The following is a 144,179-nucleotide window of genomic DNA, read 5'->3' as shown; positions in this document are numbered from 1 at the left end:
CGCTGCATATTATCCAAAATATAACCTTCATAAACATGTTTGGCAGGTGGTTCAAGAGGTGTCAAAGAAGCAACCATACCAAATTTTTGCAAACGTAGCAAATTGACAAAATTCAAATGTCCACAACATGCATGCCAAAGTTTTGCATATGAAATAGCCTTAGAATCCACAACTGCATTTGCAAAACTCTCCCGGCACTTGTCATACAAAGTGAGCTTATAAAGCCCACGACATAAAATGCCAGATACAACACTTTCATCACTGAAACTCGTGTACTCTACATCTATCATCCACAAATTTGACTAAAAGTCCAAGTCTCGCAAGTACAGATACATACAAAAGATTCTTCTTGATCCCAGGTACATACAATGCATCAACAAGTATGAAAGAACTGCCATTCCCAGCAGTCAGCACAATCTTTTGAACTCCCTTAACAACATAAGAGGCATTGTTGGCACAAGTGATAGAATTCCCATGAGGGACATCCTCGAGAGAGGTAAACAAGTCACCATGAGAGGTAATGTTCTTTGTAGCACCACTATCAAAGTACCACACATGATCATCTGCAGCAATTGACAAACATGCATCATGGACAAAAGGATCATAAGTGCACTCTGCACTAAAAGCCCATTCTACAACAACATCAGCATCACAATCTTCTTTCACAGAAGACTCAACAATAGCTGTATTTGTGGTAAAACTGGCATTTACAGTGGAATCAACCTCTTTCTTCTTAGCCTCTTTTGCCTTCAACTTAGGACACTGCTTGCTCAAGTGATCGTTAGCTTTACAATAATGACAACGCATCTTCTTTTATTCCTTTTAATCAAAATTTGTAGAAGAATTGATGCCAGCAGAAGCATTAGGAACATGTGATTTTTCACTCGTAGAAGAACCATGAGAAGTGGCTATATTGCTGTTACCACCTATTCTTTGAGCAACAATAAAGACCTGCTCAACTGCACGCTGTCTATTCCTAATTTTTTGTGAAAAGTGACTCTTGCAATAGCAATGTGCATAATGCATCAAACTTGACAACTTCTGGATTTCCTTGAGTCATGAGTCTCCAAGTACTAGCAAAAGTCTAGTAAGAATTTGGCAAAGCATCAAGAACAGTCTGCACAAGGGAACTTCCAGAAATGACTTCACTTGCTCATTGATATCCTTGACACTAGCAAGGAAAGTGTCCATGTCATCTTCCTCATGCATAATCTTTGACTCTAGTAGCTCTTTATGCAGCAATGCAATTTTAGCATAATTGCGACTTGCATAAAGAGCAGCCAGATTATCCCAAGCATGTTTTGCAAATTTCACTGAACGAATGTGAGGAGTCATAGTGCGCTTCATAGACAACGCAATCAATGCATGAGCCTGCGTATCTTTTACAACCCAACGAGCTTGCTCAACTTTAGGCAAAACAGCTCTGGCAACAACAATTCTGCCACCAAACCTGCAACATTCTCAACATCGCCTACATCCTCAGAACCAAGATGTACATCAATGCCCTATACAATGTTCCAAATGCCCTTTGACACAAGGACATGTTGCATCATGTAAGGCCACATAGGGTCCCAACGGTCCTAAGTGTATTCACACGCATCACTACCACATGTATATGGTAACATTTTTTTGATAGAGAACTACATACAAGTGTCATTTGAAAACAATTATTTGAGATATCTCTCATAAGATTTAATTACTCCTTTGCCTACCACCATGAAATGTATGGTCAAAGTGAATTGTCAACTCCACTATTTTAAATCTCTTAAGAACCATGTCACCAAAGAAAATCAACAAATGAGTGGGGAAGCTACCTACCATTAGTAGAGTGCATGCAGTAATATAACATGTAATTTTATTGACATGTCTCCATTTTAGATTGTTAAAGGAAGATCTGATGAGCAAGATAGTTGGAGAGAGAGAGAGAGAGAGAGAGAGAGAGAGAGAGAAGAGGTGGAGCATATAACATCCAATACGGGATCCAAGTATTAGTATGCTAAGATGAATACTGAATAGATGGGTTAGTATGATTAGTGTGGGCAATTGTATGCGCTGACAGACTCCAGGTTTTTTGTCCATTGTAGTTGATGAGTTTCCAATGCATGTTTTTTTGTCCATGGTAGCTGATGATTTTCCAATGCATGATCATTCTTTTAGCCTCGACATACAACATATGGTATTTCTCCAGGTCGGAACAAGGCTAATTTTTGAAGGCTTCGACGCCCTTTGGAGACACTTTTACATTTCAGTGAAGGGCAAAAATATTTTTACCCTTCAAAAAAAGGATAGAATATTGAAATATTTTTTACTAGCCCTTCTAATTTTTGCATAAATATAGCTTAATAAAGGATAGCTAAAAATTTACCCTTCAAATGAATGATAAGGGTCACCCTTCAAAAATGAGCCTTGGGTCGGAATATACAACATCATCATGTAGAAAGGCTCGGATTTGAAGTGCTTTTTGTCGGCAAAGACTCTTGTTGGAGAACTCAAAGTTGCGCTTGAAGTCTGACTCTATTAGAACACCGTTTCCTTTATCTTCGCTTGTAAACATCTTTTGCTACTATGTTTCAAATTATTGATATGGAGGCGCATGCTCGTGCCTCCTTTGGTCGTGTTTGGTCCAATGGACCTTGAGAATTGCCACGGTTCTGACCAATTTGAGTAGCTCCTTGAGTTGATCAAGGATCATCATTTTCGTTCTTATTTGATGGTCCTGTTAGAGTTTTGACATCTCCAGTGAATTGCTGAATGTGATCCCATTATTTAGTTTGGATTTTAAGTATTTATTTTACTTATTTGTCAAAGTCTTGGGTAGGGCAATTTACTGAGGTTTCTATATAAGCAACCCCTTGCTTCCATTGTATACACATTCAGCTATTCATTGCCAAAGTTGATTGGTTTAAGAGACTCTCTCTCTCTCTCTCTCTCTCTCTCTCTCTCTCTCTCTCTCTCTCGTTCTCTCTTGTGCTCACTCCCCTTGGTCTCTACGCTTGTACATTGTCGACTTTGACATGGTATCAGAGCGCCTGGTGTAGCTCCGTGTGTGAAGAGCCTTGGAGGAGGAGCAAAGTAAGAAGAAAAGGAGTGGCGGTAGCACTTGGAGCTTTCGGCAAGAAGCATTGCAAAAATGTTGGCGTTTTCCTGGCGGACCTTCCCCATCGGTAGCGTTTTGAGAGGCTCCCTTGGCGGCTCCACATCGTTGAAGTCCCCCCCCTACTCCTGCAGCATTGTTTTAAAACGCTACTCCCAGCATCCCCTATCGGAAGCAGACTCGCCCCCTTGAGTTTGCGTTTTGAGATGCCCCCCAGGTGACGATACCCAACCATGCTACAACACCGATGAACCTCCTGTAGACAGCGTCTTGAAACGTTGCAGCCTTGGAGCAGCTTGGCATCGACGCCCTCCCCTCTTGTCAACGAGCATTGTGAAATGCTGCCTTTTTCCCTGGTGACAACAACCACACCCCTTGCCCCTTGACGCCCCGCAAACCCTTGGACAACCATGTGTTTTGCGCTGTGAGCACCTAGGGGTGGGCAATATATGGCCAAAGAGAGGGACTAGAGGTGGTAGTTTGGAAGGAGGTACAAGAGCAGCTTTGGCGATTTGCAAAGGCAACAGAAACTTTGTTTTTGACATGGCTTGAGGGCAAGTTTGTGGAGTGACTTGGGAGTCGAAGAGTTGTGGAGCCGCTCAGAAAGGGATGAGGAGAGTGGAGCTTAAGAGAGGGTTTTGTACCCAATTTTTGGAGCGTTTTGGGAATGTCAGTAGAGCGGAATCGCTTGGGATTAGTATGACGGCCCTTGGAGTGCAAGGAGTACAACTTTCTAGTTCTTGCAACTTCAAAATGTCCTCCCCTTGCTTGAGCACCCGCGGGACGACAACCACCAAAACTAACAAGTGGCTATGGATAGCGGATTCACCATCCAGTTAGCGGTCTATGCATCGGCACATTTCTCAAGGAACCCGGCAAATTATTTGGCTTGAGATTGTGAACTCAAAAACAAATGGACGAGTTTGCTAGAGGACAGTGGTGAAGGCAAGCTGGACAAGGATGGTAGTATCGGTACTCAGTTAGCTGCCTTCGTATCCACGAGGTATGACCGCAATTGTTATGAATGTGACTCGACGCTTTGTTTGGCTCGAGAGTTTGAAGCCAAAGGCAAAAGCAAGGACTCATAGATAGACAAGGATAAAGGCAAGCTGGATAGAGATTACGGTTATAAATATTTGACAGAGGAGATTGGCATGGCACACGTGGTGGCGGCCACAGTGGCCTCAACGTCAGATTTCTAGTCAAATGATAGGTGTCACCACTAGCTTTAACTAGCGAGAGGCTTGTGAGTGGTGGAGAGGGGCAATGAATGCTCCCTATAATTAATTTGGACCCTTGTGTTGGAGTTTAAGTTATCGGTGTTTGGACCCCTAGGTCGGAGTTCAATGCACAAGCATCTGACATGGAACCAATAAGACATCTGAAACACTATGGATGAGTGCACCAATCCATTGTTTTTGGTCAGATTATGGACAGGATGTGTTCCAACAATTCATTATCTTGGAGTTTTATAATTTGGACGTGATGTGTTCACAGTTCACGAATGGGGATTATTGGACGTAGTGTGGTCTACAACTCAAAGTTTCTACAAAGACAACCAATCCTCAAGATGGCATTACTTTCACCAAAGTTGAGGAGAGAAACACTGAGGTGTATCCACTTGATGGGCACTTCTGGGGTGTCCATGGTAGCTTCTTCATCGACTTGGTCTCACTATTGATGTCCACTATGAGCTGCAGAGAGGGTATTAGAGTTTTGGCATCTCAAGTGAATTGCCCAATGTGATCCCATTATTTAGTTTGGCTTTTAGGTATTTATTTTATTTATTTGTCAAAGTCTTGGGTAGGGAAATTTACCAAGGTTTCTATATAAGCAACCCCTTGCCTCCATTGTATACACATCAGCTATTCATTGCCAAAGTTGATTGGTTCAAGAGACTCTCTCTCTCTCTCTCTCTCTCTCTCTCTCTCTCTCTCTCTCTCTCTCTCTCTCTCCTTGGTCTTTACGCTTCCGCACCGTCGACTTTGACAGGTCCCCTATCCTCTGTATCCCGTTCTTTATCTTTATCTTTCTCATCATCTTCATCCTTATCATCTTCTATATTTGTGGTCAAGTTCTCCATGAGTGCTTGATTTGGCCAAGGTACTTGTGTATGTAGAGCTTTTAGCCTCCATATCATCTGCCTGCTTAAGGTCTGCTATAGCTTGGTTTTGCTCATTAAGAACCACCTACATGAAATGTGTAGTTATGGTATCACACTTCCCAATCTCTGAGATTTGTGAAAGTGTTTGGGTGGAGAACTCACTTGCCGAAGTGGGTGAAGGGAACCAAGAATGCACAAGTGTCTCGACACGAGTAGCAAATGGAAGCAAAGATATTGAAACAGGAGGCTCTGTAGTAGAGGGGTCTATGGGAGCAGGAGGTGAAGGAATGGTTGCAGGGTTGTGCATCCTCCTCGTAGTTATTCTAACTCAATCCATGAATGCTCCACTCTTTGTGCACCTTGAGATGATAGTAGCCATTACTGACATGACATTCATGCATTGGCCTTGCCTCATAATCATTATTGATAGGATATCTAAAAAGATAAGCATTTAAATGTAGTGCCAGTGACCGTTGTGGACTTCAGATCTCTTTTGATACCTAACAAGCAAGACTAGAGTCTAGAAACCCTCATATCATTCTTTGGATGAATGTCATCAGATACTATAACCCTTCTAATCTGATAAAAAATAGATCTAGTGGAGGGCTTTCAAAATCAGATGTGTCAGTGCCTTGAGGATCTGGTGCTAGAGATTCTTCTGGTTTGGAATAGAACAACTTAATCTTGACTCCATTATAGACCCCAAGAAGCATCAATCCAAATAAGTCCTTGAGTCTGACTGTGCCATTAGAGAAAACCTAGTCTACTTCATATGGTCATGACCATGCTACCTTATGATTGGGCTTCTTTTGGCCTAACTTTGACTGATATGACAAAGCCAGGTTTTTTTTCTAAACTCCCTTACTTTGAGCTTACTACCATGCCAGTGTTTCCATGCCATCTTTGCTTGGTTTTTTCTAGCTTGAGTAGCTCATCCAATATCTTATTAAGTTGTAATCCATATCATGCTCTATAGGCAATGTGAGACTGGTAACAACAAATTCCACGGTGTTTTATACACCATTTTGAATGGTGTCATCTCGGTTGTAATCTTATACAATGTTCTAGTATGCCCAAAGTGCCATCTGAACCTTGTTATTCCAGGTGTGAGGTTCCTTTCGAACTATCTCAGTCAGAATGATCTTAATAGTCTTGTTGCTATCTTTAGCTTGTCCATTGCATCTAGAATAGTACAATGTATACTTTTGATGCTTGATTGAGAATAGTGCCATTAGAAGTTGAATAGTTTTATTTATCAAATGGGTTCCTTGATGTGAAACTATCTCAATTGGATAGCCATATCGACATACAATGTGTTCATATAAAAACCATGCTATGTTGTTAGGAAATGAAATAGCATCTGCCCATTTCCTTACATAACATGTAGCCATGACTATATACTTAATTCTATCTGGGAATGCCCTTCTTAAACAGTCCCGTGAAATCTAGACGCCATTTCATGAATATTCCAAATGGTTGTATTGTGGTCAAAGGTGTCATGTCTTCTATAGTGGGGATTTACCCATTCTCTAGCAAATATCACGTATGTTGTAGTGGATCTACCCCATTCTCTGGAAAATATCACATGTTTTGCAAAAGTTTTTGACATGTGACATCATGCTCTGCCGCCATAAACCTGCTCGTGCATTATCTTCTTATAAGTAATTTCAGTAGAAAGTGTTCCCATGAACGCCCACTGTGGGCTTCAGTGATCACTTGCATCCTTCCTTGCATTTGTACACATATTCTCAAGACCCCATCAATACCCAATCTATACAAGGATCCACTTATAATAGTGAATTCTGATTATAAGGGCCTTTTTACTAGACTAAAATCAATATTCTAGAAAACCTCCATATTGCAAAAAGTCAAATGTTAGAGTAAAGGTAGCATGCACCTTGTCTCGAGGCCGGATGTCCAATGTCCGACCATCCACTAAATTCATTGAGCACTGAACTTATTGTTCTACATAAAAAGGGTCTCATTCACTTAGTAGTGAGAACTCCACCCACAAGCAGTCTATCACTCTACACACACCCACACCACACAACTTCTACATTGGCATGATGTTCAACAGGTATCAGAGCATAGGGAGAGTGGCAAGGGAACCTTGAAATTGCGTCAAAGAGAGTAGAGCAAAAGAAGGAACAAGATTTTTTATAGCTTTTTTGCCAAATTTGGGCTGCTTTGGAGCACTATTTTTTGCATATCTTCGTCACACAGAGTTAGATGGATATGATCTAGGAGTCTAGGTTGAGAATTTATCACGTTCCAGATATGATGACAATATTTGTTTTGTGAAATTCCATTCAAGATTTTAGTAGATACAACAACAATAGGTTTCTTCTCTATTTTGAGACCAAAAAACAATGGTTTTGGTGTATCTCTCACACTTGAACTCGGATCTATATGATCTAAGTATTAAATATGGAGCCTAATCTACCCTTGTAATTTTTATTCCAAAAAACTCACACTTGTAAGGCCCCCATTATGAGAAGAAGCCATCGTGTGTGAGAAAAATCACTTGGCAAAAAACCAAAAATTCAATTCCTTTTTGCCATAATATCATGGCTAGATGGCGGTCAAAAGTGACTGGAAAATGGCTTGTTGGTGGTCGGTAGTCAATGGCCAGTTGGTTGATGACTGGTAGTCAATGGCCAATGGCCAAAAATATGAGAAAAGCCATCGTGCGTGAGAAAAATCACTCGACGTAAAACCAAAAATTTATATTCCTTATTCCAAAATGTCATGGCTAGATGGCGGTCACGTTTCGTAAAACCAAAAATTTATATTCCTTTTTGCCAGAATATCATGGCTAGATGGCGGTCAAAAAGTGACTGGAAAATGGCTTGTTGGTGGCCGGTAGTCAATGGCCAGTTGGTTGATGGCCGATGGCCAAAAGTATATGGCTAGTGGCTGAAATTCAATGGCCGGTGGCCGAGTTCTACTTGTACTTGTCTATACAAGGGTGGCTACACATGGGTGCATGGATGATTGTCTTTGATGAGAGAGGGCAGCTCATAGAGGCTTCTTTTGGCCTATAAAAGGAGGACTCTTCTACACAAAACAGTGGTAGAGGGTGTGAAGTGGTGGTGAAAGAGAGTGAAGCGGGCGGGAGGTCTATTAAGGGTTGCTAATCCCTTTGTAACTACTTCTAGTTTGAAGTACAAAGCCATTGAGTGGCTACTTTTATATAAACGTAGCCCACACTTGGGTGAACCATGTACATTGTGTGTGCTCTCTCTCACTCACTCTTCTCTAATATCTCTCTTGTGTGTGAAAGTTCAATATACCACTCTAATCTCTATTGGCTACTTATTTATTCCTAATATTGTTTTTGGTATCAGAGCGAGGTTTACTAGTAGCTAAAATATCTAAAGGAAAGGATTCCTTGAATTGAGTGAAAGTGATGGTAGGGGAAGGCAAGTTCAAAATTGAGAAGTTCAATGGTAATAACTACCAACACTGGAAGATGCAGATCAAAGACTATCTCTACCAAAAGGATATCTATTTGTCACTAGGCGGTCTTGCAAAGAAGCCTGCAACAATTGAAGATGAAGCTTGGAACGTCCTTGATTGAAAGACATGGGAATAATATGGCTATGCTTGGTGTCAATGGTGGCATTCATGAAGACCACGGAGAACTTGTTGAAGTCTCTTGGTGGCCTCTATGATTAACCATCCGCCTCAAATAAGGTATTTCTCATGAAGTGATTGTTCAACATCCATGGAAGTTGACGATGCGGTGTGGCACTTTTGTCTTGGACATATAAGTGCCAAAGGAACACAAATCCTTCAATCAAAAAAGATTCTACTATGTTTGAAGAAAATAGACTTGGCATTTTGTGAGGAATGTGTTTATGGTAAAGAAAAGCGGGTTAAATTCCTTAAAGTAGGAAATGAAAGAAAAAAAAAGGCTTGCATTGGTTCATTTTGATGTATGTGGTCCTACTAGTACACCATCTTTTGGTGGCTCATTGTATTATGTAACAATCATAGATGATGCAACAAGGAAGACATGGGATTATCCAATGAAAAATAAATTCAATGTATTTTCTGTATTTCAAGGTGAAAAATCTTTGTGGAAAATAAAGTAGGTACTAAATTGAAATTCCTTAGATCCAACAATGGAGGTGAGTATTACAGTAAAGCTTTTGTAAGGAGTCTTGGAAAGGATGAACATGGCAATCAAGGATTGAGCAAGAAGCACGAGGCTGCATGCAAGTTTGCCGCTTGAGCTTTGGGTAGAAGTAGTAAGTACATACGTGTACTTGATAAACCGATCACCCTCAACGACACTACATGGAGGAACTCCAAGAGAGGCGTGGATATGTAAAGTAATGAATTATGCATTTCAAAAAGTGTTGGATGTGAGGCCTTTATGCACATAGAGTGAAGCCTAAGGTCTAAGCTAAATGCAAAGTCCAAGGAATGTTTTTTCATTGGCTACGGAGGAATGGACTTTGGGTATGGCCTATGGGATTCTGAAGATGATAAAATATTTAGGAGTAGGGATGCTATTTTTAATGAACAAAATATGTACAAAGATTACTTGGAAAGAAAACAAACAAAGAATTCAGGTGATCAGTACATGGATCTCGAGGACACAAGGAGTGTAAGTGGTGACAACTTGCAAGAACATCAACAAGATGAGGAACCTCAACCTATACCCCAAAGATCTACAAGAGTAAGTAGTCCCAAAGAGGTTCATTCCTTCCTTCAGCCATCTCTTAGTCTCAAATTTTGGAGAGCCAGAGTCATACAAAGAAGCCATGCAACACGAATCCAAAGAAGAGTGGTTGAAGAGCCTACAAGCAAAGATAGACTAGTTGCATCGTAATCAAACATGGAAATTTATTGATTTTTCTAAAGGTAAAGGGGCTCTACAAAACAAATGGGTGTACAAGTTGAAGGAGGAAGAAGGCGGAAAGAAGAGATACAAGTCTAAGCTTGTGATAAAGGGGTTTTCTCAAAAGAAAGGTATTGATTTCAATGAAATATGCTCTCTTGTTGTAAAAATTAAATCCATTAAACTTGTTTTAAGTCTTGTGGCTACTCAAGGCTTGAATCTTATTCCTCATGGAGGAGGAGATTAACATGCTTCAACCAAAAAGGAGTATGAAGAAAAGGGCAATGAGAAAATGGTTTGCACGTTAGAGAAGAGCTTGTATGGTCTACAATAAGCATTGAGATAGGGAAACTTCATCAATGGATTTTGGATATGGATTCAAAAGATGCATCTCAGATCACTGTTTGTACACAAAGAATTTGGGAGATGGAAATTTTATCATCCTAATGTTGTATGTTGATGACATGCTAATTGCAAGTGCTAACATGCAAGATGATATAAGAGACCTAAAATAAGACTTCTTTAATAAAATTTCAAGATTTAGGTGTTGCAAAATGGATACTTGGTATGAAAATATCAAGGGACAGGATAAAGAAGACACTAACACTATTTCAAGAAGAGGATTACATCAAGAAGGTAGTAAAAGGTTGCAAAATGAAAATTGGATAATTGGTATGAAAATATCAAGAGATAGGATGAGAAAGACACTAGCACTATCTCAAGAAGAGGATTACATCAAGAAGGTACTAAAAGGTTTGCAATGCAAAATGCAAAATCGGTTTCTACACCTTTGGCTAGTCACGTTAAACTAACCAAGGATATGTGTCCAAAGACACAAGAGGAGATAGTCTATATATCTAAAGTTCCACATGCTACAATGCTAGGTTCTCTAATGTAATCTATGGTTTGTACAAGGCCAAATATTTTGGAGTTGTAAGTAACTCCATAGATTATCTAGGTAAAGAACATTGGCAAGTTGTGAAATGGATACTTAGGTACCTAAAAGGGAAATCCATGGATGCTTTATTTTTGGGAGGTACTTACATTTTCTTGCAAGGGTATGCTGATGTAGATATGGTAGATGACAAAGTACTCAAAGAAGCACTAATGGCTATGTCTTCACTATTGGAGGCACAACAATATAAGTTGGCCTTCAAAGTTGCAGAAAGTGGTCTCATTTTCTACCACAAAAGCATAATATGTAGCTTTTTATGGAGGCTAGCAAAGAGATTTTGTGGCTTCAAAAATTCTTGGAGGAGCTTGGATACAAGCAAAATAATTATGTCTTGTACAACGATAATCAAAGTGCCATTCATCTTGCAAACAATTCAAGCTTTCATGCAAGGACGAAGCATATAGAAGTGAGATAGCACTTCATACGTACTCTTTTGGAAGAGAGACATCTAAAGCTTGAAAAGTTGTACACACATGAGAATCTTTAAGCCATGTTAACAAAAGTGGTTAACAAGGAGAAGTTGAACTTTGGCTCATCTTCAATTGGCATTCAAGAATAAGAAGCCAAAACAGAAAGCACTCAAAGGTTTGGTAGAGATCAATCTCCAAGTGGGAGATTAATAAGTATGGAGCCCGATTTGCCCCTCAGTAATTCTTATTCTTGAAAACACATATTTACAAGGTCTCCGTTATGAGGAGAAGCCATTATGCGTGAGAAAAATCACTCACCAAAAAACAAAAAATACATATTTCTTTTCATTGAAATATCATGATCAGATGACGGCCAAAAAGTGATCAGAAAACGGTCGGGTGGTCAGTGGCCGGTAGTCACACTGATTGACTGGCCAATGACCGATGGTCCATGGCTGGAAGGCTATGGACGGTGGCTGAAATTCGATGGCCGATGGCCGGCGTTCAACGACGGTGGCGAGTTATACTTGGACATGTCTACATAAGGGCGGCTACACATGGGCACATGGATGGTTCCCTCTCATGAGAGAGGGAGATCCATAGAGGCTCCTTTTGGCCTATAAAAGGAGGCCTCTTCTACACAAAAAACTATGGTAGAGGCTGTGAAGTTATGGTGAAAGAGAGTGAAGCAAGGCGGGAGGTCTATTAATGGTTGCTAATCCCTTTGTAACTTACTTCTAGTTTGAAGTGCAAAGTCATTGAGTGGCTACTTTTCCATGGACGTAGCCCACACTTGGGTGAACCACATACATCATGTGTGCTCTCTCTTCTCTATAATCTCTCTTGTGTGTGAACATTCCCTCTCCATGAAGTATGTTGCTCTAATCTCTATTTAGCTACTCATTTATTCCTAACACTAAGAGTCTAGCCCAAGGTTTCTCAACGTTTTAGATGCATTGAAAATATCAAAATTTTGAACGTTTGAAATTTTGAATGTTGAATTATTTGCAAAAACCTGCAATAAACTATGCATAGATGATTTGACAGCTGAACTCCTACAATGCTGAGCGTTATGTAGTTTGCGTATCCAGATACGTATGTGTCACTATAGTGCTATTAAAAAATTATCCTTCAAACAAAGAAGCTTCTACCAGGTTTGAAAGAAGTGGACTTAGAGTTCTGTGAAGATTGTGTTAAAAGAAAAAATAAAAGACTTGAGTTGGTTCATTGTGACGTTTGGGTCCTGCAAGTACACCATCACTTGGTGGCTCATTGTACTATGTAACATTCATAGACGTTGCAATAAGGAAAACATGGATTTATGTAATGAAGAATAAATCCGATGTGTTTTTCATATTTCAAAGGTGAAAAGGCTTTGTGGAGAATGAAACAGGTACTAAGGTTAAATGCCTCAGATCCGACAATGGAGGAGAATATTGCAGCCAAGCTTTTGAAAGATTTTGTGCTACCAATGGCATTTGGAGGCAAAGAACAACCCCAAGGACACCTCAACAAAATGGCATTTCTAAAAGGATGAACAGAACAATCATGGAGCGAGCACGAAGCATGCGACTACATGCAGGCCTGCCGCTTGAGCTTTGGACAGAAGCTGTAGTACATCTGTGTACTTAATCAATCGGTCACCCTCAACGTCATTGGATGGGGGAGTTCCAGAAGAGGCATGGATAGGTAAATCGGTGAATTATGCATTTCTCAAAGTGTTTGGGTGTGAGGCTTTCATGCACATAGATAGAAGCCTAAGATCAACACTAAATGCAAAGTCCAAAAAGTGTTTCTTCATTGGCTATGGAGAAGGTGACTTTGGGTATCGCCTATGGAATCCTGAAGATGGTAAAATCTTTAGGAGTAGGAATGTAATTTTTAACGAATAAAATATGTACAAAGATTACTTGGAAGAAAAAAAACAAAAGAAACAAGTGATAAGTACATGGAGCTTGAGGACGGTGAAGACTCAAGGACAACAAATGGTGACAATGTGCAACAATGTCAACCAAATGAGGAGCTTCAACCTATTTTCCAAAGATCTACAAGAGCAAGTAGACCTCTAGAAAGGTTCGTTCTATCCTTCAACCATCTCTTGATCTCAAATTCTGGAGAGCCAGAATCATACGAAGAAGCTATGCATCATGAATCTAATGAAGAATGGATGAAGAGTATGCAAGTGGAGATGGACTCACTATATTGCAACCAAACATGGGAGTTGGTTGAGTTGCCTAAAGGTAAGCGGGCACTTCAAAACAAATGGGTGTACAAGCTGAAGGAAGAAGAAGGTGGGAAGAAAAGGTACAAGTCTAGGCTTGTGGGGTAAAAGGGTTTTCTCAAAAGAAAGGTATTGACTTCAATGAAAGATTTTCTCCTGTTGTAAAAATGAACTCAATTAGGCTTGTTTTAAGCCTTGTGGCTGCTCATAATCTAAATCTTGAGAAAATGGATGTAAATACGGCATTCCCTCACGTTGACTTAGAGGAGGAAATTTACATGCTTCAACCAAAGGGGTATGAAGTAAAAGGTAAGGAGAAAATGGTTTGCAAATTAAAGAAGAGCTTGTATGGTTTAAAGCAAGCATCAAGACAATGGTACTTGAAGTTTGATCGATGGATGTTGATCATGGATTCACAGATGCAAGTCGGATCACTGCGTCTACACAAAGAATTTGGGAGATGGGAGGTTCATCATCCTAATGTTGTATGTTGACATGTTGATTGCAAGTGCTAACATGCAGGACATCAAAGACCTAAAAGAGGAGATGTCTAAATCTTATTCAATGAAAGATTTAGGTGCTGCAAAGAGGATACTTGGTATGAAGATATCAAGGGACAGGGCGAAGAAGACAATAAAGCTATCTCAAAAGGATTACATCAAGAAGGTACTAGAAAGGTTTGCAATGCAAGATGCAAAAACGGTTTCTACACCTTTGGCTGGTCACTTTAAACTAACCAAGGATATGTGTCCAAAGAGACAAGAGGAGATAGCCTATATGTCTACAGTTCCATATGCTGCAGCAGTAGGTTCTCTTATGTCTGCTATGGTCTAGACAAGGCCAGACATTGCACATGCAGTGGGAGTTGTAAGTAGGTTCATGGACAACCCAGGTAAAGAGCATTGGCAAGCTGTGAAGTGGATACTTAGGTATCTAAAAAGGACAACAATAAATGCTTTGTATTTTGGAGGAACTGATATTTTTCTAGAAGGGTATGGTGATGCAGATATGGCAGGTGACAAAGATACTCGAAGGAGCACTACTGGCTATGTCTTCACGGTTGGAGGCACAACAGTAAGATGGGCTTCAAAGCTGCAGAAAGTGGTCTCACTTTCTATCACGGAAGCAAAGTCTGTAGCAATGACGGAGGCAAGCAAAGAAATTATGTGGCTTCATAGATTCTTAGAAAAGCTTGGATTCAAACAAGACAATTGTGTCTTGTACAGTGATAGCCAAAGCACTATCCATCTTGTGAAGAACTCAGCCTTTCATTCAAGGACAAAGCACATTGAGGTGAGATATCACTTCATACGCACTCTTTTGGAAGAGGGACAATTAAAGCTAGGAAAGATGCATACAAGTGAAAATCCTGCAGACATGTTTACAAAGGTGGTCAACAAGGAGAAGTTGAGCTTTTGCTCATCTTCAATCGATATTCAAGGATAAGAAGCTAGGATGGAAAGTAGTCACAGGTTTGGTTTGATGATCAGTCTCCAAGTGGGAGATTGTTGAATATGGAGCCTGATTTACCCCTTGTAAATTTTTGTGTTAAAAACGCACATTTGTAAGGCCCCCATTATGAGGAGAAGCCATCGTGCGTGAAGAAAAATAACTCACCGAAATAGAAATCACTCGCCGAAAACCAAAATTTTCACGCCCACTCTCAAGCGGAATATTATGGCCGGACGGCGCCGAAAAGTGGTCGGAAAACGACCGGTTAGGTTGGCCGGTGGGCCAGTGGCTAAATTCAAAAGCAGACTTGTCTTCTCAAGGGCGGCCACATGTGGGCGGATTGGAGGGTCCGATTTGGACTTATCTACACAAGGGCAGCTACATATGGCTACCTCTCATAATCGAGGACAGCCCTTTTGGCCTATAAAAGGAGGCCATTTCTACACACATTTCACAGTGTGAAGTTGATGCAACAAGGTGGGTGTGAGATGGTGAGAGTGAAGCAAGGAGGGAGCTCCAAAAGGGTATAATCCCTTTGTAACCTACTTCTTGTTTTGAAGTACTAAAGCCATTGAGTGGCTTCTTTCCCGTGGACGTAGCATTGGGTGAACCACGTATATTGTGTGTACTCTCTCTCTCTCTCTCTCTCTCTCTCTCTCTCTCTCTCTACTCTATAATCTCTTGTCTGTGAAAATTTTCTCTCTCCATTAAGTAATCTACTCAATTATCTACTTAGCTACGTCATATTTCCTAACACTCCATCCATTGAAGATTCCTTCAGGGAAATGGGAGAGTATCTCTATGGATTATAAAGTACGATTACCTAGAACATAGAGGGAGCACAACTTTGTTTGGTAATAGTGGATACTAGATTAAGAAAAATGGCTAGGTTTATTCCAACCAAATATGATGTTAAAAATCCTGAATTGGCTGGATTATTTGTAGAAAATCTTTATCAATTATATGGATTACAAGAAGATATTGTGTCTGGTAGAGACAGAAAGTTTAATAGCCATTTTTGAAGAGTTGTTTTTAGGAGGTTGGATACTAAACTAAGCATGAGCATAGCTAAGAATCCTCAAATACACTTAAAGGGTTAATCAAATCCTAGAAGATATGCTACGGCAAACTAATTGGGAAGAATACTTACCTATAATAGAGTTTGCATATAATAGTTCCAGGCACTCTTCTAATGGATAAGTCCATTCATGTTAATGTATGTGTTTTAGCCTAGCGGCTCCTCATGCAGTGGGATTGCAAAACAAAAAAGTTCAGGTAGCTAAAGACTTTTTAGAAGATATGAATGAAATGCTTAAACTTGCTAAAGACAGTATTGAAAGGGCACAAGATAGAGCAAAGACATATACTAATTTGGATAGAAGGCCTCTTACTTTTGAGGAAGGGGAGCAAGTTTATTTGAAAGTGCATGAAGAGTTTGAAACCATGAAGACGAGACCATGCCCAAAATTATCACCAAGGTATTGTGGATCATTCACAATACTGAAGAGAGTTGGAGATATGGCTTACAAACTCCAATTACCAGAGACAAGTGGCATACATCCAATATTCCACGTTAGCACACTCAAAAAGAAATTGGGTCAATCTGATAATCTTATTCAAGATGACTAGATAGCGGAACTCATAAATACTCAATCTTTTCCAGATGAACCAGAGAAAATAACAAACACTAGAGAAAAAAGAACTAGAAATACAATTTATAAAGAGTGTTTATGTAAGTGGAAAGATTGTTCTGAAGAGAGTTCAACATGGGACTGTTATCCAGAAAAGGTTTCCTAACTTTAGGATTGTTCTTTCAATGAAATTTTCGAGGACAAATTTTTTCTTGAAGGGGGAAGTAATGTGAAGTATCATATAGTTAGGGCATGCACACACTATGGCTAGGGGTTGTGTACCGTGAGAACTGCTTCTAAGAGCATGGATAAGGGCCAAGAAGGCCAAGTGTCAAACTAATAGGAAGTTTACCCATGCAGGCGGGTGATGTCCCTCACAATCATGAGAAGGGACAGGTGGAGCCATGTGTGTGTGTGTGTGTGTGTGTGTGTGAGTTGTTGGCGCACCTATGAGCTAAACGTACTATATTCTGAATGACCACAAAGCTGAACCGACTTTGTATCCCAACCAGTCCTATTTTTTGACACTATCTTCTCTAGAATCTTGATCAACACTTTAATTGAACTCTCGCTTCTCCAGCTTCTTGAGGATGATAAGTTGTTGATTTCTTGTGCAAATTCATATGTGTTTCACTCAACTCTTTAAAGACACGATTCAGAAAATGGCCTCCCTATTCACTGACTAACTCAATGGGGCATCCAAATCTAGTCATAATATTCTTATACAAGAATTTAGCCACTAAATTTTGTCGAATTGTCCTTCAATGCTACAACTTCTACCCACTTAGTACAATAATCAGTAGCTACCAAGACATACATGTTTCTTGTATTCTTTGCCTTTAGTTTGATTGGTTCCAACAAGTCCTAACCCAATTTCTAAAATGATTCTAAAGGTAATACAAGATTCAAAGGCATCCTCCTGTTTTAATTAGAAGGCTTCTCTTCTCTCTGACACAATATACACTCTTTAGCATCGGTGTGAGCATCTTCAGAAAAATAGGCCACCAAGCTCTGCTTGCAAAATTTTCCTTCCTGTAATTTCACTTGAGAAATGACCACCTGCATTCCCAAAATGTGCTTCCTGCAATACAACTATTTATTCCTCATCAAGAACGCATCTCTTGATAATATAATCTATTCTCTTTCATGTACAATGCTCTTGCTATCACCAGAATTGGCTTGCTCCTCAAAGAAAATGTCAGCACTGGTCTAATGTAAATGACTAAGGCGTCAAGACATCAGCTAAGAAAATCAATATTTGATCATACCAAGAATCTAAAATAAAACCTTTTACTAAAAACAAATTAGCATTGGGTAATTGATCCTGAATCCCTATTGAAAGTTTACCTGGCTCTAATCTATTCACAAAATTAGCCACTACATTTTTCTTCCCAGGTGTATGAGCAATCACAAAGTCAAATTCCTATAGCAACAACATCCACCTTGCTAATCTACCATGTAGTTGGGGTTTCTAAATCAGGTACAACAATGCCTAATGATCAACATAAAGATAATTCTATTACCCAATAGGTAATGTCTGAATTTATTCAGGGAATTTCTCATTACTAAAGGTTCCCTTTCAATCACACTATAATTTCTTTCTACTGATGTCATCGATCTACTGGCACAGTAGATTGGTCTATTTCACCCTTTAACTAACTGTTGCATTAGCACTGTTCCTATGAAAATATCAAATGCATCCACAAACAAGTGAGATGGTAAACTCCACCTAGGAGTTTGAAGAATAGGTGCAACCACCAACATCTTCTTCCTAATTTGAAATGCCCTCTCTTGAGATAGACCCCAAACATACGGAATATCCTTTTTTGTTAAATGACTCACTATTGTACTAACATTTGAAATACATCTTAAATGTCTACCATGAAACTTTACCTTTCCCATGAACTAGCTCAACCGCTTCATATTTTCAAGAACTAGAACTTTATGAATTGCGTCAACCTTTTTTGAATCAATGGCTACTCCATCTTTTGAAATAATGAAGCCCAATAATGTACCCTTTGTTATTGCAATAACTGACTTCTAAGGATTTGGGGACAATCTGAATTTTCTGCACCTTTCCAAACAATTTCTCAGATAATCTAGATGTTCTGACTTCTTTCCAAACGCACTAAAATCATCCAAAAACACCATGACAATGGAAATTAGAAATGGTTCGAACATTGTTGCTACAATTTTCGAGAAAGATGAAGGTCCATTCTTCAAACCAAAGCTCATTACAGTGTACAAAAATGCTCCTTATCTGTATTAAAGGTAGTCTTGTACACATCTTCAAGTGCCATTCTGATCTAATTATGTCATGAGAATCCATCCAAGAAGCTATACATTTCATCACGAGCTACTAAATCCGAGAATGTACCAGTAAATGGTAATGGAGAAGGATATGATATAGTAGCTGCATTCAAATTCCTATAATCTACATAGACTCTCAATTTACAATTCTTCTCAGGAAATATGACAATGGGTGATAACCATGTTGCTTCATGAATAGGTTTTATGAACCCCACCAGCAACAATTTGTCAAGTTCCTCCTTCACCTACTTTGCATAGTTTGGATTTATCTTATATCTCCGTTGTATAACAGGAACTCCATCCTTTTTTAGATTAATCTTATGCTGAGATCTATAACTTTCATGTATGAAGAATTGCAAGAAAAAACATCCTTAAACTATATCAGTAACTACTTCAGAGCATTCAATAAGTCTGTATCCACACTCTTATCTATTCAAACCAGTTCAAACCGGTTTAGGTTCATCTTTAGTGCAAAGGTTGAGTTCCCAAAATTCTTCTTATTTTTGCTCCTTAATTCTATGCTTTACTGCTATGATAACTTCAACTCCTTCCATTTCCTTCTGTAATCCCAACAGTTTCTTTTCCATCGTTGAAAATTTAGATTTAGTCATTACTACTCATGGTAACACCTGTTTTGATGATAGCTCTGAGTTTCCTAACTGCAATCCCAACATTGTCATCACATCTATATGAACAAACAAAGGTTCTATTGTTGGATTAGCCAACAAAAACTCCTCCTCTTCCAAATCTTCAACTTCAGCTACCAAGTTAATAGCTTGTGGCCATAAATTTCTATGTGGCTACACTTCACTTCTCTTTTCGTTGATAATTTAATTTTCTTTTTCCCTTGCTAAATTTTGACCTCATTGGATCCCCAATTTTGCTTCAATTTAGCTGTTCAGGAACAAGGGTCTTCCCAACATCATATTTTACAAGTTATTTTTAAAATCATTTTCAACACCACCAAATTAACTCTGAAAGTTAAACCTGATACTACAATCTTTTGATCCTTCAAAATGCCCATAGGTTGAAGCCTCCTTTGATCAGTCAACTTCACCTGAAATGGGGTAGGTGTCAACTTAGGAGCTCCCAGCTTGTACTATACAGATGCTGGTATAATATTAACTCCTAATCCCCCATCAAGAAGTACTTCCTCAAATATTGTTTTGAAAATTTTACCCTAATGGTTGGTACCTTAAAATCCACTTCATTTGGTGAAATCTCCTTAGCTGCAATAGATGTTATATCTAATTTATTATTGCCTTTTGTCTTGGTCTCCTTGAACTTCTTAGAAATATGTTCTTTGAAATTGGGCACCACCTGTAATAGCTTATTTAGTGGAATCTGCACATAAATCTACATCAAATCTTCAAAAGAACATATTTTTGGAATTGCCCTCTGATATTGGTTTTGTTGATTCTAAATGCCAGCCTTCTTTTTCCACATGCTCTGATTCTTCCAAAAATGGACATAACTCTTGCAGTTTGTTAGTCACTTTGTTCTTGAACTCCTCTTGATCTTTCTATTGGGTAAGACCTTTCTTCTTAGCCCTTCCCACATCCATGACAAGAATTGTATTATGTTGATCTGCAATTAGAACACTCACATTCCACACCTGTAACTATTTCTCATTGTAAGGATTTTCCTTCTTTTGACATCTTTGTAATTCCTATCCTGTATTTCTCTCACGTAAGTGATCCATATCTATTAACACTACATTATTTTGAATGAATTCTTGAGAAGAAGATTCAGGATTCCCTTTTGGATTCTTGACTGGCCCACCCCCACCATGTCTGGTCACACACATTCCTCTTTCTTCCCTGTGTTTACATCACGGCTCACAATCAAGGCCCCACCTTCGTTGATGGAACTATTGTACTATCATCTTCTTCTTCTTCAAAGTCTCTTCATAGTCTGAATCTGATGAAATTCCTTTAGCCTCTTTACTCCACTAGCACTTGATTCCCTTCGGTTCATCCTTGTGAGACATGCATACACCAATTTATCACACACATCACAAAATAACTATCCAACTTTAAGATTTGAACATGTAGGATCGTCATGTGTATCTTAGCACAAACGCCACACATATACCACTGCAATTACCCTTCATGCAATCAAATACACAAATTGAATAGTGAATTATTCACTTCACACATTGCAATACACAACACCTCTCTCTCATTTTGAATAGCGAACACACTCACGTACTCTCAAAACACAGAGAAACACATTGCAAAGGTGGCACAAGACATTTGCGTTACATTCAAGGATTCATCTACATCTATTATATCCGCAATTCAAGAGAGCACCTCCTTTTATAGAATCTAAAAATTGAGTGGCCTTTTCACATCTCCCAAGGCCTATTAAGGTCTACATTAACTATGTAGCTGCTTAAGGTCTACAATATCTATACCTTAGACATTAACTGCTTGTTGATAAGAATGATAGAATGGGTTAGTATATGTTAAAAGGGCGGCCAGGCATGCCCGGCCCCGGCACATTGGCCCCCAACACACATGGCAATTGCTATGAAAATTGTAAGGACTTCGAGTTCTTTGAAATGTCTATTTACAAAAACTTAGATGAATAAAGGGACGACATATCTTGGAAGAAAAAGCCAATAGAAGTGTCAAGTGAGTAACTGAACCATGGCATTAATAAGTATTGAATGGCATAGTTGCAAACAAAGGCTGGATTCTCGACTTCAACTTCCTACACAGCTTTATACCAGCTTTTTTATCAATTCAATGTGAGGATGTGTTGTTGCATTTATGATTACAGCAAAATGCATACATGAATTACATTGTGACAATGGTGGAGGTCATCTAGTGTACCAATAGACCTTTGTAGAGCCTTGCACAAACACCACAGCAAGATGAAGTCACAAAATAGCAGGATGAAGTAACACATTTTTTGATTGATGGTTTATGCCACATGCATAACACTTCTTAAGTGTGCAAAAGTGACTGAATTTTATAAATATCGGGAAAAGCCTCTCGAAAAAATTGTTGGGGTTTAACTTGAACTTCAGTCATGCATGTAAAACCTCTTTCTTGGTTGATAGGATCATCACAAATAATGTCATTTAAAAAATATATCTAGCTCTTAAGGTCCACGATTGCTTCACCAAAAGACTTAGCACATAGACGAAAAAGGATATTTCAGCCCTTAGGAAACCTTGTGATGGGCAACAAGCTACAACTATGCTTGTTAGGAAGTATTTTCAGAAATAAGATACAACAAAACAAAATTCTCCCATGATTGATGACCTACACTAGCTTCTATCCATTTAGGCGATTCTCACACTTGGAGGGTCTTTAAATGTCATCACAAGACCATTACCCATACGGATGTGTTGTCCATATATGGATCGCTTCTTGTAAGGCGACTTCAATGCAAATGGCAAGATCTGTTTAGGGAAGTTCTTTGGTGGAAGCATGTCCTAATTCATTCACTAAGTAAGATTGATGACATATTATCGAGATTGGGAATCATACGACAAATAACATCTAATTGGCTTAATATCACTTGACTAGTTACATAACGTCCACTCCAAAAAGCCATAAAGCTTTGCCCTGCTATGGGTAAACAAGTTGCCATCTTATACACTGCTTATGAGAAGTTCTTCAATCTCTCTCATGCAACTTCCCAGGAAGTTCTTCATTCTCATTCTCATGTAGCTTCCCACTAAGAAAGAATTTGAGATAAGGCATAGGAAGCTGGCATAGAGATGACTAATAAATACATCATTTATTGTCAATCCTACACATATTGATACTGAGCCGTAAAGCCGCAAGGATGTTCAAGACCAATTGTTACTTGTAGTGCGTTGTAAGTACCAAAAGATCATGTTTTACTTCACTTTTGGCAAGCTCATGTACCTCATGCTCATCAGAATAACTACCAAGCCACATCTTGAAGCATCTTCTGTGCATTCACTGTTTCTTAATGCTTGACTCATAATTTTCGCTAATGATGACAAATGACCTTTCAGTCACAAACTTTCTCAACTTGGCAACCTTCTCTCTTACTCTCAATACTAACTTACTTTTCCTTGCTGCCTTCGTATTTTGAGCTGTATAGTTGTAGTTACCTCTGTAATGTTCGCTTTCAGTTAAATGCCTGCACCAATGTTGGCAGAAAATCCATCTCATGGTATTCCAAGCATCTGCTGACACGTTTTCAAGAACCACATGTTCATAAAACAGTTTAACAAGATGCTGATCAGCCTGTCACACTTTGCCACCTACTTTTCCCTTTTTTAGGAACGTAAGGTGTACTTTACGGCACTGACTCACAGTCAAGGATTGTATATAGTTGACACGGATTTTGTTAACCTCAAGGGTCATTGAATAAGATATGGCTTAGAGAGCATGTGTCAGGCTTCATATAAATTTGCAATTGATAGTAACATTGAGTAAAAAGTGATGGCCATACCATAAATATATGAAGTGTTGCAGGTTGCCCTTGAAAAAACTCAGGCGCCTCTTGTCAATTTCAAGCAAGGCCACCCAGAAAAGAGAGAAAGGTGAGGGGGGGATGATGATGATCATCAAACAGCAAGTTCAGGACAACATCATGATCTGAATAAGAAGCTTTATACAATCTAGTGATAATCGAAGTATTGACATGCACAAAACTTGATAATGATGGGGTCTTTGACTTCTGACAGAACCATAAGATGATATTGGAATGAGCCTCTGGCATTCACATGACTTGGAAGCCAGGGCTCTATCTTTTACAGAAAAACTACAACAAGCAGGCTATATGAACACGTCGGAAAATTCACAGAATTGGAAAGCCCAACACGCACCAACTGTTGCACCTGGTCATGAGAATGAACATCTCTATGCATACTCACAGAACAGCACTCTGAGCACCTTCCAACAGTTCATTGGTGTACCCGTTGAGATGTGCGGTTTTAAATCTTCTTTTTGTCTTCCTCCACTTTAAGCAAGCGAACCGGAACAACTGGAACGCTATACCACCACTCTCGGACCCTTCTGAAAATACGTTCAGTACTCTCCTGGCGAAACCGTGTCTGTCGTGTGAAAGCCTCCCAAAAAAGTAATATCACCATCAATTTCCAGGGAAGGATGGCAAGACAGAAGGCAAAAATGACCAGTACAACGACCACTCGATCCGTCGCCTGCAATGTTCAAATATAAAAAGCTTAACAAGACGAGGTTTTGAAGTGCAAATCAACCTCTAACCTAAGAGCAGAGAAACCCTCTTTAAATTCTAATTCAGTAGAGCTGGTAAACGATTTTAACACCGAGATTCAATTACCTTCCTTCCGACAAGCGACTCTATATGAACATTGCCTGCTGGCTTCAAAGAAAAAAACAGTCCCATCTTATTCAAAGCCAAAAGTGCAGCTATGATTCATTAATGTTCAAGCCTTTTTGTGTGTCTGTGTGCATGTTTTTTGCTCTCTTTTTTTTTGGCACGCGGGCGGGGGGGGGGGGGGGGGGGGGGGGGGGGGGGGGGGGGGGGGGGGGGGGGGGGGGGGGACCACACGTTGGTGATGGTGTTTTCTTTTTCGATTATTTTCTGTGTCCGGGTTTGAGAAGTTCGACCAAACGACCTTCACTTCTTGTTTGAACACCTCTTGCCAGGGCAAAAGCTCCTTTTCCACCTCTAGGTAAATCTTTGAGGTAAAACACAATCATCTTTGCTACACCCCCTTAATGAAGAGAAGCCATGTTGAGAAACTGTGCTTAAAATCCAGAAATACACGCTAGAGGTTGGCCTGCATCAGAGTCACAGGGGGATGTGGCCTAGGTACAAGGGGATGCCGTACCAACGGTCGAGGATGGACAGAACATCCTTGCAGTTTGATGGACACAAGGGGCCGTCCCGGGGCCTGTGAGTGCACGTGAGTGTGGATGCATGAGAAAGCGTGAGAGTCTGAGAGAGAAAACGCTGGGGAGAGAGAGAGAGAGAGAGAGAGAGAGAGAGAGAGAGAGAGAGAGAGAGCTTTGCAATACTCAAAACCACACTAATGACCCCGCACACAAACACGCCCCCAACCCCCCCCCCCCCCCCCCCCCCCCCCCCGGGTCAAGTGCAACGGAATTGAAATGGTGAAGATCTAGGTTTTACGCTTCCACAAATCCTTTTCTTTCTTTCCTTGCATTAGTGATTCCTTTTAGCTTCAATGATGGTTCCTTCTACTTTCCCTTGAAGAGAGGGAATGCGAGAGTGCGGTAGAGATGTGTAGAGGGAGAGAGAGAAAGAGAGAGAGGAGGAGAATGACACCCAATGGGGTCCCAACTAACCCTCTCAAGATGTTAGTCTTCTCTCTCCCTCTCTATCACCTACAATATCATTCTCTTCTCTCTCTAGTCTTTGCACATCTCTCATTAAATAAAAGAAACCTTGAGTACGCATTGGGCACTCATCCTAAGTATTCACCATCAATCACTTCCACTACATTCTACACATCACACCCAAACTTTGACAAGGAGGTCAAAAACTCCACCAAAGAATCTCCAATATCAAACTCTAGATCTCCAAAGCCGCACGGCGCATCCAAGTAGAATAATAATCAGATTCATCACCACCATATATTTACTCTACATCAAACTCCGGGAGAGAGAGAGGGCCTCAAGCCATCCCTCGCATTGATCGACAGGGCTACGTCATTCTTCAACCAAGTCGAAGAGAAGGCTCAACCCTGCGCACAAAGGCGAACCCATAGCGCAATCGCTATGTTTTTGCAATCATGATGTGGAGTACACAAAGGCAGTAAACAAGGTGTAGGAGAGCAGGCATGCCATTCTTGAATTCAGGAATAAGGAAGTTTGGCTTCAGCTACTCCAACAATCACGTCTTTCAAAGACACCAAGTTTTGAATCGCACAACTTTTCAAAGACACCAAGATTCCAACCGATAAACGCCAACAAATGGGTCCAAATCATGTATAGGGAGCTTCTTTTGCCCCTCTCTGCCGCTCAAAAGCCTCTCTCAGGCTGAAGCAAGCTGCAGCAACCTTCCACAGGACTAGAGACCTAGGCCCAAGGCCATCGTAGCTGCTGTCACGTAAGCCTTGCCCATCTTCTTGGTGGAAAAACTGCATCTACCGTCCTCCTCAGGCTTGCCTTTGCCTCTGTCCTTTACTGTGTTCTTGGATTTGCCTTTCGCTTCACAATCCATAGACATACGGAGCCACTTCTCCCTTGAGGACTTCAAGAGTGCCAAGGCCGCTAACTGAGAACTGGTCAATGTCCTATCCATAGCCAATAGTTGGTGTCAGATCACCTTTGCTTCGTGAGACCGACTCGGGAACACCTTTTGCCACTGCCCTTTGGGCCTCTCATGCCATGCATTATTGCATACCAAGGTGCAGCAAATGGAGAACGCCCCGCTGCCTCCAACGTTTCAAAATGCTCTCAAAATAGTTCCCCAAGAGCATTCCTTCGCATGGCGTTTCAAACCGCAAATGGAAACTGCAGCCTTAAGGTCTCCTTTGCCTTTGTTTGCATCCCCCGCTGGTGTCACCTTTGCAGCGTTTCAAAACGCTAGGAAAAACTACCTCAACATGCTATCCAACTTGGCCTTGCAGGTCGCGTCTTAAAATGTTGTCAAGGCATCTCTTGTGTAGGCGTCAAAAAAACGCAGCCGGAAAGTGCCCATTGGCCGCCGTCAACAGTTGGTCGCTACACTACCACGCCGATAGCATTTCGAAATGCTTGGCTAGAAGGCTTTTCCCTTGCTTGCGTTTCACAACACCCAACCGGCAAGGAACTTGTAAAGGCATTTCAAAACGCATTTGAAGGCTCACCTTCCCTCGTCGGATAGCACCACTGTCATGCTGCGTTTCACAATGCAAGCAGAAGCGCTCTCGAGCCTTAGGTGCCTTGGCGTTTTAAAATGCTGCAACAGATCCCACACCACCAAAAATGTCTAGAGGCCAAAAATGCCGGTTGTCTTTTCCTCCTCAATGCGTGCTCTTCTCCCACAAGGCTTTGATACCATGTCAAAGTCGACGATGAGGAAGCGTAGAGCAATGGGGCGAATACATGAGACAAATGAAATGAAATGTTATATTAGCGCTTCGAAAGGCCAAAATGACCTATGAGACCAAAAAGTTACAATTGGTGGAGAGAGAGAGAGAGAGAGAGAGAGAGAGAGAGAGAGAGAGAGAGAGAGAGAGAGAGAGAGAGAGAGAGAGAGAGAGAGAGAGAGAGTGTTGAACCAACCAACTAAGGCAGTAAATTAGTGATTAAATTGGGGCTAGGTGTGCTTATATACTCCCCTCAACAAATTGCCCTACCCAAGACTTTGACAAATAAGTAAAGTAAATAGCTAATGCCAAAATAAATATTGGGATCACATTGTGTAAGGTGCAGCGGAAGTGAATGTTGAACTTTGCTCAAGATGAGTGCTCTGAACTATGCTCAAGGGTTCCTTTTACTTACGGAAGGGAGAGCCTTCTGTTCCTTTAGTGAGAGAGAGCAATGATCACAAACAAAGTGAATGACACTGTGAATGAAGGTGCTGAGAGAGAGAGAGAGAGAGAGGAATACGAAACTAGATGGTTCTTAAACCCTCCTCCAAGGGCCCCCCTCTCTATGGCGAGAGAGGTCTATGCTATTGATTGCACAAATCTGGTACAATGGTCTAGATGCAATGGACTTGCCAGCGATGTCGACGACAATGATGACGACGAGGACGGGCTGAAATCTGCAAAACACTAGGGTTGAAATCTACAAATCTGCTAATTGCTGAATTCTGACACTGTGTCGGCGAGGACGGCGATGGCGACGACGATGCGCTGAAAACGCAGATACTGAAATCTGCGGACAGTGGGCTGAATCTGAAAACGCTGGTTGATCCGACGGTGAGGCGAGGATCTGTTGCGGGTAGGTGAGATCTGTGAGGCTAGGGGCTGATCTTGCGGTGCTGAAAACTGAAAACGCTGATGCCAGGGGCTGATCTAACGCCGGAAATCTGCAAAACGCTAATGCAATCTGCAATTTGCCAAAACGCAAGGCTGAATCTGCAATCTGCTGAGGCTAATTTGGAAAACGCTGGCTATCTAGGAAGTCCAAAACGCCAGGCTGTCTTATGGCTGAAATTGTTGAGTCTCCTCCCGGCCTTGCTGAGAAGGTGCACTGTAAGTTGTGGTAACTTGTGGACTTATGTTGCCTCTTCTGCCAGAGTGTGCTAGCGCTAGGTTTCTTTTACAGATACTTAGCAAAATTGCCCTACCCAGTTTCCCAACAAAATCACTTATTAAATAAGTGAAAAATTGATAAAATAGAAAAAATGGATTCTGTGCACTGTAAAATGCTCATGATGGGTACTGACTGTCAGGCTGATGATCATGCTGTGTGCAACCAAAGGATATGCAACTACTGTAAGTGCCTGGACATGCACGGCCTGCGCACAGGCTCACAAAGGTGCCAGAACACTTCCTAGGCTGACCTGAACCCTACACCTAAAGTAGCTTGTACACATGCACATAGGGTTAGATGTGCACGTGGCACATTGGGCTATTCACTTGAGATGCTATCACTTTAACAGATAGTACATGTGGCGCGAGCCAAAGGCAACTGGGCGGTATATCGCGGAGGGAAGGCATTCATACAAGAGTTTTGCTCACCAAGCTTTTTACAACACCGTCGGACACCACCCCTTAGCTTCTTTTTTCTTTCCCCCCCTTTTTTTCCTTGTCTTATTTTGTAATCCTAAGGTTGTCCCCAACAATCACTAGGTATCGCCCAATCATGCCAACCTTCGGGTCGTTGCCTCAATGTAGCAACCAATTCTCTCCCATGGTGAGAGAAGCAACTCTTTTGTATGCATGTTTTTGGTCCCATGGGTCATATGTGACCTCCCGTCAACGATAAATTCATCCATCCACCCATCTCTCTCTCTCTCTCTCTCTCTCTCTCTCTCTCTCTCTCTCTCTCTCTCTCTCTCACATCAACTATGCACAATATGTTGTAAGGTGCATGCCGAAGTGAATGTTGAACTTTGCTCAAGATGAGTGCTCCAAACTGTGCTCAAGGGTTCCTTTTACTTACGGAAGGGAGAGCCTTCCGTTCCTTTAGTGAGAGAGTGCAATAGACACAAACAAAGTGATGAACACTGTGAATGAAGGTGCTGAGACTGAGAGATAGAGAGAAGAATACGACACCAGAATGTTGTCAAACCCTCCTCCGAAGGCCCCACTCTCTATGGCAAGAGCGGTCTACTATTGATTGCACAAATCTCTACAATGCTTGGACTTGCCGACGATGTTGACGACGACGAGACGAGCTGAAAACTGAAATGCTAATGGCTAAAATCTGCAAGTCTTTATCTGCTGAATTCTGACTCTATGTTGGTGATGACGACGATGGCGACGATGCGACGACGGCGCGCTGAAAACGCAGATGCTAAAATTTGCTTTTTCCGGGCTGAAACTGTAAACTTCGCGGGATCTGATCGTGCGGTGAGGATCTGCTGCGGAAAGGTGAGATCTGCGAGGTTTGGGACTTCTTCTGCAGGTTCTAACTGCTGAAAACTGAAAACGCTGAGTCTAGGGCTGATTCCGTCGCGAAGATCTGCAAAAACGCTGAGGTTGATCTGCAAACCAAAAACGCTAGAGGCTGAAATCTGTCTTGTGGAGGAAACTGCTAACGCTAGGGCTGATCTGCTGTCGCTGGGGGATCTGCTATCGCTAGGGCTGATCTGCTGTGTCTTGTGGTCGCCGAGGCTGCTCTGCAATGCAAAAACGCCAAGGCTAATTTGGAAATGAAAACGCCAGGCTCTGCTGTTGGGCAAAAACGCTAGGTTGGTCTTGGGGGGTCCTGCTGAGAAGGTGCCTGTTGAACCGGAGCTCCTGCTGCCTCTTCTGCTAGAAAGTGCTAGCGCTAGGTTTCTATATATACAAACTTAGCAAAGTCACTTATAAATAATAAGTGAAAAATGTCAAAAATAGGGAAAATAGATCTATGCATTGTAAAAATGCTACAGATGGGTTCTGACTGTCATCTGATGATCATGCTGTGTGCGACCAGAGGATATGCAGCTAATCTAAGTGTCTGGACCTGCACGGTCTGCGAACAGACTCACAAAAGTGCCAGATCACTTCCTATTCTAGACTGACTTGACTGAACTGAACCCTGGTTATGTTGTAGCTTGTCTACGGACACATAGGCTTAAATGTGTCACGTGACATCGCCACCTTTTCAAAGTGAGGTACTGGTACCGAACTATATGGCGTCGAGGGAGATCGCCAAGAACATCCGGAATCCTCGAAAGGACTCTTCGTCGGCCCACTCTGATGTGTGGGTCGTGCGATACTTGAACTTCATAAAGGTCTGCAATGCTTGCTTCTTTGGGCCGCGTAGAAAGCGACACAAAGTCTTTTGAGTCTCCTTCAATGCTTCAGCTTTGTCTATGGACGTAGGTCCGTCTTCTTCAAGAATTTCCGAGGCTAAAAATTCCTGAAACCACTTACAACACAAAAACATGAACATACCCATTCCATGTAAAGTGACTGGAAAAATACTATTCCTTGGAAAAAATTGTGTATGCAATGCAGATCAACAAAGTGACGGAGTGTCAAACCGTTCATGAAACACACACAAACAATGGGGTCGAATCGTGACTTTATGATCTAAATCAATCTACTGTGACAAAACACAATGGAAATGCCGATGCTTGATGCTCAATCCTTCTTGTGCTCTTTCGGATACTGTGTCGTGCCAAGGAAGAGACATGGAATGTGACTTCCTTGAATGCATACTTTTCAGCTTTTCATGAGAAATCCGCATACATCCGTGCTCAATCATGAGTGAATCATGCTCAACGAACAATATGTCATGCCTATGAACAAGGATCACATAAAGCCACTGACTAAAATACAGGAAACGATCACGAATGAAACACTCGAACAAGGCGTGCTAACTAATCCCTCGAACACATAATACTTCTTGCGAGGGTTCTTTGGACCTAGGCTCGAGAGCCAAGATCGGTTCTTCCTCAGGGGGTTCTTTGGACCTAGGCTCGAGAGCCAAGATCGGTTCTTCGTGATTGATCGAATCTGCAATGAGGTTAGCTTCACTAGACAAAGTAGCAACTAAACCATCATCTTTGTGACCAATCACATCTTTTTCCTGTAAATCATCATGCTTATGAGTAATCACATCTTGATCATGCAATTCATCATGCTTGTCATTATCAACCAAATCATGTGTCATTGCTTTAAAGAAGACGAGACTGAGAGAATCTCCTTTTCCTGATCCTTTTCAAACTGCGCCTGCACTTGAGAAAAGAGTCACAACATCTCTTTCACGTGTCAGTTGTTCATTGCTTGTCTTTCTTTGTTCTCGCAATCAAATTTTGTTCTCTTGCTTTGGCTTCCAAGCGTGCTTGCTCGTACTCACACTCTATGGCTGCCATTCCTTCTTCGTATTCACGATCTATGGCTGCCCTTTTTTCTGCGCATTCACGATCTATGGCTGCCATTCTTTCTGTTTTTCTTACTTTGCGTTCTAACTCCCTGTCCATCATCATCTTGTCGAAAGCCTCCATAGGAGTTAGTGCAATTCTTGGCGTAGATGGAAATGGGGAGGGTCGGAAAAACCTCCTGGTGGGGAAAACTCTTCTTCGCCACTCCCATGCTCACCACCTCCATGAGAAGTATCCATTCCGCTTCGGGAATGACCATCAACTGAAGTCTTGGGTTCTTAAGTTCACAAGGAACTTGGGTTCTTGTGGGTCTTGGTTCTTGGGTTCTTGAGGTTCTTGAGGGTCTTGAGGTTCTTTAGCTTGCAATCTGTGTTAGAGAAGGATCTTCTCTTCACCCGAGTTCTCCTCCTTTCCGCGGGTGCACCCCTTGGCGGCCTTGCGCTCACACCAAGGTTGCTTTTTCCCACCTCACGTCGATTGGCCGGCCGTTAAGTGCACGGTCCACTCTCAACGAGTGAAAAGAGAAACAAGGGGAGGCTGGACAAGCCCTTCTTTCTTGGGTTTCCTGTCACTCTTCAAAAATGCGATTAGGAATCGACACGCCCAAGAGGACTTGAGTTATGTGCGACCTCAACTAGCAAAAAAAAATGTGCTTCTTTCCTTGAGTGATACAGAACACTGTCAAAGCTCTGATACCAATGTAAGGTGCAGTGGAAGTGAATGTTGAACTTTGCTCAAGATGAGTGCTCCGAATTGTGCTCAAGGGTTCCTTTTACTTACGGAAGGGAGAGCCTTCCGTTCCTTTAGTGAGAGAGTGCAATGGACACAAACAAAGTGATGAACACTGTGAATGAAGGTGCTGAGACCGAGAGATAGAGAGAGAAGAATACGACACCAGAATGTTGTCAGACCCTCCTCCGAAGGCCCCACTCTCTATGGCGAGAGCGGTCTACTATTGATTGCACAAATCTCTACAATGCTTGGACTTGCCGATGATGTCAACGACGATGAGGACGATGACGACGAGACGAGCTGAAAACTGAAAATGCTAATGGTTGAAATCTGCAAGTCTTTATCTGCTGAATTCTGACTCTATGTTGGTGACGATGTCGATGGCGACAATGCGACGACGACGCGCTGAAAACGCAGATGCTGAAATCTGCGTATTCCGGGCTGAAACTGTAAACTTCGCGGGATCTGACCGTGCAACGAGGATCTGCTGCGGGAAGGTGAGATCTACGAGGTTTGGGACTTCTTCTTCGGGTTCTAACTGCTGAAAACTGAAATTAAAACGCTGAGGTTGATCTGTAAACCAAAAACGCTAGGGGCTGAAATCTGTCTTGTGGAGGAAACTACTAACGCTAGGGCTGATCTGATGTCGCTAGGGGATCTGCTATCGCTAGGGCTGATCTGATGTCGCTAGGGGATCTGCTATCGCTAGGGCTGATCTACTGTGTCTTGTGGTCGCCGAGGCTGCTCTGCAATGCAAAAACGCCAAGGCTGATCTGGAAATGAAAACGCTAGGCTCTGCTGTTGGGCAAAAACGCTAGGTTGGTCTTGGGGGGTCCTGCTGAGAAGGTGCCTGTTGAACTGGAGCTCCTGCTGCCTCTTCTGCCAGAAAGTGCTAGCGCTAGGTTTCTATATATACAAACTTAGCAAAATTGCCCTACCTAGTTTCCAACAAAAGTCACTTAAAAATAATAAGTGAAAAATGTGAAAATTAGGGAAAATAGGTCTATGCACTGTAAAAATGCTACTGATGGGTTCTGATTGTAATCTGATGATCATGTTGTGTGCAACCAAAGGATATGCATCTAATCTAAGTGTCTGGACATGCACGGTCTGCGAATCACAAAAGTGCCAGATCACTTCCTATTCTAGACTGACTTGATTGAATTGAACCCTGGTCATGCTGTAGCTTGTCCACGGACACATAGGGTTGGATGTGTCACGTGACATGCTCACTGCAAGTTCGAGAATCCAAGTATCACACACTACTAGAGCGCCAGCTTTTGCTCACATCTCAACTTGCTTCCCTCACATTTCTCCATTGCGATTCTCATCACGACAATTCTGGAACATCAAGAATCACTTGTCAACCCCATACCTCCGAGGATGATCAGAAATCTCTCTCTCTCTCTCTCTCTCTCTCTCTCTCTCTCTCTCTCTCTCTCTCTCTCTCAAGGTTGTATTCTGTGTACATAAGAGACCTCGGAAGATGCTCAATTGCCTATCAACCAGAGGAAGTACAAAAAAGGAGTGACAATGTGTAGGCTATGTAAACATCAAGGTGGTTTGTACGATGAACTACTGGAGGGGTGCATAATGCCATGTAATGTGACCCTCATCTCGATGGAAAAGAACTAACGACCGTGCCCGAGTGTGAAGAAAGACGCATCAACACTGCTCTGTTGCCTTGGAGTAGCGGGCAAAAGAATCCTACTGACTGCGAAGAGTATGCAGTAGCTCTGTCTAGATGGTTGTCAAAATGGTGGACGTAGGGGAGGACTAGGAGTCCAGATGTGGGCACATCGAGCATTTCACATGATCCAAAGCGTGATGTACATATCGTGGTGAAAACTATGTCTCGGTGGCATAAATCCAACTGGTGGATGCATCTGGGATCATCTGTAGAGTGCCCGGTGTCACGTAGCTTGTAACGGCTGCGTCTAGGTTGACCGCCTTCCGGCCGTAGAGCAAGGAAAGAGTCCGAGAATGAGGGGCAAGCCTCATTCTTCTCATGGTTGGGTGGTGAACATTGAGACCAGACCCTGTCAAGCCCGTAGCGGCATTATGGTGGTGAACATTGAGACCAGACCCTGTCAGGCCCGTAGCGGCATTATGCTAGCATAATATTGGTATCAGAGCTCTTCTCGATTTTGGGAGTGGCCGAACGCGTGAAGCAAGCCCGGTAGGGCTTAGTCCATTTTATTATTTTGAAGGGTGTGGATAAATGTGGTCGAAGGTACAGAAAGAAGATCAAGCGAATCTTTGGTTCAATGAGGAAGACAAAGGAGAGCTACATAGAGGGGCGCGATAGCTACAGGCGCAGATTGCTCTCTTTTTCATACCCACCCTCTTCCTCCCACGCCAAGTTCTCACTCTCGCTATCTTTCTCTCACTTCTCTCTCACTTGCTCTGCCATTAAGTACCCCATCAACACCTTCAGACTCGTAAATCTCTAATCGCTCCAACTGTATTTATTGACAGTACATTAGATTTGATGCTCCTCAGTACCACATAGGCCTGCAACATGCTGCAGCAATGAGACACCACGAACACCTTATCGACCTGCGCGTGGTCCCTTCCACTTTAAGGACGACAGACCACAGGTCCTCATTGGCACTACTCGCCCATCAACCGCCTTGTGGGTGCTGCTCGTCACTCCCAGCTAGGGCCGCAATCGCCGCCTGTTGCAGCGCCGTTGATCCTACAAGCCTTCTCCATTGGTGCTGCCCCACCACAGGCTCACGTTGTCACGTGACACATCCAACCCTATGTCTCTGTGGACAAAGCTATAGCACAACAAGGGTTCACTCAGTCCAGTCAGTCTAGATTAGCAAGTGTTCTGGCACTTTTGTGAGTCTGTTCGCAGACCGTGCATGTCCAGACACTTAGTGTAGATGCATATCCTCTGGTTGCACACAACATGATCATAAGCATTCCCATCAGAATCCATCAAAATCCTTCAGGGGATTTTTTCAGTGCATTAAACCTATTTTCCCTATTTTTGACATTTTTCACTTATTTATTAAGTGACTTTTGTTGGGAACTAGGTAGGGCAATTTTGCTAAGATAATATATAAGCAAACCAGAGTTAGCACTTTCTGGCAAAAGAGGCAGCAGGAGCACCTTGCTCAACAGGCAACTTCTCAGCAAGACCAACCCCGCGACGACTCTGGCGTTTTCAGCATTGCACAAGGCCTAACGTTTTTGCACCAAGATCAGCCAGCGTTTTCTGCACTTACAGATTCCCGGCAACAGTAGAACAACAGATCAGCCTAGCGTTTTGCATTTGCAGGACAATCGGTGTCAACAGACTCCAATTCAGCCCTAGCGTTTTTGGTTTGCAGAACAACCTCAACGTTTTTGCAGATCTTCGCAACAGAATCAGCCCTAGGACCAGCGTTTTCAGTTTTCAGCCCTTAGACATCGCAGATCTCACCTTCCCGCAACAGTTCCTCGCCGCATGGTCAGTTTCCGGAAGGTTTACAATTTCAGCCCGGAAAACACAGATTTCAACATCTGCGTTTTCAGCGCGTCGTCGTTGCATCGTCCTCATCGACGTAGAGTCAGAATTCAGCAGATAAAGATTTGCAGATTTCAGCCCTTAGCGATTTCACTTTTCAGCTCGTCTCGTCGTTGTCCTCATCGTCATCGACATCGTCGGCAAGTCCAAGCATTGTAGAGATTTGTGCAATCATAAGTAGACCGCTCTCGCCATAGAGAGTGGGACCTTAGGAGAAGGGTTTTACAACGTCTCTGATGTCGTATTCTCTTCTCTCTCTATCTCTCAGTCTCATACACTTTCATTCACAGTGTCCATTCACTTTGTTTGTGATCATTGCACTCTCTCATTAAGAACGGAAGGCTCTACCTTCCATAAGAACGAAAAAGAACCTTGAGCACGGTTCGGAGCACTCATCTTGAGCAAAGTTCAAACAATCATTCCGCTGCACCTTACATTGGTATCAGAGCTTTGGCAGTGTTCTCTATCACTCAAGGAAAGAACCACAAGAACCACATGATTTTTTTTTGCTTGTTGAGGTCGCACGAACCCAAGTTCGCTTGGGCATGTCGATTCCTAATCGTGTTTTTGAAGAGTGACAAGACTCCCAGGAAAGAAGGGCTTGTCCAGCCTCCCCTTGTGCCTCTTTTCACTCATTGAGAGCGGACCGTGCACTTAGCGGCCGGCCAATCGACGTGAGGTGGGAAAAAGCAACCTTGGTGTGAGCGCAAGGCCGCCAAGGGGTGCGCCCACGGAAAAGAGCAGAACTCGGATGAAGAGAAGATCCTTCTCGAACACAGATTGCAAGCTAAACAAGAACCTCAAGACCCTCAAAAATCTCAAGAACCCAAGAACCCAAGACCCCTAAGAACGCAAATTCCTTGTGAACTTAAGAACCCAAGACCACAAGAACCCACAAGAACCCACGACTTTAGTGGATGGTCATCACTCGAAGCGGAATGGATACTTCCCTTGGAGGTGATCAGCATGAGAGAGGCGACGAAGAATTTTCCCCATCTACGCCACGGATTGCACCAACTCCTATGAAAGCTTTGGTCAAGTCGATGATGGACATGATGGTACGACAAGGTAGACAACGAGAAGTGTGGCACGAAGAAAGAATGGCAGCCATAGAGAGTGAGTGCGAGCAAGCACGATTGGCGGCCACACAAAGAAACATAGCATTGGATCATGAGTCCACAGAATGACTAGCCGAATTGGCTCGCGAGCGCAAAAAAAGACGGTTAGAGCGTGAAGCGTTGATAGATCAAGGCATGCAAGAGTTTGTCCTACTATTCTCTAATGTGCAAGTGCCGATTGAAGAGAATTAGGAGAAGGAGACTCTCTCAGTCTTTTCTTCTCCCAAGCATGACACATGATTTGCATGATCAAGATGTGATTTCTCACGAGCATGATGATTTGTATGACCACGATGTGATTGTTCACAAGAATGATGTGTTAGTTGATACTTTCTCCAGTGAAGCTAACCTCATTGCATATTCGATCAATCAGGAAGAATCGATCTTGGCTCTCGAGCCTAGGTCCAAAGAACCCCCTCAGGAAGAACCGATCTTGGCTCTAGAGCCTAGGTCCAAAGAACCCTCAAGGGAAGTACTATGTGTTCGCATGATTAGTCAGCACGCATTGTTCGAGTGTTTCATTCATGATTGTTTCTTGTATTTTAGTCAACGTCTTTATGTGATCCCTTTTCCTAGGCATGGCATATTGTACGTTGAGCACGTTTCGCTCATGAATGAGCACGGATGTATGCGGATTGTTCATGAAAAGCTGAAAAGTATGCATTCAAGGAAGTCACATTCCATGTCTCTTCCTTGGCATGACACATTCGTAGAAAGAGCACAAGAAAGTATGAGCACCAAGCATGGGCATTTCCGTTGTGAATTGCCACAGTTGATTGATTTAGATCAGAAGAGAAAGATTCGATCTCATTGTTTGTGTGTGCGTGGTGAACGGTTTGGCACTCCGTCTATTTATTCATCTACATTGCATGCACAATCTTTTAGGAGGCCGAGATTTTTTCCAATCACTTACATGGAATGGGTATGTTAATGTTTTTGTGTTGGAAGTGGTTTTAGGAATTTTCAGCCATGGAGATTCTTGAAGAAGGAAGAAGCATGACTCTAGACGAAGTTGAAGCATGGAAGGAGCCGCAGAAGACTTTGTGTCGCTTTCGGCGCAACCCAAAGAAGCACGCGTTGTAGACCTTTATGAAATTGAACTACCGCACGACCCACACATCAGAGTCGACCGGCGAGGAGTCCCTTCCATGATTCCGGATGCTATTGGCGATCTCCCTCGACGCCATACAGTTCGGTACCAATACCTCACTTTGAAAAAGAGGGGATGTCACGTGACACATCCAACTCTGAGTCCGTGGACAAGCTACAGCACAACAACGGTTCAGTCAGTCCAGTCAGTCCAGATTAGCAAGTGTTATGGCACTTTTGTGAGTCTGTTCGTAGACCGTGCATGTCCAGACACTAAGTGTAGATGCATATCCTCTGGTTGCACACAACATGATCATAAGCATTCCCATCAGAATCCTTCAGGGGATTTTTCCAGTGCATTAAACCTATTTTCCCTATTTTTGACATTTTTCACTTATTTATTAAGTGACTTTTGTTGGGAACTAGGTAGGGCAATTTTGCTAAGGTAATATATAAGCAAACCAGAGTTAACACTTTCTGGCAGAAGAGGCAGCAGGAGCACCTTGCTCAACAGGCAACTTCTCAGTAAGACCAACCCCCGCGATGACTCTAGCGTTTTCAGCATTGCAGAAGGCCTAACGTTTTTGCACCAAGATCAGCCAGCATTTTTGCACTTGCAGATTCCCGGGGACAGAAGAACAGCAGATCAGCCTAGCGTTTTGCATTTGCAGGACAACCGGCGACAACAGACTCCAATTCAGCCCTAGCGTTTTGCAGATCTTCGCAACAAAATCAGCCCTAGGACCAGAGTTTTCAGTTTTCAGCCCTTAGACATCGCACATCCAAGTCCCGAACCTTGCAGATCTCACCTTCCCGTAGCAGTTCCTCGCTGCACGGTCAGTTTCCACAAGATTTACAATTTCAGCCCGGATAACGCAGATTTCAGCATCTGCGTTTTCAGTGCGTCGTCGTTGCATCGCCGTCATCGACATAGAGTCAGAATTCAGCAGATAAAGATTTGCAGATTTCAGCCCTTAGCGATTTCAGTTTTCAGCCCGTCTCGTCGTCGTCGTCGACGTCGTCGGCAAGTCCAAGCATTGTAGAGATTTGTGCAATCATAAGTAGACCGCTCTCGCCATAGAAAGTGGGGCCTTCGGAGGAGGGTTTTACGTCTCTGATGTCGTATTCTCTTCTCTCTCTATCTCTCAGTCTCATACAATTTCATTCACAGTGTCCATTCACTTTGTCTGTGTTCATTGCGCTCTCTCATTAAGAACGGAAGGCTCTACCTTCCAAAAGAACCTTGAGCACAGTTCGGAGCACTCATCTTAAGCAAAGTTCAAACAATCATTCCGCTGCACCTTACACACGTCGTCTACAACTGCACGAGCACCACCTACTACGCCCCCTGCAGAGGCTATCCCAAGTTCGCGTCGCCAACCTGTCCACCTACTACGCCGCCTGCAGCTTCACCCCCGTAGGAACCTGTCGCCACCCCTGCAACGCCAACGACGCCGACGACTCCGCCTGTGTTGCCGGCAGCTCTGCCTGTATCCGTCACCGCCCTGCCATCCCCCAACACTGCTTAGGCAGCGCCGTTATGGCTTTGCAGCGTCGCCTCTTTGACTCTCAACCGCTCGGTGACGCTGTCACTGCTCCTCAAGCTGTTGATGGAACGCTCACAAATGTCACGTGACACATCCCAACCCTATGTGTCCGTGGACAAGCTACACCACAGCAGGGTTCAGTCAGTCAAGTCAAGTCTAGATTAGCAGTGATCTGGCACTTTTGTGAGTCTATTCGTAGACCGTGCATACCCATTCACGTAGCATAGATGTATATCCTCCGGTTGCACACAGCATGATCATCGGAATTCCCATCAGAATCCATTAGCATCAATTAGGGGAGTTTTCCAATGCATTTAGCCTATTTTCCTATTTATTGGTATTTTCACTTATTATTTTTAAGTGACTTTCCAACAAATGTAGGTAGGGCAATTTTGCTAAGTTAATATATAAGTAAACCCAAGTTAGCACTTTTTGGCAGAAGAGGCAGCAGGAGCTTCCCGCTCAACAGGCAACTTCTCAGCAGTACCCCCCACCACCCGCGGCGTTTTTGGATCCCCATCCTCGCCGGGCAAGTTCCCATCCTCGGCATTTTCTCAGCATCAGCCATCGCCATCAAGACCAACCCTTTCTAGCGTTTGTTCCCCCTTCAGGCAGCCCCCAAAGCCCAACGTTTTTGGGATTGCAAAGCATCAGCAGAATCAACGTTTGACATCAGCAATTTCAGCCAAGCTAGCGTTTTTGCTGGCGTTTTTGCATTGCTGCAGCGTTTTGACCTTCAGCCCCAACCTGCCGCAGATACACAGCATTTTCAGCCTTTAGCAAGGTAGCAGATACATCCCAGATTGGTTGCAGAAGTTCCCCCATCTTTAGCCGAAGAAAACGCAGTCAAAACAGTCATTTCAGCCACCGAAACAGTCACGAATTTCAGCGATTAGAAGATCCCAGATTTCAGCCATCAAGTCGTCGTCGTCTTCATCGGCATAGTCCCATTGCATCAGTCCATTGCATTCGCATTGTACACCTTTGTGCAATCAAAGTAGACCACTCTCGCCGACGAGAGTGGGGCCTTCGGAGGAGGGTTTTACAACCTCTCGGTGTCATATCTCTTCTCTCTCCTCTCAGTCTCATTCACTTGCACGCACAATATCCACTCACTTTGTTCGTGATCATAGCACTCTCCATAAGACGGAAGGCTCTCTCCTTTCCTAAGAACTAAAAGGAACCTTGAGCAATAAAGATCACTAATCTTGAGAAAATACAACATCCATTCCGCTGCACCTTACAACAAAATTTTAAAAAAGAGAAGTGGGGTGGAGGTTCACACCTCTCGGCTCTCCCCGCATTAAAACCAGGGCAGGTTAAGCATACATCCCTCTTCCTCTATTCAACTATAACAGATAGCAAAAGAGCTTACAAAGGATTGCATAGAGTACAGAGCTTTAACTTTCAAATTCAAGGCTTGAGAAGTAAGCATGCACGGCTAGAGGGTCACGCACGTGGAGAGATAAAGGTTCAACACATCAGATTCGACTATGGCGATTCGACTACGAGCCACCCGGAGTGGTTGGATACATCAAGCTTCAACAGATTCCACCGTTTTCGAGCTTCATCAGCTGGTGCACGACCGACTCTCGCACAGGATATAGTCACCGCGGGCGGTGACTATTCCACCATTATTGCTCATTTCTTTTAGTGTTTGTGTGCAAGTCCTCGATTGTTTTTGAATTTGATGCATTTAATTGCTAAACCATTAAAAACAAATGTATGCACACCGTAGTGTGTTGCCATCACCTTCTAGCTCTCTAGGGTTTTCGGGCTTGTTGTCGATAGTTACGGGCTTAACCCCAACTGAACTATTTGGCCGTAGACACCAGGTACTCTTCCGCTTTGGAGCACGCTCGCCGGTCACTTGGCCGTAGACCGTGCCTTCGGACCTGGTGTATCCGTAGAGGCCATTGACTCTGTTCACCCACTTTTGGACAATGAGCCAGAATTTACAGAGAATGACATCGCCGAGGGAGACGACGAGAAACCCTTTGAGGATGATGATGAGGACTATGACCTGGCCGATCTTGCCGATATCCTTACGGAGATGGAGCTGTTTAGCGGAATACCCAAATATTTTCATGTCAAGTTCACCACCTTAGAAAAAGTACAGACTGATGTAGTCACGATGTTGCAAGGCATCTCCAAACGTCTAGACGCACTGACCGCCACTTCTGTGGCATCTCCTCTTCCTCGGAGTAGCAGGGCATCCGCAACACGAGTGAGCATAGCCTCACCAATGATTACGGGGGTCCACGGTGATGCACCTACAAGGTCATCCGTAGAGTAGCCTCGGCTCTACTCAAGGATTTCAAACTGCCCAGTTTTGGGTGCGAGGAAAGGGAGAGAAACAAAGATTCTGTGAGCATGTTCCTAGCCAAGAGGTTGGATATACATGCGTTGCAAAAGCAGCCTAGCCGTGTGCAACCCGTAGAGGCTAGTTTCCTATTGACTAGTAAGGTGTACAAGTGGTGGATGAGTTTGATCACTCGTCTTGCCACTCGGGCAGAGTTCGAAACGATGTTTCAAAAAGAGTTCTTGCCACGCAATGAGGAAGAGCGAAACTGGGAGTTATGGCACAAGAGCTCGATGTAGAGCAAGTCCCTAACTCGGTACATTTCAGACTGCAGAGAGATAGTGCTCAAGCTAAAGGAATCGATGCATTCCAAACTCTGCGGGGCTTCAAGACGGGCCTCACAAATGATTACCTTGAGTATGTTGAGCCTCTTCAACCAAAGGACTTATCTGAGGGGATCAAGTACGCACAAATATACGATGACATCAAGCGTTGTGGTGCGCAAGATGGGACAGGTAGGACTGGGGACAAAGAGAAAAAGGGATTAGGGATTAAAAGAAAGGGGTTTCATAGTGAAAGATAGGGGGAGAGGACTAACCAATGCAGTCAGAGTGGTCGTTGGACTAAAAAAACCCGGCCATTTAAAATGAAACAAGAGTCTAAATTGTAGAAAAAAAGAGGGCTATGTTAAAGCACGAAAGGAAAATCGTTGCTTTAGCTGCAATGAAGTAGAGCACACTAAAGCAGAATGCCCAAAGCTCAAAGCTAGCACGAGAGTGGCAATGAGCCTAACAGAGATGGCAATCCTCTACGCATTTGCAGACAATGCAGATGCTTCCTCTGAGTTCCACAGAGTTCAAGGAGGTGACAGTGTGCCACTGTGATGAGCGCCATGTTTGTTCGGTGACATCAGCTATGTGGCAGCCTAGCATAGATCCGCATGACATGGTGCGCTGTATGGCAACATAGGTGGCCGTAGAGTCACTGTTTTCATAAATGATGAAGCTAGCCATAACTTCTTAAACTACTTGTTGGTTAAGAAGATAAGGTTGTCCGAGACAGCGAGCGATCATAAGTACACTATTGGCTTTGCCAATGATTATAATAAGACGGTAAAGAATATCGTAGTCTTGGGGGTTCCATTAGCCATGCAGGACTACAAGGCTACGCCTGACTTTCAAGTCATGCATTTGGCTACGGCAGACTGTTACCATATACATGTGGTAGTGATGTGTGTGAACACACTAGGACTGCCGGGGCATTTTTTCCCTCTTTAGGAGGGTTTTTCCCCCGTGCATTGTATATACGCCCATCACTCTAGGGCTATCTACCTTTCCATTGCACACTAAGTAATACACTCTCTATTGTGTGCCTTGAGCTTCCTTCGTCTTCTCCAAGTTGTGTGTGTTTCTCTGCCACCCTAATTCCAACAATTGGTATCAGAGCAGGTCACGTCCTCCCGGGCTTAGTCGCCAGCTGGTCCAGCACACGCCTGCTCACTTTCTCCGATTTCAGTGAGCTTTGGCGAGCGTTCGCAGGTCGACAAATATTTTGGGTAAGCTCGAATAGCTCGGTCTGCTCAGAATTTTGATTTGGGCTCATTTCGGCCTCCGTTTCCACTACAGGCAGTACTGCACAGGCTATTTCGTCATTTTGTGCAGAATTTCTGTAACAAACTGCTGACGTGTCGACCTACTGAAGAACGGAGCTACCGGCCGAGGGGCCTAAACCCTAAGAAGAACAAGCAACAGAAGAAGTGTCACAGAGTGATGACGTGGTTGCCCGAGTGCAGAAAACCCTAACCCTAATTACTGCCAGAAACCCTAATTCTGGAAACCCTAATTGCTGAAACCCTAATTCTGGAAACCCTAACCCTAAAACCTGCAAACCCTAATTTCTGCCAGAAACCCTAATTGCTGCAAACCCTAATTCTGAAAACCCTAACCCTAAAACCTGCAAACCCTAATTTCTGCCAAAAACCCTAACCCTAAGGCAACAGACAAATTCTGCGTTTTTGCGCTGGCTGATGACGTGGCAGGCTGTACGGATTTCCGTAAATTGCGATGGGAGCTTTTGGCATTGCTTTTTGGACCAGAAGCTTTTGAAAACTTTTTATGTAAACTGCTTTTTGGCCCAGAAGCTTTTGAGTTTGAAAGCTTTTCATGTAAACTGCTTTTTAGGCCAAGGGCCTTTAAATATGAGGCTAGGACTCATTCTCTGGCATGCTTCAGTACGAAGGTGCAGAGTCTGGAGTACCGGCTTGTACTTTGATGATGCAATATAAACAAATACCGAAAGGGGCACCAAGGTTTGGGGCCAATACTCTCTAGGGTGGAATTCCGCCACTCTCTCTCTCTCTCTCTCTCTCTCTCTCTCTCTCTCTCACAGAGTTCTGTTGTTATTGAAGTGCTAAAAGTCTGCTCAGTCTGTTCTTTTCTATTGGCACGTGGTGCCCGCCTTGTGACAATTTCTGTTAGTGCCGTTTTCTGCATAACAGGTGCCTTATAGTCTTCTACGGTTTGTGCTATATAGCACAGGTTGTTCCCGCTCCATTTCTCCTATTTTCGGGCAGTTTTCACATCAGGTGCAGCATTTACCATGGCTGACAACAACAACACAGATATGTTCAAGATGTTTGCTGCTGAGGTCAGGTTGGATGGGGACAACTACCCTATGTGGGCTTATATGATGCAACATGTTCTTGTGTCAAAGGGTGTCTGGAACATTGTGCAGGGCATTGATGTACATCCTGGTTCTGAGGATGTAGGCGATGTTGAGGATGTTGCAGGTCTTGCTGCAAGGATTGCAGTTGTTAGAGTTGTTTTGCCTACGGCAGAACAAGCTCGTTGGGATGTTAAGGATGCACAGGCTCATGCATTGATTGCGTTGTCTGTGAAGCGCACCATTGTTCCTCACATCCGTTTAGCAAAATCTGCAAAACAAGCTTGGGATATTCTAGCAGGTCTTTATGCAAGCCGCAATGAGGCTAAAATTGCTTTGCTACGTAAAGAGCTGGAGTCGAAGATTATGCATGAGGAAGATGATATGGACACTTTCCTTGCTAGTGTCAAGGATATCAATGAGCAGCTTATTTCTGCAGGTGAAGTCATTTCAGACAGTTCCCTTGTGCAGACTGTTCTTGATGCCTTACCAGATTCCTACCAGACTTTTGCTAGTACTTGGAGACTGATGACCCAAGGAAATCCAGAAGTTGTCAAGTTTGATGCATTATGCACATTGTTGTTGCAAGAGTCACTTTCCAAAAAAAACAGGACTAGACAGCGTGCAGTTGAACAGGCTTTTATTGTTTCTCAAAGAAAGGGTGGTAACACTAATGCAGCCACTTCTTATGGTTTTGCTGCGAGTGGCGAAAATTCTGTTCCTAATGCTTCTGCTGGCAACACTTCATCTGGCAATTCTGGTGATAAGGGCAAAAAGAAGATGCGTTGCCATTATTGTAAAGCCAATGATCACTTGATCAAGTCGTGTCCTAAGTTGAAGGCCAAAGAGGCTAAGAAGAAAGAGGGTGGTTCCACTGCAAATGCTAGTTCCACTACAAATGCAGCCATTGTTGAGTCTTCTGTGAAAGGAGACTGTAATGCTGATGTTGATGAAGAATGGGCTATTAGCGCAGAGTGCACTTACAATCCTGCTGTCCATGATGCATGCTTGTCAGTTGCTGCAGATTCACATGTGTGGTATTTCGACAGTGGTGCTACAAAGCACATTACCTCACATCGTGAATTGTTTACCTCTCTCGAGTCTGTCCCTCATGGGAATTCAGTCACTTGTGCCAACAACGCCTCTTATCCAGTTCAAGGAGTTGGAAAGATTGTGCTCACTCCTGCTAATGACAGTTCCTTCACACTTGTTGATGCACTTTATGTACCTGGGATCGAGAAGAATCTCTTGTCTGTATCCGCACTTGCTAGACTTGCACTTGTAGTCAAATTTGTGGATGAGAGATGTACAGTTCATGATCTCAGTTTTGGTGATGAAATTGTTGCATCTGGGCTTCTGTGCCGTGGGCTGTATAAGCTCACTTTGTATGACAAGTGTGGACAAAATTGTTGTTGCAGATTCAAGGGCTATTTCAGATGCAAAACTTTGGCATGCACGTTTTGGTCATCTGAATTTTGCCAGTTTGCTGCGTTTGCAGAAATCTGATATGGTTGCTTCCTTGCCGCCTCTTGAAGCACCTGTCAAACATGTTTATGAAGGCTGTATTTTGGGTAAGATGCAGCGTTCTAAATTTCCAAAGGATGGTTCAGTTCGGGCCACATGCAGGTTGCAGCTTGTGCATAGTGATGTTTGTGGGCCTATGCAAACTCCATCCTTGGGCAATTACCTGTACTTCGTGACTTTCATTGATGATTACTCTAGGCATGCATGGGTATTTCCGCTTAAAGCGAAGTCCGAAGTTTTTGTGTGCTTCAAACAATTTCTGGCTATGGCTGAAAATGTCTCGAAATGTACTATGGGCACCCTCCGTTCCGATCGAGGGGGGGAGTATATGTCTCATGAATTTAATGCATTTCTGGCTAGTCATGGGATAAAACACCAATGTACAGTGCCTTATACGCCTCAGCAAAATGGTGTTGCTGAGAGGAAAAACAGGTCACTGACGGAAATGACACGATGTATGGTCAAAAGTCAAGCTTTACCGCATTCTTTTTGGCTTGAGGCCATCATGTGTGCCACTTATGTACTTAACAGGTGTCCTACGAAAGCTTTGCAGTCTATTACTCCATATGAAGCATGGCATGATAGAAAGCCTTCTATTGAGCACATGCGTGTTTTTGGTTGTTTGGCATATGCTTTGGTGCCACAAGTGCAGCGCAGAAAATTGGATGATAAGGCTATCAAATGTATTTTTGTTGGTTATAGTGCTGAAAGCAAAGGTTACGGGTTGTTTCATCCGCAAACAAAACGTATTCTGGTTTCTTGGGATGTAGTGTTTGTGGAAGATTCTGTTCAGCCCTTGCTGTCATGTACTAGAGACAGTAATGTAAGCTCACAGGACATTTATGACACTTTGTTGCCTCTTTTCAGTGGTGGAAATACGAATGTAAGTTCCAATGAGGCAAATGTACAGCCTATGGGGGTTTCTGAAAATATTTTAGATCAGCCTATTACTGATGCAGATGTACATGATGTACTTGATGAGGAAAGGGCTGAAAATGAGCAGGCTAGAGGTATGCCAAAATGGCTGGTGCACACTTTGCGTGACAGTAAATTGGATGCACCTTTGTCTAGTCGTACTCGTTCAGGCTCTCGCCATGCATCTTATGCATCAGATTGTTATGCTTTGGCTGTGTCTAGTTTACATGATGTTGAGGAGCCTCTGTCTTTTGATGAAGCACAGAATTCAGAAAATTGGATGGCTGCCATGCAATCAGAATATGATGCACTTGTAGAAAATGACACATGGACTTTATGTGATTTGCCTCCTAGAAAAAAGGCCATTGGTACGAAGTGGATTTACAAGTTGAAACGCAAACCGGATGGTGAGATCGATCGCCATAAGGATCGACTTGTTGCAAAGGGTTATGCACAGCAAAAAGGCATAGATTATAAAGAGACTTTTGCTCCCACTTGTCGCATGACTACTGTGCGTTTTCTATGTGCATTGGCAGCTCATTTTGGTTGGGATGTACATCAATCAGACATTGTTACTGCTTTCTTGAATGGTGACATATTTGAGGAAGTTTATGTAACGCAGCCTCGCGGTTTTGTCATAAAAGGACAAGAGGACAAAGTGTGCAAATGTAACAAAGCTTTGTATGGGTTGAAGCAATCTCCTCGTGCTTGGTATGAGAAAGCTGACACTCATTTGGTCAAACAAGGCTTTCGTAACAGTCCAACAGAAAGCACATTGTATGTAAAGCGTGAGGGTGATGTATTTCTCATCGTGGTTCTTTATGTTGATGATTTGCTGATCACTGGACCAAATGAGAGACATATTGCTGAATTTAAGACTGATTTGAATGCTACTTTCAAGATGAAAGATTTGGGGCTGTTGCATCATTATTTGGGTATACAGTTTAAGCAGTGTGATGGTGGTATTGCCTTGTGTCAGAAAAGTTATATAGAGACATTGCTATGTAAGTTTGGACTTGAGGATTGCAAACCTATTGCCACTCCCATGGAAACAAGTTTGAAGTTGAGTCTACATGATGCTGGCAATCCTGCTGATGTCACTCCTTACCAAACTGTTGTTGGCTGCCTCATTTAGGTATGCAACACGAGGCCACATATTCAGTTTGCAGTCTCACAGGTCAACAGATTTATGCATAGCCCAGGGTCTAAGCATTGGCAGGCTGTCAAGAGGATTTTCCGCTACCTTAGTGGCACTTTACATCTTGGCTTGTTTTATCCCAAGGAGGGATCATTGCCGCCAGACTTACATGCTTTTTCGGACTCAGATTGGGCTGGTTGTTTTGACACGCGAGTGTCCACAAGAGGTTTTTGTTTCATGCTTGACAGTTCATGTATATCATGGTTGAGCAAGAAGCAACCTATTGTGGCCACTTCGAGTTGTGAGGCTGAGTACAGGGTAGTCTTCACAGCTACGGTTGAGTGTGTATGGCTCAAGACGCCTTATGGCTGATTTGGGTGTTGGACAGGACACTGCAAACACTATCTACACTGACAGTCAGAGCGCATTGGCAGTTGCGAGGAACCCAGTTTTTCATGCTCGCACAAAGCACATTGAGGTGCATTACCACTATGTCAGGGAGAGGCTCTCAGCAAGAGAGATCAGCTTGGCTTATGTGCCAACACAGGACAACCTTGCAGATCTTTTCACAAAGGCATTGTCTCGTGAGAAGCTTGAAGCTTTCCGCAAAGCTTTGGGCTTACTTCCCTTTGTGGACTGATCCTGTCCTCCTCAGGGCATGGCACTTCCCTTTACTCATGTGCCAGCTCTCGTTCAAGGCATCACTCTAGGGGGATTTGTTACCATATACTTGTGGTAGTGATGTGTGTGAACACACTAGGACCGTCGGGGCATTTTTTCCCTCTTTAGGAGGTTTTTTCCCCCGTGCATTGTATATACGCCCATCACTCTAGGGCTATCTATCTTTCCATTGCACACTCAGTTATACACTCTCTATTGTGTGCCTTGAGCTTCCTTCGTCTTCTCCAAGCTGTGTGTGTTTCTCTGCAACCCTAATTCCAACAATCATGTTGTGTGCAACCAGAGGATATGCATCTAATCTAAGTGTCTGGACATGCACGGTCTGCGAACAGACTCACAAAAGTGCCAGATCACTTCCTATTCTAGACTGACTTGACTGAACTGAACCCTGGTCATGTTGTAGCTGGTCATGTTGTAGCTTCGGTACGAAGGTGCAGAGTCTGGAGTACCGGCTTGTACTTTGATGATGCAATATAAACAAATACCGAAAGGGGCGCCAAGGTTTGGGGCCAATACTCTCTAGGGTGGAATTCCGCCACTCCGTGTCGCGTGTCGTCTCTCTCTCTCTCTCTCTCTCTCTCTCTCTCTCTCTCTCTCTCTCTCTCTCTCTCTCTCTCTCTCTCTCTCTCTCTCTCTCTCTCTCTCTCTCTCTCTCTCAGAGTTCTGTTGTTATTGAAGTGCTAAAAGTCTGCTCAGTCTGTTCTTTTCTATTGGCACGTGGTGCCCGCCTTGTGACAATTTCTGTCAGTGCCGTTTTCTGCATAACAGGTGCCTTATAGTCTTCTACGGTTTGTGCTATATAGCACAGGTTGTTCCCGCTCCATTTCTCCTATTTTCGGGCAGTTTTCACATCAGGTGCAGCATTTACCATGGCTGACAACAACAACACTGATGTGTTCAAGATGTTTGCTGCTGAGGACAGGTTGGATGGGGACAACTACCCTATGTGGGCTTATATGATGCAACATGTTCTTGTGTCAAAAGGTGTCTGGAACATTGTGCAGGGCATTGATGTACGTCCTGGTTCTGAGGATGTAGGCGATGTTGAGGATGTTGCAGGTCTTGCTGCAAGGATTGCAGCTGTTAGAGTTGTTTTGCCTACGGCAGAACAAGCTCGTTGGGATGTTAAGGATGCACAGGCTCATGCATTGATTGCGTTGTCTGTGAAACGCACCATTGTTCCTCACATCAGTTCAGCAAAATCTGCATAACAGGCTTGGGATATTCTAGCAGGTCTTTATGCAAGCCGTAATGAGGCTAAAATTGCTTTGCTGCGTAAAGAGCTGGAGTCGAAGATTATGCATGAGGAAGATGATATGGACACTTTCCTTGCTAGTGTCAAGGATATCAATGAGCAGCTTATTTCTGCAGGTGAAGTCATTTCAGACAGTTCCCTCGTGCAGACGGTTCTTGATGCCTTACCAGATTCCTACCAGACATTTGCTAGTACTTGGAGACTGATGACCCAAGGAAATCCTGAAGTTGTCAAGTTTGATGCATTATGCACATTGCTGTTGCAAGAGTCACTTTCCAAAAAAAACAGGACTAGACAGCGTGCAGTTGAACAGGCTTTTATTGCTTCTCAAAGAAAGGGTGGTAACAGTAATGCAGCCACTTCTTATGGTTCTGCTGCGAGTGGCAAAAATTATGTTCCTAATGCTTCTGCTGACAGCACTTTGTCTGGCAATTCTAGTGATAAGGGCAAAAAGAAGATGCGTTGTCATTATTGTAAAGCCAATGATCACTTGATTAAGTCGTGTCCTAAGTTGAAGGCCAAAGAGGCTAAGAAGAAAGAGGGTGGTTCCACTGCAAATGCTGGTTCCACTACAAATGCAGCCATTGTTGAGTCTTCTGTGAAAGGAGACTGTGTTGCTGATGTTGATGCAGAATGGGCTTTTAGTGCAGAGTGCACTTACAATCCTGCTGTCCATGATGCATGCTTGTCAGTTGCTGCAGATTCACATGTGTGGTATTTCGACAGTGGTGCTACAAAGCACATTACCTCACATCGTGAATTGTTTACCTCTCTCGAGTCTGTCCCTCATGGGAATTCAGTCACTTGTGGCAACAACGCCTCTTATCCAGTTCAGGGAGTTGGAAAGATTGTGCTCACTGCTGCTAATGGCAGTTCCTTCACACTTGTTGATGCACTTTATGTACCTGGGATCGAGAAGAATCTCTTGTCTGTATCCGCACTTGCTAGACTTGCACTTGTAGTCAAATTTGTGGATGAGAGATGTACAGTTCATGATCTCAGTTTTGGTGATGAAATTGTTGCATCTGGGCTTCTGTGCCGTGGGCTGTATAAGCTCACTTTGTATGACAAGTGTGGACAAAATTTTGCAAATGCTGCTGCAGATTCAAGGGCTATTTCAGATGCAAAACTTTGACATGCACGTTTTGGTCATCTGAATTTTGTCAGTTTGCTGCGTTTGCAGAAATCTGATATGGTTACTTCTTTGCCGCCTCTTGAAGCACCTATCAAACATGTTTGTGAAGGCTGTATTTTGGGTAAGATGCAGCGTTCTAAGTTTCCAAAGGATGGTTCAGTTCGGGCCACATGCAGGTTGCAGCTTGTGCATAGTGATGTTTGTGGGCCCATGCAAACTCCGTCCTTGGGCAATTACCTGTACTTCGTGACTTTCATTGATGATTACTCCAGGCATGCATTTGTATTTCCGCTTAAAGCGAAGTCCGAAGTTTTTATGTGCTTCAAACAATTTCTGGCTATGGCTGAAAATGTCTCGAAATGTACTATGGGCACCCTCCGTTCCGATCGAGGGGGGGAGTATATGTCTCATGAATTTAATGCATTTCTGGCTAGTCGTGGGATAACACACCAATGTACAGTGCCTTATACGCCTCAGCAAAATGGTGTTGCTGAGAGGAAAAACAGGTCACTGACGGAAATGGCACGATGTATGGTCAAAAGTCAAGCTTTACCGCATTCTTTTTGGCTTGAGGCCATCATGTGTGCCACTTATGTACTTAACAGGTGTCCTACGAAAGCTTTGCAGTCTATTACTCCATATGAAGCATGGCATGGTAGAAAGCCTTCTATTGAGCACATGCGTGTTTTTGGCTGTTTGGCATATGCTTTGGTGCCACAAGTGCAGCGCAGAAAATTGGATGATAAGGCTGTCAAATGTATTTTTGTTGGTTATAGTGCTGAAAGCAAAGGTTACAGGTTGTATCATCCGCAAACAAAACATATTCTGGTTTCTCGGGATGTAGTGTTTGTGGAATGTACATCAATCAGACATTGTTACTGCTTTCTTGAATGGTGACATATTTGAGGAAGTTTATGTAACGCAGCCTCGCGGTTTTGTCATAAAAGGACAAGAGGACAAAGTGTGCAAATGTAACAAGGCTTTGTATGGGTTGAAGCAATCTCCTCGTGCTTGGTATGAGAAAGCTGACACTCATTTGGTCAAACAAGGCTTTCGTAACAGTCCAACAGAAAGCACATTGTATGTAAAGCGTGAGGGTGATGTATTTCTCATCGTGGTTCTTTATGTTGATGATTTGCTGATCATTGGACCAAATGAGAGACATATTGCTGAATTTAAGGCTGATTTGAATGCTACTTTCAAGATGAAAGATTTGGGGCTGTTGCATCATTACTTGGGTATACAGTTTAAGCAGTGTGATGGTGGTATTGCCTTGTGTCAGAAAAGTTATATAGAGACATTGCTATGTAAGTTTGGACTTGAGGATTGCAAACCTATTGCCACTCCCATGGAAACAGGTTTGAAGTTGAGTCTACATGATGCTGGCAATCCTGCTGATGTCACTCTTTACCAAATTGCTGTTGGCTGCCTCATTTATGTATGCAACACAAGGCCGGATATTCAGTTTGCAGTCTCACAGGTCAACAGATTTATGCATAGCCGAGGGTCTAAGCATTGGCAGGCTGTCAAGAGGATTTTCCGCTACCTTAGTGGCACTTTACATCTTGGCTTGTTTTATCCCAAGGGGGGATCATTGCCGCCAGACTTACATGCTTTTTCGGACTCAGATTGGGTTGGTTGTTTTGACACGAGAGTGTCCACAAGTGGTTTTTGTTTCATGCTTGGCAGTTCATGTATATCATGGTTGAGCAAGAAGCAACCTACTGTGGCCACTTCGAGTTGTGAGGCTGAGTACAGGGCAGTCTTCACAGCTACGGTTGAGTGTGTATGGCTCAGACGCCTTATGGCTGATTTGGGTGTTGGATAGGACACTGCCAACACTATCTAGACTGACAGTCAGAGCGCATTGGCAGTTGCGAGGAACCCAGTTTTTCATGCTCGCACAAAGCACATTGAGGTGCATTACCACTATGTCAGGGAGAGGCTCTCAGCAGGAGAGATCAGCTTGGCTTATGTGCCAACACAGGACAACCTTGCAGATCTTTTCACAAAGGCATTGTCTCGTGAGAAGCTTGAAGCTTTCCGCAAAGCTTTGGGCTTACTCCCCTTTGTGGACTGATCTTGTCCTCAGGGCATGGCACTTCCCTTTACTCATGGGCCAGCTTTCGTTCACCGCATCACTCCAGGGGGGATTTGTTACCATATACATGTGGTAGTGATGTGTGCGAACACACTAGGACCACCGGGGCATTTTTTCCCTCCTTAGGAGGTTTTTTCCCCCGTGCATTGTATATACGCCCATCACTCTAGGGCTATCTATCTTTCCATTGCACACTAAGTAATACACTCTCTATTGTGTGCCTTGAGCTTCCTTCGTCTTATCCAAGTTGTGTGTGTTTCCCTGCCACCCTAATTCCAACACAGACGTGTACCTAGGCAAGGAGTGGCTATACAACCTGGGCCCTAGTCTAGTGAGGATCTATTTGCACAAGACGCTACATTTTGAGCATGGTGGTAGAGTCATCACCCTAGAGCATAGTTACCTAGAACGAAAAATCAAATTTAAGAATGGGGAACGGAAAGGAGTACGAAATGCCATTCCCTGTTACGAACACTCACGTCTGAAACATGGTACCTGTCACGTGCACATCTAACCCTATGTGTACGTGGACAAGCTACTTCATGACATGGGTTCAATTCAGTTAGCTTAGGAAGTGATCTGGCACTTTTGTGAGTCTGTTCACAGATCGTGCATATCCAGACACTTAGATTAGATGCATATCCTCTGGTTCCACACAGCATGACCATCAGATTTTCATCAGAACCCATCAAGAGCATTTTTACAGTGCATAGAGCTATTTTCCCTAGTTTAGCCAATTTTCACTTATTATTTTTAAGTGACTTTTGTTGGAAAACTGGGTAGGGCAAATTGAGTCAGGAGTATATAAGTAAAGCTAGCGCTAGCACTTTTGGGCAGAAGAGGCAGCAGGAACCAAGGTTCAACAGGCACCTTCTCAGCAAGATCCACCCCCAATAGCAAACCTACCACTTTGCAACTTGCAGGCCTAGCGTTTTCAGCCATCCCAAGACAACGTTTTTGCATTGCGGCAACTTGGCGACAGCAGGACTAGCAGATCCCCTAGCATTTTTGCATCAAAACAAAATTCAGCCCTAGCGTTTTGGATCAGCAGGACAATTCAGCGTTTTGCAGATTCACCACGACGGAACCATTAGAAGCACCAGCAATTTCAGTTTTTCAGCAGTCCGACAACGCAGTAAAAGCCCCAAACCTTGCAAATCTCACCTAGATCCTCACCGCACGGTCAGATCCCGCGTAGTTTGCAGACTCAGCTCGGAAAGCGCAGATTTCAGCATCTGCATTTTCAACGCGTTGCATCGTCGCCATCGACATCGTCACCGACATAGAGTCAAAATTCAGCAGACAAACATTTGCAGATTTCAGCCATTAGCGTTTTCCGATTTCAGCCCGTCTCATCGTCGTCCTCATCGTTGTCGACATCATCGGCAAGTCCATTGCATTGTAGAGATTTGTGCAATCAATAGTAGACCACTCTCGCCATAGAGAGTGGGGCCTTCGGAGGAGTGTTTGACAACATTCTGGTGTCGTATTCTTCTCTCTCTATCTCTCAATCTCAGCACCTTCATTCACAATGTTTATCCACTTTGTTTGTGATCACTTACACTCTGTCACTAAAGGAACGGAAGGCTCTCCCTTCCGTAAGTAAAAGGAAACTTGAGCACAGTTCGGAGCACTTATCTTGAGCAAAGTTCAACATTCACTTCCGCTGCACCTTACATTGGTATCAGAGCTTTGGTAGTGTTCTATATCACTCAAGGAAAGAACCACAAGAACCACATAATTTTTTTTGCTTGTTGCGGTCGCACGTAACCCAAGTCCTCTTGGGCGTGTCGATTCCTAATCGTGTTTTTGAAGCGTGACAAGAAACCCAAGAAAGAAGGGCTTGTCCAGCCTCCCCTTGTCTCTCTTTTCACTCATTGAGAGCGGACCGTGCACTTAGCGGCCAGCCAATCGACGTGAGGTGGGAAAAAGCAACCTTGGTGTGAGCGCAAGGCCGCCAAGGGGTGCGCCCGTGGGAAAGAGAAGAGCTCGGGTAAGAGAAGATCCTTCTCTAACACAGATTGCAAGCTAAAGAAGAACCTCAAGACTTCATAACCTCAAGAACCTCAAGATTCAAGAACCCAAGAACCCAAGACCCACAAGAACCCAAGTTCCTCGTGAACTTAAGAACCCACGACTTCAGTGCATGGTCATTACCCGAAGCACAATGGATACTTCGCATGGAGGTGATGAGAATGGAAGTGGCGAAGAAGAATTTTCCCCACCAAGAGGTTTTTCTGACCCTCCCCCTTCCCCATCTAGCCAAGGATTGCACCAAATCCTATGGAGGCTTTGGTCAAATCGATGATGGACATGATGTTACACCATGAAGCGCGACGCGAGACCCCAGAGCGTGAGCGCCAAGAAAGACAGGACTCCATGGAACGGGACCGCCAAGAAAGACAGGCATCCTTGGATCTCGAGTGTGCGCAAGCACGCTTGGCAACCGAGCAACGAAAAGAAAGAAAAGCAGAAAGAAAAGCTGACTTGGAGCGTGAGCTTGGTGGCCGACGCAAGAAAGGAGGCGGCCGAAGAGAGACGGGCAGACTTGGAGGCAGAGCATGAGGTACAGAGAGACCTACGCATGCAAGAGTTGGTCCAATAAGTTCTCACCTCGAAACCCGAGCCGGCCAAAGATGTTGGTAGTTCATCAAGTGGCGCAAGCCGAGATTCGGACTTCAACAAGCCCGTCACAGAGAAGATCACGTTCAATAAGTATAATGGTAAGATGGATGGTAGTGTTATTCATTCTTGGTTCCATCAATTTAATGCTTATTTTGCGACAACTAAGAAGACAGAGAACAGCAACGTTTTGACGGCAGCCATGTACCTTGCCGGTGATGCCATTAATTGGTACCACGCATGGCAAGAGGCGCAGTTGACCGCGCACCTAAAGGAAGCCGAGGAAGGCACGCCCCTTTCCTTCAATTTGGCCGACTTCCAAGACAAGCTCAAGGCGCGGTTTATGCCACCACAGTACCTAGCGCGGTTGAAAGAGGATTGGGGCAACCTCAAGTAGAACGGTATGCCAGTCATGTCTTTTTCTAACCGTGTTTTGCAGCTCGACACCTAATTACGCTGTCGGGGGATATGTGTTCGCTACATGAGCCGCGCAGGCGCCGGGCCTCTGGCTGTGGGAGGTGTGAAAGAGAGAGAAAAAGAACAACTGATAACTCTGGCAATCACCGCAATCATCAACTAATCGATTAATACATCAGAATACAACTTAATCTTTAGCCAAGGCGGGCTGTTAACAGCGCCGTCACTTGGATCATCTGCTAACGAGGAGTTTAAGCTCCCGTTTACAGGATTAACCGGGCCATTAATGACACCGACTTAACAGAATAATAAATCAATCTATAGCTGATGACGATGATGGTAATTATCTCTTGTTGCTTTGTCTGCTTCAAGTTCCATTGACTTAACAGAATAATAAATCAATCTCTAGCTGATGACGATGATGGTAATTATCTCTTGTCGCTTTGTCTGCTTCAAGTTCCATTAGATTCTGCAAGCTTCAAGTTAGTTCACTGCCTCAATCATCAAGCCTCAATTATTATCGATTATCCTGCTCTTTATGCTCTGCACTTTAACTCCCTCATGCTCTGCACCTTAACTCCCTCTTGCTCTTCAATTGCTATCCGAAACTTTGTCCTTTGCTTGGTTGATACACTTGCTTTCCTCTTCTGAGCTCATGCCAGCTTCATGCAACGCTCCGAGATCCTCTCCTTCTCAAGCACGAGAGAGCGAGAGCGTCTTTAGCTTTCTTGCTTATGTCCGAGAGCAAGTTCGAGAGAGAGAAAGCACGCCTTGATTACCTCCTCGCCTCACCTTGCTTGAGCCGGAGATCGAGAGAGAAAGTTTAGAAATTGTCTTCCTTCCTGTCCTCATTACCCTATTCCTCTATGCTTTGATTGCTTCGTTCGAGCGAGCGAGCGAGAGAGAGAGAGAGAGAGAGAGAGAGAGAGAGAGAGAGAGAGAGAGAGAGAGTCTCTCCTTAGCTTTGGTTGCTTTGAGGACGAGAGAGGAAGAGTTCGCCCTTGCTTTGGTTGGATTGCCGATCAAGAGAGAAGCTTGTCCTTGGCTTGGATTGGAGAGTGAGAGAGAGAACTTGCCCTTGTTTTGGTTCGATTGGAGGTCAAGAGACAGAGCCCCTTCCACTTGCTTACCCTCTTCCCCTCTTCTTACTTCCCTCGTTATGGCTTGTTTCCCCTTTCCTCGCATGCCCAAAATCCCTTTTTTTACGACGGCGCCGTCGTTGCTAGGGCCGTGGGAAGCGGCATGATGACGTGGCATTCGGCGGGAGTCAAATGCGTGAAATTCGATGGGATCGGCACCGAACAGGTTCGCCATGGGCTGTCGATGAGTTTTCGCTTCACGAGCGTGCTCGTTTGAGCCTCAGGGAAGGCGCTGCGAGCCTCATCTCCCCCCTACGCCCTCGCTGTCTGCAGCTCCACGCCTACTTTTTCTTTTTCTTCCTTGCTTTTACACACAAGAAGTCCTTAATTTATCTTTTGGGCGGCCAAGGTCGTGGCCCTGGGCGGCCATTTGAATTGTGAGTATGGGCGGCCATAGCCTTTGTAAGGGCATCACATTTAGCATACAATGTCGGCCAAAGCACTGCCAAGCACGACATCTTTTTCGAGCAGTCCTTGACTAACAATATCATCATGAATTCTGCCAGCCTTCAAGATGCAAGTATAAGTGATTGCATTTGGTGAAAGTCCTTCCCTCTCATTTGGTTAAAACAGTTTGCGGCTTCTAAGCCGCATCCCTTTTTGGCATAATCTGCAATTAATGAGCTCCAACAAATGGAAATTTTGGACTTTGAAGGCTCATCAAACTTAATGCACTTCCGTGAGCACCACACAGATCCCTCCCGGCTAATAACTGTCGTCGATTTGAAATTGCCGTAACTTGCCCGTCCGGATTCTGTTTGCTATGCCGTCACTTCCTATGGACTTCATACGTTGCATTGAACACACACATCACCTAGCAAGGCTCCAAAATTCCCAATTGGCACACCGACCGAGCGGACCGGACTGGCATGGAACCGGCCCCCGGTGAATCTTTAACGGCTCATAACTTGGCAACCGTAACTCCGATCCCTGATCTGAAAAGACCGACGCGCTCCACAAAGTGAATACTTCAGGCCCGTGCATTCATTTCATTTCTGTCACCTCAGCTGCAGTTGCCCAATCTAGTACGGATCTGCAATCGACTTGAACTTCAAACTGCCATAACTTCTTCATCGTAGCTCCAATCGACGAGCCGTAAAGACAAGCCGGTAGAGCACTTCAAGCACTACAGTTCTAGATCATAAACTCACATATGTGCTCACTTCAAGCATACTCCTTTTTGGCATCATTAAGGCATCAATTGGCCCTTTAAAGCCGCATCTGGCATACATTAATCATTAGACTTGGCCTGTTAACAAGCCCTCATCACTGACCATTAATCAAGTAGGCTTCAAAGAAGCTTTAGCTTACATTTCTCTGCTCTTTTTCTTATCATGGAAGCGGAGGTGCACGACATCCACCCCCTTTGAACTTGCACAGCCTCCGGTCTGTGCCAACTGCACTTCAATCTGTATCTGCTAAAGGTACCTTAAGTTCTTTCCATCATCAGACTCGCGTAACTAGGAAACTTACCAAAAAAAATAAAATGAAATAAGGCTTATACCCTATCATCAATGTTCTAGCTTAAGCATTAGGTAGCTGTTCATCAAAAATCTTTGAACTGTATCTGCCGTATCTTCAAAGCATTCAATTATGGAAAATCTGTTTAGTGAACCCCGCCAGACTCAAGTGCTCCAGTTAATGATGCACACGGCTTGACCATTAAGCTCTCTTTAAGGAACCTTGTCAAGCTCAAGTATGCCTTACTCTGTCTGCACACGGAATGGCCGTCAAGTCCTTTACTTCAAGTTCTGTTAGCAGAACCAACTCAAAAGATGTGAAGATACTTCATTAATTGTCCAAAGAAGTTAGCTGGAAGCCAGCCATGTAATCTTATTGAATGCATAACCAAAACTCTTTTGACTTAACATAATCTAGAAAAACAAAACCTTGCATCATGTAGCTTGCTACATCATGCATCTGGTATCCTCTACATCTGCAACTTGCACATTAGTAACCCCCAGGATCAAATGGGATGATAAGGAATTGTCCACACAATAGAGCATCATAATATCCACATGAGCATACATTTCCTGTATCAATCAACATCAAGCATTTTTGGTGCAGATATGCTACCCCTGGTTCAAATAGCACGCAATTACTATGCATACTGATCAGTATCCATCCATATTGAATCTGCTTATGAATATCCATAGAATCTCCTGGATCAAACACCATCGAGATACATAGCATTGATGGGCTCCGCAACCTGAAGCATAGTGCAGCACCCACATCCCGTAAACTGTTGGCAACTTAAGCTCGTTACCAAAAAGCATTAAAGAAATATGGCTCCCTTTTACTGGCAGCCAAGACATCACTGACATAAGCATCAATAGGAACAACATCCAAACCCAGCCACATCTGGCACATTGTCCAAGCAAATGAAAAACCCTGTGCATTTTATGCAGTATCAAGGATGATTTAGCATCATCACCCCCTCTAGCTTCATAGCCATCACGTAAAACCTTGGGAGTCTCTCGACCTGTATCATCAGATGAATTTTTACCTGTTGGGTTTTCAGCTTGATCATGAAAAACAACTTTATCTTGTAGATCTTCATCCATAGCATCCTCAGGAAAATCACTCTTAGAAGTCTCAACATTAATCAAAACTGTAGGAGTTATCTCCTCATGTAGTCCATGTACAAGCGTATATGTAAAATCCCTGTCGATAACCTGTTCGCAATCAATATGATCCAAGCAATCTTCATACTCCTCGATATCATCCTCTGCTTCCTCATCTGCATCCATGTTACTTAGCAATACATTATAGAGCTGTAAAGGCTGATCTGGCACCCCCTCTGAAGAGGTATATGCATCAGAAAGCTCCTCTATACTGCCATAAACAACCTCTTCAGATCTAGACAGAAATTTCACCGATTATAGCATCCTCTTCTGTGATAGCATCATCTACAAGCATATTGTTAGTAGCAATCATAGGTTCATTGACATCCTCAGGCTCATCCTGTGTTGAGTCCACAATCTTGGTCACTTCATCAGCTACTACTATGTATATAATAGCTTTGTTTATGCAATCATCTGTAGCAAACATCTTGTCCTGCTTGCTTATAGTGCTGATAGTTTTTGAAATATCCTGTAGAGGCTCATCTGCTTGATGAGCTCCTTCAGAATAACCCATGTCAAGGTCAACAGCTTGTGAACCACTTGCTGTACAGTCTATGTCTTCACTGGAACCGTTATTAGAGGTAGCGTCCATGCAAGCAATCTTTGAAAAAAATTCATATAAATCTGTTCCAGCATTAAATTCATTGTTTACCTTTTCTTCGCTCCTCAAATTAAGCTCCTCTGAAACTGAATCTGCTACTTCTAGCTTAACATTCTCTTTGGCTTTACTTCTTGCAGAAATATGCTCCCAGAATTCATCATAGTTGAGGATCTGCATCTGATCCCCTTCACCTTTACTGAAGACAACCTTATTTCGTTCAGTCATCTCCTTTATTTCCCAATCTAGAATCCTTGAGCTTTCGTAAATAAATTCCTCTGCAAAATACTCCCACCGTGTGGGATATTCTTCTGCCAGTTCTTGAACCTGCTTCTTAAAATTGGAGTTTACAACCTCCTCAAAAGCTGCAATCATCCGATCTTCTGGAACATTTCGGCTCTTCATCTCAGCTTCGTAACATGCAATAAAACCTTCTGGATCATATCCCTGAAAAACATAACACTGCTCACATACACCATCAAGTGCTAGCTCTATAGCATCATCAATCTGCTTTTTTATATGCATGGCTTTTGCTTCCTGCAGATAGCCCTGAACCAATTCCATCATTTCTGGCAAATCTGTAACTGCTAGACTTATATCAAATCCATTGGCACTGAAATCTTCAATAAATTATTGTAACTGTTCTGGCATCTCCATCTTTACCTCCCACCCCGGCTCGTTTCGCATCGGGTTCACCAAAGATGTCGAGGAATATGTGTTCGCTACGTGAGCCGGGCAGGCGCCGGGCCTCTGGCTCTGGGAGGTGTAAAAGAGAGCGAACAAGAACAACTAATAACTCTGGCAATCACTGCAATCATCAATTAATCGATTAATACATCTTAGTACAACTTAATCTTTAGCCAAGGCAGGCTGTTAACAGCGCCATCACTTGGATCATCTGCTAACTAGGATTTAAGGCTCCCGTTTACAGGATTAACCGGGCCATTAAAAACACCAGACTCAACAAAATATTAAATCAATCTCTAGCTGATGACGATGATGGTAATTATCTCTTGTCGCTTTGTCTGCTTCAAGTTCCATCAGATTCTGCAAGCTTCAAGTCAGTTCACTGCCTCAATCATCAAGCCTCAATTATTATCGATTATCCTGCTCTTTATGCTCTGCACTTTAACTCCCTCATGCTCTGCACCTTAACTCCCTCTTGCTCTTCAATTGCTATCCGAAACTTTGTCCCTTGCTTGGTTGATACACTTGCTTTCCTCTTCCGAGCTCATGCCAGCTTCATGCAACGCTCCGAGATCCTCTCCTTCTCAAGCACGAGAGAGCGAGAGCGCCTTTAGCTTTCTTGCTTATGTCCGAGAGCAAGTTCGAGAGAGAGAAAGCACGCCTTGATTACCTCCTCGCCTCACCTTGCTTGAGCCGGAGATCGAGAGAGACAAAGTTTAGAAATTGTCTTCCTTCCTGTCCTCATTACCCTATTCCTCTATGCTTTGATTGCTTCGTGAGAGAGAGAGAGAGAGAGAGAGAAAGAGAGAGAGAGAGAGAGTCTCTCCTTTGCTTTGGTTGCTTCGAGGACGAGAGAGGAAGAGTTCGCCCTTGCTTTGGTTGGATTGCCGATCAAGAGAGAAGCTCGTCCTTGGCTTGGAATGGAGAGAGAGAGAGAGAACTCGCCCTTGTTTTGGTTCGATTGGAGGTTAAGAGACAGAGCCCCTTCCACTTGCTTACCCTCTTCCCCTCTTCTTACTTCCCTCGTTATGGCTTGTTTCCCCTTTCCTCGCATGCCCAAAATCCCTTTTTTTACGACGGCGCCGTCGTTGCTAGGGCCGTGGGAAGCGGCATGATGACGTGGCATTCGGCGGGAGTCAAATGCGTGAAATTCGATGGGATCGGCACCGAACAGGTTCGCCATGGGCTGTCGATGAGTTTTCGCTTCACGAGCGTGCCCGTTTGAGCCTCAGGGAAGGCGCTGCGAGCCTCATCTCCCCCCTACGCCCTCGCTGTCTGCAGCTCCACGCCTACTTTTTCTTTTTCTTCCTTGCTTTTACACACAAGAAGTCCTTAATTTATCTTTTGGGCGGCCAAGGTCGTGGCCCTTGGGCGGCCATTTGAATTGTGAGTATGGGCGGCCATAGCCTTTGTAAGGGCATCACATTTAGCATACAATGTCGGCCAAAGCACTGCCAAGCACGACATCTTTTTCGAGCAGTCCTTGACTAACAATATCATCATGAATTCTGCCAGCCTTCAAGATGCAAGTATAAGTGATTGCATTTGGTGAAAGTCCTTCCCTCTCATTTGGTTAAAACAGTTTGCGGCTTCTAAGCCGCATCCCTTTTTGGCATAATCTGCAATTAATGAGCTCCAACAAATGGAAATTTTGGACTTTGAAGGCTCATCAAACTTAATGCACTTCCGTGAGCACCACACAGATCCCTCCCGGCTAATAACTGTCGTCGATTTGAAATTGCCGTAACTTGCCCGTCCGGATTCTGTTTGCTATGCCGTCACTTCCTATGGACTTCATACGTTGCATTGAACACACACATCACCTAGCAAGGCTCCAAAATTCCCAATTGGCACAACGACCGAGCGGACCGGACTGGCATGGAACCGGCCCCCGGTGAATCTTTAACGGCTCATAACTTGGCAACCGTAACTCCGATCCCTGATCTGAAAAGACCGACGCGCTCCACAAAGTGAATACTTCAGGCCCGTGCATTCATTTCATTTCTGTCACCTCAGCTGCAGTTGCCCAATCTGGTACGGATCTGCAATCGACTTGAACTTCAAACTGCCATAACTTCTTCATCGTAGCTCCAATCGACGAGCCGTAAAGACAAGCCGGTAGAGCACTCCAAGCACTACAGTTCTAGATCATAAACTCACATATGTGCTCACTTCAAGCATACTCCTTTTTGGCATCATTAAGGCATCAATTGGCCCTTTAAAGCCGCATCTGGCATACATTAATCATTAGACTTGGCCTGTTAACAAGCCCTCATCACTGACCATTAATCAAGTAGGCTTCAAAGAAGCTTAGCTTACATTTCTCTGCTCTTTTTCTTATCATGGAAGCGGAGGTGCAGGACAACGCAAATCGGATGATGAGCGCAAAGAGGCTCTTCTTTTTGGGTTGGACGAATATATCAAGTTTGATGTAGAAGTCTTCGACCCCGTTGATCTCAACAAGGCGGTAGCAATTGCTCTGAAGCACAAGAAGGGAAAGCCCAAGGAAAATAAGACTTCTCCAAGTACCACTCAGACTTCTCAGAATGGTAAGAACGGTAAGACTGGTAAGAATGGTAACTCTTCTATCCAATCTTCCTCTAGTCTCTCAGAAAAGAACACTCACAATGAACCTAAGGGTAAAGCAAACACAACTGCTAAACCTAAGCTCACTCTAGATGAAAAGGCCGAACAAGGAATTTTAGGAGGATACATCACGTCAAAGCATTTATTCTAAGGAAGGTCATTGTTATCATTGTCACATTAAGGGTCACATAAAAAGAACATGTCCTAAGCTTGAATCGAATAAATCTAAAGAACACACAAAACCCACTTCCTCTGTCAATGCAATAAATTAGAACACGTGTGACCCAAGTTTCTCATGATCCTCCTAGTGATGAGTCTCTCATTACCTGTTATGGTCATGTGAAGGGTCATCTTTTTGTCATATTGTTTGACCCAGACAGTATGCATGATGTGATTAGTGACTCTCTTGTCGAAAGAGCCCGCTTGGAGGTTAGCAAGACATCTCCTTTCGAGATGTCGGGCTTCGCTCCTCGTATGGACTCTCTCATCACGCAAGAGTGCCTTGATGTTTTGTTCATTGTTCAACAAGCGTCCTTCCCCAGAAAATTTGTAGTCTCTCCTCTCTCAGGATGTGATATGCTTTTAGGCATTCGATGGTTTCGTGAGCATCACCCTCTCATTGATTGGGCAGCTAATACGTTCACTTTCAATGCTAAAAGTGACTCTCCCATTGTCATTCATGGGGAGTAAGTTGTTCATTCTTCATCTCTCATTTCTAATGTGCAGGCGAAGATGGAAAGGATTCAGGAGAAGGAGACTCTCTCAGTCTCGTCTTCTCCAAAGCATGACATACATGATTTGGATGAGAATGACAAGCATGATGAATTGCATGATGATGATAAGCATGATGATTTGCATGACAAAGATGTGATTGTTCACAAGGATGATGGTTTAGTTGATACTTTGTCTAGTGAAGCTAACCTCATTGCAGATTCGATAGATCACGAAGAACCGATCTCGGCTCTTGAGTCGAGGTCCAAAGAACCCCCACAGGAAGTATTATGTGTTCGAATGATTAGTCAACACGCATTGTTCGAGTGTTTCATTCGTGATGCTTTCCTATATTTTAGTCACCGTCCTTATGTGATCCGTTTTCATAGGCATGCCATATTGTACAGTGAGCACGATTCACTCATGAATGAGCACGGATGTATGCGGATGATTCATGAAAAGATGAAATGTTTGCACCAAAGGAATTCACATTCTATGTCTCTTCCTTGGCATGACACAGTATCAGAAAGAGCACAAGACGGATTGAGCATCAAGCATCAGCATTTCCATTGTGATGTGCCACAGTTGATTGATTTAGATCAGACAGCCAAGATTCGATTCCATTGTTTGCATGTGTTTGATGAACGGTTTGGCACTCCGTCACTTTGTTCATCTGCATTGCATGCACAATCTTTACAGAAGACTAGAATTTTTTCAGTTACTTTACATGGAATGGATATGTTCATGTTTTTGCGTTGGAAGTGGTTTCAGGAATTTTCATCCTTGGAGATTCTTGAAGAAGGTAGACGCATGACTATAGACGAAGTTGGAGCATTAAAGGAGCCTCAGATGACTTTGTGTCGCTTTTGGCGCAGCCCAAAGAAGCAAGCGTTGCAGACCTTTATGAAGTTCGTATCGCATGACCCACGATTCAGAGTGGGCTAGCGAAGAGTTCTTTCCAGGATTCCAGACGTTGTTGGCGATCTCCCTCGACGCCATACAGTTCGGGTACCAGTATCTCACTTTGAAAAGGAGCGGATGTCACGTGCACATCTAATCCTCTATGTACGTGGACAAGCTACTTCATGACATGGGTTTAGTTCAGTTAGCTTAAGAAGTGATCTGGCACTCTTGTGAGTCTGTTTGCAGACTGTGCATGTCCAAACACTTAGATTAGATGCATATCCTCTGGTTACACACAACATGACCATCAGATTTCCATCAGAACCCATCAAGAGCATTTTTACAGTGCTAGACCTATTTTCCCTATTTTAGTCAATTTTCACTTATAATTTTTAAGTGACTTTTGTTGGGAAACTAGGTAGGGCAAATTGAGTCCGGATGTATATAAGTAAAGCTAGTGCTAGCACTTTTGGGCAGAAGAGGCAGCAGGAACCAAGGTTCAACAGGCACCTTCTCAACAAGATCCACCCCCAACAGCAAACCTACCACTTTGCAACTTGCAAGCCTAGCGTTTTCAGCCATCCCAAGCCAGCGTTTTTGCATTGCAGCAGTCTGGCGACAGCAGGACTAGTAGATCCCCTAGCGTTTTTGCATCAAGACGAAATTCAGCCCTAGCATTTTGGATCAGCAGGACAATTCAGCGTTTTGAAGATTCACCGCTATGGAACCATCAGAAGCACCAGCATTTTCAGTTTTTCAGCAGTTTGACACCGCAATAAAAGCCCCGAACCTCGTAGATCTCACCTTCCCGTAGTAGATCCTCGTTGCACGGTCAGATCCCACATAGTTTGCAGATTCAGCCCGGAAAACGCAGATTTCAGCATCTGCGTTTTCAGAGCATCGTCGTCGCATCGTCGCCATCGACATCATCACCGACATAGAGTCAAAATTTAGCAGATAAAGATTTGCAGATTTCAGCCATTAGCGTTTTTCGATTTCAGCCCGTCTCGTCGTCTTCCTCATCGTCGTCGACACCGTCGGCAAGTCCATTGCATTGTAGAGATTTGTGCAATCAATAGTAGACCACTCTCGCCATAGAGAGTGGGCCTTCGGAGGAGGGTTTGACAACATTCTGGTGTATCTCTCAGTCTCAGCATCTTCATTCACAGTGTTTATCCACTTCGTTTGTGATCACTTGCACTCTCTCACTAAAGGAACGGAAGGCTCTCCCTTCCGTAAGTAAAAGGAATCTTGAGCACAGTTCGGAGCACTCATCTTGAGCAAAGTTCAACATTCACTTCTGCTGCACCTTACAAAACGGGGATTCGGAACGGGAAATTGGAATGGAAACGGGGAACGGAGACCTGAAAATTGCCATTCCCTGTAACTGTGCTCTAGAGGGTGACCGTAGTGTCTCCTTTACCCTTCTTATCTCTTTCATGCAGCTTCACAGTGCAACCCGCAGAGGCCAAATAGCAAAGGTATATGTGTTGGTAGCGCATGCAACAGGAGGAGGTAGCGTTGAGGATTGGCTGCAGCGTGAGAGAGAGAGAGAGAGAGAGAGAGAGAGAGAGAGAGAGAGAGAGAGAGAGAGCGCTGGAGACCTACATATGTGAGTTAACATGTATCAATTATGATACACTAAAACTAAAGTGCATATTATGTATAAATTTCAAAGTATAAGGGTGTGTTCCCACCCTGTGAGTTAGTGCACATAAAGAGAGAGGAGAGGGCCTATACATACCCAACAACCTCCCACTTAAAGACCCGAAGTGGTACCTTCAAGTTAACCAACTACTACTAACTGTAGACAATGCTCACGTTGAGCCTTTGCAAGACTCTTAGTGTGAGCATCTGCAGGGTGATCTTGGGTTTTGACCTCAGTCAGTGTGACAAGACCATCATCCAACACTTGTCGTATGAAATGGTACCGAACATCTATGTGTCTGGTACGTGCATGAAACATGGCATTCTTAGGCAAATATATTGCGCACTGGCTATCACGACCAAGCATTGAAGCACGTGCAGGAAGACCAAAATCTTTGACTAGACGGCCAAGCCAAACGGCTTCTTTTGCGGCCTCTGTGGCTCAAATGAATTCAGCCTCTGTATTTCTCAGTGCCACAATCTTTTGTAGTCTTGAACACCAAGAAACAGGCCCACCAGCAAGTGTAAAGACATATCCACTGGTAGATTTCCGAGTGTCAAGATCTCCTGTCATGTCTGTCACAAACGGGAGCGCATAGCAATATAAAATATACTCGGATAATGTCACGTGACACATCCAACCCTATTTGTCCGTGGACAAGCTACGAACCCTTGAGCACAGTTCAGAGCACTCATCTTGAGCAAAGTTCAACATTCACTTCTGCTGCACCTTACAGATAAATGGAATTAATCACTTAATATCGAAGCCAGTGGATATATATATAGAGAGAGAGAGTGAGCAGATCGACATAGTACTGGGGACTAGAAGATGGTCTGGTCCACCCCCATAACAGTATCTTTAATGACTGAGGAGAAATCTATACAAGCACTTGACCGAACGAATTTTTTTTTTTCCCCGAGAAAAAGATCCTTCTATTAGTTAATGAAACTACCCATAGGGCTACAACCACCTCTACTAGAGAGGTCTACAACAATCATAAGGGGAGACTCTCCCAATGAAAAATACAACATATGTACAATGAGGCTCAATCAGGAGATGGGAGGAGGAAAAAGCCACACAAGTGGACGGTAGTGCCATCTGAGCCCACCCTGGACCATGCTGAAGGAAGGCCCAGGGCGCCAGAGTCGAAGGAAAGCCTCTCTACGCTCTTGCATGTGGTCGGAGCTGCCCTGGAGTCTCTTGAATTGTCCCTTGAGAGTATGGAGCAGCTCTAGCCAAAGATCTCAAACTCTCTCTGCTGGTGGTACATGGCAAGACTCGAAGATGCGGAAGCAGCGAGCCCGCCAAATAAACCAGAGTGTCAGGCCGCAGATGAGCTCCCAACACTCCTCTCTCTCACTGCACCACTCCTGTGGAGTAAGCTTTGTAGCAAGCTGGAGTGTAGGTCGACCCCCCTAGATCACTATCATCCTGCTGGTGGAGGATAGCTCAAACTGTAGTGTCGGGCCCGTGAGAGTTCACCAAGTAGCTGCCCCCCAAGTATATTGTCGTGCTATGGAAAAAGCTGGCATCAACCGAAGGACACGAAGCCAAACCTGTTGTGCCGTAGGACAGTCCCAAAGACAATGACACTGACTCTCCACAGGATGGCCACAAGTTGCGCATGCTGTCGAGAGACCACTATGTACAAGCCAGCTCCCCACTGCCGTAGCTCTATGTGCAACCGGCCACTGGAACAAAGTGACTCGCCGAGGCTGTCTGGCATCCCACAACCTTATCCAAAAAGCTGACAAGAACTCAATTGTGAGACCCTCCTCATGCCAATGAGGTGCTGCAACAACAGGACGAGCCTCTCTCCGTGCTGCTAGTATGTGACGTCCCAATCGAACAGTGTACTGAAAGAAAGGGACACCTCGATGGTTGGCTGAGGCGAAAGGGTCCCACCAAAACCACTCTCCAGGATCCCACTGCACTCGTGCCAGTGGACAACTCTCCCAAGCCCACAGCCTCTTGTGGCCAGTCTCAAGAGCTATTGGGTCAGGATCTATGACACAAGTCCTCCCACACATACCCACAACTTGGATCCTCTGAAAACAGCACTCTACACCCTGTGGGGCCTCAACTGAAACTTGGTGTAAAAGACCCTCTCCCTGTAGCTCGAAAAACAAGGAAGGTACAGTCTCTGAACAAGCCTGAACTGCGATGAGGACCTCCAGTCGCGTGAAGGCCCCCATCCATCTGGGCGTTGCTCACTCGAGAGGTGTGAGCCACTCAGCCCGTAACGCCTCTGTGATGTCCTGACACATGCTCTGCACCCTCTCATGCCTTGTAGCTGGATGCTCCCAAGCTCCTCTGACAAGTCTGAGAATTGTAACCAGTCACCTAAGGTGCGTGATGGACCTTGTGCCATGGGACCCCGAGAAACATGAGGCCTACTACCGACCAAGTGGCCTCTCTAAGTGCTAACCCATGGGGTTCCAAACAAGGGGCTGACGCAAACACTCCTCCGTGCAAGTAGGCTGGTGCTACTCCAGGCCTCTCCTCAAATGCTCCCATGAGCGGCGCAGACTCATAGCAAAACGGTCCTCCAATCTTCTACTCAGGCCAACTCTGCGCATCTCTTTGAAAATCCATATGGTTGAAGGTCTCCAAGGGCCTCCAGCGTGAGGCACTCTAGCATTGAGCCGCTGAAGCAAAAACTCCTTCCGGGGCTCCTCCCCTGGAAGGGATCCTCTAACAACAAACTTCCCAAGAAGGGCTCTGCTGTGCTGTGCTGTGCCATGCTGTGCTGTGCTGGATCTATGATCCCCAACTCCCCCTGAGAACAAGGAAGAGTGATGACCTGCCAGGCCACTTTGGCTCGGGCTATCTGAGTGTCGCGCCCTGACCAAAGGAAATTCCTGATCACCCTCTCTACCTGGCTGATGCAGGAACTCGAAAAGATCCAACAAGATGTCATGTACCACATAGTAGCCAACAACACCTGGTTGGCCACTACAACTCTGCCTGCCAGAGAAAATCGTGCGGAGCTCCAATGTAACAGCTTGCTCCTGATGAACAGAAGGAGGGGAGCAATCTGCTGCTCAAGAGACAAGTCCAAACCAACCTGACAGCCCAAGTACCGAACTGCAGTCCCTAAGGGGAATCCATCTGAAACCCTCACCTGGCAACCAATCAGGCGTAGGAGCACTACCAACCGAGAAAGCCACTGTCTTTCTCCAGTTGATCCGTGCACCTGATGCACAACAAAAGGTCTCAAGAGCCTGCTCACACCTATGAAGGTTGGCCTCTTGGCCCTCCAAGTACAAAGCTGAGTCGTCTGCAAACTCAGCACCCCAAACGGCACTTGAGATTCCCACAAAAGAATCCTAGTTTAGAAAGCAAGCATTGCAATGCCATCTTCAATTATTGCCCTCAAATCGTGAACCCTTAAGAAAAATTTATTTATACTAATGCAATGCTTTAAAAGTAAACTATAAGGTCCAACACCACCTTGATCAATTAGACAGATGCCTGATGTTATTAGTAAAGAAAAAGCGAATAACAGAAATACTCTTAAAAGATTTAATGAGTTTTCATAGCACTCAAAACCTGAGGCAGAGTTGAAAATAAAATCGCCCGGAGTTTCAAAAGAAAGATGTTCCCAGCTTGTAGCAAGTCTTTCAATTCAGTTAACCCCTGCTGGAGTGCCAGCAGCTGCTCCACTGTGCTCTGGCTTGCAGGAGATGTTACTCTCACTTCTCCAGTGTTGCTATCTTGCCCTTGTCTGAACCAAAGCATAAAGCCCGCCAAGCACAGTAGAGAAGCAGGAAGAACATAACCCAGGAGATCCCTGCATGGACATCCACAATCATGAGAAACCGGTAATAATGTCTGTGGTTTAGAAAATAGCAAAATTGTAATGCAGTTAAGAACAAATTTCAGTACACGGTTAAGGAGTCATAGGTAATCTTGGGCAAGCATAAGCTCAAATTTATCAGCAGTCTAGCGAAATTAGAAGTAAATAAGAAACTTCTTACTTGAGGAGAACATAAGAACAGATTATAAGAAAGGCTGCTGTCTTAAATGGCTCATTCCAGGACTGCAGGGCTTTGATCCATTCAAGGACAGAGTTGAGAGGCATTATAAGCTCCTGCAAAATGATCATCTTTATCATGAAATGAGATCCACACTCTTAATAAACAGCTGAGTGAAAACCTACCTTCAAAACTGCCATGTTCATCTCAATCCCGTCAACTTTGACACCATCAATCGTGGACTGCGCAAGCTCTACACGTTTAGAGCTATCACGAGATTGCATGACTGCTTTTTCTACAGGATTGAACTCGCCAATCAAAAACTCTCCAACGGCAAGTACTGGATCCTCCACAACAGGTTGTTTCTTGGAATTTGAGCCACCCAAGTTAGCTATGGTTGCTGCTGCTGATTTTGCATACGAGCGACCTTTTCCATTGCTAACAATTTCCCCTGTTTGTAGAGTCCGTGCAACAGCCTCCATGATGAGGTCTCCACCTGGTATTTCCTCACAAGTTAAAAAGGTAAGAAGAGACTCTGGTTTAGTGGGTAAACCATGAATAGCCTCTCGCGTTGCTTTAAGACGTACTATGCCTAACACTGATCTTGACAAGGCCTCAGCACTGCCTACTTCTTCCAGCTGATATTTTCTAAGGAATTGGTGTGCACATATAAGCTCCCGCACAATTGCAAGCCAGTAATCACGACGTGCATGACCAGTGAACTCTGGAAACTCAAATATGAATGGTTCAGGGCTGTGAAAACCACCAATAATAAGCCCAAAAACATCCAAAAAAGAGATTCAAAGTTTAAAATCAAATGAATAGAGCCATTATAAAGTGTTTAGACACTGCAACCTACGTGGCAGTTGACTTGCATGAGATTGCCTTGTCAAATAACCGAGCACCCCATGGACCAGTTAGCTCAGGCTTCACAACTTGCCGGAAGTTTCCCACCAGATCAAACTTCTTCGCTTTATCATATGAAACAACTCCAAGGGATTCAAAATATAAGGCATGGTCTGTAAGTGTCAACCTACCTACATGGACCCAAATCATGCTCAACATGAGAATGTGCCTTGCATTCTTTAAAGACTAAATTATATGAATTTACCAGGCCAAGTAGACACCCCAACATGCTGAAGGACTGGTTGTGTTGTCACAGTTCCTTCAAGCTCGATGACAGTCTCAGCTTTTACCATCTGAAATTTTGAAAGGTGAGCGGAAGAAGATTGGCTCTTCATGGTCTTGATAATTCTATGGAAAAAGGAATAGCAAGACCTTCAACATTTGCATGAGCTTATGAAAGAAAACAAGCACTGATCAATGGAATCCATTACGAGCCACAGTCTCACAGGCTTACTTATCTAATTCTCCCAAATATTTATCATACACAGAAAACTGCAACCTTCCACCACTTGCAGCAGTCAAAGCATCAAATTGACAAACCACAGTCACAGGGTCCGCTACACCTGCAATAGCTGGCCCTAACCGCACAAACGCTTCCCTGCCCACAGCCCTCTCTGTATCAACCTATTATACAATTAGTTAGAGCACCTCTTGCAGATGGAGTAGGAATAGAAAAAGTGATGGCTCTAGAAAACTTGGACTCACCTTTATTATAGGCTTATCTGCTGCACCAGGAGTCTCCCAAGCAAGCATCATCTCAAACGTGAGCCGACGAAAATCTTTATCAGACAAGTAATCCATTGCTCTTGTTGCAACTGCAAGAGCCCTGAAGCAACAGTATTCCACCAAATTTCGAGCATATTTTGGTGGAACTTTTGCCGATTCTGAAATTTCATCATCAAACTGATGTTGCAACTCTTCAACGGACAACAATAAGATCCTGAAACTCCAAAATTTCATTGTTAACAAACTATGCACAAACATACAAGTTGGCAAATGCCAAGCCAATCTAGAGAACATAAAAATTGGAGATGTTTTCTAAGTTTTTTGATTACACAGGCAACAACAGCAAAGCCTGTTTGTGCATCTAACATTCTGGACATGAGTACTCTGCAACAGGATTGCACCACGTGCCCACTGAAAAGAACAAACTGGAAGAGACGTTTAGCACTTCAAAACAACTGAACAGAAAGAGATAGAGCATCACGGAGTAGTGGAGTTCCACTCCCAGACTGCAATGCCCCCAAACCATGCCCCCAAACCATGGTGCCCCTTTCAGTATTTCTTTATACTGCTTCAGCAAGGTACAACTCTGTGGCTCTGCTCTGCATCTCCCACGCGTAGAATGCCAGAGAGAGAGCCCACGGGCCTTATTTAAAGGCCCTACGCCCATCCAAAAGCAGTTTACATGAAAAGCACTTCTTCTAAAAGCTTTGGGTCCAAACGCAAGCACCCATAGGGCTGTCCGCACAGCGTTGTCACATCAGTTGCAGATTCCGCAAATCGCGGGCTTCCAAAAGCAGTTTACATGAAAAGCACTTCTTCTAAAAGCTCTGGGTCCAAACGCAAGCACCCATAGGGCTGTCCTCACAGCGTTGCCACGTCAGTTGCAGATTCCGCAAATCGCGGGCTGGGCCATACAAGGCTGCCACATCATCAGGTGTCTATGCAAATTGGTGTGTGTGTGTGCACTGCTTTATTTTAGGATTTGGTTGGGTTAGGATTTTTATTCCTAACCCTGATGATTTTTAGGCCACTCGATAGAACTCTGTAAGTTGGTAAGGACTTCTTCTTCTTTTGTTCCTGCTAGGGTTTAGGCCCCTCGGCTAGGACTTCTTCTTCTTTTGTTCCTGCTAGGGTTTAGGCCCCTCGGCCGGGATCAGCATGTTGGCCCGCTTCTCGGGCTTGCCGCGTTAGCAAGTTGTGACTATGCCTTATAGGATCAGCGTTTTTCAGCATTAGTACGATCAGCATCAGCATGCAGATCCCAGCCCATTTTTCGCCTAGCGAGTTGCAGATTCAAGCCCAGCATCATCAGCCTTTTCAGTACTCAACCCATCGCCGATACCGGCGATAGCAAATCAGCCCATAGCCTCATCGCAGTCGCAATATCAAGCATCCCTAGCAAGTACCCATTAGCATCCTAGCAGTACCAAGCATATGCATCAAGTACCCTTAGTATCTCAGCATCTCATCATTTAGCATCATTGTACCAGCATTTCTGCAAGTAAATGAAGCAAGTACTTGCTTTGGCAACAGAGCAAGGGGGCCCTTGAGGATGGTTGGGACCCGACATGCCGTGTTCTCTCTCTCTCTCTCTCTCTCTCTCTCTCTCTCTCTCTCTCTCTCTCTCTCTCTCTTTTTTGAAAAATCAGGGCTATATATTACTGAGTACAATATAATCCCCAGCGGATGCCAAAATAGCCTATCACGTGGGGTGTACAATCTGAATGAAAGGGTGAGAGCCACTATAGTGACAACTCGACTAGAACAATCTCATGGTGGTCTGTGTGATGAGTGAAGGATAAACCACTGAGGGGGAGTATAATGCCATGTAATCTGGCCACCTGTAAGTGTGAAGAAGAGTGGTGATCTGGCCCAACGCCGAAGGAAGGCAAATCGACGAGCCTCGGCTACTCTAGAGGTACCTGAGGAAGAATCCCACTGCCAAATGAGGGTGTGAATGATGTCCAGCCAAATGGCCGTGAGGGTATCCTGAAGGAGCTGTGGTGCTGCACTGAGAATGTGAAGACAACGAGCTCTCCAAATATTCTATAGTGTAATGCTAGTGATGGCTGAAAAAACTTCATCACGGGTCTGAGGATCCCCCTGCCAAGCGATCTGTGGTAACATAGCCAAAGTCCCTCACCGATAACAAGTCAAGGTAAGCATAAGAGCTGGATCTGTGTCTGAGCCCTCGTAGAAAAGATGCGGCCCGGGCATCGGCATCAACCATGAGACAGATCCCCAAGTGAGAAATCCATGCTGAACACCGGCTCTGCTAAGTAAAAAGCAAACTGCTAGCCACACGATATGGGAAGAGGAGCATGACCAAAGACAGTGTGCAGGGGACGGATGCGAGCAATGTCGCCATAGGCGCTGTGCTTCAACAACATGGTCGTCCAGTAGCTTTCCTTAGCCGGAAGCTCAATAGTGCGGAAAAGAATTACTCAGTTTATGATAAAGAACTTTTGTCTGTCATTCCCTTTCTTAAGCATTGGAAGCATTTTCTTTATGGTATCTCAAGTGGCTCCAGTCTATGCCTAGTGCACATTGGAGTGATCGCCAAGCACAGTGGTCACAATTTTTTGAGCAATTTGAAGGTTTGATTGAGTATGTGCCTGGAAAAGCTAACCCCGTTGCAGATGCGTTGAGTCGCAAAGGACAGATTTTGGCTCTTGAGTCAAGATCCACATTTTCTATTCAAGGTGAGTCTTTCGACAGTATGAAGAATCAGTATGCAGATTCCGCGTTTGGTAAGCATTGGTTGCAGGCTCTTGCTTCCCAAGGGCCAAGCAACTATCTCATTCGTGATGGTTTGTTGTATTTTCGTCAACGTTTATGTGTGTTGCCCTCTCTCAGGCCAACCATATTGCATGATGCACATGATTCTCTCACGGGTGGGCACAAGGGAATGAACACCACTTTGGAAAAAATAGAAAGATTCTTTTATTGGCCTAAAATGCGTAAGGATGTGTTTCGTTATGTCACACAGTGCACTAAATGTCAAGGTAAAAGCTCCTCGAGGTAAGCAGCAAGGCCTCTTGCTTCCGCTGCCTATTCCCGATGGACCTTTTCAAGATATTTCCATGGATTTTGTGACTAACCTACCACCAAGTTTGCATTCAAGGAACATTCAATGTTTGACGATTGTTGATCGTTTCAGCAAGTTTTGCATGTTGATTCCTTGTAAAGCCACAATTACTGCACAAGATGTAGCACGGTGGTTCATTAAGCATTGGTACCCCCTCTATGATTTGCCAAAATCAATTGTTTCAAATAGGGATGTTAAGTTCACGTCCAATTTTTGGCACGCACGCTTTGAAAATTTTGACACTAAGTTGAATTTTTCATCGGCTTTTCATCCACAGTCAGATGGTCAAACACGAATTTACAATTAATTTGCTTTTGATGTTTTAAAGTCATACATGCATGATCAATAGTCTCACTGGGAGCTCTATCTCCCATTAGTTCAGGCTATTTTGAAATACTCTTTTTCTTCTGCCATTGGTCGAACTCCGTATGAGGCAGCTTTTGGCCGTCCGTTCCAATCACTTTTGACTCGCTCAGTCAGTCAAATGCCTGATGCCAATGCTGAAAGTCAGTCATTGGATGAGATTTCTGAGAGTGTGAAGCTTTGGCTAAGCAAGGCTCAAGAATCTTATTCACGGCAGGCTAACAAGCATCGTCAAGACGTTTTGATCAAGGAAGGAGATATGGTGTATTTAAGAATCATGAAGCAACGTCTTAAGCAAGTTGAAAAGAAGTGTCCCAACTTGTCTTTTCGTATGTATGGTCCATTTTCAGTCAGTAAAAAGATAAATGAGGTTTCAATGAAATTGCAGTTGCCTAACTCATGGTCAATGCACAACGTTTTCCATGTTTCTTGGTTGAAAGTGTTTCAGGGAACACCTCTAAAGGACATTTCGGAAGAAGAAGAACCGGAGATCATCGATGAAGCTGAAGTCATGGAGCCGGAGCAAGTGTTGTTGCATCGGTTTCGACATGGTTCGAAGAAGCAAGTGAGACAATACTTTTTGAAGTTCAAGGATCGAGGGACCCACGAAGCGGTGTGGGTCGACGAAGAGATTTTCAAGGATTATCCAGAGTTGTTGGCAGACTACAAGGAAGCCATGCAGCTCGGTACAAGTACCTCACTTTAAAAAGGAGGGGATGTCACATGACACATCCAACCCTATGTGTTCGTGGACAAGCTACTTCATAACAAGGGTTCCGTCAGTCCAGTCAGTGTAGATTAGAAGTGTTCTGGCACTTGTGAGTCTGTTCGTAGACCATGCATGCCCAGGCACTTAGTGTAGATGCATATCCTCTGGTTGCACACAGCATGATCATAAGCATTCCCATCTGAATCCATCAGAATCCTTCAATGTATTTTACTTATTTTCCCTATTTTTGACATTTTTCACTTATTATTTTAAGTGACTTTTGTTGGGAACTGAGTAGGGCAAATTGGGTAAGATAATATATAAGCAAACCAAGGCTAGCACTATTTGGCACATGAGCAAGGAGAACACAGGCCTCGGCAACAGGTTCCCCCTCTCTCTCAGCAAGACTCCCAACCTTGGGCGATTTTCCTCCAACAAGCTCTCCCTAGTGTTTTCATCAGCATCGCCTAGCCTCTCATTGCTTGGCGTTTTCAACAAGTCACCACCGCCTTGCAGTCACAAGCCTTAGCGTTTTCAGTAGAACTTCCATCACCAAGTATCAGCAGGCCTAGCGTTTTTCATCCAAGGATTGGGCGCCACAGATCTCAACCCTTGGGCGATTTCAGCAGGCCATTTCCAGCCTCTTTCCATAGTCATTTCAACCCCACAGCAGTAGCAGATTTTCAGCCATAAAGACCAGCAAATCAGCGTTTTTCTCTTGCGTTTTCAGCCGTAGCAGAATTCAGCCATCGGTGTTTTTGGACAGCAGTACAAATACGGCAGAATTCAGCCCTTAGATCAGTCTCGTCATCTGTCACCAGCATGTGACTACTAGCTATCCTTTTTGTTGATTTCTTTCTTATTATTTATTTTCACTTTTTGGAAACACCCCTTTGGAAATCTAACTTTCTTGCATTGCATAGCTAGTGTGAAATTGTTCAGAGGGAGTCTAGGCCTGAGGGCAAGAGAGCACTAAGGTTGGACAAGGACTATGGTTAGCCAAAGTGGGGTCATTGACTAGCCAAAGTGGAATCCTGTGCTACAGAGGCTACATTTCACTTCTCGGTGTGGCTGTAGTGTACAAAGAGGGTCAGATGTGACCTAGAAAGATACAATGGCAGCATGTCCTAAAATTTAGGGAACTGCTATTTTGGACCTGAAAATATGTTCGCGTCATTACCTCCGGAATGACAAGGGGAACATTTTATTACTCTACCGTGAAGTCAACTGGGCAACCAGTCGGGAGATTTTTAGGCGGCAACCCCGAAGCGGGAAATGGCTTGTAAATGTGCCAAGTGGCACATTTCTGTGCACTTTCCTCATGCATGAAGAAGTGGCGCTGATTTTAGAGAAGAGAGGGCTCATTTTCAGTTTCTGTCACAGGTTGAGAGCTATGGAGTGCTTCCTTTCCCTCTTATGTACAGTGCCGTGCCAGGAGTGATACCCTGCACGCTACGCACTGCTCTCTCTCCCCCCTATGGCAGTATGTTATGCCCCTCTAGTGGGCTTTTCAATTGACCAATGTACAGTTGTGTGGGTTCATGCGCGATTGCCGAGGCAAGAGCCTCTTGCACAGGTACTGGATTAGCTAGCGGCTAATCCCCCGTAGGTACATGTGATTCGGAGAGGTTTCACATGCGAAATCTCATCCGCTTCAAAGGGCAAGTAGCCCTACAGGTGCGGTTTTCGCCCTAAACGGACCCTAATACCCCCAGGAAGTTCGGGGACACGAGGGGACCGCTATACAAGTGATCTGGCGCATTTTCGGGGCAGAAAACAGAGAATTCAGCGTGCTGCAGATTCTCGCCAGGTTTTGCAAAGTGTCCGAATGCGTCGGGAAAGTAATCCAATGCGTGGGGATACTGACTGTGAAGAGTCCTAGTAATGTTGCACAGAAGAGCCTTAGCCTTTAAGGAAAATGATTAGTTCTTGCTAAAGTTTCTCAAGGCTCATCTGAGGCATACTACGGGCAAGAGTCCTACGGACCACCAAGAGTACGATGCTAAACTAGCAAAAAGATACTATGGTCCTTAAAATTCTTAAGCCAGTCAATGAGATGGCTTATCAATTGAAGTTGCCCAACCATTGGCTCATGCACAATGTTTTCCATGAGAACCTACATAAGCCTTATAAAGGAGCACCATCAAAAGAAGCAATAGTGGCAGACCCTCCAAAAATCGAAGATCAAGAAGAAGTACTTCAACCTGAGTACATCCTATGACATGAAGACAAGGTATTAAGAAACGTTAAGATTATTTGACGATATCTTATTAAGTTTAAGAATTATTCTTTAACACATGCTAGATGGATGCAAAGAACCTAGCTTAAGGATAATATGAACCTTGTCAATGCTTACAATGTTGCACTAGAGTAAGCATAGGAAAATGCATTTTAAATTAAAAATGTTTTTGTCTTATAAAACTAGTTCTCTTTTTATTGTGCACAAATTTAAGAAGTATGCATGCTTAAAATCATGTTTGTGGTGACGACGTCTCCCAAACACCAAGTAGAACTTGTCACTCTACTTTGGAAGTATGATATGGACTAAAGAGCAGACATACTTGCGGCAGCTACGTCTCCCAAGCACCAAATGGATTAGTCATCCATCTTGGAATAATGTCGAAGGGTAAAAAGGGATCCTCTACCCGCTAAGTAACATGGACTAATGACTAGGCTTTATCTTCTCTACCTCATAGTCGAGGACGACTATGATTTTTAGAGAGAGGTAATGTCATAAAATATAATATCTAACTTTACCAAATGATTTTCTCATATTAAATTGATCATTTAGTGTGGGAGAATAAACAAGAACAAGAGTTAGAATAGAGACATGTGCTTCTAGACCTATCTCAACACGGACCAAAAGGAGAGATGGTTGCATCTCAATAGGGGTCCAAAAGGAGATGGTCTATCAAAGAGCAATGTGCAATAAGTGCTTCTAGACTTACCTCAACAGAGGACCAAGAGGAGAGATGGTTACATCTCAATAAGGGTCCAAAAGGAGGTAGTCTATCAAAGAGCAATGTACATCTAGTGGAGCTTAAAAGACCTTAGGGTTAGCTTCATTAAAGACCTCCAATGGTTAGTGTTAAAAGTCCTTTGACCTTAGGCAAGCTAGGGCTGAGCTTGAGGTGGGAACCCGACCTAAGCTTGAGGTGCTTGTCGTGCTTGATGACTAAGGTGCTTGAGGTGCTTGTCATGCTTGATAACTAAGGTACATGAGGTGCTTGTCATACTTAATGGAGGATAAGGTGCTTAAGTCAAAAAGAGACCCTACAAACTTAATGAGGAAGATGCTTGAGAAGCTTCCCATACATGGGGGATAAGGTGCTTCAATCAAAAAGAGACCCTACAAACTTAATGAGGAAGGTGCTTAAGAAGCTTCTCATACATGGGGGGTAAGGTGCTTGAGTCAAAAAGAGACCCTACAAACTTAATGAGGAAGGTGCTTGAGAAGCTTCCTGTGCATGAAAGTCCCAAAGTTAATGGAATCTGTGACTTAACTTTCCACTCACCCAAAGGGCACCCCTTTTTCAAAGGGCACATGGGACACATGTCAGACTCTCCCTATGCTTAACCATATGGTGTGCTTGAATGCTATTGGTTGGGCTAAAGAGGGGTCCAATGAGCTTCTAGCTCCATCCAACAAATATCTAGATATTTTCAAGCTCTCTCTCTCTCTCTAAGGGGTAAGGAGGACACTTGTCCAAATACTACCCATGTACTTGAATGCATGATGCATGTGATTGGCTAGGGGGGAGAGGGGTCCAATGAGCTTGAAACATGTGTAAAAGCTACAACTCGCCCCAAGCAAGCAAGGGGGGTGTTGGGAGGATATACACCACCCAGACTCATTTTGTGGATTCATTCTCACTTGGTGAAAGTTGAGGAACTCCACCTCCTTCTCCAAGCTTGTGAGAAGTGAGAGCCTACATCAACACTCTTGGCTATGGAATGCAAATCCAACCAAGAGCCATGCTTCAATGCTTAAGCTTGCCATCTTCTCCATCTTCATTACTATGCTATAATGTATGCTAGCAAGAAGAGTGATGATAAGTGAGGAACTATTTCTCTCCTATGGAATGTTTCTTCTTCCTCTTCCCTACCCTCATTCCCTGCTCTCTCCACCTTCGAAGGTGTTTGAGGCCTTGGGACTGAGGCTTGGGATAGTTAATGCTTTCTACAAAGTTTATGTTATGCTTGTGATGCATGAAGCTTTCCATCTTCATTGCATCACCTATGTCACAAGGAACACACAGATTGTATTGTACCAAGTCTCTCTTGATGGGAGAAACTATAATACAAATGCCTATTGGAGGAGGGACCGGCTCCGCATGAATCGTGTCCTCAATTGTTGTCATGTTCTCTAAACTCTCTCTCTTGCAAAAGTATTGTTCATGCCAAGTTAACTAAGTACCATGTTTATGTTGCTACCATCAATTAAGTTCACCCGCTATGCTCACAAAGTAATCTCACAAAAGTGCTTTATCTAATTTCCTAATTCCGCTACTCTCAAAGTTCATAGGCCATTTCCATTACAGTAGGCCACTCCCAGCTCATTCGCATTGACAGACACACAGAGTTGTGGTTTGGTGGCGTTGTTGGCGTAGCATCTGTTTTGGTTCACATCAGAGGATTAGAGACAGGAGTTACAGACAAGACGGCGTAGACAGATTGGTTTGTCCTTTCCTCTTCTCAAATATCTTCATAGGGATCTTACCAACGCAGACTTCTCAGTCTAGATTCCTACTTCTATAGGATGATTACGGTGCAGACAGCTTTGTCTGACCACACCTCTTCTCAGAGGCCCTTCACAACGCAAACTGTTGAGTCTGCAGAGCTTTCCCCTCATCTTGGATTACCCTCCCTATTGACAGGACACCATCCGGTGGTCGTCCGTGCGGTCTATCGATGACTGCTGCAACTAAGGGTAGTTTCTACAGTGCAGATTGTTTAGTCTCGCTTTTCTTGTTTCGGAGGACATTTACAACGCAGATTGCTACATCTGGCCTTCCCAAAGTATTACACAGCTTAGCCACCTGACCACCCTAGCTTACAGGTTCATGCATTGACAAGACACATTGAACCCTCTGTGTACAAGGACAACTACTTCATGATATGGGTTCAGTTCAATTCAGTTCAGACTAGAATAGCAAGTGTTCTGGCACTTTTGGGAGTCTGTTCGCAGACTTTGCATGTCCAGGCACTTAGATTAGATGCATATCCTCTAGTTGCACACAGCATGATCATCACATTCCCATCAGAACCCATCAAGAGCATTTCTACAATGCATAGACCTATTTTCCCTATTTTTGACATTTTTCACTTATTATTTTTAAGTGACTTTTGTAAAGAACTAGGTAGGGCAATTTTAGCAAGCAAGTATATAAGAAACCCTAGCGCTAGCACTTTCTGGCAAAAGAGGCAGCAGGAACTTCGCGTTCAACAGGAACCTTCTCAGCAGGACCCCCCCCCAAGATGCCCTAGCGTTTTTGCATCACAACAAAGGCCTAGCGTTTATCATGCAACAGATTAGCCCTGACGTTTTTGCATAGAAACTCAGCCTCGACGACAACAAGACACCGCAGACTAGCCCTAGTGTTAGCAGTTTTCCACAGAAAGACAGATCAGCCCTAGCATTTTTGGAGTAGCATACCAGCCAACGTTTTGCAGTTCCGTCGCGACAAGACCTCAAGAAGGCCCAGGGTTTTCAGTTTTCAGCACTAAGACACAGCAAAACAAGTCCCAAACCTCGCAGCTCTCACCTTCCTGTAGCAGATCCTCGCTGCACAGTCAGATCCAGCGTAGTTTACAGTTTCAGCCCGGAAAACGCAGATTTCAGCATCTGCGTTTTCGACGCGTCATCGTCGCATCATCGCCATCGACATCGTCACCGACATAGAGTCACAATTCAGCAGATAAAGGTTTGCAGATTTCAGCCCTTGGCATTTTCGGATTTCAGCCCGTCTAGTCGTCGTCAATGATAAGCATGATGATTTGAATGATAATGACAAGCATGATGAATTGCATGATAATGACAAGCATGATGATTTGCATGAAGATGATGTGATTGTTCACAAGGATGATGTGTTAGTTGATACTTTCTCTAGTGAAGCTAACCTCATTGCACAGACGATCAATCACGAAGCACCAATCTTTGCTCTCGAGTCAAGGTCCACAGAACCCCACGAGGAAGATTCGATAGATCCCGAAGAACCGATCTTGGCTCTCGCTCACAGGAAGTATTATGTGTTTAAGTGATTGGTCAGCACGCATTGTTCGAGTGTTTCATTCGTGATGCTTTCCTGTATTTTAGTCACCGTCCTTATGTGATCCGTTTTCATAAGCATGCCATATTGTACAGTGAGCACGATTCACTCATGAATGAGCATGGATGTATGCGGATGATTAATAAAAAGATGAAATGTTTGCATTCAAGGAATTCACATTCCATGTCTCTTCCTTGGCCTGACACAATATCCGATAGAGCACAAAAAGGATTGACCATCAACCATCGGCTTTTCCATTGTGATTTGCCACAGTTGATTAATTTAGATCAAAAAGTCAAAATTCGACCCCATTGTTTGCGTGTGTTTGATGAACGGTTTGGTACTCTGTCACTTTGTTCATCTGCATTGCATGCACAGTTTTTTCGAAAGAATAGTATTTTCCCAGTCACTTCACATGGAATGGGTATGTTCATGTTTTTGTGTTGGAAGTGATTTTAGGAATTTTCAACCTCGGAGATTCTTGAAGAAGGTAGACGCATGACTATAGACAAAGTTGAAGCATGGAAAGAACCTCAGAAGACTGTCGCTTTCGGCGCGGCCCAAAGAAGCAAGCGTTGCAGACCTTTATGAAGTTCAAGTATCGCATGACCCACGCATCAGAGTGGGCCGGCGAAGAGTCCTTCCCAAGATTCGAGAAGTTGTTGGCGATCTCCCTCGACGCCATACAGTTCGGTACCAGTACCTCACTTCGTGACACATCTAACCCTATGTATACGTGGACAAGCTACTTCATGATATGGGTTCGGTTCAGTTCAGTTCAGTCTAGAATAGGAAGTTTTCAGGCACTTTTGTGAGACTGTTCGCAGACCGTACATGTCCAGGCACTTAGATTAGATGCATATCCTCTGGTTGCACACACCATGATCATCAGATTCCCATTATAATCCATCACGAGCATTTTTACAGTGCATAGATCTATTTTTCCTATTTTTGACATTTTTCATTTATTATTTTTAAGTGACTTCTGTTGGGAACTAGGTAGGGCAATTTTAGCAAGCAAGTATATAAGAAACCCTAGCGCTAGCACTTTCTGGCAAAAGAGGCATAAGGAACTTCGCGTTCAACAGACACCTTCTCAGCAGGACCCCCCCAAGATGCCCTAGCGTTTTTGAATCACAACAAAGGCCTAGCATTTTTCACACAGCAGATCAGCCCTGGCGTTTTTGCATAGAAAATCAGCCTCGGCGACAACAAGACACTACAGACCAGCCCTAGCATTAGCAGTTTTCCACAGAAAGACAGATCAGCCCTAATGTTTTTGGAGCAGCATAACAGCCAGCGTTTTGCAGTTCCGTCACGACAAAACCTCAAGGACCAAGATTTTCAGTTTTCAGCACTTAGACATAGCAAAACAAGTCCCGAACCTCGCAGATCTCACTTCCCGCAGCAAATCCTCGCCACCCGGTCATATCCAGCGTAGTTTACAGTTTCAGCCCGAAAAATGCAGATTTCAGCATCTGCATATTCAGTGCGTCGTCGTCGCATCGTTGCCATCGACATCATCACCAACATAGAGTCAAAATTCAGCAGATAAAGATTCGCAGATTTCAGCCATTAGCATTTTCGGATTTTAGCCGGTCTCGTCATTGTCCTCATCGTCGGCGAGTCCAAGCATTGTAGAGATTTGTGCAATCAGTAGACCGCTCTCGCCATAGAGAGTGGGGCCTTCGGAGGAGGGTTTGACAACATTCTGGTGTCGTATTCTTCTCTCTCTATCTCTATCTCTGTCTCAGCACCTTCATTCACAGTGTTTATCCACTTTGTTTGTGATCACTTGCACTCTCTCATTAAAGGAACAAAAGGCTCTCCCTTCCGTAAGTAAAAGGAACCTTGAGCACAGTTCGGAGCACTCATCTTGAGCAAAGTTCAACATTCACTTCCGTTGCACCTTACCTTGGTATCAGAGCTTTGGCAGTGTTCTGTATCACTCAAGGAAAGAACCACGTAACTCAAGACCTCTTGGGCGTGTCGATTCGTAATCGTGTTTTTGAAGAGTGACAGGAAACCCAAGAAAGAAGGGCTTGTCCAACCTCCCCTTGTGCCTCTTTTCACTCATTGAGAGCGGACCATGCACTTAGCCACTGGCCAATCGACGTGAGGCGGGAAAAAGCAACCTTGGTGTGAGCGCAAGGCCGCCAAGGGGTGCGCCCGCGGAAAAGAGCAGAACTCGAGTGAAGAGAAGATCCTTCTCTAACACAGATTGCAAGCTAAAGAAGAACCTCAAGAACTCAAGAACCCAAGAACCTCAAGAACCCAAGAACTTCAAGACACTAATGTTAGGTGCAGCGGAATGAATGTTCTATTTTCTCAAGATTACGTGACTTCTCCCAGATTATGACGAGCGTTCTCTCTCTCTCTCACGTTCTTCTCTGCGTGTGCTTCTTCTGCGCCACTCTCCTCTTCTCCTTCACTCTCATTGCATAGGATAGCAAGTGGGCTCTCTCTCCTGCTCCCCCACAATGTCGACGATGATGACGAAGTCGACCTAAGGGCTGAAATCTGCAATCTTTCTACTGCTGTCCAAAAACGCTATGGGTTGAAATCTGCTAATCTTCTATCTGCTGAATTCTGACTCTATGTCGATGACGACGCTGCGACGACGACGCGCTGAAAACACAGATGCTGAAATTTGCGTTTTCCGGGCTGAAACTGTAAACCTTGCGGAAACTAACCGTGCGGCGAGGAACTGTTGCAGGAAGGTGAGATCAGCGAGGTTCAGGACTTTATCTGCGGGTGCTAAGTGCTGAAAACTGAAAACGCTAATGTTCCTTGTTGTTCCGTCGGGGTAAAGCTGCAAAACGTCGGGGCTGATCTGCAAACCAAAAACGCTAGGGTTGAATTTCTACTGCTATCGCCAGTTTCTCTGCAAAATGCAAAACGCTAGGCTTCTCTGAGATTCTGAGGTCGCCGGAATCTGCAAAAGCAAATTGCTGGCTGATCTGTGATGAAAATGCTAGGTGATGGCTCTGCTCCAAAAACGCTAGGTCTCTTTGGGTGGGGGGGGGGGGGGGGGGGGGGGTTCTGCTGAGAAGTTGCCTGTTGAGCGTGGAGCTCCTGCTACCTCTTCTGCCAAATAGTGCTAGCTTTAATTTGCTTATATACAAACTTAGCAAAATTGCCCTACCTACTTTTGTTGGAAAGTCACTTAAAAATAATAAGTGAAAAATGTCAAAAATAGGTCAAATAGGCTAAATGCACTGGAAAATTCCCCTGAAGGGTTTTGATGGATTCTGATGGGAATACTGATGATCATGCTCTGTGCAACCAGAGGATATGCATCTACACTAAGTGTTTGGGCATGCACAGTCTACGAAAAGACTCACAAAAAGTGCCAGATCACTTCTAATCTTGACTGATTGGACTGACTGAACCTTGATCATGCTGTAGCTTGTCCACAGACACATAGGGTTGGATGTGTCACGTGACATTATTTTAAAGTGACTTTTGTTGGAAACTAGGTGGGGCAATTTTGCTAAGTTTGTATATATAGAAACCTAGTGCTAGCACTTTCTGGCAGAAGAGGCAGCAGGAGCACCTTGCTCAATAGGCAACTTCTCAGCAGAACCCCATCAGAAGACCTAGCGTTTTGCAAACTGCAACACCTAGCATTTTTAGGATCATCTCATCCTTGGCGTTTTTGCACAACAGACCAGCCCGGCAGTAGCAGCACTGCAACACCAAGCCTACCATTTTTGCATGGCAGAACCAGCCCTTGCGTTTTGCATTGCAAATCAGCCCTGGCATTCCCAAAAGCATCAGATCCATAGCGTTTTTGCATCTGGGACAGAAATCAGCCCTAGTGTTTTTGCATCAGCAAAGCAACTCAGCGTTTTGCAGATTTATAGCGACAGAACAACAATTAGCATCAGCGTTTTCAGTTTTCAGCAGTCTGACTCCGCAGTAGAAGTCCCGAACCTCGCAGATCTCACCTTTCTGCAGCACATCCTCGCCGCACGGTCAGATCCAGCGCAGTTTACAGATTCAGCCCGGAAAACGCAGATTTCAGCATCTGCGTTTTCAGCGCTCGTCATTGCATCGTCGTCATCGCCGTCGTCTCCAACATAGAGTCAGAATTCAGCAGATAAGGATTTGCAAATTTCAACCAGTAGCGTTTGCAGATTACAGCCCATCTCGTCGTCGTCCTCATCGTCGGCAAGTCCAAAGCATTGTAGAGATTTGTGCAATCATAAGTAGTGTCACGTGACACATCCCAACCCTATGTGTCCGTGGACAAGCTACACCACAGCAGGGTTCAGTCAGTCCGATCAAGTTAGATTAGCAGTGATCTTGCACTTTTGTGAGTCTATTCGTAGACCGTGCATGCCCAGTCACTTAGCTTAGATGCATATCCTCCAGTTGCACACAGCATGATCATCGGAATTCCCATCAAAATCCATTCGCATCAGTTAGGGGAATTTTCCAGTGCATATAGCCTATTTTCCTATTTATTGGTATTTTCACTTATTATTTTTAAGTGACTTTCCAACAAAAGTAGGTAGGGCAATTTTGCTAAGTTTTTATATAAGCAAACCCAAGTTAGCACTAAATGGCCGAAGAGGCAGCAGGAGCACCTTGCTCAACAGGTAACTTCTCAGCAAGACCAACCCCCGCGACTACTCTGGCGTTTTCTCCACAGAAGACATAGCGTTTTTGCATCAGATCAGCCTTGGCGATTTGTGCACAGCAGATCAGCCCCTGCATCATCACGACACAACAGATCAGCCTAGCGTTTTTGCATTTGCAGAACCCCGGCGACAGAAGGACCAATTTTAGCCCTTGGCGTTTTTGGATTTCAACAGCAAATTAAGACCAGCATTAATCACCTAAAGTGTAGCAGTAGCAGATTCAGCCCGTAAAGACCATCAGTTTTCAGCCCTAAGAAACCTCATTTTTCAGCCAAGAAAACGCAGTCAAAACAATCATTTTCAGCCACCGAAACAGTCCCGAAATTCAGCGATTAGAAGATCTCAGATTTCAGCCATCGTCGTCGTCGTTGTCCTCGTCCTCGTCGTCATCGTCATCGTCGTCACCATCCTCGTCATCGGCATAGACCAAGTTGAATAGTCCATTGCATACGCATTGTACACCTTTGTGAAATCAAGTAGACCACTCTCGCCGACGAGAGTGAGGCCTTCGGAGGAGGGATTTACAAACTCTCGGGTGTCGTATCTCTTCTCTCTCCTTCTCTCAGTCTCATTCACTTGCACGCACAATCCACTCACTTTGTTCGTGACCACAGCACTCTACAAGATGGAAAGCTCTCTCTTCCCTAAAGAACTAAAAGGAACCTTGAGCAATAAAGATCACTAATCTTGAGAAAATACAACATTCATTCCGTTGCACCTAACAAGTAGACCGCTCTCGCCATAGAGAGTGGGGCCTTGGAGGAGGGTTTGACAACATTCTGGTGTCGTATTCTTCTCTCTCTACCTCTCAGTCTCAGCACCTTCATTCACAGTGTTCATCACTTTGTTTGTGATCATTTGCACTCTCTCACTAAAGGAACGGAAGGCTCTCCCTTCCGTAAGTAGAAGGAACCTTGAGCACAGTTCGGAGCACTCATCTTAAGCAAAGTTCAACATTCACTTCCACTGCACCTTACAAGCATCAAGCATCGGCTTTTCCATTGTGATTTGCCACAGTTGATTAATTTAGATCAAAAAGTCAAAATTCGACCCCATTGCTTGTGTGTGTTTGATGAACGGTTTGGCACTCCGTCACTTTGTTCATCTGCATTGCATGCACAGTTTTTTCGAAAGAATAGTATTTTTCCAGTCACTTTACATGGAATGGATATGTTCATGTTTTTGTGTTGGAAGTGGTTACAGGAATTTTCAGCCTCAGAGATTCTTGAAGAAGGTAGACGCATGACTATAGACAAAGTTGAAGCATGGAAGGAGCCTCAGAAGACTTTTTGTCGCTTTCGGCACGCCCCAGAGAAGCAAGCGTAGCAGACCTTTATGAAGTTCAAGTATCGCATGACCCACGCATCAGAGTGGGCCGGCGAAGAGTCCTTCCCAAGATTCGAGAAGTTGTTGGCGATCTCTCTTGACGCCATACAGTCCGGTATCAGTACCTCACTTTGAAAAGGAGGGGATGTCACGTGACACATCTAACCCTATGTGTACGTGGACAAGCTACTTCATGATATGGGTTAAGTTCAGTCTAGAATAGGAAGTGTTCGGGCACTTTTGTGAGTCTGTTCACAGACCGTACATGTCCGAGCACTTAGATTAGATGCATATCCTCTGGTTGCACACAGCATGATCATCAGATTCCCATCAGGAGCAATTTTATAGTACATAGACCTATTTTTCCTATTTTTGACATTTTCACTTATTATTTTTAAGTGACTTTTGTTGGGAACTAGATAGGGCAATTTTAGCAAGCAAGTATATAAGAAACCCTAGCACTAGCACTTTCCGATAGAAGAGGGAGCAAGAACTTTGCGTTCAACGGGCACCTTCTCAGCAGGACCCCCCTAAGATACCCTAGCGTTTTTGCATCACAACAAAGGCCTAGCGTTTTTCACACAGCAGATCAGCCCTATCGTTTTTGCATAGAAAATCAGCCTCGGCGACAAGTAGACACCGAAGCCCTAGTGTTAGCAGTTTTCCACAGAAAGACAGATCAGCCCTAGCGTTTTTGGAGCAGCATAACAGCCAGCGTTTTGCAGTTCCGTCACGACAAGACCTCAAGAAAGACCAGGGTTTTCAGTTTTCAGCACTTAGACACAGCAGAACAAGTCCCGAACCTCGTAGATCTCACCTTCCCGCAACAGATCTTCGCCGCACGGTAAGAATCAAGATCCAGCGTAGTTTACAGTTTCAGCCCAGAAAATGCATATTTCAGTATCTGCGTTTTCAGCGCGTCATCATCGCACCATCGCCATCAACATCGTCACTGACATAGAGTCAAAATTCAGCAGATAAAGATTTGCAGATTTCAGCCATTAGCATTTTCCGATTTCAGCCCGTCTCGTCATCATCCTCATCGTCGTTGACATCGTCAGCAAGTCCAAGCATTGTAGACATTTGTGCAATCATAAGTAGACCGCTCTCGCCATAGAGGGTGGGGCCTTCAAAGGAGGGTTTAACAACATTCTGGTGCGGTCACGTGACACATCCAACCCTAAGTGTCCGTGGACAAGCTACAACATAACAGTGTTCAGTCAGTCCAGTCAGTCTAGATTTAGAAGTGATTTGGCACTTTTGTGAGTCTATTCGTAGACCGTGCATGCCCAGTCACTTAGTATAGATGCATATCCTCTGGTTGCATGCACACAGCATGATCATCAGAATTCCCATCAGAATCCATTAGAATCAGTTAGGGGATTTTTCCAGTGATTTTAGTCTATTTTCCCTATTTTTGACATTTTTCACTTATTAATTTAAGTGACTTCCCAACAAAAGTAGGTAGGGCAATTTTGCTAAGTTAATATATAAGCAACCCTAGACTAGCACTCTTGGGCACATGAGCAAGGAGCACAAGAGGCCCTCAGGCAGCAGGTACTCCCTCTCTCTCAACAAGAACCCCTCAGCACCCACAAGACTTGGCGTTTTCAGCTTTGCCGTCAACGCCAACATCAAGCCTAGCGTTTTGGTGTCACCCACAGTCCCCTAGCCTGGCATTTCAGCCCTGCTATCATCGCCACAGTCCCAGCCAGCCAACGTTTTTACTAACGCCACCAGATCTGCTAGCGTTTTCATTCTCAGCCTTAAATGAGGCATTTGCAGCAGTGTTTTCAGCATTCCATACAGCAGCAGATTCAGCCCTAGAGACTCGCAAGAGATCGTCATTTTCAGCCTTCAAAAACACAGCCAAATCAGTCCCAGATTTTCAGCCATAGCGTTTTTACGGACAGCAGATAGAAGACCGCAGATTTCAGCCCTTGAGTCGTCGTCGTCACCGGCATAGTCCCAAGTTGCATCACTTTCCATGCATCATCATTGTACCACTTTGTGCAATCAATAAGTAGACCACTCTCGCCGACAAGAGTGGGGCCTTCGGAGGAGGGTTTTACGTCTCTGGTGTCATATCTCTCTTCTCTCTCTATCTCTCAGTCTCATACACTTGCACGCACACTGTCCATTCACTTTGTTTGTGATCAGAGCATTCTCTCATTAAGAACGGAAGGCTCTACCTTCCATAAGAACAAAAAGGAACCTTGAGCACAATTCGGAGCACTCATCTTGAGCAAAGCGCAAACAATCATTCCGTTGCACCTAACATGCGTATTCTTCTCTCTCTATCTCTATCTCAGCACCTTCATTCACAATGTTTATCCACTTTGTTTGTGATCACTTGCACTCTCTCATTAAAGGAACGGAAGCCTCTCCCTTTTGTAAGTAAAAGGAACCTCGAGCACAGTTCGGAGCACTCATCTTGAGCGAAGTTCAACATTCACTTCCGCTGCCCCTTACATCATAGTTACCAGGAACGAGAAACCGGAACGGGAACGAGGAACGGGAACGTGGAACAAAATGCCATTCCCTGTTACGGGTACTCACGTTTGAAACACGGAACGCGGATTCGGAACGGGAACTTGGAATGGGAACGGGGAACGGAGACCTGAAAACGGCCATTCCCTGTTACTATGCCTTACATTGGTATCAGAGCTTTGGCAGTGTTCTGTATCACTCAAGGAAAGAACCACGTAACCCAAGACCTCTTGGGCGTGTCGATTCCTAATCGTGTTTTCGAAGAGTGACAGGAAACCCAAGAAAGAAGGGCTTGTCCAACCTCCCCTTGTGCCTCTTTGCACTCATTGAGAGCGGACCGTGCACTTAGCGGCTGGCCAATCGACGTGAGGTGGGAAAAAGCAACCTTGGTGTGAGCGCAAGGCCGCCAAGGGGTGCGCCCGCGGAAAAGAGCAGAACTCGGGTGAAGAGAAGATCCTTCTCTAACACAGATTGCAAGCTAAAGAAGAACTCGAGAACCTCAAGAACCCGCGAACCTCAAGACACCCAAGAACCCAAGACCCACAAGAACCCAAGTTCCTCGTGAACTTACGAACACAAGACTTCAATGGATGGTTATCACCCTTCTCTTCTTCTTTCAAGCATGACACACAAGATTTGCCTGATTATGATAAACATGATGATTTGAATGACAATGATAAGCATGATGATTTGAATGATAATGACAAGCATGATGAATTGCATGATACTGACAAGCATGATGATTCTCACTGCAGATACGATCAATCACGAAGCACCAATCTTAGCTCTCAAGTCAAGGTCCACAGAACCCCCACTGGAAGATTCGATAGATCCCGAAGAACCGATCTTGGCTCTCGAGCCTAGGTCCCAAGAACCCTCACAACAAGTATTATGTGTTCGAGTGATTGGTCAACACGCATTGTTCGAGTGTTTCATTCGTGACGCTTTCCTGTATTTTAGTCAGCGTCCTTATGTGATCCCTTTTGATAGGTATGCCATATTGTACAATAAGCACGATTCACTCATGAATGAGCACGGATGTATGCGGATGATTCATAAAAAGATGAAATGTTTGCATTCAAGGAATTCACATTCCATGTCTCTTCCTTAGCATGACACAGTATCCGAAAGAGCACAAGAAGGATTGAGCATCAAGCATCGGCTTTTCCATTGTGATTTGCCACAGTTGATTGATTTAGATCAAAAAGTCAAAATTCGACCCCATTTTTTGCATGTGTTTGATAAATGGTTTGGCACTCCGTCACTTTGTTCATCTTCATTGCATGCACAGTTCTTTCGAAAGAATAGTATTTTTCCAGTCACTTTACATGGAATGGGTATGTTCATGCTTTTGTGTTGAAAGTGGTTTCAGGAATTTTCAGCCTCAAAGATTCTTGAAGAAGGTAGACGCATGACTATAGACGAAGTTGAAGCATGGAAGGAGCCTCAGAAGACTTTGTGTCGCTTTCGGCGCGGCCCAGAGAAGCAAGCGTTGCAGACCTTTATGAAGTTCAAGTATCGCATGACCCACGCATCAGAGTGGGCCGGTGAAGAGTCCTTCCCAGGATTTGAGAAGTTGTTGGCGATCTCCCTTGACGCCATACAGTTCGGTACGAGTACCTCACTTTGAAAAGAAGGGGATGTCACGTGACACATCTAACCGTATGTGGACAAGCTACTTCATGATATGGGTTCAGTTCAATTCAGTTCAGTCTAGAATAGGAAGTGTTCGGGCACTTTTATGAGTCTGTTCGCAGACCATACATGTCCAAGCACTTAGATTAGATGCATATCCTTTGGTTGCACACAGCATGATCATCAGATTCCCATCAGAACCCATCAGGAGCATTTTTACAGTGCATAGACCTATTTTCCCTATTTTTGACATTTTCACTTATTATTTTTAAGTGACTTTTGTTGGGAACTAGGTAGGGCAATTTTAGCAAGCAAGGAAATAAGAAACCCTAGCGCTAGCACTTTCTGGCAAAAGAGGCAGCAAGAACTTCACGTTCAACAGGCACCTTCTCAGCAGGACCCCCCCAAGATGCCCTAGCGTTTTTGTATCACAGCAAAGGCCTAGCTTTTTTCACACAGCAAATCAGCCCTGACATTTTTGCATAGAAAATCAGCCTCGGCGACAACAAGACACCGCAGACCAGCCCTAGCGTTAGCAGTTTTCCACAGAAAGACAGATCAGCCCTAGCATTTTTGGAGCAGCATAACAGCCAGCGTTTTGCAGTTCCGTCGCGACAAGACCTCAAGAAGGACCAAGGTTTTCAGTTTTCAACACTTAGACACAACAGAAAAGTCATGAACCTCGCAGATCTCACCTTCCCGCAGTAGATCCTCGCCGCACGGTCAGATCCAACGTAGTTTACAGTTTCAGCCCGGAAAACGCAGATTTCAGCATCTGCCTTTTCAGCGGGTCGTCGTCGCCATCGACATCGTCACCGACTAGAGTCAGAATTCAGCAAACAAAGATTTGCAGATTTCAGCCATTAGCATTTTTGGATTTCAGCCCGTCTCGTCGTCGTCCTCATCGTTGTCAACATCATTGGCAAGTCCAAGCATTGTGGAGATTTGTGCAATCATAAGTAGGCCGCTCTCGCTATAGAGAGTGGGGCCTTTGGAGGAGGGTTTGACAACATTCTGGTGTCATATTCTTCTCTCTCTATCTCTCAGTCTCAACACCTTCATTCGCAGTGTTTATTCACTTTGTTTGTGATCACTTGCACTATCTCATTAAAGGAACGGAAGGCTCTCCCTGCCGTAAGTAAAAGGAACCTTGAGCACAGTTGGGAGCACTCATCTTGAGCAAAGTTCAACATTCACCTCCACTGCACCTTACATGACAGGCTTCCGATCATTCTCAAGACGGTTCCTGGGCTTCCCCATTTTCTCCAGACGGTTTGACTACAGACACCACAGATCCTATTGGGCAGGACACTTGCAAGTCAATTGGCACTTCATTCACAACAAGAAGTTGTGTTCACACTCAATTCAGGACCTTCACGCACTATCTTCACCTTGTATCGGCGAAGTACAACAGTTTGCTACACTGCTCATGACGGCACTTTACCATGGAGATCTCTCCGAGATTGGGACACCCAGACAGCTTGTAAGGTGCAGCGGAATGAATGTTGAACTTTGCTCAAGATGAGTGCTCCGAACTATGCTCAAGGTTCCTTTTACTTACGGAAGGGAGAGACTTCCGGTCCTTTAGTAAGAGAGTGCAAATGATCACAAACAAAGTGAATGACACTGTGAATGAAGGTACTGAGACTGAGAGATAGAGAGAGAAGAATACGACACCAGAATGTTGTCAAACCCTCCTCCGAAGGCCCCACTCTCTATGGCGAGAGCGGTCTACTTATGATTGCACAAATCTCTACAATGCTTGGACTTGCCGACGATGTCGACAACGATGAGGACGACGACGAGACGGGCTGAAATTTGAAAACTCTAAGGGCTGAAATCTGCAAATCTTCTATCTATTGAATTCTGACCCTATGTCGATGCCGACAGCGATGACAACGATGCGACGACGACGCGCTGAAAACGCAGATGCTGAAATCTGCGTTTTCCAGGTTGAATCTGCAAACTTCGCGGGATCTGACCGTGCGGCGAGGATCTGCTGCGGGAAGGTGAGATCTGCGAGATTTGGGACTTGTTCTGCTGTGTCTAAAGGCTGAAAACAGAAAACGCTGGTCCTAGGGCTGATTCCGTCGCGAAGATCTGCAAAAATGCTGAGGTTGATCTGCAAACCAAAAACGCTAGGGCTCAATTCTACTGTCTCGTGCAATCTGCTATGGATCTGCTAATGCAACTGCTAACGCTAGGGCTGAATTCTCCTCTGCTGTCGCCAATGTCACGAAGTGATGACGTGGCGGACAGCAGAAACCCTAATTTCTGCCAGAAACCCTAAAATTCCTGCAAACCCTAATTTTTGCCAGAAACCCTAATTTCTTGAAATCGCTGAGGCTGAAAAAATATTTTTTAAAAATTAATGATGAGCGACACAAATTTTTCTTTTTCTCTACGCAATGAGAAAGAGAGAGAGAATGCTTTTGCTTTCAAGTTTTGACTCTCTGTGAGAGAGAGAGAGCAATTGCTTTTGATTTGAAGCTTTTGGGACTCTGCTTTTGGGCATCCCTTGTAACCTTTAAATTAGTGGTGAGGGCCTCACTTCTCAAAGCATCTGGACGCAGAGTCTGAGAGTGAATCCCGACCCACTCTCTTGTACTTTGAACTGATTAATATAAAAAGAAATACCGAAAGGGGCGCCAGTCTTTTGGGGCCAATATCTCTAGGCACGGAACTCCGCCGGGCCAATGCAAATCTATTGTGATCTGTGAATTGTTTTGAAGTGATTATTTGGTGCTGTTGCGGTTGATTCTTGACTTGGAGTGTCCAAGTCTGTTACAGTGGTATCAGAGCACGGCCGATTTCTCTTCTACGAGAAATCCGATCCCCAATTTTTTTTTCCGCGGCACCTATGGCTTCACGCAAGGATCAGTCGACTCCCTCTGCATCTGGAGATGCGGACAGGGATCACAACAAAGATTCCGACAGAGAGTATGGTCCGCCTTGGCCTACTCAGGCAGAGCGGCGAGGGATGGAGCGTCGCCAGTTGATCGGCGATGCAACGAAGATGATGCTCAATTTTGCGAAGGACCCAAAATTTGCAAAATATATGAGCGAGACTTCTTTTCAAGAAGTGCATGAGCAGTGGCAGAAAACCACTACACCCACTCTCAAGAATCCTTCTGCTCACAAGAAATATTCAGAGAAGGAATTAGAAGAGGTGGTTGATGCACGGATTGCTTAGCTTTTTGACGCGCAAAAGAAAGCCAAAAAGCACGACAAAAAGCAGAAGAAAAGCACTGACTTCCCGGGATATTTGGGTCGTCAATTGGCTTTTGACAAGGCAAAGAAACGGAAGAAGCGTGTTCGATTTGAAGGAGTACCCAGTTCTTCTTCTTCATCTGACAGTTCTTCTAGCTCTTCAGATTCGAGCGAAGAAGACAGAAAAGGTAAAAAGCGAAGCAAGAAACAAAGCTTCGGAAAGGGCAAGAAAAAGGCAAAGAAGGCTACATCTCGCCTAGAGACTGACAGTTCTACTAAGGACTCGTCTACAGACAGCTCAGATTCTGAAGAAGGAAACTTCTATGCGAACAAGAAGAATTTTTACAAAGCCAACCAGTATGACTTTCTCGAAGATAAAAGCAAGAAAGTCCGAGAGTTTAAGGAAGGTGGCCACTCGATCAAGTTTGATACTTTTTCAGGATACTCAGATGCTTCAAAGGCTTTGTCTTTTATACAGCAATTTGACATTGCTTTCGCAGGAGGACGCTATTCAGAGCACTCCAAGATTCGGAGAGCTGCCTCTTACTTTAAGGGGAATGCTCGTACTTGGTCGTCCACGCTTCTTTTAAACAAGAATGCACCAGTTAAATGGCTGAAATTTAAGAAGCTTTTTATTTCTTCTTGGTTGACGCAAGAATATGACCGAGATATACGAGCTGCCTGGAATTATCTTCGGATGACCAAGAAAGATACAATCAATGCTTATTGTGAAAGATTCTGGAGCTCTTTTCTACCCGCCTCTTCATTCAAGAAGATCTCGTTCAAAGAACAAATTGAGCGGTTTACCTTGGGTCTACCTACAGAGATCCGAGATCACTACTTGGAACAGAAGTCAGCTTCTATTCAGGAGTTGATGAGTCATGCGAAGCGGGGCTTTGCCATTCACTCTAGCAGTCTGACCTACCCCACAGATGAGGCCATGACACAACAAGCCGAACAGACTTCTGGGAATGAAAGTAGAAAGAAAAAGAGCAACCCAAAGAAAAAGGATGCACGACCCAAGCTTACTCCTGATGAGAGAGCTCGCTTCATCAAAGAGTGGAAGTGCTTTGGATGCGGGGAACATGGACATATCCCCGCGAAGTGCCCTAAAAAGGCACAGAAAGAACAGAATGATAAAGACGACAACAGGCCTGAGAGTTCGAGAGCAGCTGAGGAACGTGGCAGAAAAGGCAGATAGAAAAGCAGAATTGGTACCACATGGCGTCGGACCTGCACCGAATCTAATGAATGAAAGTACAAACTTTGCCGCTTTCGGGGCAAAGTGAAGGATCAAGAAGCTCTTTTGAAGGAGCCAAGGCCAACTTCTTTTCACTTGGAATTGGCGGCTCGATTTGGAATTACGCCCGACAAACTGACGCCACAGGCGGAGGTAGTTTGACTAGCACCCGCATGGGATGTTGCCATTACACCGAGCATTGGCAAACTTCGTTTGCAATGACATGGGTGTTCAGGGCACGCGAGTGACGTTCTACTCAGGATCCCTTGGTACCACAAGAACTACGCCGTGGTTGACTACCGGGCCGAGAAAGCGACTTTAATAAATGAAGGGCTTAGAGATTGTACTTGATGAACTTTAGTTTCTTACTCATTCTTTTGGGAGAGAACTGAACGATGTATAAAGGTTGAATATGTTTTGACCTGATCAAAAGAACGCCAAGATTTTTCTCCACACTCATGCCGATTGCTTTTCAGAGGGCCTGAAGATCAAACCATTGATATGATACCTGGAAGCACACCACCGAACCGGCCACCTTACCGTGTGAGCCGAGTACTGAATGAAAAGATTATGAACCCAGTGAAAGACCTCTTGGAAAAGGGTCTTGTCCAGCATAGTACTTCACCGTATTGCTCTCCATTGTTATTGGATTTGAAGAAAGACGGATCTTGGAGAATGTGTATCGATTATAGCCCTCTCAACGAAATCACCATCAAGAACAGATTTCCAATTCCTAGGATCGATGATATACGCGACAGGTTACAGGGATCCTCGTGCTTTAGCAGGATTGACTTGAAGAGTGAATATCATCAGATCCGAATCGCGCCGGAAGACGTCTACAAGACAGCTTTTCGGACGACTTTTGGGTTATTTGAGTTTTTGGTGATGCCTTTTGGTTTAACCAATGCTCCTACCACATTTAACCGGATGATGGACAGGAATTTTTGAGAGCACAGGCTATTTGTTGGCACTTTCTTTGATGATATCATTGTTTTCTCCAAGAATGAAGCAGACCACAGAGATCATATGCTTCAGAGATACATTTTTTTGGGGACACTTTGTCTCCCAACAGGAGTGCAAATGGATCCGACCAAGATAGACACTATCTGTGATTGGCCCGATTTGAAGAATGTCCATGAAGTTGAAAGCTTCTTGGGACTGTGTTCGTACTACAGACGGTTCATTCGAAAGTTTGTAGAGGCTGCTTCCCCTTTGCATACCTTGATACAGAAAGGAGTCCCTTTCTCGTGGGGATCCACAGAGGTGACTGCCTTTCAGACATTGAAAGAGAAATTGACTACAGGACCAGATTTGACTTTGCCGGACTTGCAGAAGTCATTTGAAGTATTTTGTGATGCTTATGGTCGTAGTCTGGGTGCGGTCTTGATGCAAGAAGGCCATGTCATTGCTTACGAGAGCCGATTATTCTCTAGGCCGAAGATGACAGCACAGATTTATGAGAAAGAGCTTTTGGTGGTTATCCATGCTCTTACTCAGTGGCGGCATTACCTACTCGGAGCGGATTTTACTGTCTTTACAGACCATCAAAGTTTGCGCTACTTCTTGCCACAGAAGCAGCTTTTGGAAAAGCAGATGCAGTGGGCGAACATCTTGTCACAATTTCACTTCCAGATCGTCCATGTGCAGGGACAGAAGAATGTGGTGGCAAATGCTTTGTCTCAGAAGCCGTTGGTTCTGGCTATTTTCGCGATACATCATAGGAGCTTTGAGGATATGGTCGATCAGTATGCCACAGATACAGATTTTGCAGATATTTTCACACGGATACGGGATGGGGAGACAGTAGCTGGATACTCCCGTCGGGAAGGCTACTTGATGAGAAAGACTATGTTGTGCGCGTTACACAGCCGTTGCGGGAAAAGGTTATGATTGAATGCCACTGTCCACCTTTTACGGGCCACCGCGGCATTGCTACCACCATGAAGGGGTAGAGAGATACTTCTTTTGGTCGAGACTCAAAAAGGATGTGGAAGAGTTTGTGCGTAGTATGCCAGCAGGTCAAGTTTGACAGGCATAAGGCACAGGAATTGTTACAGCCTTTACCCATACCCACCCGCCCCTGGGAAAATATTGAAATGGATTTCATTTTTTATCTCCCGAGAACACAGAATGATCACGATGAGTTTCCGATTACAGGGCACGTCTAAGACGATTGTCTCCGACAGAGACCCCAGATTTATGAGTTTGTTTTGGAAGGCAATTTGGGAGAACATTGGCACGCGGTTGCAGTTCTCGTCATCGTTCCACTTGCAGACTGACGGGCAATCTGAGATTGCCAATTCAGTGGTTTTAGATTTATTGAAGTCTTGTATCTCGGACCAGAAGACTCAATGGGAAAAGAACTTACCTTTGGTGGAATTTGCCTACAATAACAAGATACACTCTTCGACGGGGAAGACGCCATTTGAGATTGTTGAAAGTGCTGCGAAGGTTCCATCCTTCCTGAGCACGAAAGATTAGATATTTGAAGCGGATGAATATTTGCGAGATTTGGATACGGCTTTTGCCAAGGTTCGCAAGACTTTGCAGAAGTCTCAAGAACGACAGAAAAAGGCAACGGATCGCCATCGTCGCGACTTGAAACTGAATGAAGGAGGATGATTGGGTGCTCTTACGTTTTGAGAAGGCACGCCTAAGAAAGAAAAAGGGAAAGGAGAGGCTTTTTCCAAAGCTTAGTATGCGATACTACAGACCTTTCCAGATTACTGAAAAGATAAATGATGTCTCCTTCCGATTGAAACTGCCAGATACTTGGAGGATTCACAATGCATTGCATGTGAGTCTCTTGAAACCTGTTAAGGGTGATGTGCCTGATGATGGGGAGCCTGATGAGCAACCCGCAGTGGAAGAAAACGAGGAGACCCTTGTTCCTGAACACATTTTGGCACATACAGATACGAAGAAAGGTAAAGTCCGAAGGCAGTTCTTGGTTAAGTTCAAGAACTTTCCTGGTTAAGTTCAAGAACTTTCCTGCATTTAATGCGAAGTGGATGGAGGAGGAGGACCTAGCTTTCCCTCGATGTTTTGGTTTAGCATAATCTACTCCAAACGGAACCCAGAAATTCAGCTTGGCCGAAGATCTGGTGCAGTGGGATGCACAAGAGGGGAGTTACTCCGCTCCTTTGTCAACAGATGCCTTGATTTTGATACTAAAGTCATTTATGTCTCTTTGAGCTTCAGGGATACTGAGAGCTGACAGTATTCTGCTAGATGACTTTATGAAATGGAATTCCTGATAATGATACTGATTTCTAATGGACTTCTTTTGAGTGCAGGAACTGATAGCCGAAATGACTGCAGCATTTTGGTCTGATTGATCTCGAATAGACATGGTTGCAATAGGGGTTAGTCAATCGGACATCAATGAGGTCCCAATTGGACCTAGATGTGATTGCTAGCTACATTACCGATAAATCATGGTCTAAGATCCGAATGAATGTTGAATGTCATGTGATGTCCTGTGATGTCTGGTGATGTCCTGTGATGTCGTGTGATGTGACTGTCGATTTTGCACATGTGCTAGATGTGTGTTCCTAGTACGTAGGTACTAACAGTCAATGTCTGCTAAGACGGTTTATGGCTTTTGTCGGTTTTGCAGGCGTAATCGCGGTCGATTACAATGCTTTCAAGAGGGGGGTATGTCACAAAGTGATGACGTGGCGGACAGCAAAAACCCTAATTTCTGCCGAAAACCCTAGAATTCCTGCAAACCCTAATTTCTGCCGAAAACCTTGATTTTTGAAAATCGCGAAGGCTGAAAAAATATTATTTTTTATTTATTTATTTATTCTTTTAAATGATGAGCGACACAAATTTTGCTTTTTCTCTACGCAATGAGAAAAAGAGAGAGAATGGTTTTGCTTTCAAGTTTTGACTCTCTGTGAGAGAGAGAGAGAGCAATTGCTTTTGATTTGAAGCTTTTGGAACTCTACTTTTGGGCATCCCTTGTAACCTTTAAATTAGTGGTGAGGGCCTCACTTCTCAGAGCATCTGGACGCAGAGTCTGAGAGTGAATCCCGACCCACTCTCTTGTACTTTGAACTGATTAATATACCAAAAGGGGTGCCAGTCTTTGGGACCAATATCTCTAGGCACGGAACTCCGCCGGGCCAGTGCAAATCTATTGTGATCTGTGAATTGTTTTGAAGTGGTTATTTGGTGCTATCGCGGTTGATTCTTGACTTGGAGTGTCCAAGTCTATTACAGCCAGGCTGATGCAGATGCAAAAACACTAGGTGATCTAGGTTCTTGTCCAAAAACACTAGCTCTTCTGCAGTGATGCAAAAACGCTAGAGAACTTGGGGTCCTACTTAGAAGTTGCCTGTGAGCAATGCTCCTGCTGCCTCTTCTGCCAGAAAGTGCTAGCGCTAGGTTTCTTATATACAAACTTATGAAATTTGCCCTACTTAGTTAAAGTCACTTAAAAATAATTGTGAAAAATGTCAAAAATAGAAAAAATAGGTCTATGCACTGTAAAAATGCTATTGATGGGTTTTGACTGTAATCTGATGATCATGTTGTGTGCAACCAGAGGATATGTATCTACTCTAAGTGTCTGGACATGCACGGTCAGCGAACAGACTCACAAAAGTGCCAGATCACTTCCTATCCTAGACTGAGTTGATTGAACTGAACCTTGGTCATGCTGTAGCTTGTCCACGGACACATAGGGTTGGATGTGTCACGTGACACAACTGCTACACTCGAGGAGTTCGTCGGAGTATTGTCTTTTAATGGACATTGCAGCAAACATCTTCATCATTTGCCTCACACCTTGGGCACCTATATATGGGGCCAAGGGGGTACCCATTTCCACATCTCACAGAGATCATACTGATTGTATTGAGGGTCTTCTGCTCATGGTAGTCATGGGGGGTTGATCGCCCCCTCTTCCTACATCTCGCGTTTGTGCTCTCTCTCTCTCTCTCTCTCTCTCTCTCTCTCTCTCTCTCTCTCTCTCTCTCTCTCTCTCTCTCTCTCTCTCTCTCGCGCGCGCACGCGCACTCTCACAGTCACGTGCACATGGCTTTGTGTGCCACGTGGACATGCTTCATCGATTTCCAAAGCCAAATTTCCCTTTCTTCCTAGATAGGGATGTCTAGAATCTTAGGAGGATTAGTACCGGCATTTTTGTGAGCCTATTCGTAGGACCTGCATGTCTGGACAAGTCCATTAGATTAGGTTTTCTAGTTTTAAAACCCTCTTGCATAAATGGTTTGTACACGCGTTGTGATAGTTGTTGTTACACTACGGTGGGCATTTGGCACGACGAGTGTCACGAGGACATGGAAATTGCTAACTTGAGTTGTTGGTTTCTTTCCGATGATTTTTGTTTAATTTTTGGGACCCTCTTTTTGAAGTTGCAAATGGTCGGACATTGTATGGCCAATGTGAAACAATAGTTTCACCCGCAGATGGGAAGTTGGTCGGCACTGAAATTCCAGTAGTAAAAGGGTGTCTAGGCTCAGTTCAAAGTCATCTAGGTTCCCTCACCGCACTTAATAAGTTAGTAGATATTAGGAAATTAACTCCATAGAGGCACAGTGACAAGGTGGGTCACCCAGAGAAAATCACCCGAGAACTGGACTACATTGCATTTTTGGACGTGGTCCCAGTGGTGAAAGATGGTCAGATGACCAGTGAGAGTCCAATGGAAGCATTTCCTAACATTTAGGAAACTGCTATTTTGGGCCACAAAATTTGTTCGCGTCATTAGCTTTAGCATGACAAGGGGAACATTTTATTACTCTCCTGCAAAGTCAACTGATGCACCAATTGAGAGATTTTTAAGCGCGAAGCCTAATGCGGAAAAATTGCATGCATGAGTGCCAAGTTGCATTTTTTGGCCAATTTACCAAGTCTGGGAGAACAGAACTCGTAAGACTTTTTGAAGCAGCTTTGGAGGCTGAGAACTCTGATTTTCAGTCATTTCTCAGCATTTTTGAGCTTCCCAAGCCTTTACCTAGGACCAAGGAGCTCATTTTCAGCATTGGAATCAGATGCGTGTTTACAGGGCCGTTCTGCTGCGTTTTCAGCGATACGCAAGTTTTGGCAGCCATGGAACTCTTCCCCTTTTGCATCTATTTGTTCACAGATGCATTACACGTCAAGCGTAGAAGAGGGGACGCTAGATTTATGCTTGGGGAATGCTTCATTGAGAACGAACCTGTAACAAGTTAAGAGTGTGCAAGCTTTCCCTCTCATGTACAGTGTAGTGCAAGAAGTGATATCCTACACACTCTACACTGCTCTCTCTCTCTCCCCTACGTGCAGTAACGTGATGCCCCACAAGAGGGCTCTTCATTTGCGGTCTTAATGCAAGAAGGTCATGTGATTGCCTATGAAAGCCAATTGTTTTCAAGGCCATGATTGACAGCACAAATTTATGAGAAAGAGCTATTGACAATGATCCATGCTCTTGCTCAATGGCGACATTACCTACTCGGAGCTGATTTCACGGTCTACTGATCATAAGAATTTACGCTACTTCTTGTCACAGAAGCAGCTTTTGGAAAAGCAGATGCGGTGGGCTAACATCTTGTCACAGTTTCACTTCCAGATTGTCCATGTTCAGGGACAGAGAACTTGGTGACAGATGCATTGTCTCGGAAGCCCCTAGTCTTGGCTATTTCCGCGGTTCATCATAGAAGCTTGGAGGACATGGTTGATCAGTACGCCACAGATCCAGATTTTTCCGATGTATTCACTCGAAAACAAATGGGGAGGTAATAGCGGGATATTCCATACGAGATGGCTACTTGATGAAGAAAACGATGTTGTGCGTCACACAGCCGTGGAGGGAAAACGTTTTGACTGAGTGCCATTGTCCACCTTCTACGGGTCACCGCAGTGTCGACACCACCTTGAAAGGTGTGGGTTACTTCTTTTGGCCGAGACTCAAGAAAGATGTGGAGGACTTTGTTCGTAGTTGTTTAGTATGCCACAACGTCAAGTTTGACAGGCATAAGGCACAGGGATTACTACTACGGGTCACCGCAGCATCGACGCCACCTTGATAGGTGTGGAGAGTTACTTCTTTTGGCCGAGACTCAAGAAAGATGTGGAGGACTTTGTTCGCAGTTGTTTAGTATGCCACAAGGTCATGTTTGACAGGCATAAGGCACAGGGATTACTACAGCCTTTACCCATTCCCACCCGCCCCTGGGAAAGTATTGCAATGGATTTCATTTTTGATCTCTCGAAGACACAGAGTGGGCATGATGGCATTTGGACTGTCATCGACAGATTTAGCAAGCAAGCTCACTTCATTCCAATGAAGAAAACAGTCAAGCCGGATCATTTAGCGAGACTGTTCATTGCACAGACTTTTCGACTACGTGGCATGCTTGAGACAATAGTCTCCTACAGAGATCCCCGATTCACGAGTTTGTTTTGGAGGGCTATTTGAAAGAACATTGGCACACGGTTGATGTGTTGTGTATAGTGCATCGATACTAACAGTCAGTGTCTACTAAGACAGTTTATGGCCTCTATTTGTTTTGCAGGCGTAATCGAGGGTGATTACAATTCTTTCAAGAGGGGGGTATGTCACCAACCGATAACGTGGCAGGGCCCGGACACACACACACACTCAAAAAAAAGTGATGACATGGCAGCCAATACGGACGCCCGCATTAAATAGGAAGTATTTGAACATATAATTGCATGTCCAATATGCTTATGTGCAAACATGGCAGCGTTCATCTCGAGTATATCTACATCAAAGGGAACATTCTGCACACCTTTTTGCCTTGTGCAATCAACCTTCCATTCTTCTTGCTCCCCACTCAGATGTACTGACCCCTTACATAGGCGTCTCTCGCCGTCTTTTTATTTAGCTCTCAGTTGCGTGTACAACTACCAGAGAGAGCCCATTCAACAAATCAATGAGTAAAAGGGCACCCCCTAGGCTCATAATTAAAGGCCCTTTATCACAAAAGTAACTTTTTGTTGTATTTTAGAGGAAAACTAAATGTTTTCTCAAATTTCAATTGACACAAATTGTTACACCGTAAATGATCTTAAGTCAAATAAACAATGTAAAGCATGGGCTATGGAACCATGCTAATTCCAAACTATTACATAGTCAATGTTGCAAACCCCATCATGGTGTTTGAAGAGCTCTTTGTAACGCCCCATCCCATAAAGCAATGCACTTTTGAATTACTACGTATGGATATATGTAAGCTTCTTCCATTCTTTACCTCCTTGTATTTGCTTAATCCTTGCAATTAAAGAAGATTGCTTTGACTTTGGGCATGATATGTGATGAACTTTAAGGTGAGGACTCCTCCCAGCCAGCTTTCAAGCAAAACAACAAATTATATATCAAATCAATATCATGCCTGGTAAATCTATATCCTTTCATGCGAACAAAAGAGGCCACTTCCCCTTCTCCTGCCAAGCCATCACAGCAATGGATACAAGATACAAAGTTATGTATTCTGCTATGACTCCGATGCTATATGTTGCCAGCACTTGGGCATATCCTCTGCCTTTCACAAGCGTAATATTGGTACCAAAATGCACGTTCTAAATCCTGATACCTCTCATATAACGTAGAAATATGCATTTCTACACCAAAACAGAACCATGTGCCAGAACCAGATTTATCGGCATACCTTGCGCAGCGTGCTGCAACTACATTCGCAAGAGATGAGAGCTCTCGCACCCATTTTTTGGAGGAGCGGGCAGAAGGGCTGCCTTCACCAGCAGTGATAATGTCTTCATCCTCGTAAGCATCTTCGTCTTTTCTTGCTCCGAACAGCCCTTTGAAAGAATTCTCTCTCATCAGAGTCTCCACAAACGACTTCCCTTTCAGCATACTGCCCACCCATAAATCGCCCTCTTCAAAACTCAGGCATCGATGATAAAGGGGACGGGTGTCTGTCTGCGCGATTAATTGTAATCAGCTCAAATTCGCCCGACCCACCTACAACACTTTATCCAAGCCTGCCGTGCTCGGGCGATGTCGGGCGCAACACAGAAAGAGGAGGAGAGAGAGAGAGAGAGAGAGAGAGCGATCAAGCTCCGATTCCCGAAATTGTTCCAGTAATGCTCGATGCTAACTCTAAAGTAAAAGGATTCTTCGATCTCTTTAGAGTAACACATTTTCTTTACTATTTGGATGTGTGGAAACAAGAGAAAAACTAGATTGCTTCGTTAGCTATGTTCCATCGAATTGAGATCGAACAAAATATTGGAAATTGAAAGAGTGTGAGAGAGAGAGAGAGAGAGAGATTTCATGAAAGAGTGTTAGATTTTTTTACCTGAGAGTGTTTGGGATACCGATCGTCGTGGTTTAGTCGTGTAGCTCTGCATGAATTGGTTACCGATCGTAGTGCTTTAGAGGGGTACCTCGCCAAAAACCACAAGGAGTGTTAAGAGTTTTGTCAAGCTCAATGTTCATGACCATACAAGATGTCAATGTTATTAATTGTTTGTTGTTCCATTTTTATGTTTTAAAAAACAGGAAACATGCAAGTCTCGTTGCATGGGGGAGTTTGGACAGTCCTCCCCAATTTTTATAATACGAGGGAACGTGCCATTCCCATGGCAGCATGCAATTTTCAGTGTGTTCATTAACTGCATTCTGAGTGTCAAAAATCAGAAAATAATAATGTTTACTCACCGCGCGATTGAATGTCTATCGCCAATGGACTTCCTTGTATCAACGATGTTGGGCATCTCCTGACTTAACCCGCTGCAAGAGATGACATCCCTGGGAGGATACCCTTCAAGAAGATTTTGTGTTATTGTGAGAACACCACATTTTGTATACATATCGATCAAACCACCACCAAGCATGAAATTGTACTCCCAACAAATGTTGACTAGCGATCATATCGTGAATTTTAATATCTATGGCTGTGTACGTCATTGCATCTGCTAACCCGCATGCTTTCTAGATTCCTGTGTAGGCGTAGTTGATTGCATCTAGATAGAGACCCTTCTTGCGATCTGTTTTGCACAACCTGTAATCAATCCATTTCAACAGGCGATATTCCGGAAATGAAACTCCTCGAGCACTTTTTCTGCCCATATCAGCCTCTTGCGTGGAGCTACATGCCTTCATGCATGTGTACGGGATTGCATATGGAGAGAGACCCTCGCTTCGCATCTGTTGAAAACAAAATAGACCTTGTTGGCCCTGCCCTTGTGGAGCAAATTATGGAATCAGCACATTCTAAGAGTCGACACTCAGGACACAAAGCTCCTCGAGCACTTGCGCAAAGCCACATGCCTTGAATGAATTTGGAGAGATATACTTGCTTTGCGTCCGCTGAAAACAACCTACAGGTTTCCCGTAGCACATTTGGCATACGTATCGACCAAGGCATTGCCAAGCACGGAAATTTTTTGCAACAGCCCCTCACTAACAATTTCATAGTTAATTTTTAAGCCCATATCAGCATCTTACGTATAACCACATGCATTAAAGATGCATGCTTATGTGATTGCATCTTGAGAGAGGCCCTCGCTTTGCATCCAATGAAGACAACCAAGAGCTTTCTGGCCCTGCTCTTATTGCGGCATCTCGCAATCAATGCTAACATTCCAGATAGGAAGCTCTTGAAGCAATTTTTGTGCTCTCTCAAGCGCACCACATTTGGCATACATATCGACCAAGAGATTGCCCACATAGCTGATAAACGTTAAAAAAGAGGACAGCCACATGGACGCTCGCCATGCTCTCATTGTGCACATTCTGCAATCATTGCGTTCATTGGAAGTGGTGGCATTCCGGACAGGGAGCTCCTCAAGCACTTAGTGCTTTCTCAAGCCTTCCGGGCAATCCCCAGCTGCTCAACAGTAACACTTTCAGGCTTCAAGCCAAGATCACTGGCTATGAACTCAGCACCAGTGATGATGGCAATGTCCTGCAATAAGGCTTTCCGTCTCTCACCAAATCCTGGTGCTTTGAGAGCAGCCACTTTCACGATTCCTCTCATCTTATTCACCACCAGAGTTGCTAAAGCTTCTCCTGATACATCCTCAACAACAATCACCAAAGGAGCATTCAGTTGTGAAACTTTCTCTAGAACTGATAGAATGTCTTTGATGGTGGCTAATTTCTGATCAGTGACAAGGATTCTTGCATTATCAAGTTCCACAATGAGCTTTTCCTGGTTAGTCACGAATTGAGGGGAGATATACCCCCTGTTGATCTCCATTCCTTCTTTGACTGTGATTGTCATCTCAAAGGATGATGATGATTCAATCGACAACACACCATCTAGACCAACGTTGTCAATGGCATCAGCAATCATGGTACCTATGGCAACATCATTACCGAAAGAAATAGTCGCCACAGCTTTGATATCATCACGGCCCTTGACAGGTCGAGATATTTGTCAACGGAGAGAGGGAGAGGGAGAGAGAAGAAGAAGAAGAAGAAGGAGAGTATTTTAACGTCGTAGAGAGACGGATTTTCTGTCAACGCAAGAGAGAGAGAGAGAGAACGACTGCAAAAGCCGCTATTTTTAGCTAGGCCACGTTTTTTTTAGAGCTTTACAGGCCCACGTTTTAAGCTTTTGAGCGACATTAGTTGGAGCCATGTGGGCTGTTGAGGGGCCAAGGAGAGGAAAATGGACACTACGCTAACGAAGTAAAAAGTGATAGAATCACGAGGCCTGCAATGGAGAGAGAGAGAGAGAGAGAGAGAGAGAGAGAGAGAGACTCAATATTGATGATCAAACTATGAGATCGAGCCTGGGGTAAGTTCACAGACGTAGCTTGAGAGAAGCACGAAGGAGAGAAAACCTCTTTGCAATGAATATCTTCTATGTGCTCAGCCAATAAAAAATTATGCATTTTTAACAAGTGATAAATCACGAGCCCTACCACCAAGAAGACGAGACTATAGTAAAACTTACGACAAATTGTCAAAATACTCCTCTAATTTGTGGAAATTCCTGAAGTACCCTTCAAATTCCCAAAATATGCTACTTAAATATTGAGTGAATAACCATTACCTGCAATAGGGTTACATCTGTAAAATACTTGCCCAAAAAAAGTAGTGTCGTAGGGTTTGCTGCAACCCTTTACCCACACTTCTCGATGTGAAGGCCTATAGAGCTTGTATTGCTATCCCCCTCAAAATAGCCCATCCATCCCAAGCCTACAAGAGGCAAACAAGTATGGCATTAGAGCATTGGTTTAGCTGGGTGTGATGTATCCTAGATTCAGTGTCTCCTTGAGTGTGGTCATATCAATGAGACTGGCCATTTAATTAAATTGTGGAACAATTCCTACGCAGGTTCTAACTTCTAGGCTATGCAGATTAAAATTGAAACCAAGATAGATTGCCGGATTAAAGCACAGACACGGAGTGAGGGGGAGAGAGAGAGAGAGAGAGAGAGAGAGAGAGAGAGAGAGAGAGAGAGAGAGAGAGAGAGAGAGAGATGTTGAAGACCCGTGTTACACAGGGTGAGGGTCAAGGGAGATCAGAGTGAAGAGCGTAGCAATGTCCATAGCATTCTATTTAGCTTTTAGGCGAAGAGTGCATAGAATGCGGAGATTCTGAGGTGTCTTTTATAAATTGACACATGTGTTCATGTGAGACTCGAGACACACACACACACACACACAAACGACAGTTCTATAAAGAGTGAGTGCATCTCTCTTCTTATTGCCGCTGCCCTTGGCGTGCAAGAAGAAACCGCAAAAAAGATAAGGGTGAAGGGGACTTTTAAGCAGGGGAAAAGAAAGGCAATCAGAAAATTGATCGCCCGGGTATAGCAAGCCCATTACTCTGTAATACTACCCTAATTTATTACCGCAGGGCAGGGGCCGATTTACATGTGGATCAAAGGCCATATCACTGGTACAGGGATGGTTATATAGGATCAGGAGCGTCAGCGCCCGCAAACTGGTAGTTAGCAGGCAGCTCTGGCCCACGCCCAGGTCCCTCCTTTCTAGAAATGGAGACTGCGAGACCATAACCTAGAAGTCGAAGGCACGAAGGCAGCTGCCCCATGATCCATTGGCGTCTACTCTAGCTTATACAACAATTAGGTTATAGGTATTGCATGTTATAAAATCTGCAGGCTCAGCCCTTGAGTGAATCGTCATGAAGTATGCTCGCAGAGTGTAAGATCGAGGTCAACACCTACACAACAATATAGATGTGAGTCTGATCCCGCTAGAACACACCTCTCTCTCTCTCTCTCTCTCTCTCTCTCTCTCTCTCTCTCTCTCTCTCTCTCTCTCTGTGTGTGTGTGTGTGTGTGTGTGTGTGTGTGTGTGGAGTGGAACCAATGGATTTACATGTAGGAGACATAATGGGGATAGTGTGATTGACTATATGCTACTCTCTGAAGCCATCATGTATCGCATAAAGAGTTTTATGTTTGGTCAATGGACCCCGGAATCCGACCATCGCACCTTATGTATTGACCTTTCATGTGGAGAAGCAACTAAGCATGATAATCTCAGCCAAAGGAAAGAGAAGTTATCACTATGTATGGATTTCAAACGGGCACCAATGTACATTGAAATGGTTGAGCAAAAATTATGGATGACAAAGCTTCAATGTGATGCACCATTGGAAACTAAATGGGAAGCTTTCAAGAAAGCTATTTGTTCTTGTGCGGAAGAATGTTTTGCCATAAAGCATCTCCATGGTATCAACAAAGATAGATCACGCAAAAGGTGGTTTGATAAAGAATGTCAAGATGCTCGAAAGTCCTTGATAAAGCTTGATGCAACTACGGACAAAGACAACTATCAAAGTCATTTGCATACATACAAGGCATTGATTCAAAAGAAGAGAAGAAGATGGGAAGTAAAGCAACAAGAATTTCAAGTCCAAGAAAAGGCACATGCATGTGGAAGATTTTGGAGAAACTTGAGAGGCAAGCGGGTTGAGAATTTTGGTAACTTGAGTCTAGTGGATATGTACACACATTGTAGGCAATTATATGAGCAAGCAAATGTTGAAAAAATTCCATTTTATGGTTCACTCCCATGTATGCCGTCTTTTTTTACTATTGAGGATGTATGCGGTGGGCTTGAAAAGTTGGCCACTCGCAAAGCGGGAGATCTTCAAGGTATCAAGCCAGAGATGATCAAATGGACTGGAGATTTTACCCATAAGTGGATGTGTGATATGTTCAACCTTGCACTTCAACATGGTATGCCTTATGATTGGAGTACTAATTGGGTTAAGCCTTTGCATAAAGGAGGGGATGCAAAGAATGTAAGCAACTACTGGACTATAATGATTGGGTGTCTTATGGAAAAGTTGTTTGGGTGCCTAATGGAGATGAAATTGAGTGATTGGGCTGAAGAGAATGACAAGCGTGCAAAGGGACAAGCGGGTTTTCGTCAATGCCATAGCACCATTGATCATCTTGTCACTCTTCGTGTTCTCATGGAGGAAAGTCGGTTGAAAGGCAAGCGATTGTATTGTTGTTTTGTGGACTTTAAGAAAGCCTTTGATATGATTCCACGTAACAATTTGTGGAGAAGGATGGAAGAACTCCAAGTGCCAAGTGAGTTTATGCTTGCGGTTTCTCGAATCTATGAGAAGGTGATTTGTCAATTGTGCATGGGAAGAGAAATTTCAGAAATTTTTGTAAGCACTATTGGGGTTAAACAAGGATGTCCATTGTTGTTGGGGTATAAAGCCCAATGTGGTCGCCCAGGTAAGTGGGCGGGCCGCCAGGTATGTACACATATTCTTTTGTTAAAACCTAATAAGAACTCACTATGCTCTACACATTACAGTAGAGCGAGTTCACCATATCGTGTGCTCTTCTTCTCGCACTCTCTCTCGCGTCGCACTTCCGCTCGTACTCCTTCAATTGCCACCAACTCTCTTTGGTCTATGCATCGATCAATTGGAACAAATGGTACTTGACTTTATGCAAGAAGAAGGCATTGAAGAGGTCACTATTTGCAATGCGGTAATCATGCTTTTGTTGTATGCGGATGATGTAGTGCTTCTAGCACACACTTTAGAAGATGCACAAAAGCTTATGGTTGTCCTTGAGAACTTTTGCTTGCATAGTGGGTTGATTGTAAATGAATCCAAAACAAAGGTTATGCTTGTGAAAACCAACCATAAGAAGAAGCCATGCTAACATAAGAAGGTTTTCTGTATGGTAAGCAAACACAGCAGCCACATAAGCATAGAAGCAGTAGAAGAGATACACAGTTGGCACTTGTTCATAGTGATTTGTGTGGACCTATGCCTAACCTATCTCTAGGGGGAGTTTCTTACTTTATGACATTTATAGATGATTACTCGAGAAAAGTATGGGTTTACTTTCTCAAGCACAAGGATGAAGCGTTTAGTGTTTTCAAAACGTTTGTGACACTTGTGGAGAATCAGAGTGGCAAGAAGCTTAAATGCTTACGCACTGACAATGGTGGAGAGTATGTTTCAAAGGCCTTTCAGGACTTTTGTGAGTCAAAAGGTATAAAACATGAACTTACTGCTCCTTACAATCCTCCTCAAAATGGTGTTGCTGAGAGGATGAATAGGACCATACAAGAGAAGGTCAGAAGTATGGTGTCTAATGCACAGCTGCCAAATGGGTTTTGGGCTGAAGCTGTATCAACAGCTGTTCATCTTGTAAATAGATCTCCTAGCAAGGTTTTGCAGAAGGATTCAGTGCCAGAGATGCTATGGTCAGGTAAAATGCCCTCATACAAGCATCTCAGAGTCTTTGGCTGTGAGGCATATACTCACGTTCCAAAGGAATTTAGAAACAAACTTGAGCCAAAGAGTAGAAAGTGCATCTTTCTAGGCTATGGTAATTCTGGTGAGATGGGGTATAGACTTTGGGATCCCGAATCCAAAAAGGTTGTCCGCAGCAATGATGTTCACTTTAATGAATCCAAATATCATTCTAAACCAGAGAGGGTTGAGGAGATTAGAAGAGTTGTCTTCCAAGAAGATGGACCTGCACGTGCAAGACAAAATGTCATGGCTCAAGAGGAGCAAGGACATGATAGAGTGGAACCACAGGTTGTGGCTGAGCCTGAGCCACCTATTGTGCGTAGATCTGAACGTGTCACGTGACCTCCTGATAGGTTTGTTCCATCTATGAACTATGTCATGTTGACTGATTGCAATGAGCCTTCATGTTACAAGGAAGCAGTGCAAATGAAGGACTCCGGGAATTGGCAATTGGCCATGCAGTCAGAGATGACAGCTCTGCATAAAAACAAGACATGGAAGCTAGTTAAATTACCACAGGGCAAAAAGGCTCTACCTTGTAAATGGGTTTACAGGTATAAGATCACCGCTCATGATAGTCAGCCAAAGTACAAAGCAAGGCTTGTTGCCAAGGGCTTTAAGCAAGAACAAGTCATTGACTTTGATGAAGTCTTCTCTCCGGTGGTCAAGATGACTACATTGAGATGCTTTCTTGCATTGGTTGCCATATTAGATTTGGTGTTGCACCAAATGGATGTCAAGACAGCGTTCTTGCATGGTGATTTAGATGTGGAAATTTACATGCAGCAGCCAGAAGGGTTTGTTGAGAAAGGCAAGGAAGATTGGGTATGCCAGTTGTTAAAGAGTATTTAGGGCTTAAAACAATCACCGAGGGCATGGTACCATAAATTCCACAAGTTTATGCTTTCTCAAGGCTACAAATGTAGTGAGTTCGATCACTGTCTATATACAAAGAAGGCTAAGGATGGCAGTTGGTTGATCCTTATTTTGTATGTGGATGACATGTTGATTGCTGGCAAGCACTTGGAAGAAATTTCAGCTTTGAAGTCAAAGATGGCAAAATCGTTTGACATGAAAGACATGGGTGAGGCAAGTCATATACTTGGTATGTGCATTGAGAGAGACAGATCAAAGAAGTTGATTTGGTTATCTCAAACAGAGTATATTGACAAGGTTTTGCAACGTTTCAATATGGAGAAGGGAAAGGCATTGAGTGTTCCATTGCCACCATATGTGAAACTTAGCAAACAAGATTGTCCTGTGTCTGAGGAAGAACATGCTGAAATGGATAAGATTCCATATGCGTCTGCAGTGGGTAGTTTGATGTATGCAATGATTGCTACTCGCCCAGACATTGCATTTGCAGTGGGAGTAGTAAGTCGATACATGTCAAACCCACGCAAGAAATATTGGGAGGCAGTGAAAGGAATATTGAGATACCTGAAAGCTACAAAGAGTATGCGTATATGCTATGGGAGTCAGGAGCTAAGTGTAAAGGGTTTTACAGAATCAGATTATGCAGGTGACTTAGACAACCGAAGGTCTACGTCAGGGTATGTCTTTACATTGGCAAGTGGAGCAGTATCATGGCGTTCTAGATTACAAGATTGTGTTACTCAGTCTACTACAGAGGCTGAATATGTTGCAGCATCAGAGGCATGCAAAGAATCAATTTGGCTTCATCGACTAGTAACAGATTTGGGAATCAAAGAAGAGATGCCTGTGTTATATTGTGATAGTCAAAGTGCTATACAATTGGCTCGCAATCCAGTTTATCACTCAAAGACAAAGCATGTGGATGTGAAGTATCATTTCATCAGGGAAATGCTTGAGGATAAGCAACTTCAGCTTGTCAAAGTTCACACCACAGAAAATCCTGCTGATCTACTTACAAAAGGACTTCCCTCAGAGAGCTTTGCGCATTTTCGCAAGCAGTTAGGTGTAGGGTAGTACATCACTTCTCTACATCTCTTGTATATTAGCTTGTATAGTAGCTTCTCTCACACTTAAAGTACCACATTGGACTTTAAGTGGGAGGTTGTTGGGGTATAAAGCCCAATGTGGTCGCCCAGGTAAGTGGGCGGGCCGCCAGGTATGTACACATATTCTTTTGTTAAAACCTAATAAGAACTCACTATGCTCTACACATTACAGTAGAGCGAGTTCACCATATCGTGTGCTCTTCTTCTCGCACTCTCTCTCGCGTCGCACTTCCGCTCGTACTCCTTCAATTGTCACCAACTCTCTTTAGTCTATGCATCGATAAATTGGAACAAATGGTACTTGACTTTATGCAAGAAGAAGGCATTGAAGAGGTCACTATTTGCAATGCGGTAATCATGCTTTTGTTGTATGCGGATGATGTAGTGCTTCTAGCACACACTTTAGAAGATGCACAAAAGCTTATGGTTGTCCTTGAGAACTTTTGCTTGCATAGTGGGCTGATTGTAAATGAATCCAAAACAAAGGTTATGCTTGTGAAAACCAACCATAAGGAGAAGCCATGCATTGTGTACAAGAATGAGACACTTGAAGTTGTTGAGAGCTTTAAGTACCTTGGCCTTGAGGTTCCGTCCAAGCTATGCGTCGTTTGGAAGCAGGAAAGAGAGCATTTTATGCATTTGAGAACATGTGTAATGCGGGAAACATCAAGTGTTGGATTCTCAAGAAGTATCTTTTTGATGCATTGGTGACACCGGTTCTTCTTTATGGAGTTGAAGTGTGGGGCGGGAGCATCTCAAAGTCTACTTGGAAAGAGTTTTAGAATGTCCAAAAGCGTTTTCTTAAAAACTTTCTCTAAGTTAAGACACAAACACCATATATGCTCCTACTTCTTGAGTCGGGATCTCTTCCAATTGAGGTTATGGGCATGGAAAGGGTTGTGGAGTACATGATAAAGATGCGTCAAAACCCCTCACATCGACTTCCTACAATTGCATGGGAAGCAAGCAAACAAGTTCAAAAGACGCATAAAAGCAAGATCTTGAGCACGGGATGGATGCAAGACATAAAGAACTGGTTTGGGAGATGGGATGCATTACACTTGCTACATGATGCTTCAATTGACTCTCAAGTGAATGAAGCTTTTCTACAATGCCAATGTATTATGGCTTGGGAGAAATCCGGTGGGTCACGCTTCATACATTACACCACCTATATTGCCCCCAACTACAAAACCATGTTCTTCGCTGAGAGAGGAAACCGTACTCACACTTACATGCTTGAGCCTATTCCCTTGTCCGCGATATGCACTATCGCAGCAATTCGGCTTAGCTCCCATTTCCTTCGATGCAAGATAGGGCGTTGGGGCAATGGAGAAGAGTCAAATCGATTGTGCATATTATGCTCACTGCAAGTTCGAGAGTCTGAGTACCACACACTACTAGAGTGCTCAGCTTGTGATCACATCCGAACTTGCTTCTCTCACATTTTCAGCCATAACTTAGACCTACACACTTTCCTCTCCCAGCCAAAGTGTGGGCTCTCCATTGCGACTCTCATCACTACAATTTTGGAGCATCGAGAGTCACTCATCAGCCATACACATACTACATCACATGTAACTTTGGTCCCATAGGTCATATTTGACCTCCGAGGACGATAATAAAATCTATCTATCTATCTCTCCCTCCCCCCCCCCCCAAAACCCAATGTACGCATATCCACACACTACTCCTTGCACTGTAGATTATCTTCTCTCTTTCATACACACATATGTTCTCAGAGCTGGTTGGTGGGTGGCGTGCCGGTCATTTGAGCTCAAATCCTCTCCGATCCTCTTCGTCATGAGTCTACACACTCATGGATAAGCAGAGTGCTTGACCTGGGCTTGGGCTTTGGACATGAAGTCATAGCAGGAAAATGTACCACTGTATCTAAGCAGTGCGTGCACACATGCGCTCATCTCCGCACCCATACGACAATGGGGAATTGTGGGAGCTTCTGGGTCACTCGCGTGAAAGCAGAGAGTCCACAACATTCAGTCCAACTCGCTAGAAATGCAGGGTACTACTACAACAGCTACTACAGTTGCACCTAGTATCGATAGCAAGTAATTCAGCTTCTGTCTTGCTAATAAACTTAACAGTCATTATAGTACCCCTTCAGGTATGGATCATTCCTGCTCTGACCCCCTCGCGAACCATTTACCACCACATTGCCTACTGCTCCTGCATGCACAGCTCCATTTGCTGCTAATACTGCTCCTACTCATGCTTTGCACACGTCCTCCGGCTGTGCAGGCCGACGATAGGCACAAGAAGCACCTCATGGAATGGTGCAAACTACTCAACACGAGAGAGAGCACCGTGCACCTCAACACGAGATTAAAGATTAAAGATTTTCCTCTCTAGTAGGAAACAGTCTATCCCCCCTCCTCGGGACTAATTGCTGCCCCCTCCATTATTCACTCGAGTCTCGACACGAGAAAAGAGGAGCCAGACTTTAATTCTGAGCACATTCAATAATATAATCTTGGAGAATATCTTATCTCGATATCTTTTGTCACCCACTCACTGCCACTAGTAACCTTCTCATGAGTGCTCACTACATCGCTAACCAATCAAACATTTTCATCCTTTATTTTAATTTTTAAATTACATGAGATTTTTCATTAAGAAAAAAGGGAACACATCACTGTGGCCTTAGCCCTTTGGGCAGGCCAAAAAGCAGGTTTTAAGTGTTAATACAGCCCGATCATTTTAAATCGAAAATTCTAAAGAATCTAAAAAGATATCTCCGCCTTTGGATGCGAGAGGAAGAAAAGGCGCACGCAGGTGGAGGCCATGCCTCTATCATTCCTTTTTCTCTCCCTCTCTTGCACGCGCGAGGCTGTTGTGGCTCTGGATTTCCATTTTCTCTCCCTCTCTTGCGTGCGCGAGGTTGTTGTGGCTACCTGAGAGGGCTCTCTCTCTCTCTCTCTCTCTCTCTCTCTCTCTCTCTCTCTCTCTCTCTCTCTCTCTCTCTCTCTCTCTCTCTCTCTCTCTCGTGTGTGCGCGCCAGGCTGCCTATGAGAGTGGTCACTCAAACTCACACGGAGACGCGTTGAGTTGGAGGTGCCATGCGAAGGGGGGGGAGTGTAGCAGGGTTGCGGGGCGGGGCGGGGCTGGGTGTTTTCTTTTTTAATGTTAAGAACTGTGGGCCTCTTACAATTTGGTGCGATGGGTGGAGTGTTTAGGAGAGCCACGATTGTGCATGGTCGGGTTCAAGTTCGAATTTTCTTTCAACATTTTAAAATGGTGGGAAGGATGGTGAGGTACTCCTTGGAAGGGGGATGCGGCGGCATCTTGTAAAGAACTGAATATAATAAAAGTAGAGCCATTAGAATCTCTCAAGATGCGAGCTGAAAGGGGCCGTGTGGTGTCGAGACAAGGGGCGCAAGCAGGAGGCACCAGCTAAGGGTGAGTGTAGTGACGATCAGACCAAGACGGGGCAGACCATGAAGAGCTCCACACGTGAAGGGGCAAGACAGACACAGTTCTTTTTGTAAAGTACCTAAGGCTTCAAGTGTGGGACACTAGGTAGCCTTGATTGGGATGGTTAGATCAATGAATAGTTTAACCCGCCGCCGCCCGAGTTCAACTCCTTATGATGAGAAGAGCTTTTGCTCCAGATGAGGAAAATCAAATGAATCTCAAAGGGATCTGCATAAGATTCTGGGCAATATAATAATGACACCACCAGTATGACAATTCTGGGTTTTAAGTGTTAATAGAGCCAGTATACAGTATTAGAGTAGCCACATCGTGGAGGTAAATTTATGTGGAATCTGAGGCAATCCTCAGCTGAGAACTCTATTCTCAGTTTGCAAAATTGAAAGGGGGGGAGAAGTTTTTTTTTTCAAGTCGATTAACCGCCCCCCAAAAAACTTTCCTCGCCAAATTTTCTCTCTCTTTCTCTCCAGCAAGTACCTGTCTATTGATCTTGCGTCAAGGCTCTCTATCTCCCTCTCTCTCACACACATGGTGCCCCAAGAGGAGCCTCTCTCTCTCTCTCTCTCTCTCTCTCTCTCTCTCTATATATATATATATATATATATATATATATATATATATATATATATATATATATATATATATATATATAAGGTCTCTTGGGATAGTTTCCTACGACATTAAAACTCTCTTCTTCTTCTTCTTTTTCTTCTCTTTCTTCTCCTTCTTCTTCTTCTTCTTCTCTCTCTCTCTCTCTCTCTCTCTCTCTCTCTCTCTCTCTCTATGTGTGTGTGTGCATTGTGCTCGCCTCCGATCGGCAGTGCATGACGTCGATGACATCCCATTGTTTCTGCGCAAGTGAAAGGAAATACCACGACGGTGGTATTTCTTTTTAAAGAAATTGTTTTATTATCTAACCTTATCGTCTGCTAGTAGTAAAATGTAAATGGTCCTTCGTACGATTAGCCAATATTTGGGTCTTCCTACTATTACTATCTCCTACTCCCCTACAAATTAAAATGCAACTAGTGTGTGACCCGCGCGTTGTTGCGGCCAAGAAAATCATGGCCATTGGGTCACACACACACACACACACACACACACACACACACACACACACACACACACACAGACATGAGGATTGTAGTCCCTGTAATCACTCTATAATTCTCTTTGTGTGTGTGTCTATTTCTCTCTCATTAGGCCTTGAGATCAAGACTTGTCGAGTAAACCTTCTCGATATCTATTTGGATTGTTCTTATAACAATTAAATTTCTCTTCTTCTCCCCCCCCCCTCTCTCTCCTCCCCCTACACACAGAGTTTTGAGTTCAAGACTTGTAGGGTAGATCTTTGAGATCTCTCTCAGTGAATAAAAAGAGGAAACTATAATAACATTAAGTGTGATAGATTGTTATCACAACTCCCTCTTTAAGTGAATGCCAAAATGGCAACAAAGTGGGAGATCACTCGACCACTACACAATCATGAAAACCATGACCAATCGCATCACATTTGATGCTCACATATGCATAATATTGCTCCACAATCTTCTATCTGCAAGTGTAAATTGGGACAAACTGCTCAACCAAGCGTAAAGCGCATAACCATGTACGCAAGTAGAGAGCAAACTAGCTCAAAACACATCCCACAAGAGAAACTGCCTGTAAAAATTTGCAAAAACCTGTGAAAACGTGTGACTATCTATCTGTAGTCACACAAGCATACGCTATCCTCACTCCTATGAGATTGGGTACAAGAACACCAAACTGTGTCCAAGCTAACAAAACCTATCAAAATGAGAGTAAACACTTGATCACTGTGAAAGTATCAACCACTGTACAAGATGGCGTAACATTGCAAACTTTTATGGTGAGAAGACATGGAAAAATGAACAGAGTTTCCTTTGCAAAATGAGCCAAAACTCAACGCAAACCACAAGCCAAAAAACTACAGATAACTACCGGAGTGGGAGTAAACTCGACCACTAAACCATCAGAGATTAAACTACAAATACGTGCAAACCATGGCAAGTATTTGGGAAAAATCCAACAGAGTTTCACCTGAAAACTATGCAAAAACTACAAAAATCTCACCAAATCGCATAAAAGACAGACACTCAGTGTCTTAGTAAATAGATCCACAAAATGGCATACATAGCACTGCCAAAACCCTGGCAAAACAGCTCACTCCTGACACAATGGCTCTATGGAAGTATACCTATCCAAAAAACACCTGTAAACCTGCGAACCTACTACCTGCGAGCTATAACAAGCTCAAGTTGTATCCACAAATGCGTAAAAAGCATGAAATTGCACCAAATAGTGCAAAAAAAGCTCTTTGGAATGCTCCACACAATCGTACATGAGCAGTAATGTGCCACATAAGTTGTGTTGGGGTATAGGCGCCTGTGCCTTGCCTGACCGCCCAGAGTCTGGGCGCCCACTGACTTGTATACCTTATACATAGCATAAGTGTATAGGGGGCTGCTCACTAATTGAGTCTCCCCACCCATATCTGTGTGTCGTGTGTCTCCTTCTCTCTCTCACTCTTCGTCTGTGGTGCTCTCCGATCCCCTTCAATTGGTATCAGAGTGACAGGTTTGAGAGCGTAGATGGACGGTTTCGCGATGAACTCGTTGGCTATGGCGGAGAGGTCACAGATCTGAGCAAAGAAATAGAGGAGGCTTGTAGGTAGCCATACAGAGGCTTGCAGGAGAGCTCTCAGGAGCTTCCTAGTGCTCACCGATCAGTCCACAGTTCCTCTATAGATCAGCCCACTGTGTACAGCATCTTCCCTCTTCTCGGCAAGCTTTGCAACGGCTACATCGGCGACAGGTTGGATCTTGGAGCTTCCATAGACATGGAAGCATTGTGAGATTGATACATTCATCTCATGCATCAAGGTGGGAAGTGAGTTTGAGCCTTTCTATGAGCTCAAAGAAGCACAGAAGAAAGTCGTTCAGTTTTTGGCAGTTTGACAGCAGTCTACTGTTTTGCTCATAACTTGACCTACAAAGCTCCGATTCCAAAACTTTTTGGTTCAAAATCGAGCTGGCTTCAAGATCTACGACTTTGTAGAACGAATCATTTTTTGATTTGGAGTGCAGGTGGGTCTAAAATTAAAAACACGGAGACTGTTTTTCAGGACAATTTTGGGCTCTGTTGTTTTCTTTGCTGCAGACAGCTTACCCTTGCACACTGCAGGTAGCAAGCACATATGAGGTGTTACAAGATCGGGTTTGACTCCCAGGTATAGGTTGAGTCTAGTACTCCCACAGGTGTTGCCAGTTGCAGTTGAGTGGTTCTTCTGTAGTGTTGTGGCTTGCATACATGGTCTTTGAGCGGGTAATGCTCTATGTATGTTTATGTGGTGAGCAGTAGATCTTGTGAGTAAGTGCAGAGGTTGGTCGTGGATGACATGTATGGTCACCTGTGGTACTCTTTGTGAGCATTTGTTGGACACAGGTTTACAGAGCTTATGCATGTATGTTGAGTGTAGTTTGATGCGCATTGATTGCTCATTGTATTGAGCTTGCAGGACAATGGTTTTTTTTGTGTTGATAGCCATTGTGCGTCGAAACTCTGGTGAAATTTTCCCAGGAGTTTTATGCGCATCATTTATGCGATCTAGGTAGAGATTGCGGGTTGCACTCAACATTTGCGTGCGGTGTTCTCTGCAGGTGGGAGATTTGTGCGTGTGTATGTATCGATACCGCACAGTGTGGGCTTGGTGATTAGCTCACAGTTTGACAGGCGTACAGTTATCTTGGCACACTCATAGGAGTGAATATTGTGATGTATGCTTGTGTGGCTACGAGCTAGGCAGCCGGATTCGAGCACTAATGGCTTGAGGTTTTTCAGCAGGTTTCAGCTACAGGTTTACAAGTTTACAGGCAGGTTTGAGGGCTTATTTGGGCGCTGAATTTTCAGCCATTGTTTCCTCTTTGCAGGTGTCCATGTATGGCTCAGTTGTAAGCTAATCTGGGACACGTTTGTGACTTGTTTATGCAGTTGTTTAAGAGCTGAATTTTGGGGCTGTTTTGGGGCTGATTTGCAGCCATATTTTACAGCCATACAGGAGCTTGGTTTACTCTACAGGAGCCTCGTACACTTGGCATTTAGGATTTGCATCATTGCCATTTGTGGAGCACAATGTGGTTACACTACTGTCAGAAATTTTATGCGTGGATTCGATACAATGTTGGTGAGCTCTTTTTCGGAGAGCATTTTCTCATTGCAGGTTGCTTCTTTTGAATTAGTTGAGTGCATTTCATTGCTACCGTAGCTAGAGTAGATTTACAGCTCTTGGTTAATTTTGACATTCACTTATAGTAGTCAATATGTGTGAGACTTTCGAGTCTAGGACAATCACTCATGAGAGACGGCGTTCTCGTTCGTGTCGACACTTGAGATATTGGCATTGTGGTCACACAGGTCACATTAGACGGCGATGCTTTCGTCGTATGAGACAGCACAGGAGACAGGCTAGTCTCAAGGATGTAGTAGATGCTATAGGCTCCATTGACTTGATAGTTGTAGGATCAGATACAATGTCTGAGTACCCTAGTGACAGTGAGGTCACATTTGATTTCTGTATTATGCCTGATTTTTTGACGTCTGAGGATAGTGCACTTCTTTTGCAGTGGATGCTAGATAGGGACGCTACTTTTCATGTCACTCTGTATCGTGACTGGTTCAGTATCTATTCTAGCAGAGTGCATGGTAAGTGTGCGATAGGCAGATGGGTCACTACATGAGATTGTTGGTTCAGAAGATGTGAGACTGTCATTACCGAGTGGTGCATTGTACGTGCTCAGAGGTGTGCGTCATGTGCCAGATTTGACGATGAGTTTGATCTCCGTTGGTCAGCTCAGGGATAGTGGATGTCGGGTATCGCTGCTTGAGCGATCTTTTGCGTTGCATTTGGGTTCGCTAGTGATTGCGAGAGCTGCTAGAGTTGGCACTGTTGGGGTAAGCCCAACTTGTGGTGACAAAGTGGTGTCTATCTATGAGGCTTGCATAAATTGGTTAGACCGGAGGTCCCTAACACCTTAAGGTTTTGGGGTCTGGATGGCTAGACCAATTTGTGGAACATCACAGTTAAGCGCATATGCGCAGGAACAGTATTGGGATGGGTGACCTCCCGGGAAGTTGTTGCCCTCATGACCTACAACTGGTATCAGAGCCATGGTTCAAAGTCCAACCTTTGATTCCGTGGAACAGGACATGTTGATGTTGACTTCAACCTCTGAGCTAGCTCCCGGCCACGTTGAAGCTCTCAACCTCTGAGCCTAGAAAAAGGCGGAACACGTTGGTACTCAAGGGGACAGGAAAGTCCCAAGTTTGGCTTAAGGGGGCGATTGTTGGGGTAAGCCCAACTTGTGGTGACAAAGTGGTGTCTATCTATGAGGCTTGCATAAATTGGTTAGACCGGAGGTCCCTAACACCTTAAGGTTTTGGGGTCTGGATGGCTAGACCAATTTGTGGAACGTCACAGTTAAGCGCATATGCGCAGGAACAGTACTGGGATGGGTGACCTCCCGGGAAGTTGTTGCCCTCATGACCTACAGGCACATGGTACCCACTGCACGTAGTATTGGTGCGAGATGGTCGAGTCTCAATCTTGTTACAACCATACAGAGAGCGAGAGACCCGGACAATCTCTTTTGCTCATGGGTTGCAGGGTGGTTTGCATGGAGTGCAGAGTAGTGAGCTCGTTGTGCACACAGTTGGGGCACGACTTGGGCATGACTTGAGCAGTCACACAGAGAGGTGACAGAGTCAGACATGCATGCTTTGCTAGTGACTGAGCAAAGCAGAGAGTCAGTTGTGCGAGATAATTCTATGCAGGATAGACAGGTAGAGCGGTCTTGCTCTAGTGAGTCACAACAAGAGGACGTTGTGCAAGAGTCTATGCATAAGGAGTTAGAGCATGAGAGCTCTAGTAAGTCACAGCAGATTGAGTGGTCATGTTTGCAGTGGATGATTGCAGAGGAGGCTGAGATTTCAGCGATTATGCAGTCATTCCTTTCTATGCTCGATAGTGAGCATGGGGATATAGTTGTGTAGGATATGTCTTCCAGCAGACACCTAGAGCAGCTGGTTTGCTCTGAGGTTGCACGACAGGTTGATGCGTCTTTTGCGGACAGTCAGGAGATGCATGTGGCTGACACGCCTTGTCAGTCAGAGATGCCTATTGCCAGGGATATATATGTTGATGCATGCTCCGTAGAGCTAGCAGGGCCCGCTAGCATTGCATCAGCATTCGATGGTCTCATGTATGAGATGCTGATCTTGAGACTGGATATCGCAGCTGAAGTGGGAGCATTTGGAGTTAGGGTTGTCAGTCGTTTGTTGACTGATGATGGCATAGTGCACGAGGGAGATATGCAGGTATTGCGTACATACTTGCAGTACGTGTGCGGTACGTCTGGTGGTGTATGGACTTACACAGGAGCAGGACAACCGGATGCACACGATCACAGCCAGCCAGTGGGCATCGGTTGAGAGCAATTTTCTCTCACCTTTTGTAGTCTTTAGACTAGGTTCCCTTGCTTAAAGGCACAGTCGCCTTTAAGTGGGAGGTTGTTGGGGTATAGGCGCCTGTGCCTTGCCCGACCGCCCGGAGTCTGGGCGCCCACTGACTTGTATACCTTATACATAGCATAAGTGTATAGGGGGCTACTCACTGATTGAGTCTCCCCACCCATATTTGTGTGTCGTGTGTCTCCTTCTCTCTCTCACTCTCCGTCTGTGGTGCTCTCTGATCCCCTTCAAGTTGTGCTAGAACGACTGTGCAACCTGTCAGCAAAACCGTTGGGTAATTGACACACACTACCTCATCGGTCAGTGAACACATCGATCGAAAACACCATCCAATAATCGAGCATGCTCGAGGGACAAACCCGCTCCGAAATGGGCCGTTGGAGCCATATGTGTCGGTATGTGCCATCGAAGCCGAAAACTGGAGAAAACATCGAAGCAGAAACGTCATGGAGACTACATCGGAACTGGGCCGCTCCGGATTGGGGTTGGGGAGAGCCGATGTTGCTCTCACTCTATCGTCTCCTGCTAATGTTGAGGTCGGAAAAAGATCGTCGATGTCGGTTTTCGCCATCGGAAGCATGCCAGCCAAATAGCAGTCTGATCGGTGTCGAAATCCATGCGCCGAGCTAATGTCAATGCTGAAAGTTGGTGTTGAGCCATCGATGCCGAGTCGTAGAGCAAAAACACCGAGAGTCGATGCCGTAAAGAGTGTCACCAAAGTTGAGCCACCAAACGAGTGTCGAAAACTGATGCCGAGGCCACCTCCCTCCGCCGGACGGGATTCTTCGATGCTGAGGAGAACATAAAAACGTCAATGCCCAATTGTAGAGAAAAATCGCTAAGAAGATCGTTGAAATTGGGCTGACGTCGGGTGATGCCTGGGCTTACTCGCCACCTGTGTCCGCACATGCCTATATGTGCGTGAGCGCACACCAAGAGCGCTCTCTCTCTACCTCTCTATTTGGCTTGCCGCGCCTCCAATCCCGAATTATTCTCTTGCTTTCTCTTTCTCTCACTCCCTTGCTCAGGGGAGCTCTCTCTCTCTCTCTCTCTCTCTCTCTCTCAGCATGATAATTTCAGTCAAAGGAAAGAGAAATTATCACTATGTATGATTTCAAACTGGCACCAATGTACATTGAAATGTTGAGCAAAAATTATGGATGAAGAAGCTTCAATATGATGCACCATTGGAAACTAAATGGGAAGCTTTCAAGAAAGTTATTTGTTCTTGCGCCGAAGAATTCTTTGCTATAAAGCATCTCCATGGTATCAACAAAGATAGATCACGCAAAAGGTGGTTTGATAAAGAATGTCAAGATGCTCAAAAGTCCTAGATAAAGCTTGATGCAACTATTGACAAAGACAACTATCAAAGTCATTTGCATACATACAAGGCATTGATTCAAAAGAAGAGAAGAAGATGGGAAGTAAAGCAACAACTTTTTCAAGTCCAAGAAAAGGCATAGCATGTGGAAGATTTTGGAGAAACTTGAGGGGCAAGCGGGTTGAGAATGTTGGTAACTTGAGTCTTGTGGATATGTACACACATTGTAGGCAATTATATGAGCAAGCAAATGTTGAAAAAATGCCATTTTATGGTTCACTCCCATGTATGCCCTCCTTTTTTACAATTGAGGATGTATGTGGTGGGCTTGAAAAGTTGGCCACTCGCAAAGCGGTAGATCTTCAACATATCAAGCCGGAGATGATATAATGGACGGGAGATTTTACCCATGAGTGGATGTGATATGTTCAACCTTGCACTTCAACATGGTATGCCTTATGATTGGAGTACTAATTGGGTTAAGCCTTTGCACAAAGGAGGGGATGTAAAGAATGTAAACAACTACCGGACTATAATGATTGGGTCTCTTATGGCAAAGTTGTTTGGGTGTATAATGGAGATGAAATTGAGTGATTGGGCTGAAGATAATGACAAGCGTGCAAAGGGACAAGCGGGTTTTCGTCGATGCCATAGCACCATTGATCATCTTGTCACTCTTCGTGTTCTCATGGAGGAAAGTCGGTTGAAAGGCAAGCGATTGTATTGTTGTTCTGTGGACTTTAAGAAAGCCTTTGATATGATTCCACGTAACAATTTGTGAATTAGGATGGAAGAACTCCAAGTGCCAAGTGAGTTTTCGCTTGCGGTTTCTCGAATCTATGAGAAGGTGATTTGTGAATTGCGCATGGGAAGAGAACTTTCAAAAAAAATTGTAAGAACTATTGGGGTTAAATAAGGATGTCCGTTGTCACCAACTCTCTTTGGTCTATGCATCGATCAATTGGAACAAATGGTACTTGACTTTATGCAAGAAGAAGGCATTGAAGAGGTCACTACTTGCAATGAGGTAATCATGCTTTTGTTGTATGCAGATGATGTAGTGCTTCTAGCACACACTTTAGAAGATGCACAAAAGCTTATGGTTGTCCTTGAGAACTTTTGCTTGCATAGTGGGATGATTGTGAATGAATCCAAGACAAAGGTTATGCTTGTGAAAACCAACCATAAGGAGAAGCCATGCATTGTGTACAAGAATGAGACACTTGAAGTTGTTGAGAGCTTTAAGTACCTTGGCCTTGAGGTTCCGTCCAATCACAAGTGGCATGAATGTGCTATGTGTCGTTTGGAAGCAGGAAAGAGAGCATTTTATGCATTTGAGAACATGTGTAATGCGGGAAACATCAAGTGTTGGGTTCTCAAGAAGTATCTTTTTGATGCATTGGTGACATTGGTTCTTCTTTATGGAGTTGAAGTGGCGGGCGGGAGCATCTCAAAGTCTACTTGGAGAGAGTTTGAGAATGTCCAAAAGCGTTTTCTTACAAACTTTCTCCAAGTGAAGACACAAACACCATATATGCTCCTACTTCTTGAGTTGGGATGTCTTCCAATTGAGGTTATGGGCATGGAAAGGGTTGTGGAGTACATGATAAAGATGCGTCAAAACCCCTCACATCGACTTCCTACAATTGCATGGGAAGCAAGCAAAAGGTTCAAAAGACACATAAAAGCAAGATCTTAAGCACGGGATGGATGCAAGACATAAAGAAGTGGTTTGGAAGATGGCATGCATTACACTTGCTATATGATGCTTCACTTGACTCCCAAGTGAATAAAGCTTTTCTACAACGCCAATGTATTACGGCTTGGGAGAAATCCGGTGGATCACGCTTCATACATTACACCACCCATATTGCCCGCAACTACAAAACCATGTTCTTTGCTGAAAGAGGAAACCGTACTCACACTTACATGCTTGAGCCTATCCCCTTGTTGGCGATACGCACTATCGCAGCCATTCGGCTTAGCTCCCATTTCCTTCGATGCGAGATAGGGCGTTGGGGAAATGGAGAAGAGTCAAATCGAATGTGCACATTATGCTCACTGCAAGTTCGAGAGTCTGAATACCACACACTACTAGAGTGCTCAGCTTTTGGTCACATCCGAACTTGCTTCTCTCACATTCTCAGCCATAGCCTAGACCTACACACTCTCCCCCCCCCCCCCCCCCCCTCTCTCTCTCTCTCTCTCTCTCTCTCTCTCTCTCTCTCTCTCTCTCTCTCTCTCTCTCTCTCTCTCTCTCTCTCTCTCTCGTTGGGTGTGTGTGAATGAGCGGGGCGGGGAGTCGAGGGTTGGGGTGTCAAGGGGCTTGGTGGGAACAGGGCGTTACACACACAATGGAAGTGAATTAAAAATAAATAATTCGAATTCAATTCACTACAGAAATTGTCGAAATGTTAGAAGTGTCGAACTTGCAGACTCTGACGAAAAACCGAGGTGTGTGTGTGTGTAGAACAACACACACAATTCCCCACAATGTAGGCCATCACTGCACGTGAGTTGTTGATTCCCTTGCTCTGCTAGTGAGCACTCTGCTCTTGCCCGAGAGCTCATGGCCCGATTGGCTGCCCGATTTGTTATGCCCGACTGTTGAATTTGATGCAATGCTGAGAGCTGCTTCAAATTCCCCCTGCTCACATGCTCGACTTGCTATGTTCGATGCTTCTCATCAAGTTGCCCATCAAGTTCAAGTGTTGGCTGCTCCTCCTTTGAGTTTTCTACCTGATTCACTTGACCAAATCGGAGTTTGGATGAAGAACTTATGATTGAAAGAGTGAACTGCTGTCTACTAGGTCAAAAACGACTGCACGAGAGAGAGAGAGAGAGAGAGAGAGAGAGAGAGAGAGAGAGAGAGAGAGAGAGAGAGAGAGAGAGAGAGAGAGAGAGAGAGAGAGAGAGAGAGAGAGAGAGAGGAAGAAGAAGAAGAAGAAGAAATTAAAAATCCAACTCACAAAAAAAAAGAGTTCCAATAGACTTCAAAGATCTACTTGAAGTTGTAGAGAGAGAGAGAAAGAGAAGGAAATAATTTTTAATTGCATAGGAACACATCCAGAGACCTCAAAAATCTAGCTTGACAAGTCTTTAATTAAGCTGGTTTTTTGGCAGCAGACGCGTGACAGTGAGAGACGGCGGTCTCATTCTTGCTGATACGTACAATGTTGGGATTGTGGTCACACATGACACATTAGGCACCATTGTTTCAAACGTATGAGACAGTAGTGGAGATGTATGTGTGATGCAGATACGACTTTGACACATGTTAGAAAGGCAGTTCCAGTGGTAGTCTATACCAGTGATGGTGATGTCATGCTTGCCTCGAGTGTACCTCTTGCAGATATGTATATGGATAGCACACTTTACCCTTAGAGGTTACTAGATAGCGATGTCGTTTTCCACATCACACCATGTTGTGAGTGGTTGAACACATTTTCTAGTGGGAGACTTGGTTGTGTGCACTTGGCCGATGGTTCAACGTCTGACATAGTGGGCGTAGGAGACATTTGTTTGTATTTGCCGAGTGGTGCATCATACACGCTACTACATGTGCGCTACATTCCTCAGCTAAGACAAAGCTTGATCTCAGTGAGACATCTAGCAAATTTGGTTGTCATCTACTTCTTAGAGAGGAGTCTTTCTAGATGCATTGCGGTTCATTAGTGATTGCTAGAGGAGCTTGTAGCGTCCTAGTATATCCTATGCATGTGTTTGAGGTTCAAGATGACAAAGTCTTGTTTTTGTTGTTGGCATGCGTTGAGAGAGAGATGATATGTGTGTTCTTCACAAGTGAGCTCCACCATGCTCATGAGACAGAGCATTTAGCCGTGCAGGATGTGCCAATAGACTTTGTAGAGACAGAGGTAGAGCGGTAGTGCTCTAGTGAGACACAACATGTGTTGTTAGGTTTTGTGTAGGAAGACGTAGAGCAGATCTGCTCCCTAGAGACACAGACAGAGATGATAAACATGGAGTTCTTTGATATGCTCATGTTAGAGGAGGCTGATGAGTTGGTGCCAAGATGCACAGTTTTACCTATGGGTGAGAGGGATGTAGTCATCCCAGTGTCAACAGTGATACATCCATACACGATGAGTAGTCCTAATGATGTAGTACATGCAGATAGCATAGGGGAGGCGAGTACAACCAGGTTAACGTAGATTTCATCAGCGTTCGGGCGTTTCATGTTCGACTTGTTAGTGTCGAGGCCCGACCTAGCAGCTGCAATGGGAGAATTTGCAACAGGGATTGTCAGTTGTACGGTGACTGACACTAGCATGACGTTTCGTGGAGCTTTGTAGATCATACATAGTTGTCTGCAAGATTTACATGCAGGCTCTAGCATGGGTACGCACGCTTGCCTACCACCAGAGCTGATATGACTGTGTGTAGATTGACAGAGTGAGCTAGTGGACATAGATTGAGAGAGTCTCTCACCTAGTTTCTTATACATATTAGTAGTTTAGCTAGTAGGTCTCACTTATCGATGCATCGCCTTTAAGTGGGAGTTTGTTGGGATAAAGGCGTTGTACCTTTGCCCGGGGCCGGACGTCCGGTGTCCGACCACCGCCCACCGTGTGTACATACCCTTATTCTTTGTATATGAAGAATAAGGAGATCCTCACTATACACTTCTTGAGGTTGCTCCACCCACACTCTTGTTCTCCTCCCCTTCCCCATACACATCACAATGTACCGTGCGTGTGCACGGAGCGCTCACAGTTTCTAATTCCTCCCTCATGCAAACAATGGCTCAAACAATAAATGTTGAGAATGTGGATGTAGAGGATTTGAAGGAACGGGAGGGATGCTCCGAGAACATTGTTATTCATGGAATACCCAAAGAGAAGTTAGAGACACCTCCTTCTCTTGCTGCTGTTATCGAATATTTCTTCAAAACCCACTTTGGCATGTCAGGAGTTATGGTTTACATAGCACATAGAGTGGGTAAGCAAGGAGCTCCTCGCTCGAGGGAACGGCCAATTGTATGCACCATGTCCAAAAAAAATATTATCCTTGATAATAGCTGGATCTATTTGAAGGATGCAAAGTGGGGTCGCAACACCTACTACCCCTATTTTGGGTGTGTGTAAATGATGAGCAGGCGGGTCAGCGTGTGTAGATGAGGGTGGGTAGGTGACAAAGGGGAGATCGTGTTTACCAAGTGTGTGCTTGGCGATAGGATGGGAATCGGGATGAGTGTCGGGCAACAGCTAGGTTGTGTGTGTGTGTGGCTTTTTCTGCTTGTGCACAGTCAGGAGCAAGATTCCAGAAGACGAGGGAGAAGCGGCCCTTGTGTGTGTGTGTGTGTGTGTGTGTGTGTGTGTGTGTGTGTGTGTGTGTGTGTGTGTGTGTGTGTGTGTGTGTGATTGTGTTATTGAGCTTGCAAAGAGCACCAATCAAGGCGGACAGGGCAAGTGGTAGGGGTAATGCCCTCTTTTATTTATTTATTTTTTGAAATTTCCGCTTGGGGCTTGCTTCCATGGCAAGGGGTGTGAAACAAGGGAAACAAAACGTTATGTGTATGTATTGGTGTTTGAGGACAATGCATGAGCTATGATCTCTTGTGCCTAAGTTTTGAAAGCACCAATACACTCACACCTCTCAAATATTTACAGCTCAACACACCATTGACCATGATACATATAAGCTCAAAAGTTCCTCATTTCATTCAATTTTCCATTGAAAAATTACACACGCAAATATTGGAAAATTGAATCCCAATTATAATCATTGTAATTAATCCGAAAATCACCCAAATCAATTAGGCCTTGTGAAGTCACACATGCTTGATTGAGATCACCCATTGGCATATTGGAAAATTACAATGTTCAAGAATTTTGGTCAATTGTTTCAATGGTGTTATACGCAAATCATCCTCAATTGTATACAAATCGAGGCATTCAATTCAAAACATTTGATGAGACAAAGGTCACTTAAGGTCTATTAATGATTAGTGATAAACACTAATCATTCATTCTTAATTTGGGTATCCAATGCTATTGAGTAGGCACTCACATTAATGCATATTTGCCATGTTCATCAAATTGATCAATCATTAGCATGACTATACACTAAAAACATCTTCACAATTGAGCATCAGTTGAGTGATCTATTGCAATCTTTGAGCTATTTTGTGAGTACGGTTGAGTGTGTATGGCTCAGATGCCTTATGGTTGATTTGGGTGTTGGACAGGACATTGCCAACACTATCTACATTGACAGTCAGAGCGCATTGGCATTTGTGAGGAACCCAATTTTTCATGCTCGCACAAAGCACATTGAGGTGCATTACCACTATGTCAGGGAGAGTCTCTCAATAGGAGAGGTCAGCTTGGCTTATGTGCCAACACACGACAACCTTGCAGATCTTTTCACAAAGGCATTGTCTCGTGCGAAGCTCAAAGCTTTCCGCAAAGCTTTGGGCTTACTCCCCTTTGTGGACTGATCATGTCCTCATGGCATGGCACTTCCCTTTACTCATGTGCCAGGGAGAATTTGTTACCATATACATGTGGTAGTGATGTGTGTGAACACACTAGGACCGCCGGGGCATTTTTTCCCTCTTTAGGAGGTTTTTTCCCTCATGCATTGTATATATGCCCATCACTCTAGGTCTATCTGTCTTTCCATTGCACACTAACTAATACACTCTCTATTGTGTGCCTTGAGCTTCCTTCGTATTCTCCAAGCTGTGTGCGTTTCCTTGCAACCCTAATCCCAACAATAAGATTCCTTCTCTACAACTCTTTCAAGTACATGTTCTGAATATGGCAAGGGGTAATGGTATCCCCTAGTGGCGGCATTGACCTTCTTGAGATCCACGCACACTCTAAGTTTCCCATTCTTTTTTGGCACAATAATTATTGAAGACACCCATTTTGAGTGCTCAATAGGGTTTATGAATCCGCATTTTACAAGCTTTGCAATCTCTTCTTGAACAGTCTTTGCATACTTCGGATTCATTGGGTAGGGTTGTTGAATTACTTGTTTAGCCATGCTATTCATGGGAATCATGTGTTGCACCATGGAAGGTGGAACACCTTTCATATCATGATATGTCTAAGCAAATATATCCTTTAATTCCTTGAGAAGCTCCTTGAGTACATATTCCTTAGTCTCTGTCAAATCTTGGGCAATGAAAACAAGTTTGGACTCCTCACCTGGGTCTGGTAACTATATTTCCTTAACTATCACTGGGCCATCATAGACTCCATTACTTCCATCGATAGGTGTTCTCTGGGCCTTTTTATACACAACCTTACGCTCCTCTGTGGTGTAGGATTTTCTCAGGTGCAAGATGTAAATATGTGGGGTCTTGTTGTTCTGTGGACTGTGATTTCTCTTTCGCTTCCTTTTGTTGTTGAACTAGCTCTTGATTTTGTTGTCTCCTTACAATACGGCTCAACTTTGGCTTCTCTATAGCTTCTAGTTGTGTGATGTCAATGGGTTGTGGACTACACCACATGACGCTTTGAAGGTATTCACCCCAATAATTTACCAACTTTCGATGAGCATCACATGCCCCCATATAACTGAGCCATTCTGTGAGACAGTTTTCTTTTCGTTTATCCTAGCATGTACATTGGCTTGATATCGTCGCCTCTTATATTGCTTACTCCTCTTGTCTAATTTTTTATTATGGTCGATATATATTTCAGAGTCGCTAGATGAATCGCTACTTGTGTCTTCTGCTCTCCAGGATAGATTGTCATCTATGGTACAACTGGGCACTGAATGGTTTGTCCCCACATTTGCACCAAGATTTAACTCAGATTCTTTGTCCTTAGAGTCAATTTCAATTGATGATTCCGACTTTGAATCGTACGGGCTAGAGTCTTTTGAGACGCTATTGGTTCCAGTGTAAGTCAAGCCTTCATCTGGTAGGTCATCAGAAGCTATATGCATTGCTCCTATCATATTTAAAGGTACGAGTTGTGGCATTTCATCCCCCTCAGGTGTTACCTAGGTCGTTCCCCAAGTGTCTATGGTTGCTACTAGGTGGACCCAATCCACGTTGTCAGACTCATTCATCCTAGGTAGAACATCCATATAAGGGGAATCTTCCTCAACATCAGTGTCCTTTTTACATGTGTAACAATTTTGCAATGGGGCCGAATGAATTGTGGTGTCAGATGCATGATCAATTATAAATCTCTTTCCTAGAGGATGTGCTCGACCGGTTACAAGATCACTCGAATGACAAAGTCTTGGAACTGCAAGTAGACATGGGTTTTAGACCAGTCATGCACCATTTTTGCTTCCCTCATGAAAGGACCTCCTAAGATCATCTCAGATGACATAGTGTGCTTGGAAAAATCCATAACAATGAAGGTATGCCTTATTTTGTGTTCAAGGACCTTGACCTTGAGATCTTCTAGCATCCCAATAGGTTTAACGATAGTCTCATTGGCCATCTTTACCACTATGTTTGTAGTCCCAAGGTGAGGCCTTCCCATATATTCCTAGTAATTTTAGTTACAATGCTAACCCAAGCGCCACCATCAAGGATCCCCTTCACAATTAATCCCTGGGTAGTGGTTGGTATGGTCGCATTGGATTCATCACCTTCAAAGTATTGTCCCAACTTGTTAACATGTATTTCAACAACAGAGTTCTCATCTAGGTTGGGTTGTGGATCTAAGTGTTCCTCCTCTATTGGCACCTCCCTAGATCCATCCATTTGTGCAAATTGTGGTAGTGCAACTTTCAGTTCTCCATTGAGGAAAGATCAAAGAGCTAAGAATAGCTCGGGGTCTCCATATAGTGGTGGCTCTGACTTCTATAGCCATGAAAATCCATCAATTTGACAATTTTTAATGGAACTTTTTGGGCTTCAATCTCGTGACATGGGGAAGATGGGATCTCCATTTCTTTGATAGGGTCAGGTAATCCCTCTATAAACATTCTCTCCAACAAGAAGGGAGTACGCCCACTTCCCAATGACTTAAAGTCACTTTCTTCTTGGATGACACTAGGTATGGCTAGTGGTCTATGGTCTTTGTGAGGTAAATTTTGCATAGGAAACACTATGTCTATAATCTGGAGTTGCCTAGGTGCTGGATTTTAGATCCCTTTGTTTCTCTTCTACCAAACTCATTAATTGCTTGACTCGTTCGATCTCCTCTATAGGGTTTGGGTAATTTCCTATCTTCTTCTTGGGTTCCTTGGGTCCTGGCCATTGTGGCTCATGATGATCTTCCTTGGTTGTTTCTTTCCTAGTGACCATTTTAATGTCCATGGTCTCATTCAAATCAGAATTCTCTTCAACATCGTTCATATACACGGGGTCGTTCACCAGTCCCTATGTTGGTCTTTGAACTAGGGTCTGACTTTGCAACCTCTACTAGCAATGGAATGCGGAATCTCTTGCCCATTCTTGCACTTATAGAATGCACTATCATCTGCAGCCTTATATGTTGCTTCTGGAAGACAAGAAAAATAATGGCAGCATTGAGAGGCAATCACACAGGTATTTCAAGGACCAGAAAAACCATGTGATACTCAAAATTCAAATAGGAGCTTAAAGATGCCCTTTCCAATAAAATACTATTATGAACGGTTGATGCAAGAAACACGTTCTCCTTCTGCTGGAGTAGCGTCTGAATGTTCCCATTGGCAAAAGGCACATCTGCAGCGTGGTTCTGAGTGCTTGTTGGAGGTTGAAACTCTATATTTGAAGCAACCACGACATCTAGGAGACCTTCCAGCATGCAAATTTTGGAATCTTCCACGTCCTTGAAGGTCACTTCCATAAAAAAGAAGGTGCCATCAAAATGCAACGGTTGGTCACCAATATCACAACCCTTAGGGTGTCCAGCACAACAAGCGGCTAGAGACAGCCCTTATCCTAGTGGCGAGTAGAGAGTTGGTTGAGCTTGAGGATGTGCCACCTCTCCCGCAACTTTTTTGGTTGGTTGAGTTGATGATGATGATGGTTTGTGTTGGCAGAGGTTGGTGTTACGACAGAGACAAATGTGACCACAAAATCACACCGTTGTGTGCATGGCGAGGGCAATAGCCTTTCTCTAAGCAACGTTCTCTCTCTCTCTCTCTCTCTCTGTCTCTCTCTCTCTCTCTCTCTCTACCCAGTGTCAAGCAGGAATGCCATCTCTGTTGTAGGGATTCCCCAAGAAAATCAAGAGAAGGGTTTCTAACTAACACCCTTGCCCGCCATCTCCACCAATGTAAAGTGCACGAGAGGACGGGACCAAACACGGCTTGCCTTCACGAGTGATAGGAAGCTCCTTATATTGAGAACGAAGGCTACATGCCAAGAACACAATGTCCTCGTCCTCCCACACTAGGTGGTCGGACTCGGGCTACATGTCCACACACCACAATAGGAAGAGTTCCCAGCTACCACCTGCAACAAAACCATAAGATTTGCAAGCCATAAATAGGGCAGGGCCGAAGCCCCCCATCATTTACCCATATGGTCCAAGGATAAAAAAGAAACAGTGAGCCATGGGACAACCCACTACAATAGCATGAAGATCACGGCTCCACACCTCGCTGTCAAGCCGATCAAAAGGAGCAAGTCACCATCTACCCAAAAAGCGGCCTTGGAGGGGCCAGCGTGCTGCCAAACCCCCCCCCCCCCCAACAATCATCTGCAAGTAGATCCACCAGCCAGGAGATGACGAACCACCATAACCAGCTTGCCAAATTTGCAAATCCCGCCTCATGAAGGAGTACGAGCGGAAGTGCGACGCGAGAGAGAGTGCAAGAAGCAGAGCACGACGATATGGTGAACTCGCTCTACTGTAGTGTGTAGAGCATAGTGAGTTCTTATTAGGTTTTTACAAAAGAATATGTGTACATACCTGGCGGCCCGCCCACTTACCTGGGCGACCACATTGGGCTTTATACCCCAACAACCTCCCACTTAAAGTCCAATGTGGTACTTTAAGTGTGAGAGAAGCTACTATACAAGCTAGTATACAAGAGATGTAGAGAAGTGATGTACTACCCTACACCTAACTGCTTGCGAAAATGCGCAAAGCTCTCTGAGGGAAGTCCTTTTGTAAGTAGATCAGCAGGATTTTCTGTGGTGTGAACTTTGACAAGCTGAAGTTGCTTATCCTCGAGCATTTCCCTGATGAAATGATACTTCACATCCACATGCTTTGTCTTTGAGTGATAAACTGGATTGCGAGCCAATTGTATAGCACTTTGACTATCACAATATAACACAGGCATCTCTTCTTTGATTCCCAAATCTGTTACTAGTCGATTAAGCCAAATTGATTCTTTGCATGCCTCTGATGCTGCAACATATTCAGCCTCTGTAGTAGACTGAGTAACACAATCTTGTAATCTAGAACGCCATGATACTGCTCCACCAGCCAATGTAAAGACATACCCTGACGTAGACCTTCGGTTGTCTAAGTCACCTGCATAATCTGAGTCTGTAAAACCCTTTACACTTAGCTCCTGACTCCCATAGCATATACGCATACTCTTTGTAGCTTTCAGGTATCTCAATATTCCTTTCACTGCCTCCCAATGTTTCTTGCTTGGGTTTGACATGTATCGACTTACTACTCCCACTGCAAATGCAATGTCTGGGCGAGTAGCAATCATTGCATACATCAAAGTACCCACTGCAGACGCATATGGAAACTTATCCATTTCAGCCTGTTCTTCCTCAGACACAGGACAATCTTGTTTGCTAAGTTTCACATATGGTGGCAATGGAACACTCAGTGCCTTTCCCTTCTCCATATTGAAACGTTGCAAAACCTTTTCAATATACTCTGTTTGAGATAACCAAATCAACTTCTTTGATCTGTCTCTCTCAATGCGCATACCAAGCATATGACTTGCCTCACCCATGTCTTTCATGTCAAACGATTTTGCCATCTTTGACTTCAAAGCTGAAATTTCTTCCAAGTGCTTGCCAGCAATCAACATGTCATCCACATACAAAATAAGGATCAGCCAACTACCATCCTTAGCCTTCTTTGTATATAGACAGTGATCAAACTCACTACGTTTGTAGCCTTGAGAAAGCATAAACTTGTGGAATTTATGGTACCATGCCCTCGGTGATTGTTTTAAGCCATAAAGACTCTTTAACAACTGGCATACCCAATCTTCCTTGCCTTTCTCAACAAACCCTTCTGGCTGTTGCATGTAAATTTCCACATCTAAATCACCATGCAAGAACGTTGTCTTGACATCCATTTGGTGCAACACCAAATCTAATATGGCAACCAATGCAAGAAAGCATCTCAATGTAGTCATCTTGACCACCGGAGAGAAGACTTCATCAAAGTCAATGACTTGTTCTTGCTTAAAGCCCTTGGCAACAAGCCTTGCTTTGTACTTTGGCTGACTATCATAAGCGGTGATCTTATACCTGTAAACCCATTTACAAGGTAGAGCCTTTTTGCCCTGTGGTAATTTAACTAGCTTCCATGTCTTGTTTTTATGTAGAGCTGTCATCTCTGACTGCATGGCCAATTGCCAATTCCCGGAGTCCTTCATTTGCACTGCTTCCTTGTAACATGAAGGCTCATTGCAATCAGTCAACATGACATAATTCATAGATGGAACAAACCTATCAGGAGGTCGCGTGACACGTCCAGATCTACGCACAATAGGTGGCTCAGGCTCAGCCACAACCTGTGCTTCCACTCTATCCTGTCCTTGCTCCTCTTGAGCCCTGACATTTTGTCTTGCACGTGCAGGTCCATCTTCTTGGAAGACAACTCTTCTAATCTCCTCAACCCTCTCTGGTTTAGAATGATCTTTGGATTCATTAAAGTGAACATCATTGCTGCGGACAACCTTTCTGGATTCGGGATCCCAAAGTCTGTACCCCATCTCACCAGAATTACCATAGCCTAGAAAGATGCACTTTCTACTCTTTGGCTCAAGTTTGTTCCTAAATTCATTTGGAACGTGAGTATATGCCTCACAACCAAAGACTCTGAGATGCTTATATGAGGGAATTTTGCCTGACCATACCATCTCTGGCACTGAATCCTTCTGCAAAACCTTGCTAGGAGATCTATTTACAAGATGGACAGCTGTTGATACAGCTTCAGCCCAAAACCCATTTGGCAGCTGTGCATTAGACAACATACTTCTGACCTTCTCTTGTATGGTCCTATTCATCCTCTCAGCAACACCATTTTGAGGAGGATTGTAAGGAGCAGTAAGTTCACGTTTTATACCTTTTGACTCACAAAAGTCCTGAAAGGCCTTTGAAACATACTCTCCACCATTGTCAGTGCGTAAGCATTTAAGCTTCTTGCCACTCTGATTCTCCACAAGTGTCACAAACGTTTTGAAAACACTAAACGCTTCATCCTTGTGCTTGAGAAAGTAAACCCATACTTTCCTCGAGTAATCATCTATAAATGTCATAAAGTAAGAAGCTCCCCCTAGAGATAGGTTAGGCATAGGTCCACACAAATCACTATGAACAAGTGCCAACTGTGTATCTCTTCTACTGCTTCTATGCTTATGTGGCTGCTGTGTTTGCTTACCATACAGACAATGTTTACAGAATTCAAAATCATTAAATGAAAAGCCAGGCAAATAACCAGAACGAGACAAGATTTCCATTCCCTTCTTGGACATATGTCCTAACCGGCTATGCCACAAAGAAACGTTCGGCTGCTCGGTTACATTGATTACATTTTTAGAGACATTTGATACATAAATCATGTAAAGTCCTCCAGAATTTACTCCATGTGCTACTGTCATAGAACCCTTGGATATCTTCCACATGTTCTGTCCAAAAGTGGTGACGTAGCCAGCATCATCAAGTAAACCTGTGTTGATCAAGCTCTTTGTAATTGCGGGAACATGTCTCACATTCTTCAGCATGAAAGAAGAGCCATTCTGAAACTTCAATTGAACATCTCCAACACCTAAGATCTCACATGTCTGCCCATTGCCTAGCCGAACATGATCTTTAGTGGTCACATAAGAGGTAAACCACTCCTTGTTTGGAGACACATGAAGTGATGCCCTTGAGTCTATAATCCAGTCACTCAGTGAATTTCCATCAGATGCTGTAAGAAGAGCTGAGTCCATTGTATTCTTCGAGAAGTAGATGTCTCCTGACACTAGACTGTCATCCTCTGCAACAATGTTTGTCACATTTATTTCTTGAATCTTCACTGAGGACTTGTTCTTCTCACCATGGTCTTCAGCTTTCTCTTTGCCTTTTTCTGCTTTCCATTCTCTGCAGTCTCTTTTCATGTGACCCTTCTTGCCACAATGGTAGCATTCTATGTCACTCTTGCCTTTAGCACTGCGGGACTTGCTACGAGACTGATTCCTCTTTCCACCTTTGTACTTTTCTTTGGTCCTTCCCCTGGCAACTAAGGCTGTTCCTTTGCCTTTGTCCATTGTCTTTCTATTGGTTTCTTCAGTAAGCAGACTTCCTTCTACACCTGCTATGTTCAAACCATATGGAGGTGCAGAATTACTCAAAGCTGTGCGAAAGGTGTCCCAACTTTCCGGCAATGTGATCAACAGGAACATAGATCTAACAGGTTCATCAAACTTGACACCTTGAGCTGACAACTGACTATAAATTGTGTAAGTGAATTCATTCAGATGATTGGACATAGGTGTCCCTTCTTTCATCTTCAAGTCAACAAGCCTCTTAAGCCAGTATACCTGTGAAGCTGCACTCTGCTTCTCATAAAGATCACTCAGCTTTAACCATGTTTGATAAGCCGACATCTTGTCTGCTACGCTTTCTGCCAAAGTCAGCATTATGGTAGAAAGTGCCAATTCATCCATTTCGCTCCATTCATCTTTGTCCATATCTTCTGGTTTTATCCCCTTGAGCTATATATGTTTTATCTGCTTCTTTTGTACCAACAGGTGCCAAATCTGCTTCTTCCACAATGGGAAATTGGTTCCATCCAGCTTCTGGATATTGTAAAGAGCAGTGTCCTGTGATCCAGCCATAGCTATGCTTCACAATAGTTTACTTTCATGGGAAAAATTCGGTAGAGTTTCCCTTGTAAACTGACCTCTGAACCAATATCAACCTGTCAAATGAACCAAGAAAGCTTCAGATTCAGCAGAAATTTTGGCAGAGTCTCCTTTGTAAAATGGCTCTGGTGTACTAAAAACAGACCAAAAAACAGCTCAAAAAACCACTGTCTCTCTAACACTGTAAGCTGTGGGTAAACCTGTCCTGCACCTGTATTGCCTCTGACTTTCCTGTCACTGTCCTGTTAGGAGAGACTGCGACAATGCCTCAATGGCAGTAAAGCAAAGATGCAATCCCAATTGTCTAACTCATAGTCTATACATCCTAGCTGCCTATCTAAGGGTGCTCGAGGGATCGCTCCAAGACCTGTATCACCGAAAGGATCTCAACATTCGAGAATCCCCCAGTTCAATAAAACCTCACTCGACCCTCAACAAAGGCTGCAGTAAGTCTGACAGTACATAGACTTCCCACAAAGTCATATATCCACAAATTTCCCATTGTATGCTGTAACCGCTGCGGCGGTTGTTTGCTGCGTGACTCACAGCCAGCAAACCCTCAACAGACATACATCATCTCTGACAATACATCCCATGTGGAAGTACCTGCAATGTGAGGATGAAATCTGGAATATCAAGCAGCAAACACAAGCTACCTGATGAACTAGTGGATGTCGCCTACAGTCTGTGTGTAGATGCGCCCGTGTCGTATGTGACACGCCTCCAAGAACTGTGAGTCAGAACTGTGAGCCGTCCTTCGATGTGTAGACAGCCACAAATCAACACTCTGGGAGTGTCGATATCCTCAGCACCTGCAGTCGTAGGCCGAAAACCCCAAATTTGCAGAGTCGGATCTGCACCTGTCGAGACCACGTAGTCGAAAATGGCATGCGCAGACCTTTGTCGAAGCCGAACGGTGGCCGAGATGACCTCAGAATGAAATTCTGAGCACACCACGCCCTACGAGCAATCCCACAAGATTTGGGGCCGTGTCTTTGCCTGTTGAATTTCACTCCAATCTGAGCTGGTGACTCTAGCCTCCTGTAGTGCTGCCCGGAGCCTCGATCCGAGCTCTGATACCAGTTGAAGGAGTACGAGCGGAAGTGCGACGCGAGAGAGAGTGCGAGAAGAACAGCATGACGATATGGTGAACTCGCTCTACTGTAATGTGTAGAGCATAGTGAGTTCTTATTAGGTTTTTACAAAAGAATATGTGTACATACCTGGCGGCCCGCCCACTTATCTGGGCGACCACATTGGGCTTTATACCCCAACACCTCATCCCCTGAACAACCCGCAAATGAACCCCCCAGACTGATGGAGAGAGCCCCGCTCCTAGGGTTCGTCGAGCAAGAGTAATGTGGGCATTTTATATTTCATGGATATTTGTTGCTGAAGGACTAGCATCCAAACCATCCCACCCCAAGTAAAAGATTAAGAGCACCTTAGTTTGAATGAATTGGCACAGGCTCATATAGGCACTTTGAATGCTTCACCACCTTTCTCAAACATTAAATCCCTTCTACACCCAAGAAACATAGCTCCAAGGTTGAGGGTTCAAGGCTCACGGACTGCGTTCTCTTGGGTGTATTCTCCTCCGCTATTGGGGGGTGGTTCCCACGGTTGCCCCTCGAGGGTGTCATGTACAACAATGTACAACTGTAAATACATGATAAGTGTATAGTTTCTCCCTACTACCTTCCACGGGCTGATGATGGAAAAAAAAACCCTTCGAGACTAGAGGGGTGGTTGAACCACCCTCCACAAAGAGAAAGTGTTGTTGAAACTGCCTACAACCAGTGACTAGGTTTGAACCACTGAACCACCCTCCACAAGGAGAAAGCATTGTTGAAATTGCCTACAATCGGTGACTAGGTTTGAACAAGTGAAACTGTCGCTCAAAATCTAAAGTGATAGATGAAAGCTTGGCTTGGGAGATGGTGGATGGGATTGGATCATCATCGATGGAGGTCCCTCTGCTTTTAGTTGTGCTATGGGTAGGTGCCTCGATCCGAGCTCTGATACCAGTTGAAGGAGTACGAGCGGAAGTGCGACGCGAGAGAGAGTGCGAGAAGAACAGCATGACGATATGGTGAACTCGCTCTACTGTAATGTGTAGAGCATAGTGAGTTCTTATTAGGTTTTTACAAAAGAATATGTGTACATACCTGGCGGCCCGCCCACTTATCTGGGCGACCACATTGGGCTTTATACCCCAACACCTCATCCCCTGAACAACCCGCAAATGAACCCCCCAGACTGATGGAGAGAGCCCCGCTCCTAGGGTTCGTCGAGCAAGAGTAATGTGGGCATTTTATATTTCATGGATATTTGTTGCTGAAGGACTAGCATCCAAACCATCCCACCCCAAGTAAAAGATTAAGAGCACCTTAGTTTGAATGAATTGGCACAGGCTCATATAGGCACTTTGAATGCTTCACCACCTTTCTCAAACATTAAATCCCTTCTACACCCAAGAAACATAGCTCCAAGGTTGAGGGTTCAAGGCTCACGGAC

The 144,179-nt window shown here is 44.1% G+C and overlaps 1 protein-coding gene and 1 pseudogene across 1 annotated transcript; both read right to left on the bottom strand.

Annotated features, from left to right (window-relative positions):
* Positions 1-23,393: 23,393 nt before the first annotated feature.
* LOC147433314 (heat-inducible transcription repressor (DUF639)) lies at positions 23,394-106,760 on the bottom strand. Its single transcript, XM_086492914.1, has 9 exons — positions 106,315-106,760; positions 72,676-72,910; positions 72,425-72,594; positions 72,176-72,318; positions 71,924-72,101; positions 71,250-71,817; positions 71,068-71,180; positions 70,640-70,880; positions 23,394-24,178 (listed from the first exon to the last, which is right to left on the bottom strand). Exons 1-9 carry the CDS (start codon positions 106,515-106,517, stop codon positions 23,951-23,953), a joined length of 2,079 nt encoding a protein of 692 aa, XP_086349040.1. The 5' UTR covers positions 106,518-106,760; the 3' UTR covers positions 23,394-23,950.
* A 1,711-nt stretch (positions 106,761-108,471) lies between these two features.
* LOC147433313 (ruBisCO large subunit-binding protein subunit alpha pseudogene) lies at positions 108,472-108,891 on the bottom strand (annotated as a pseudogene).
* Between the last annotated feature and the right edge of the window lie 35,288 nt (positions 108,892-144,179).

The sequence above is a fragment of the Adiantum capillus-veneris genome, chromosome 20 (assembly GCF_014529385.1).
Source record: "Adiantum capillus-veneris isolate H3 chromosome 20, ASM1452938v2, whole genome shotgun sequence".
Classification (NCBI taxonomy): domain Eukaryota; kingdom Viridiplantae; phylum Streptophyta; class Polypodiopsida; order Polypodiales; family Pteridaceae; genus Adiantum; species Adiantum capillus-veneris.
This window is presented reverse-complemented; position numbering and strand designations above follow the sequence as displayed.

What these genes read in the sequence shown, in the direction of transcription:
- LOC147433314 (XM_086492914.1), bottom strand. Translation starts at nt 106,517, where the DNA reads ATGCTGAAAGGGAAGTCGTTTGTGGAGACTCTGATGAGAGAGAATTCT. An exon ending in GTTGCAGCACGCTGCGCAAG is followed by an intron (nt 72,911 to 106,314) that starts GTATGCCGATAA and finishes TTGGAGTTTCAG; the next exon opens with GATCTTATTGTTGTCCGTTG. An exon ending in TGGGGTGTCTACTTGGCCTG is followed by an intron (nt 72,102 to 72,175) that starts GTAAATTCATAT and finishes GGGTCCATGTAG; the next exon opens with GTAGGTTGACACTTACAGAC.